The 144,179-nt window shown below is 45.0% G+C and overlaps 4 protein-coding genes and 2 pseudogenes across 5 annotated transcripts; 2 read left to right on the top strand and 4 right to left on the bottom strand.

Annotated features, from left to right (window-relative positions):
* Nucleotides 1–13,017: 13,017 nt before the first annotated feature.
* On the top strand, nt 13,018–17,110 carry LOC136487693 (protein TRAUCO). Its single transcript, XM_066484793.1, has 2 exons — nt 13,018–14,042; nt 16,343–17,110. Exons 1-2 carry the CDS (start codon nt 13,037–13,039, stop codon nt 16,615–16,617), a joined length of 1,281 nt encoding a protein of 426 aa, XP_066340890.1. The 5' UTR covers nt 13,018–13,036; the 3' UTR covers nt 16,618–17,110.
* A 14,674-nt stretch (nt 17,111–31,784) lies between these two features.
* On the bottom strand, nt 31,785–56,026 carry LOC136488037 (probably inactive leucine-rich repeat receptor-like protein kinase At3g28040; annotated as a pseudogene).
* Nucleotides 56,027–57,819: 1,793 nt separating this feature from the next.
* LOC136487692 (proline-rich receptor-like protein kinase PERK1) lies at nt 57,820–60,353 on the bottom strand. Of its 2 annotated transcripts, none has more exons than XM_066484791.1 (4): nt 60,032–60,353; nt 58,666–59,295; nt 58,514–58,559; nt 57,820–58,402 (listed from the first exon to the last, which is right to left on the bottom strand). In XM_066484791.1, exons 1-4 carry the CDS (start codon nt 60,132–60,134, stop codon nt 58,153–58,155), a joined length of 1,029 nt encoding a protein of 342 aa, XP_066340888.1. In that variant the 5' UTR covers nt 60,135–60,353; the 3' UTR covers nt 57,820–58,152. The 2 variants fall into 2 exon arrangements, with proteins under 2 accessions (XP_066340888.1, XP_066340889.1); XM_066484792.1 differs by having other exon boundaries at nt 57,820–58,404; nt 58,519–58,559.
* Nucleotides 60,354–71,974: 11,621 nt separating this feature from the next.
* LOC136488036 (phospholipase A(1) DAD1, chloroplastic-like) lies at nt 71,975–73,186 on the top strand. Its single transcript, XM_066485091.1, has one exon. The coding sequence runs from the start codon at nt 71,975–71,977 to the stop codon at nt 73,184–73,186; it is 1,212 nt and encodes a 403-aa protein (XP_066341188.1).
* A 5,554-nt stretch (nt 73,187–78,740) lies between these two features.
* Nucleotides 78,741–139,160, bottom strand: LOC136487691 (suppressor of mec-8 and unc-52 protein homolog 2-like; annotated as a pseudogene).
* A 2,795-nt stretch (nt 139,161–141,955) lies between these two features.
* On the bottom strand, nt 141,956–143,154 carry LOC136487690 (probable ribose-5-phosphate isomerase 2). The gene has a single exon (XM_066484789.1). It carries the CDS (start codon nt 143,071–143,073, stop codon nt 142,291–142,293), a length of 783 nt encoding a protein of 260 aa, XP_066340886.1. The 5' UTR covers nt 143,074–143,154; the 3' UTR covers nt 141,956–142,290.
* Between the last annotated feature and the right edge of the window lie 1,025 nt (nt 143,155–144,179).

Below are 144,179 nucleotides of genomic sequence, written 5' to 3'. Positions count from 1 at the left end.
CTTTCTTGAACTTTATTCCAAAGTCATTCAAGGTGGCCTTCATCCAAAGAATTTGTGCACAACAACTACCGGTGGATATGTATTCGGCTTTGGTAGTTGATAATGCAACACTATTTTACTTCTTTGATGACCATGAAACAAGAGATCTACCAATAGTTGACAAGTGCCCAAGGTGCTCTTCCTTTTAACCTTGCATCTCGCATAATCCGAGTTGGAATATCCAACTAGCTCAAACTTTGCTCCTTTGGGATACCATAAACCAACATTTTGTGTATGATTCAAGTACCTCAACATTCTCTTTGTAGCCTTCAAATGACTTTTTCTTGGTGAGGATTGAAATCTTGCACACATGCACACACTAAACATAATATTTGGCCTTGATGTGGTCACATAGAGTAGGCTTCCGATCATAGACCGATATAACTTTTGATCTACCATGTTGCCAATTGCATCACTATCCAAATTGACATTTGTTCCCATTAGTGTACTTATGGTCTTTGCTTCATTCATGCCAAACTTCTTGAGCATGTCTTTGATATACTTGCCTTGACTCATAAATGTGTCATTCTTCAATTGTTTGATTTAAAGACCAAGGAAGTAACTCAACTCTCTAATCATGGACATCTCAAACTCATTAGCCATCATCTTTCCAAACTCTTCACAAAAATCTTGATTGGTTGCTCCAAATATAATGTCATTAACATAGATTTGCAATACAAATAGGTCATTTCTAATCTTCTTGGTGAAAAGAGTGGTGTCAACCTTCTCCATCATGAACCCTTTTGAGAGTAGGAAGTCCCTGAAACTCTCATACCATGCTTTAGGTGCTTGCTTCAAGCCATACAATGCCTTCTTCAACTTGTACATATGGTCAGGCTTCTTATCATTTTCAAAACAAGGAGGTTGCTCAACATATACTTCTTCATTGATGTAGCCATTGAGAAATGCACTCTTGACATCTATTTGATAGAGCTTGATGTTGTGGGTACAAACATAGGCTAGCCAGATTCTAATTGTTTCCAATGTAGCAACCGGGGCATATGTTTCTTCAAAGTCAAGACCTTCAACTTGTGTATAACCTTGTGCTACCAATCTTGCTTTGTTCTTTACTATTATCCTATCTTGATCTTGCTTGTTTCTATAGACCCATTTGGTTCCAATCACATTGTGTCCTTTTGGTCTTTTCACTAACTCCCATACTTGATTTCTTGTGAAGTTGTTCAATTCTTCATGCATAGCATTCACCCAATCAATATCCTTCAATGCTTCTTCTATCTTCTTTGATTCAATGGATGACACAAATGAGAAATGTACACAAAATTAAGCCAATCTTGATCTAGTTTGCACACCTCTAGAAATATCTCTAATTATAGTGTCCAATAGATGATCTCTTGCAATGTGAGTTGGTTGGAGTATTTAAACTTGATTGCTTGCACTTGCTTGATCATTGAGTTAGGATGATGTACTAGCCACTTGATCTTGCACATTATCTTGAGAGCCACTTGAACTTTCTTGATTAGTGTCATCTTGCATATTTGAGTTAGAGAGCACTTGCACTTGATCATCTTCTTCATCAATTACTTGCCTAGGCCTCAATTCATCAACATCCATGTTCTTCATGGTATTGAAAGTTGAATGCCTCTAACATCTTCCAAATTCTCATTCTCATTCTCATCTTGGGAACCCTTGGTTTTATCAAATTTAATATCATGAACTTCCTCAAGAGTACCACTTGCCAAATTCCAAACTCTATATGCTTTGCTTGTAGTGGAGTATCCAAGTAAGAATCCTTCATCACACTTCTTGTCAAACTTGCCCAATCTAGTGCCTTTCTTCAAGATAAAGCATTTGCGACCAAATGCCCAAAAATATACAATGTTTGGCTTTCTACCATTCAAGAGCTCATATGGTGTCTTCTCTTTCAATGAGTGACAATACAAGCGGTTGCTACAATAGCAAGCTGTGTTGATAGCTTCGGTCCAAAAGGATCGACTCACATTGTACTTACTAAGCATAGACCTTGCCATATCAATGAGTGTTCTATTCTTCTTCTCAACAAGACCATTTGATTGTGGAGTGTATTTGGCCAAGAATTGATGTCTAATTCTAAATTCATCACATGACTCATCAATTCTAGTGTTCTTGAACTCACTACCATTGTCACTTCTAACTCTCTTGATGGTTGTTTCAAACTCATTGTGAATGCCTTTGACAAATGATTTGAAAGTTACAAACACATCACTCTTGTCCACTAGAAAGAATACCCAAGTGTATCTAGTATAGTCATCTACTATCACAAAGCCATATTTGTTTCCACCGATGCTAGTATATTGTGTTGGCCCAAACAAATTCATGTGCAACAACTCAAATGCTTTACTAGTGCTTATAATGATCTTCTTAGGATGGGTGTTTCCAACTTGTTTGCTGGCTTGACAAGAGCTACAAAGCTTATTCTAGTCAAACACAACATCTTTTAAGCCTCTAACCAAGTCATGCTTAACCAATCTATTCAATTGTTTCATTCTAACATGACCAAGCCTTCTATGCCATAACCAACCCATACTAGACTTAGTGAACAAGCATATTGAAAATTGAGCTTCACTAGCATTGAAATCAACCAAGTATAGATTCTCATATCTAAAGCCTTTGAAGATCAAGCTATGGCCATCTACACTTATGATCTCTACATCATCTACCCCAAATATGCATTTGAATCCAAGATCACATAATTGAGCCACGGATAGCAAATTGAAGTTTAAGCTTTCTACTAGCAATACATTGGATATGCTCATGTCATTGAATATTGCAATCTTACCAAGCCCCTTGACCTTGCCTTTTCCATTGTCACCAAATATGATACTATCATAACCATCATTGCCATTGGTGTTGATTGAGTTGAACATTCTTGCATCACCGGTCATGTGTTGAGTGCACCCGCTATCAAGAACTCAATACCTTCCTCTGGCTTTGTAATTGACCTACAAAAGAATATCAATTCTTTTTAGGTACCCAAACTTGCTTGGGTCCTTGAAGGTTAGTTACTAAGCTCTTTGGCACCCAAATGGCTTTCTTCTTTGAGCCCATCCTTGGTGCACCAATGAACTTAGCCTTTACACCATTAGTACCATTGGTAAACACATAGAAAGAATCAAGCTTAATTGATGATACATTGGCTTAAGACTTCTTTTTCATGCACTTTTGCTCTATATGACCAACTTGCTTGCAACTAGTGCAAAACTGACTATTGTTCTTCATAAAGCTAGTCTTGTAAGGAGCAAAGGTCGTCTTGCCTTTCTTGGGGGTATAGCCCAATCTCTCTTTAGAGAGAGAAGCTCTTTGGCTACCCAAGCACATAATCAAGCGGTCCTCACCACCATAGGCCTTAGCTAAGGTGTGAGTGAGCTCATTGACCTCCTTCTTAAGTGTCTCATTCTCAACCATTAGTGATGCATCACAAGTGAAACCATCACTACCAGATGAGGTAGAAGTAGATGTGCTACAAGAAGGGTTAGTGGGAGCAACAATGATAGGCTTATAGAATGATTTATCAATTATATCACAAGTTAAGCCTACATCACATGTTACAACATGCTCTTTCACACTTTGCTCATTAAGTAGAGAGGAATGAGCTTTCTCAAGCTTCTTGTGAGCCTTGTCAAGCTTCTCATGGGCTTCCTCTAGCCTCTCATGAGATGTATTGAGCTCATCAAAAGCTTGCTTAAGGGCTTTTAGTTCCTTTCGTAAGTCTTTGCATTCCCTTCTCTTAATGTCAAAATATTCCTTAGCATCATCTAACATGTCAAGTAGTTCATCTTTAGTTGGTTCATCATCATTGTCACTATCACTTTCACTTTCATTATCATGTTCCTCATCACATCCATCATCACAAGTTTGTACCTTAGTGGCCTTAGCCATGAAGCATGATGGACTGTCGAAGATAGAAGGCTTCTCATTGATAGCAATGCTTGCAAGAGACTTCTTCTTGGTGGTCTTGTCATCATTACTTGAGGAAGCATCACTATCCCAAGTGACCACATATGAACCACCCTTCTTCTTCTTCTTGAAGGTCATATTGTCCTTCTCTTTCTTTTTCCTCTTGTCCTTCTTCTTGCTCTTCTTGTTATCATCATCATTGTCGCTATTGTATGAACATTGAGCTTGCTTCCACAATTGAAGCACATTCTTGACTCTTCCTTGTTCTTGGATGAAGACTTCTTCCTTCTAGCATGGTATCCCTTCTTCACCATGAACTTGCCAAATCTTTTGACAAAGAGAGCCATCTTCTCATTGTCCATCTTATCAAAGCTCAAGTCTTCATCTTCACTTGATGATTCTTGCTTTGCCTTGCCCTTGGATGATGTGGCCTTGAATGTCACACTCTTCTTCTTCTCATCCTTATTCTCACCTTACTTCTCTTTCTTTTCTTCCTTCTCATCATCATCCCTATATGTGTCATCGGTCATCACATCTTCCAACACTTGGTTTGGTGTCATAGTGTCCAAATCATTGCTCACTAGAATAGTAACCAATGTGTCAAATCTCGATGGTAAGCATCTCAAGAACTTGTAGGAGAAGTCCATATCTTTTACTTCTTTCTCCAAGTGCTTTGATATCATTGACAAGCACTTGAAGCCTATGGAACATCTCTGGCACACTCTTATCCTCCTTCATCTTGAAGCTTGCAAACTTCTCCTTGAGAATATATGCCTTGGCACCCTTCACCGCTTGTGTGCCCTCAAATGATTCCTCAAACTTCTTCCATGTCTCATAAGCCATCTCAATATTCTTGATTTGCTCAAATGTCCTCTCATCCAATGCATCATGAATGGCACTAAGAGCAATGTCATTATTTTGTAGCAATACTTCTTCGGTGGCGGTGGGAGCCTTCTCATTGGCAATCTCAATCTTGGTCTCCACTACCTTCCAAACCTTCCTATTGATTGACTTGATATATGTTGTTATCTTAGCCTTCCAATAGGGATAGTTGGAGCCATCAAATTGGGGTGGCTTCTTGGTGTTGTTGATTTGAGCCATATTGACACCGAAGGTTGTTAAGCCTCAAATCACGGTGACCACAGCTCCGATACCACTTGAAAGGTCCGAATGGCTAGAGGGGAGTGAATAGACTATTAAAAAATTCTACAACAACACTTAGTAAACCAGTTAGACAAATATGAGATGAAGCGAATATTGCACTAGCCTACTAAAAAGCAAGTCATATACCACAATTCTAATTGCTATTGTCTCTAAGCATACAAGTCTAAGTCACTATTCTAAGTTAGTGAGCTCTCAAAGACTAACTAAAGAGCTTCACTAACTAAACTAGACCGACACTTGCTTGCGCTCAAAACTAGCTACACTAAAAGGCCAAGCTACACTAAGAAATGTAAATACACAGGAAGCATGGAGTGTTATACCGCCGTGTAGAGGGATGAGCTATAACACCCTCGGTGTTACACCCTAAATCATTTACTAAAATATGTCATGAGCATCATGTTTATGTGTTAATGCATGTGATAGAATATGTAGATAAATTTCTTGTAACTGAAAATGATCAATAAAAAATGTTAAATGAAAGTTGATGCAATAGCTCATGTATATCAAGTAGGGTTGAAAACCAATTTTTATTAAGCAAAAATACTATAGAACATGTGTGTGATACTTAAATAAAGTTTGAAGTACAAACTTTGTAGATGACAGTGAAATACTTGTTGTCGAAAAATGATATTACAAACTAATATTTCTACTAGCCTAGAAATTGCAAATTGAAATCAAGTTCAACTCAAAAACTTAGAAAATTTCCAGGTTTGTCAACAACTAGACATTGCTATGTTTAGCAAATTATTTTGAGAGATTGGATTAAGGGGTGGTGTAGTGTTATAACTCAATTTGGTAGTCTCATATGCCATCTTGAATATGGTGAAGATGGTTAAGGTCCAGAAGCAACAGTTTAATTTTTATTGGCGCTTTAAAATTCGTGCACGACATGGTTTTGGGCTGGTTGGCCGCGTGGGCACGATCACCATGCTCGGGCGTTCGGCGTCGCCATGCTGGCTGTCCTGTGCACACGCGCGCTGCCGTGCGTGGCCGGCCATGGTTGTTTTTGGCCTGGCTATGGCTTGGCCGCTGCTGGCTCCTGGCGCGTGGAGTCGCTGCTGCTACTTGCGCAGCCGGGCAGTGCTGTCGTCGGCCCCGTCGTGCTGCTGCACTACCGCCCTGTGCCACGCCGCAGCCACTACTGTCGCCTCGCCATCATGTCTGTGACTCACTCTACATCTCTGCGCCGCTGCCGGCCTAGTGCGATGCCGCCTCTGCCGTGCGCACGTGGTCGGGCTCGTCGTCTCCTTGTCATTAATGGCACTACGGCACGCGGGCCACGCTAGTCACAAATGCGAGCGCCTGTCTACTAGAGCCTACGCGTGGGCCTCCACATTCATGCTGACCACATCCCGCCAAGGCGAGGACGAGCCGAGCCCACCTGCCGCACCCCATCTCTCTCTTTCTCTCTTTCTCCCTCTGTTGCCGCCGTCGAGCGATGCCATCAAATTACCCTGTGATCGATCACCTCCATTCAATTCAGTGCATCCATGGCTTCACCATCATGTCCTCTCGTCACCTGACCCCACCCAGCCTTGATGCACGCATGGCCAAGCTCTAATTTGGAGTTTCTCCCGCCGCCGTGCCGATAAGGCAGCGTCCGGCCATGGATGAGGGTAGCCCTCCTACCGTCCCTACCAATCCAATTAACTTGCACCACTAGCTTCGCCTTGCCTCCCTCTCCACCTTACGCACGTCAGCGGAACCGCTACCGCCTCCCCGTCATTGCTAACGCGACCGTGCCGCCACAGTGCGTCGCTACACGGCTCAGGCGCACGTGGCCGGCCCTCCTCCACCATCCTCCACCCCAACAGTTACCTCCGCTAGGTTCACGGTAGTCTACTGATGCTCCATCGCTATCCAGTTAGGTTCTTAGGTGCTCTAGATCGTCGAGGCAGCTGCGCCGCCTTCGTGGATGATCGTGTGTCGCTACAGCTTGCTCCAGCACGTCCCGCCAACCCTCACCGTCGCTTAGCGTAGCCGCTCAGGTTAGAGATGGTGATTGACCCATTAGGTGGGTTCGCACAGGTCCTAGGTGGCCGGCGTAGGCGCCTAGTGCCACCGCTCGCCGCACCGCCGTGCACTGGGTTGCTGGGTGAACGCGTGGAGGAATTCTAGGAAAGCCAGGGGGTTAAGTGAGAAGGTTTGAGAGAGGGGGAAATAGTATTAGTACTTAGTCATAATTTGGGAGAAGTTTGAGGTCTCTTTTGCAAAATCACCAGCGCACGCGACATTCCCCGCTATGGGTCGTCTCGCGCTGCAGGCCGGCCTCGCGTGGGCCGCACCGTGGGCCGCCGTGTGCTCGCGTGTGCACGCTGTGTCGCGCGGACCGCGCGTGTGGGTCGTGTGGGAGATTTCATTTTTCTTTTACTAAGGAATTCGAATTAGTTTTCTAATTTAATTTTTGAGCTGATCTTTGGTAAATCATATAAAATCATGTAGGTGTCCAAAAATTGTGAAACAAATTTTGTTAGGTTCCTAAAATTGTGCTTTATCTGTTAGTGTATTTAGTTCATATATATATACATGTTGATACCAGGAGCTATTAAGTCATTTGAGAGTGCTTAATATTATTAGGTTAAATATTGTAGGAATTTTTATGGTAAATTGGTGATAGCTTTAGTACTAAAATTTTTATGGTAGCTTCATTGTATTATTATGTGCTCACTATAAGTTTTGTTGCTTTAGAATAGACTAAGTATTAGGGTAGTTAAATGCTCTTTGTTTCGAATATGCATTAAATCATTAGTAGAAATAAAGATATATCTTTCATTTATAAAGCTAGGTGTTTGTAAGTTGAACCCAACACTTTGCTTGGTAAAGATGATAGTTAGCTTAGTATCTTAGTCATTAGAGCTAGCTTAGTAGCTTAGTATGTGTATTCTTAGTTAAGGAGTTGCTATTGCTTAAATGCTAAGTGTTGCATCATTATCGCATGCATGCAGAGAACGAGTTGGCAGAGATCATGACCATCATGAGTTTGAGGAGATCGTCGAGGAGTACGAGGAGGAGATTCCCGTGTAGGAGGAGGTTTCGGAGCCGCCACTGACTGACTCAGCTGACACCGCGCCTGCCTAAGGCAAGCCCCGGTGCATAACCCCTTATTTTTGATAATCACTGTTTATATATGTTGTGTGCATTTACGTTATAGGAATTTTATGGAAACCACATGCATAGATACACCTATCCTAAGAGTCTTACTAGTGCAGGTTCGAGTAGATGCTATGCTTAGGTCATCGGTAGCGTGAGTAACCTACCGTTGCTCACAATAGGGGATTATTATTACTCTCATAATAAAATGATGAAAGGAAAAATGGAGACAGGGTAGGGATATGGTATGGGTATTGGTGGGTGTAACAGGTTGTGTCCCACGGCTAACGGGGTTTAGCTTGGTTACACTATTTTCCCTGTTTGTGTCGATTAAGGATCGTCTGTTGTTGTGGATGGTAGTCAGGTCACAGACTTATTGTCCTGAGCACATACTTGCTTATGGGAGCGGAAAGGCTCGTTACGCTCTTGTTGTGGGTTTCGGCTCTTTCTAGACCAACTGATTGGAGGCGGGGAAAGGTGGAGGTCTAAGCACCATACTGAGATCGGATCTTGAGTGTGGGGGCTTGGAGTCTAAGTTTGGACGGGGACCTAGCCCCTGTGACAGGAGTGGAATGGGTTGGTCTTGTTTGTGCCTAGGGTACAAACAGGGTGTGTGTCTCAGGGTACACAGATGGGATACATTGGTTCATGAATCATCGTTTCTGTGGGACAGTATGACTTGGCTATGGTCTAGCACCATAGTAAGAACTAAAAGATGAAAGATGGAGAAATTGTTCTGATTGCTCAACCCTTGCTTGAAAGTAGAACAAGTGCTTACCTAGAATGGTTAGCTAATGAAGTAATCATAACTACTAATAAAACTTGACTGTAAGGATGAACTATTAGTAATGATTTTCGTAAACAAAAAGAAAATAGCAAACCCATATTGTCTTTCATACTCCTTGGAGTCAGGAAACTATTCCCACTAGTCGGGTAAGATGTTTATTTTTATTCTGTTGTTTAATTATCGCACTCTGAACTCTGGTATTGTAATAAATAATTTCCAATAACTCTGGTTGTATGAAATAGACTAAGTATTGTAAGCTCATACTCATTATTGGATTCTAGATGTAAAATATGGATTGTTTCGAGTTTTCCCTTAGGGTGTGCTCGACGAAACTGTTTGATGTAGCTCACTTTCGAGGTGCTTAGTGTATAATGAAAGATGAGCGCCTCTAAAAGCATGTTATTTCGAGCGGTTCTGCCACATGAGCCAATCACCAATGGAGTCAATCAATCACAAAGAATGAATGCCAAGAAATCCTTGGACAATGATGACACAAGATTTTTTATAGAGGTTCACTTGCTTGCCGACAAGCAAGTCCTCGTTGTGGCAATTCACTCACTTGGAGGTTCACGCGCTAATTGGCATCACACGCCAAACCCACAATAGGGTGCTGCACAACCAACATAAGATGAGGATCACACAAGCCACAAGCAATCCACTAGAGTACCTTTTGGCTCTCCACCGGGGAAAGGTCAAGAACACCTCACAATAACCATGATCAGAGCCAGAGACAAGCACCTTCCCCTGCTTGATGATCCTTGCTACTCCAAGCCATCTAGGTGGCGGCAACCACCAAGAGTAACAAGGAAATCCTGTAGCAAAACATGAACATCAAGTGCCTCTAGATGCAATCACTCAAGCAATGCACTTGGATTCTCTCTCAATCTCATAAAGATGATGAATCAATGATGGAGATGAGTGGAAGGGCTTTGGCTAAGCTCACAAGGTAGCTATGTCAATGCAAATAACCAAGAGAGTGAGCTTGAGCCGACCATGGGGCTTAAATAGAGGTTCACACAAAATAGAGCCGTTGGCCCCCTCACTGCACATAGATCATGGTGACCAGACACGTCGGTCAGGTTGATCGGATGCGCAACGCCCAGCATCCGGTCCATGGATTTGTGCCACGTGTCATTGCTTTGAATCACCACCGTGTGATCCCAACGGTCGTCTGAGCCTTCCTAGTGCGATTAAAGAGCAACCGGACGCATCGATGCACAGTCAGCCCTCGCGCGCGTGCCACGACCAAGGCACGACTGGACACACTGTTCTCCTTAGCTTCTCGACGTTAGGTCGTTTACAAAGAGGTTCTAGAGGTGATTTTCTATGACCGGACGCATCAGATGCCCCGTGATCGGACGCTCCCCCGTGTCAGGTCCTCACTAGGTTCGCTCAGTTACCCACATTAGCGTAAGTCAGCTATGACCGAACGTAGACCCTACGTGCCCAGTCGCATTTACTGTGCTACGTCCGGTCATGGACCAGACACCACCGAGCGCGCCTCCTTCGTTTATAATTGACCGGACTCTCCACCTCAGCGTTCGGTCAGTTCAACCTCAGCGTCCGGTCACTGTAAAACAGTGACAATCACCTCCTTCACTTCATCAACTTCTTCCCCCTTGCTCAAATGTGCCAACCACCAAGTGTATCACCTTGTGCACGTGTGTTAGCATATTTTCACAAACATTTTCAAGGGTGTTAGCTCTCCACTAGAATCTAAATGCATATGCAATGAGTTAGAGCATCTAGTGGCACTTTGATAACTGCATTTTGATACGAGTTTCACCCCTCTTAATAATATGGCTAACGATCCAAAATATGATCACACTCGCTAAGTGTCTTGATCACCAAAACAAAATGGCTCCTACCACTTATACCTTTGCCTTGAGCCTTTTGTTTTTCTCTTTCTTCTTTTCCAAGCCCGAGCACTTGATCATCATGTCTACACCATCATCACATCATGATCTTCATTTGCTTCACCACTTAGAATGTGCCACCTATCTCATAATCACTTAGATAAACTAGGTTAGCACATAGGGTTTCATCAATTCACCAAAACCAAACTAGAGCTTTCACTAGCTCCGGCGTCTGATCTCAACTCCTCGTCTTCGGCCAGCAAACGCTCAATGCCTATAAATGACCAGACGCGCAGGTCCTCCCCGACTGCAGCATCCGGTCGTGGACTTTTTCGCCCTTTTCTTTGTCTAAGTCCACAACCACTTCGCCCTTGCTTCCAACTTGCTAACCACAAAGTGTAGAACTTGTGTGCACGTGTGTTAGCATTTTTTAAAGCATTTTACAAGGGTCAAAGTTAGCACACTAGGTTCCTAAATGCATATGCAAGAATCATGTCACCTAGTAGCACTCGATAAACCATTTAGCCAAAGATTTCCTCTCTTTATAGTACGGCTATCGATCCTAAGTCACTCACACCCTCTATGGTGTCTTGAGTGCAAAACAAGAACCTATCTTATACTTTTGCCTTGATCTTCTCGGGTTTTATTTTTCTCTTTCTTCGTTTCCAAGTTGAGCTTGATCATTATCATTTCATGTCCATCTCCATCACCATGGACCTCATCTTGCTCAATCACTTGGATTGGACCATCTTTTCTAATTCACACACTTAGATCAAAGGTTAGTCCTAGGTTTTATCAATTATCCAAAATCAAACTAGGGCTTTCAACTTGGAAAGTGCATAACAACATAGTCCCATGGTGCGGATGCCTCAATCTAGACTCTAGAGTGGCACCTCAAAGCTCGACCCAAATTTAACCTGGTTAAGCTTATAGTGATGCTCAAGCTCGTCTAAAAAAAGCTCATGTTCAAGGTAAATGTCATTGTTTTACAATGCAATAAATAATATAGTAATACAAAAATCTTACAAATTATTGTTTTGAATGAAATGGCACAAGATTGTGCCCAATTTCATTGAATAGAGCAAAAATCCTACAAATTAATTGACATTAAACAAGTATAAATAGCATTTCTATCAATTGTATTACTCAAATAATAACATAATAGAAAAAATTTATGATATAGTTTGAAAAGCAACATGAGAGATTCACGGGGCAAGAGATAGCTAATGAGTTTAACAAGGTATTGGAACTTGGCTCGCCAGGGCTTGTGAGTCCAAGGTCAAGCTGAGTAGCTTGTCAAGCCTGAAACTTTTTGTGCAGCCCTACTTGCGGTGGTTTCGTGCAACCCTCGAATGGGTAGTTCGTTGGTTTCTACAAGGCTAGAACACCGGACCGCTAAACATAGCCTCCACGTGAGGGCTTGTTTGGATGCACTCGTATCAACATTAAGCCTATTGGAATGGATTGGGATGAAAATTAAATTAATTTTCATATCAATCTACTTCAACACACATAAATGCCTAATCAAAGGTGTCTTTAGCGGCTTTATTAAGTGAAGGCGCCAAACAACCATTGGCCCATGCTACTCCATCATAGTCTATATCTATATCTATATCTATATCTATATCTATATCTATATATCTTATATTTTCAATCCCCACTAACATTATATCTTGACATGCAAGTTGTCCATGTCAACATCCAGTGGCATATCTCACTAGCAGAAACAATTATATCTTCATTCAAGCTATTCGAGTTTTGATACATTATGATATTTCTCCATTCATATATAAGTAAATATAAGTAGTATAATTTTGAGAAAACACACAAAATATTTCTTTTATTTGAGGGAAAAACAAAACATTTCTATGTTCATACCTTCAACTTCCCATTCCCTCCATTCAAACGCCCCAAACCAAACGTGCGAGGAGGGGACAAGGCCAAGATTTTTTACCCGATGTATTTTTTGAGTTGAGTTGGGCCCATATTTTTACCCAAAGCCCACAAAAAACTCAAAGCAACCCGAAACTTTTTATAACCCTAACTGGACCTAGCGCTAAATTTTCGGCCCATGGTTAGGTTTAGATGCGAGCCAACAAAATAATACCATTTTTTGGTCCGGCCCGAACCCGACCCGGCCCAATACTATTTAGCCGATGATCCTCCCGACCCGAGTTCAGAAACTGATCCCCTCACTACCATCGCGATGGCTGACGACGCGGCGGCGGCGGCGTTCGCGCCCTCTCCCTCGCCACCGTCACCCGTAGCGCAATCTCCGCCCGATCTCTCCCCGCCGCCGGCCTCCTCTCCACCAGCCGCCACCCCCGTTTCCGCGGCACAGACCCCGAGCCTCCCTGACACCCCGGCGTCCCTAGATCCGGACACCCCCTTCTCCGACGCGACCCCGACCCCCGCCGACGCCTCCGACGCCTTCCTCGCCTCGGACGACGGCATTACCAACCCATCGGGTGGCGCCTCGGGGAAGCACATGACGCTCGCGCCCCCGGCCCCGCCCGCCGCCAAGAAGCCACCGTCCAAGAAGAAGGGCGGCAACAGCGTCTGGACCCGCCCGGCCTCCCGCAAGGGCAAGAAGAAGGCGCGGCAGCCGGGCGGCCACGGCCACGGCCCCGGCCACGGCGCCGCCGGGGCCGCCGGCGGTTCTAACCCTAGGCCCAGCGCCGGCGCCGGCGAGGAGGAGTTCGTCCTCGTCCCCGCCACCCGCCTCGCCGCCGAGCGCTCCGACGACGCGCCCGGCCAGCCCGTGCTCCTCTCCCGCGTCTTCAAGTCGGAGCGGATCGAGCTCTCCGAGGACCGCCTCACCGCGTCCAGCACCAAGGGCTTCCGCATGGTGCGCGCCACCCGCGGCGTCGCGGCGGGGGCCTGGTACTTCGAGGTCAAGGTCGTGCACCTCGGCCCCACTGGCCACACCCGACTTGGATGGGCCACCAACAAGGCTGACCTCCAGACGCCCGTCGGCTTCGACGCCTATGGGTTTGGGTACCGTGACGTCGATGGCGCCAAGGTGACTAAGGCTTGGAGGGACAAGTATGCTGATGAAGGGTACGGGGAAGGAGATGTCCTCGGGTTCTACATTTCTCTGCCTGATGGGGAGCGGTATGAACCGAAGCAGCCTGACCTGATTCAGTACAAGGGAATGCCTTGTCATGTGCAAGTCCCCAAGGAGGAGCAGAAGACGCCCGATCCTGTCCCTGGTGAGTATGCTTGTTTTAATTGCTCTTGTTTCTATGGTAGATTGCAATGCCAACTAAGAAAACAGTACATTGTTAGGGTAAATTGTTTGTGTCTCGGTATTTAATATGATGTATACTACTGGTTGTATAAATCAATTGCTTAGGTTTCAAGATGACAAATTTATATATAAAAGGGGTATCTTATTGTGTACAACATGATTACTTACTTTTACAATTCTGTTAATGGTACAACAATTAGTAAGACTGCAGAAAGTTTATAAATCATATGCAGTAATTGTGTACTGATGTTGAATTAGGCAGAAAATGTATAGCTCATGCTTTGCAGTTGTCTCTCTTTGTACCCTTGTCCTTCGATTTAAGGGTGCCACAGTGTTTTCCCAGTTCACCTGTTAGGCTGCTACGCAAATTCCTGGCCCCTCTTTAGACACCATAAGGCTACTTAAATGTGTCTGAACTTGATATATCAGCATGGCACACACTAGATACTAGTTTTCATTTTATTCATCTTGTAATAATCTCTAAAGCCTAGAGAATAATCCATTCAATCATTTATTTTCATCTTAATGATGAAGACGTTTAGTGCAGAGGGGCAGAGGCATGCTCATAAATCAACACATAATAAGGAAAGTGAGCAGCAGCATATGTTGTTAACTGATGCTATCCTGAAAGCAGCATCATAAGTTTATAAAATTTTCTGTATAGATGATATTTGGAGAATATGACAGTTATTTTTCTGCTCAGTCAGAGATAATGAACATCTTTGTTAAGTAGTTTAAAAGTTTAATCGCCTCCATTGTTGTCTTCTCAGTAGTATGTGCTTCTTTTCTTCAAAGGAGTGAGCATTTGTATATTGTTCAGGATGGTGTGCTCTGATCAACAAGGTAGAGAACTAGAGACATCTGCTAAGATTGACTAGTCAAGGAAAAAAAATGATCTGAACAAAAGGATGTCACTCCAATATTGTTTCTGGAAAGAAATGCAAACTTTATCAAGTTTACTAAATGCCAATATACTGAAAAGAAAGGATGGCTGGAATAAAATTGACTGAACTATTCCTGTTGCTGTTTTGCTAAACACAGTTGCTTCCTCTATTGTGCTCTCCCCATGCTGGCATCTCCCTTTCCAATTACCACAGCACTAAAGCTATTTACACTTTCTTTTATCCAGCTGGTTGTTATGATATTGTGATATTCCTTGTTATCCATAGCAGTGGGGATTTATTACTCTATTGGTACTAGGATGCTAATTAAAAATTTATATTGTGGTACAACCTTTTCTTTTGGGACTTTACATCTCCTGTCATTGTGTGGCACCATTGCATCTTGTATATCCTTTTCTTTTCATTTGGTACTCGTTGCTTCCAGACATGAATAAGAATGTGCATCTGCAGTATTTATTTATTGAAGTATGTTTTAGTAGCTTCCATACATAAATAAGTTGCATCTTTATGCTTGAGAGGTTTTCAATTACCCAATTAGTGCTAGAATGTTGGGATGCTGGTTGTTCATTGTTCAAACATATACTGTAGTAGGTGTGCGCTTTTGCATCTCATTAGATTACAATATGTTTTGCATGCATAATAGAAAGGATGTCTCCAACAATGGCTCTTTCAATTCTGTTTTTGTAGAATCTGTCATCTATTATTTCACTTGTTCAGAAGGTTTAAGTATCCATGTTTCTTGCATATGCAAAGCTACTTACACTTCTCTTTTATCTAGCCTGTTGTTATGATATTGTGATATTCCTTGTTATCCATAGCAGTAGGGATTTATTACTCTATTGGGGCTAGGATGCTAATTGAAAATTTATATTGTGGTATAACCTTTTCTTTTGGGACTTTACATCTCCTGTCATCGTGGCACCTTTGCAGCTTGTATAACCTTTTTTTTTCATTTGGTACTAGTTGCTTCCACAATATGAAAAAGAATGTGCATCTTCAGTATTTATATATTGAACTATGTTTTAGTAGCTTCCATAAATGAATAAGTTGCATCTTTAATATTGATTTTTGTATACTGTAGTCGGAAATCCCAATTGGTTATGTTGTTATGTGCTTGAGAGGTTTCCAATTACCCAATTAGTGCTAGAATGTTGGGATGCTGGGTGTTCATTGTTCAATACATATACTGTAATAGGTGTGCACTTCTGCATCCCATTAGATTACAATATGATGTTCTGCATGCATGAATAGAAAAGGATGTGTCCAACAATGGCTCTTTCACTTCTGTTTTTGTAGAATCTGTCATCTATTATTTCATTTGTTCAGAAGGTTTAAGTATCCATGTTTCTTGCATATGCAGGAAGTGAGATATGCTACTTCAAGAATGGAGTATGCCAAGGCAGTGCCTTCAAGGACATTCCTGGAGGGAGGTATTTCCCAGCCGCGTCACTGTATACAATGCCTAACGAGCCAAACTGTGTGGTCAAATTCAACTTTGGGCCAGACTTTGAGTTCTTCCCGCAAGATTTTGGAAGCCTGCCAGTTCCTCAACCAATGAGCGAGGTGCCTCATCAGGCACACGAAGTGAAGAACGAGGGGCCTGCCGAGAATGGTGTCGCTGAAAAAAATAGCTAGTGTAATTATCATGCTGTTTTAACTAATGCCCAGTGTAAACACCAGGCAAGCCCATGGCTAGATTATGGATAAGTTGGTTGCAGCCGTTATATCTGACTGAATTAATGCTTGTGGTGTTACTAAATGGGTTCCGTCTTTCCTATCCTTGGCTGGGTTATGATGTTATTGTGGTGCTGCTAATCGTAGATAGTTGTTAACTGGTGTTTAGTAAGGGCAACTTGATGGTGTCATGTGTCATGCCCTGCAGTAGTGGGAAGAATAGTGATGGAAGGTGGAGGTGGTGGTGTTCCGGTAAACAGCAGGTGAGACCTCATGCTGGGAGTTTCACCTGCTCAGGATGGATTCGTATGGCGGCATAAGTTTCTGTATGATGATTTGCTCGGTTGATTTGAGCAATCCAAATGCCTTTGCCAATATGTATATATAAACTGTGAAATCTGGCTGGTTTCCTTTTGAAAAAAATATGCATGCAATGGAAATACTTGATTGACAATTGTTTATTTGTTTTAAATTTTTATTTCATTTACTATCAGTCAGATGGTTGATAAAACTGGAGATAAAATGAAAGGGGTTGATAAAACTGGACATAATAAAATGAAAGATGGTTGATAAAACCGGACATAAATTGAATGGAAGAAACTGGAGGAGCGTACGACACATACAGGAACAGAGCACATCGTAATGGCTTTTCGTATGCTGGTTCACATGGAACATATCCCCCATCTAGCAGTTTGGCTGTGGAGTACTACCTCCATTCCAAATACGCTGTTAACCTAAACGAAGTAACATACCCTGTTATAGCTTGTGGAGCAGTTTCTGAAATGCTAGCCTACATCTCACATGACATCCTGCACAATCCAAATTTTTGAATTTGGAGGCAGCGATTGGACCCTATCCACCTTTGGATTCATTTAGCTTACTAATCCAAGGGGAGTATTCCCTAATCTCTCCAATTCTTACACGCCTTAACAAAATTTAATTAACTAGCTGATATGTATCATTTTCAAATACATAGAGGCATCTCATCGCTCCTACTCCCTCAATTCCAAATTATAAATTGTTCTGATTTTTCTAAATACAAACTACAGTATGTATCTACATAATGTGTATTCAAGTGTATATTTAAATCTATGTACATAGAAAAGCCAGAACGAATTAAATTTTGGAATGGAGGGAGTACCATTGAAGACCACATATTGTTCAGGAACAATTGCTCGTGCAAAGAAACAAAAACACATTTTTTTTGAAGGGTCACAAAAACACATAATTGCAAGCTGGAGCTGCCTCTTCCGGCATGTTTATGTTGAAGAGGGGATAACAATAGCCGTCTTGATCATACAGGTAACAGATCAAAAGTATTCTCTCTTTGCTATGAGAATTCTTTTATAAATAATTTATGGTTAAGTGGTGATATTTTCCGCAGTTATAGGCCTGTGGCCTGCAGCCCTGCACAGCGAGAATAAAAATCTCGACTCCCATTTGATTCGTAGGTGGCTACAATCCATACAGGCTCCCACTCTGCTCAATACTGCTGCTTGATATTTCAACACGTGACCTCATGTTAGGTTCAGTCCTTCCCCATGCATGACACTCTCTAGGAGACTGTTCTTCCATTTCGATTCAATCTCATAAGAAGCAAAAGGGATAATCAAATAAATTAGGCATCCTATGTATTGGTTCAAATTCAAATAGCAACTGATCGTTTCCTCTCTGACCTAGAGATTGCAGGAAAATTAGGGGCTATATTTCTAGGCTAGTCTTAGGCCTCGTTTGGATGTACGTGTATTCACTTCAATCCACATGTGTTGGTATGGATTGGAATGAAATTTAGTTTAATTCCACTCCAATCTACTTTAACACATATAGATTGAGATGAATATATACACATCAAACAAGGCCTTACGAAGGTGAAACATGATTTTCTCCATTTTGGACCCTTCACAATCGAAGGTGAAACATGATTTTCTCCATTTTGGACCCTTCACAATCAAAGACGGGTTCCAAATGAGATCTTGAGAGCTACACAAGTGAGACACTGTAGCTGATGTCTTAGTATGTCACATCTAGATAATTTATGGAGACGTAATTTGATTGAATATAAATTAGTAGACTCAAAAAAATATCTTGCTCGCAATGCAAATATCAGTCTTATGCAAGCGCGCGATATGTTTCACTAGGCCCTGATCGCTTAAACTTATCAGGCTGCCTTATCAGCCATGGTATAATGTTTTTCTCTCACAACAAATCAGCGGACAGTAGTTTTCAGCTTGGCTTTTCAGCGAAACGAAAGGGCCAACTCGATGAAGTTATATTATTCGGCTTTGATTCACCTAGAGGTTTTGTCGGGTTCATAAACCCATGGTCCCTCGGGGACCGGCTTCCATGCCAAAGCTCGGCCCAAGCAGACAGCACGCAACTCATGGGCCGGCCCAAGAATCTAAAATAATAGGCCGGAAGGGCGGTCCAGTCACCGACCGGAAGGTCTGGCCTAGGAGGAACAACGCCCGCTCGTCGACTACTTCGGCCCACCTCTCCGACCAGAGCGCTCACTTCGGACTCCATCCGCCCCCGGACGGCCTCTCCGATCGGAAGGCCTGACCCAAACACTACTTCCGACTCTGACCCCGCACTCTCCGACCGGGGATACGCCTAGCCCCTACTCACCGCTCTTCTTCGACTGGCACGATCAGAGCCGACTGGGATCGACCGATCGGGGACGCCCACTCGGTAGGGACCAGGAGACGTGCGGAGAAAAGCAAGGCAAGGCTCACAAGTCAAACCACGGTACCAGGGACCGTACCCTGCACGGATCAGTACTCCGCAACCGTCCTGACACAAACAGTATTGTAGGCGCCGACATTTCTCTCTACAGTATTGTGGATCCCATTAACTCCCATACGGTAAGGCCCCCACATACCTTTGGGCATCGACAGTGTTGTGGGTGCCGGGATTTACCGTACCGAGTGCACATGATGAAACTCCTCACATGCCTCTGGGCATCAATAGCATATGCAGGTGCCAACATCTGCCATACCCAAACAAGGACGGCGGAACCTCCCAAGTGCATTTGACATCCAACAGTGTTGTGGGCGTCTACCATCATCCTGTACCCATCAGCGTGGGCAACAAGGCTTAGAAGCATTCGTACTCTCTCCCTCTCACTTGTAAGGCCACCCCCTTCATCTATAAAAGGGGATGCGCTCCCTCAAACATAACCCAAGTTGATTCAGGCTCAGTCCCTTTAGATTCATTAGATCGACCAAGTTCACTAGTCCACAACCGTAGAACCACCAGGTTCAAACCTCAAGCGCACGCTTGAACACTTAGCTCGTAGCGAAGCTCCTGTCGCTCTCGACCCTTCCGACCGGAGCCGACCGGGCCTCTTGTACACCCCATATTTCTCCTTCTCGTTTGTAACCCACTGCAGACTTCGAGCACCTGGGCTCAGGAATAAAGTCACCAACCGACTCAAACTAGACGTAGGGCACGTTGTCTGAACCAGCATAAACCCTGTGTCATTGAGTGATAGGCCACCTCCAATCACAACGTATGGCAAAACTATAAATATTTACGTGTTGGTCACTTTCTGCACTGACAGTTGGCGCCGTCCGTGGGGAAGATATTGTACGTTCAACACTTTTTGGTCATCGGATGGCCCACTTTTCCGCCACCCTCGCCGTGGCGGGCTCGGGCGATACGATTCGCTTCTTCTCGCTGGATTTTCCCGCACTCTCACCTATTGGGATGTGGGCTCCACCCATCTTCGAGCCATCCCAGGCCTTCCTCTTTGGAAACCTGGACTTCGTCATCGATCGGCTCGGTGTACTATACCTCCGCGAGGACGCTCACGTCCCGGCACCCGTCGGAGGGGCGCCCTCCATCGACTTTGGGATGCACGACTTCGACGACGCGGCATCTGCATTTATTTCTGAGCAAACTCTCTGCTAAAACTCCGCTGTGAGTAATGTACATGCTGTTATTTACTTACTATTCTCTATCTTCCGCTGATTACTCGGAGGAACCCCGTTGTCCCTGACGCGACCGCCATACGACCGGTTCCCCTATGGCCTCGCGTCTTCCATGGATGCATATGCCTGGGGGCTCCATAGGATGCCAGCGCCGCCCCCTCTCGCATCTGAATTCATAGGAATGGCGAGCTATGCTCCCACCTATTTCCTCGACCTCATGGATGACGATGACGAGAGTGACGGCTCCAGCATCGGCGACATGGCGCCTAGCCACCGTCCATCCCGGGAGTGCACCATGGCGGACGCTCCAGGACACCCACCGGTGGAAGCAGAGTCCTCATAGACGCACACCTCACTGGATTCTCATGCGGAGACCCTCGAGCTCACACGGGAGCACGGCGAGGCACTACGACAACAATGGTTGCATCAGCCACCGACTGCGCCAGCACGCTCGGCGCACCACACTGTGCCCCATACGCATAGATCAGCGAGCGGCACCCGGGGTCGCGCCTATCAGGTCCAGCGCAACACCATGGACAGGGGGACCGATCCCCCATAGTTCGCTCGGGCCAGTTAGAACATCGCCGCCGCGACAATGCTTCTACATGGCCTGTCCGAGCCGAACGACCCTCATGAATAGGCGATCCACTGGAACCTCCGGGCACTAGTGGAGACCGCCGCCGTGCAACAAGCGGAGAGCTCCATATCGCAACGCCAACTTGCGACCTCACTCCCCACCAGGGGAATGGGGACGCAGTAGATGGGTCGCTCCACCCGAACACCACAACGGCCACCGAGCGCGGCACATGAGGCCGCATTGGCACCTCACCTTGACTTGATGACCGCTCCATACCGATCGCCTATCTACGCATAGCTCAGGCCGAACCAAGACACACGCAGCAGTGACCGGAGTCCCAACCCTGAAGGCCTGGGAATGTGGACCTTTGTCCAAAATCTCCAGCGAGCACTGCTCCTGCCGCGCTCCAACAGAGGCCGGGGCAAAGGTAAGGCCAAGCACTAGGATCAGGATGAGGACCCCTCCACACAAGGGAAAAAACAGAAAGGATCACCACCGATTGACCAACTCCGCGTTGGATGCCACGGCTGATCACGCGGGCACGCAACCCCAGCAGGACCCTCCGGGCCACTTCCACGAGCTCATGGAGAGCCCGTGCACCAACCACGACTATCCTGTCAAACACCTCTACAAGGACTGCTAGCTCCTTAAGCGCCTTCTGCGGCAGGCTGGCAGGCCAAAGGAAGAAAAAGGCAAAGAAGCAGCGACCGAGAAAGGGGGCGTAGCGGGCAAGGATCCCGATGACTAAAGGTTGAAGTGATCCGACTGAACGCCTACCGACTGAACGACAACAACCATGACATTCTCTCCGAACGCTTGGAACAGCTATGTCATTTTTCTTCCCCTAAAGTTTTAGTCTTACCATCATTTACTTAGCATATGCTTCTATAAAAGCACCCCGACCCGAACACTTTTTGGCCCAGGGCGCTCGGGGGCTCCACTAGGGTACACTACTACCTCTCTGTTTTGTTTACTATAATATGGTGAAATTCCTTCTTACCCAACCAAAAGAGTAGTTTGTTCCTTTAATTTGCCTTACGTAACTTTGCTTTAAAACATTCCGGCCGATTGCACCCCGCCTTTCCCTACGGTTATGAGTAGCCGAGCCTCACAGGCCATGCCCCGGGCTCCCAAAGTCGCAGCCTACAGGACAAATGGGCAGGTACGAGAAGGAAAGAATAAAAAACAAAATTATGCTAAGGAAAAACTAAGGAACAAAAGGGGAACAAGCTTCCCCAAACGGAGTGACTCCATCATAGAAAACGAAACCAACCATAGTCATTAAGCACACAGGAACGTTTACATGGGGGCACCCCCATGAACTTAAACTTTTTACGTTCACTAAACTACTTATATTTTGCAAGCTATTGAACCGGCTCGGCGGCATCTGCTGTCGGTGCAACTGATGAAGGTGCGGGCTACTCACTTCCTGGCGGCATGACATTTGGCTTGGTCAAAGCTGGGGCGACGTCCACCTCTGACCTAGGCTCTGTGCCATCCGCAGGCTAGGCAACATCCTCCCCACGCATGCTTCTAGCCATGTCTTCACGGTGGATGTCCATCACCCACTAGGCAGAGACTTGCTCTGCCACCGACCTTGCGTGCGGCAGCAAGCCCTCCTCGATTGATTGGATGTCCTCCATGCTCAAGCCTTCAACATATCCACTGCAGATGGTGGCGAAGTCCAGGTTTAGGTGGTGCGTCGCCACTGACGTCAACACCCCCGATGCTTTGTAGAATAGGCCACTTGTGATAAGGTCACGGACTGCATCCGGAACCTCCACGAGCTGGACAGCGGGCGCGCTAGTGCTTGGCGCCGACCTGAAGATCTTCGAGACGACCAGCTGGGCAACGTTGCAAATCTGGTCAAGTTCCCCCTCGAGCGCACGTCGCTTTTCATGGGACATGGCCAGCTCCTCTGCATTCCAGCTAAAAGTCGCCTTGACTGTCTCCAGGTTCTGCTCCAGCAACCTCACCTTTCCACCTAGCTCTGAAAGAAGGGCAACAAGCTCAGAAACAAACTGAAGGAAGAAACCAACACAACGAAAAACAGAAAAGGTTTGTACCGACACGGAAGTTCTCAAGGGTGGAGAGATCCTTTGCCTGCCAGGCCACCTACTCACGCAGTCGGGCGCTCACGTCCTCCGTCCCCATCACCCAGCCCCGAAGCACGAGCACTTCCCGGTCTGCTTCTGACCAGGCCTTCTACTCCGACTCCAGGGCCTTCCACGCCAACTCCAGGGCATTCTGCTCTGACGCTAGGGCGCTCTGCTCTGACTCAAGGGCCACCAAGGATTCTTGGAGCACCGCCTTGGTGTTCGCCAGGGATGTCCACAACCCTGCCTCGGTCTCCGCCTGATGGGCCTTCACCGCCTTGAGCCCTTGCTCGGCGGCAGTCGCTCGCTCTACTACACGCTGCCCCTCCACCTGCGCCGCGGTCGCTTTGGCCACCTAGTCCTAGGACTCACGGCGAGCGAACTCTAGCTGACGCTCAAGCTCAGCCATCCGGGCGTGATCCATTCGTAGAAAGCGAGACTTACGGAACGACATCCCCTTTAGACTCTACCAAAAATAAGCTTGCTAAGGCAACCAATAAAAGATTCAGAGGTCAAGGACAAGTACGAAAAACTCACCTCCATGGCAAGCTGCAGGTTGACCTTGACTAACTGCTGAGCGGACTTAACCCACTCCTGGGCATCTCCGAGCTTCGTAGATAGGTTAGCGAGTTCAGACACCGTGGCGTGCCCTTGCTCCCCAAGGATGTCCTAGAGCTGACACTCCAAGGAATCCCAAAGGATGAACTGTACCTTCGCTGGGTCCTCAGGGCAGGGCCACTCCAGGTCACCCTCCGATAGCCCGCCGGAGGGCCCAGCCTCTGACTGGACCACCGCTAGCTCCCGCGATGACACCGATGGCTCCACCATATCATCCACCTCATCATCGGACAGGATGTCCACCACCTTAGTTGCGTGGACCGCCGTTAGGCGTTCTGACTCCATCCCGGCCATGTTTTCCCCCGACGCCTTTGGCTCTGACCACGAGGGTGAGCTGTGCAGCCCTCCACCTAGCGAGGCAGGGAGCTCGGTCTCCCTCTCCTCTTCCACCGCAGCCGGTGGAGGTTGGGCCATGAGGGTTACTTCCGACGCAACCCCCGCTGTTAGCACCGGGATCGCCACCAATGCCACCGCCACCACTGCCACCGTACCAGTAGCCGACCCGGGGAGCACCAACCCCGGAAGGGAAGGCTTTGCCACCACCACCTTGTTTCCCCTATCGCTCGCTGAGACACGCTGCAGGGTGGGCCTCCAAGCCTCCTGCACGGGAGTTGGGGCGATGCTCAACCCAACATATCCCAACCACTGACAAAAAGTGCGGGTAAGTCATACTCCAATAAAGGCTCAATAGCAAAAGATCGAAAAGAAACAAAGACAAACATATCGGGAGGTGAGCGGCATGACTCTGAAGGCAAGACCCGATGTTGACGGGCCTATAGGGCAAGGACCGCTCGTAGGCTGCAATTCATGCCCCCTCACTTCAGCCGGGGGTGGATTCATCCCAACCGGCTCCTGCCTGGCCTGTGGGTCGCTGCAACCCTCGGCTCAGGACTTCCCGACTGGAGCAGCGAGTGGGGCATCCTTTGGCTGTGAGTCGCGCGACGCGCGGATGCTAGTCTGCTCCTCGGACCGCCCGACTTGCTTGACCGCGTCCATGGTAGGCAGGGCCTCCCCTGGCTGCGAGTCACGCGTTGGCACCGGTCTCGGCGATGCACAAGTGCCAGTCCACTCCTCGGACCGCCCGGCTTGCTCGACCACGTCTACCACAGGCGGCGATGGGACCGATGTCACCACCAAAGGGCGCGGTGACCGCGTCCGCTTTGCCTCCCATTCACCGACGGCGTCAATTCTCGCCACATGCTTCCTTGGTGTGGGAACCACCACGCGCCGTGTGGCCTCCTGCTCATCGCCAACGGATGTTGCCATAGGGTCGTGATGCTCCGCCGAGGTCACAACGACCTCCCGACTTTCCACCTCCTTGGAGAAAACCATGTTGTCCACATCTATGGGATCCTCCGACTCGAGCTCGGACTCAACATCGCTCTTTCTCTCCCCGGCCTTCACGCGCCGGGCAACCTCCTTCTCCTTCTTGTACTTTCGATGAGCCACCTCGGCCTTCTTCTTCTTCCTGGCGTCTGCCGCCTCCTTCTCAGTGGCCTGCTGGGCCACACCCTCCGGACCCTTGGGAAGGTGCGGCAAAGACTTATAAACTCCAAGCCCCTATGGAATGTGTGGCTCCAAATCAAAAAATAGGAAAAGCAGAGGAGGAAGTACGAACTAAAGAGAAGGGAGCATACCAGTCTGGACATGATCACGGAGTTGAAAGGCATGGGCTTCCCTTCGACCCTCTCTTTGGGCTTCAGCTGCAGCACCCGGCCAAGGCGACTCCAGACCTCGTCGTCTGGTAGATCCTACGGCGATGCACGGTCCGTGTCTGACGGGCCGCTGTACATCCACATTGGTCGTGTCCTCTCCGCCAACAGCGCAACCAAGCGGTGGTGGAGGGTGTGGAACACCCGCACCCTGTCAAGACCGCACGATGAACAAGCTTCTAGAGCTCCTCCTCGATGACCTCCACCTTCTTCCTCTCCTTACGGGCACAACCCCACGACCAACTTTCCTACTTCTCCGGCCTCTCGCCGGTGAACGCTGGGAACGACACCTCTGTCAGATTCCTGATGTAAAACCACTCCCCATGCCACCCCCAGTTGGAGTTGTAGGGGAGGTATGCGGGATACGAGCCTCCCACGCTCGGTTGCCTCTGCAGGGTGAAACCCCCCACCGACGCGATCTCGGTCGGATTCCCCACCGTCAAGGCTCTCCTAGAGAACAGCCACCGGAAGAAATCCACGTGCGGCTCCATGCCGAGGGAAACCTCGCAGACAGTGACAAAGCCGGCGATGTGCAGCACCCCTGTTGGATTAAGGTGCTGCAGCTCTAGACCCCACTCATTGAGAAGCCCATGTAGGAACCAGTGCGTGGGGTACCCTAACTTGCGCTCATAGAAGGTAAGAAAGGACACCACCTCGCCAGGCTGTTCTCTCTAGTGCGCCACCTCCTTCGGTGGCAGGAACCCCTTCGCAACGAAGGCCTTCAACACCGACTCCATCATGGTGGACAACCTCCAGTCCGCATTTCGCTCTAGGATCGCAAAAGGATTGGTGAGTTCTTCTCTTCTCCCTCGCTCTCTCTCCTTTCTTTCCTAGAAACCACCATGGCTCTCAGGAACGCTCACGGCAAGAAGGAAGAGGAAAGGAGGCGGCAAATGAGGAACAGGCAAAAGAACGGGGCGAAAACCCTCCCCCTTCTCCTACTTAAGGAAAAGGGAACATCAGTTAGGGAAGGGCACGCTGATCAGGGAAGGTGAAATGGTGGAGCGAAAAACTCTCTTTCCCATTTAATGCAAATGAGACGCGCCCTGACCGATGAGACGCGCCCTGACCGATGAGACGTGCCCTACCCGATGAAACGGCTCCTGATCGGACAGGACGTGGCCTAGGCATGGCCCACCACTACCGCATGACCAACCACTGCCGCACGTTGGGCATAAGAACCAAAGCACCACCGCACGCAGGCGGCTCTCCGCTTCCCCAGGCCAGACCTAGAAAAACCCAAAACGGGATCTCCGCCGGGAGAGACCATCGGGCCTCCTAAGTCGATCGAATCGCTCAGGATAAACACTGAGAGACATGTAAGGAGCAAAGGGACGCCTCATGCGGGCCATGTCGACTCCATCGCGATTGACAAACGCAGGTCCTGGTTGGACATTTCCGATTGGAGCTCTTCAAACCCCGTCGCTCGAGTCATCAAGGTAACACTACCGACCCTAGCTATTTCTTTATAATCATTTCATACATCCATACGTGCATTCATTCCATACGCCCATGCCTCCTAGACGATTCGGGCCCTAAACCGCCTAGGGGCTCGGGAACTAAGCATCGCACGTGCAGCGAAATACATCACAACGCTCCGTGTTGCGTCATAAAGCGGTGGTTGCCTCATTCGACATGAGCAACCAATAGAGCCAGGGGAGAAAAATGTAGATGAGCCCTATGCGGCCCTCGCCTAGTCTGGCAGACAGGGTCATCTTAACCTTCTCGTTCAATCCTGAACCTCTTGCCAAGCCCATAAAATCTCCATCGAGGGGAGGCCGTTAGGCCACCCGGGTCGATCTCCGGAATGACCCAGGCATCTACCGGGTTGCAGGTAAAGGAGTAGTGGAATGTCACAAGAGGGCTATGCCAACCCCGTCATGAACGATGGACCTGGATTCCACTCGATCATACCCATTAGCGAACTCACCGAGCGCGTCACTCAAGCCCTAGTGATCAGGACAAGCGATAAAACTCAGCCCCTCCAGTTGTGAGGAACTGAGGATGGGGTAACGCACACAACTCATACCGACCCCTACTAAGGCCCAACGGGGCTCGAGGGCTCAAGACACAAAAAGCCTAGGTCTACGACACCGAACTTGTCCCTTCCAACTATGCTCCAAACACCTGGGTCTGCGACCCTGATCTCACCCCATTCGGCTATGCTCCGACTGCGCTCCAAACACCTGGGTCTGCGACCTCGATCTCTCCCCATCTGGCTACGCTCCTACTGTGCTCCAAACACTTAGGTTTGCGACCTCGATCTCGCCCTATCCAGCTACGGTCCGACTGCGCTCCAAAACACCTGGGTCTGCGACCCCAAACTCGCCCCATCAGGATCTACGAGCACCACCTTATCGCCTCACCTGATCCCTAAACTAAAAAACTAACTACCTTGGCTACGTGGGCTGCACCGAGGCTAGGATCTGCGAGCACCAGCTTATCGCCTCGCCTGATCCCTAAACTAATGAACTAACTGCCTCACCCGATCCCACGGCACGCACCGATGCCAGGATCCGCGAGCTTCGTCTCATCCAATCCCCACGCCTAACTGCCTTGACCACACAACGATGCCTTGGTTGACAAACTCTATGTCAACTAAAAACACGCACACATGCCCGCTAACGAATACCCCCCAGACGGTTCTGCCCGAACCGCCCGGGGGCTCGGGGGCTACACCTGCGGGTGCGCTCGCGCGCACCCACCACCGAAATGGAAACCTCCCCCACTGACAACACAGAAGACCCCCCAGATGGTTTTGCCTAAACTGCCCGGGGGCTCGGGGGCTACACCCATGGGTGCGCTCGCGTGCACCCGCCGTCAAGACAAAAAAACCCCTGGACGATTCTGCCCGAATCACCCGGGGGCTCGGGGGCTCCTGTCGGGTTCATAAACCCAGGGTCCCTCGGGGACCGGCTTCCACGCCAAGGCTCGGCCCAAGCAGACAACACGCAACTCATAGGCCGACCCAAGAGTCTAAAACAACAAGCCAAAAGGGCGGTCCAGTCATCGACCAGAAGATCTGGCCAAGGAGGAACAGCGCCCGCTCGTCGACTACTTCGGCCCACCTCTCCGACCGGAGCGCTCACTTTGGACTCCAGCCACCTTCGGACAACCTCTCCGATCGGAAGGCCTGGCCCAAACACTACTTTCAACTCTGACCCCGCACTCTCCAAAAGGGGATACGCCCAGCCCCTGCTCACCGCTCTTCTCCAACTGGCACGATCAGAGCCGACTGGGGTCAACCGACCAGGGACGCCCGCTCGGTAGGGACTAGGAGACGTGCAGAGAAAAGCAAGGCAAGGCTCACAAGTCAAACCATGGTACCATGGATCGTACCCTGCACGGAACAGTACTCCACAACCGCCCTGACACAAACAATATTGTAGGCGCCGATATTTCCCTCTACAGTATTGTGGGCGCCATTAACTCTCATACGGTAAGGCCCCCCACATGCCTCTGACATCGACAGTGTTGTGGGCGTCGGGATTTACCGTACCAAGTGCATATGGTGAAACTCACATGCCTCTGGGCATCAACAGCATATGCAGGTGCCGACATCTGCCATACCCAAACAAGGACGACGGAACCTCCCATGTGCATCTGACATCCAACAGTGTTGTGGGCGTCTACCATCATCCTGTACCCATCGGCGTGGGCAACAAGGCTTAGAAGCATTCGTACTCTCTCTCTCTCACTTGTAAGGTCATCCCCTTCATCTATAAAAGGGGATGCGCTCCCTCGAACATAACCCAAGTTGATTCAGGCTCAGTCCCTTTAGATTCATTAGATCGACCAAGTTCACTAGTTCACAACCGTAGAACCGCCAGGTTCGAACCTCAAGCGTACACTTGAACACTTAGCTCGTAGCGGAGCTCCTGTCGCTCTCGGTCCTTCCGACCGGAGCCGACCGGACCTCTTATACACCATATCTTTCTCCTTCTCGTTTGTAACCCCACTGTAGACTTCGAGCACCTGGGCTCAGGAATAAAGTCACCGATCGATTCAAACTGGACGTAGGGCACGTTGCCTGAACCAGTATAAACCATGTGTCATTGAGTGCTAGGCTACCTCCGATCACAACATACAACAAAACTATAAATATTTACGTGTTGATCACTTTATGCACCGACATGTTTCAACTTAGGTAAAAATCATTTGGATGTTCAAGGCTCCACTGAAGATATTTTTTCTTTGTTATCTTTAGGGCGCGTTTGGCTGGGCTCCCGCCGGCTCTGGCTCCCACACTGTAGCGCAACTGTAGCGCGCAGGAGTTGGAGCCGGAGGAGCAAAAAAAAAACGAGCTTCTCCAGCTCCGGCGCTGTCAGTGAGAGAGGAAAGGAGGAGAGAGAAAAACGGCTCCGATGAACAGTGTCGCTACATGAGATGACACAGGGGAGGAGTCAGAGGAGCCGGAGCCCGGCCAAACGGACTCTTACAAATGAGTGATTCTAACAAAACATAACTTAAGCGAACACAATTGGCAAGACAATGAAAAGTGTTGCGTTTGCAAAAAAAAAAGACAATTAAACATGTATTCTTTGAATTTTCGTTTCGCCCATGTGGTTTGAGCTGCTTACATGTTGTTTTAAGCGTTTCTTAACCTTATAACATTTCCCACGTGTTTGGAAGTTGAATTTGGAGGGTTAGTAGTGGGGGCCGGCAGCTAGTCATTGGTCCTTCGGAGCTGCACAGGCGTTCGGTGGCTGCCTCCAGTGGCGATGAGGCGCAGGGGTAGGTTGGAGGAGGGGTGGCACTAACGGCTGGGAGCTTGCTCGTCGCCCGTACAGAAAGCGACACGAGGGTCTGGCTGGTGCAGAACAAAAAAAAAACCTTTTTTTTTCCTTACAGATATTTCTCTAGTCAGTGTCAAAATGGTAGTAGGGCACATTTTCTTTTACGAACATAGTTTGAAAAGGTTGTAGATCTATACCTAATATTAAAAAGCCAAAATTCTAGTCTATTTTTTCATCCACCTATAACTATAACTGCATAAATATAAAAGTTGTATCTCTCTATTAATCTAGAGCCCTCCTATTTTATATGACACATGAGGTAGCTAGATAGGTAGGATTCCTAATTCTAAAGGATCTCGATCATAAATGACTTGAATAGGAATTTCAATCTATATCTATGTCTATGTCTATGTCTATATTCATACATCTATATTCATGTCCTACGTATATCATATGACACGGACTTTTGATTTCGGCTCATACAAATTAGAACAACTCGCATTTACCAAGGAATCTGATTTCTATACATATTCAGTATGTTCGCTTGTTGGTTTTAGCCAGGGCTTATCAGCCAGCCAATAATATTTTTTTCTCACAATAAATCAGCACCAACCGAACTTATCGGGCAAAAACCAACGACGAACAGACCAAAGTTCTGTGGCAACACATTTTCCTCCGCATGTTTGGTGCTGATTTTTGTTAAAACCTGGATCAACGGATAGTCCAACTAATTGTTAATGTAGTTATGCTTAGAAACCAAATTATTTTTGTTAAAACCTGGATCAACGGATAGTCCAACTAATCAAAACAGTTAGATAGTATGAAAACTAAAGGTATGGTATATTTATGAGTAAATATTTTCTATAATTAGGAGAAAAATATATCAAGGTTGTTTTTTAATTCGAGAATGGTTTAATAGGACATCATATTATTAAAAACATTAACTTATATTATAAATGTCATGATTACCGTTACCATTGTCATTTTTTATCAATGTTTGATAGTTTTTTTTCTCCCGTTGCAACGCATGTGTATATTTGCTACTTCAGAAATAAAATACAATTGTCGATTTAACCCTTACAAAAAAAATTATAAAGACTTAAAAATTTACATAGTTGCTAGCTTTTGTATGGTTGATCTTTTGACTTTGAAAAATATATGTGATCTAATGATAAATATTTACAAGTGCTACTGCAACATATAATAAAGAATTATGATGTCTACTTTATTGGAATAAAAATTAAATTTCCTCCTACCTAATCTAAGCATTTAATATAAAAAAACCAAATGAAATAAAAGGACTTGGTTTAGAAAGAAGTGATTTTCAAGGGCCAATCTGTACTTCATATATTTCAAGCAGACTAGACAGAAGTTTTCTTTAAATGGATTCTCTTGTTTAGATGTATATGGCACCAAGGATTCAACACAAATCCGTTGATCCAGCAACACCTGGATTCAACCTAAGCAACACATTTTCTGTGGCAACACATTTTCCTCCACACCATGCCCAGCTTGAGCACCCGCAGCACCTCCTCCTCCGGGACTTGACCACCCATGCCCGGGTCCACGCACTCCAGCGCGTTGCCGTGCTCCAGCAGGACGCGCGCTTGGTCCATGAGCACCACCACGTCGTCGTCCCCGTACTCCACGGCGCGCCGCCCCGTCACCAGCTCCAGGATCAGCACGCCCAGCCCGTAGATGTCGCACTTCTCGTTCACACGCAGGCTCTGGCACGCCAGCTCCAGCGCAACGTACCCCATCCCGCCGTCCGCCAGCTTCCCCGGCAGCAGCCGCGCCAGCCCGAAGTCGCCCACCGCCGGGTTGCACTCCGCGTCCAGCAGGAAGATGTTGCTCGGCTTCACGTTGTAGTGGACCAGCGGCGGCCAGAACGCCTGGTGCAGGTGCGCCAGCGCCCGGGATGTCCCGGACACCACGCGGAACCGCTCCTCCCACGTCATCGGCGGCAACTCCGCCCCGCCGCCGACGCCGTGGAGCCGCGCCTCCAGGCTGCCGTGCGCCGCGTAGTCCGTGATCAGCAGCTGCAGCTGCGGCGTCCAGTAGTAGCCCTTGAGCGGCAGCAGGTTCGGGTGCCGCGCCTTCCCCAGCACACGCACCTCCAGCTCGAACTCCTCGCGCGACCGCACCATGTTCGCCGCCACCAGCTTCTTCACCGCCACCACCCGCCCGTCGCCCATGGGCGCGCGGTACACCGTGCCGAACGCGCCGCGCCCGATCTCCGTCGCCTTGCTCAGCAGCGTGTTCATGGACATGGACGTGGAGGCCGGGACGATCCCGGAGAGCTGGTTCCTGGACAGTCTCAGGTACTTGAGCGCCTTGAGGTCGCCAAGCGAGTCCGGCAAGCTTCCGGTGAGCGCGTTGTCGGATAAGTCCAGGTGCTGCACCGCGGCCAGCTTGCCAAGCCAAGCGGGGACGTCGGGACGGTGCAGAAGATCAATGGTGCTTTGGTGCGGGCACAGGCCGATGTCCGCCGGGACGGCGCCGAAGAACCGGTTGCCGCTAAGGCTGAGGGTCTTGAGGTTGTGGAGCCTAGCAATGCCGTCGGTGACGGGGCCCGAGAACTGGTTGTGTGACAGGTCGAGCGTGCGCAGGCGCTCGAGCGGCCAGAGCGCGCCGGCGAAGTCGGGCAAGCCGGAGAGCTGGTTGCCGGACACGTTGAGGTGGAGCAGGAGCGGGCTCTTGGCCGCCAGCCCCTCCGGCATGGGGCTGGAGAACTGGTTGCCGGACAGGACCAGGAACCGGAGCGTGGGCGGGAAGGCCGGCGGGAGCGGGCTGGAGAAGGCGTTGCCGGTGAGGTCGAGGTAGCGGAGGGAGGCGAGGCGCGCGGCGTCGCCGGGGAGCGCGCCGGAGAAGGCGTTGTAGGAGAGTCGAGTGAGCGGAGGGAGGCGAGGAGGGAGAGGCCCTGCGGGAGCGCGCCGGAGAGGTTGTTGCGGGCGAGGGAGAGGTCCTGGAGCACGGGAAGGCGGTCGAGGCCCCGGGGCATGCGGCCGGACAGCGCGAGCCCGTCGAGCGACAGGCGGAGCACGCGGGAGGTGGCCGGGTAGCGATGCGAAGCCGGATACTGAAAACAACCTTTTCTTTGAACCGTCGGATTGTTCCTGGACGTCGGGTATGAGCACTAAAGTCACGCCGTGACTGCTGTGTAACCGTAGTGGCAACGAAGGAACGAAAAAATTAGAACGGATGGCAATGAAGGGAGCTCTTAATTTTGGATGGCAGTGAAGGGATTGATATAGATTTCAGTGGCAATCAAGGAATTTTCTCAATGGTATATCCCTCTTTTGTTTATCTATAAATTTTACACAAATCAGTATACATTAATAATAATGTTCACTATATATCAATAGGTCAATATTATATTCCTTGTATATATGTTATAATCTATCCTGTACATCGATTCATGAGCTCTAAAGATATTGTCTTGTCTGAGAATAAAAGGACTATAGATATTGAATAAACGCATTTTCTTAATCTTTCACTTTCTCTTTCGGGTTTAAGATATGAAATGTTACTACTGCCCTTGGTTCACTTATTAATAAATACTTGCCAAACAACTTAAATGAAGTAATCGCCATTGGCATATCTGGCTATAGAAAAATCTAGCTATACTTAAACATGAACCCAGATTTTTTTTCCCGCTTGAAGAGGATATCCGGGCAAGACAAAATATTGACATTTTTTTGTGGCTCCCATTGCAACGCTTTGGCATTTACCAATATAAACATAAGACTGAAGATAATGTGCCAGTCTGAAACTGTCAGGGATGGTCACTGACTCATTAGGAGATTGGTCGGTAACTAACAAAACGCTGCTGACTTTGAATTTGTTGGTATTAGACAGGTTTAGAAAATTTTCATATTTCTGAAAAGGTGTCGTTCATAAAGTTTTGCATTTGTATTAAAAATCAAGGAAATTTCCTATCTTATATCATTCCATTAGCTAGAAGTGAACTCTTTGTGTACTTTTGACTTGTGGAATCACCTTGGTTGATGCATGGGTAGCCTGGCTCATGAGTTTCCCCCTCAAGCTATTCTAGGCCTTTTCATGAGCACTTTTGCCCTAATTTCATAGGTGGCATTGAAAAACTAAGATGAAAAACATGGACACAGAGTATGAATAGCTCTAATCCATGCTTATATAGACAGCTGATACATATACATCAATCCTTTATCAAGGTTAAGTTGCATGTCTTCCTCAAGTTTTTTTTTGAAAAAGATGGCAGGAGCTCTGCCTTTCAATTAAGAGGGGAAATGAGTTTTATGTCTTCCTCAAGCTTTGGCTACTCTGGTCTTCTCTTTGCTTGCTCTCTTAGAGTGGTCCATCTGCGTGGTGTCAACAGTACATCGTGGTGTCAGCGGTGCTTAATTCGATAATGAACATAACTAATCTGAGGGTAACAATGAAACATTGCTACCTTTTCTGAATTGAGCTGTAGGGTAGGTAGACATGAAATCTGTGCATGTACAAAGCATGCATGGTCATTAAACCACGACACTCGCATAGAGAGTTCAGTTTGGAATGTCTTTGTTGGATGGCTTGATTTTAATAAAGGCGAGAGTGAACTGAGAATATTTTCACCAATCATCCACATATCTGACGGGCAGGGCGGCGTGACTTCACAACCTTTTTTCTTTTTGCATCGAGACAAGCAGGAGCAGTATTTGACCCATTTGAAGACTGATGCCAACGAATGTTTGGAAGCTGTGAACAAGGACCAAAAGCAACCATAACACCATGCTGGAAGAAATTTCAAAATAGTTCTAGAGTTGGACATGGTTAATTGTAGCATCCGGTTTCAAAAACAAAACCAGATAAACACTATATGTAAGCCCAGAAAGTCAAATCTCACATATAACTACAAATAAGGGTAATATCGAAAGACAATGCTCAATATATAATTTTCTTAGTATAAATGATATAACCTTAGACAACAAACAGCGGAAAGACAACTCCAATCTTCGGGTGAAGACTTCAATTCCACACTGACAACTCACTGGTTGATCACAAGACTAATTTCTCCAAACTCTAGCAATCTGGTACATCCGGGATTTTAATCCAAATAATTGAAAAATAAAACAAGCGTAAGTACATGTCGTACTCAACAAATATAACATGGGGTTCATGAAGCTCAAAAGGCTGACACTGGTTTAACTGCGATTAGCCTTTAATGAGTCATCTTTTAGCAATTGGGTGGCAACAAGTTTATTCATAAGCCCATATAAACACATGATCAGGTAAACATGAATAATGAATAGCATAAACAATTAACCATTAATGAGCATCTTTGTAAGTGCATCTAGCCCTTTAGTGGGTTTTGGTAAATTGAATGACAACACAATTAAAGGTCTAATAAGTTTGCTAAGTGTTGAACAGGAAATTGAGTTTATTGCATATACTTGTGGGTTGTGTATTAACAAGTATATACAAGGTTCAACTAGTAGGCAAACTTAATGATATGCCACATTGTGTTAAAGTGAATGCCAAACTGTGTATTGTTGTATTGGAAGTTTTTGGAAGCAATCTAGTTCAAGCAAAAGACAACAATGCAAATGGAATCAATAAAATTGCTTTTATGTTGTGGGATATCATAGCATCATGTGAAAGCAAACATACTTGGTAAATGACAATGTATAGTGGATATAAGCCGGTCTCTACATTGATTTGCTTACATGGATGAATATATGAAAGGTTAATTGGAATGTCAAGCCAAAATGAGAAGGGAATAAGGAATTATGAATTGACTTGACCATATTGATGTTGATCCATGTATGTCTCTATGTGAGACAAATTGAAGCTTGATTGATCTCAACATTCATATCTAGAAAATATTCAAGCAAGGATCAAAATATTGAAGAAATGGTTTTCAATGGAAGCTTAATATAATGTGACTTAAGTATGGCTTGATAGGGTGAAGATAGTAAGGAAAGGGCTTCGAGGTACTAAGCGAAGGTGAAGGGCAAGCGACGGCTTGGCGACCGAGGTACCATGGCTAAGGTGAAGAAGAGAGTACTTGCATTGAGTCGAGGTACTAATCAAGCTATGAGGAGTCATATTGTGTTGAGGATCAAATCATTAGTGGAAGTGACTTGAAGCCATGAAGATGAACTCATAAGTATGGAAATGGTTCAAGTCACATAATCAAGGTATAATGAGAATGAGGAAAACATATTCGATAATAGAAGTTTTTCAATTGCCAAATGAAGTGGCAACTAGCTCAAAGGCATTTACATTCTTTTATGCTTTGAATTTGAGTTTAGGAAAAGCTGTACTATAAAGAGGGATTCTAGGACAGTTGGTTAACTGTGCAACCAGATGCTCAAAACTACAGATCTATATCCTCTTACCCAGCCAAAGCAGCCAGCCAAAAATCTCCAGATTCTACCTGTTTTGGCTAGGGCGGCAGTGCCACCCATAAATGACCGTTGGGACCCAAGAGGTATAAATACCATTTGGGCCGACCCACAATGGTGAGCCTTCTTCTCCAATAGTTTAGTTCAAAACTGAACAAACCAAAGCTCACCTCTCTCTCCTCCACTGTTGCTCCTTTATCTCTCAAGCAAATCCTTGATTCCCACCATCAAAACTTGAGAGAAAAGGCAGCAAAACTCGATTGGAGAGAAGATCCACTGATTCCCAAAGTCTAAGAGCATTTGGTTCATGTTTGGCCGGCGGTTCTAGGGTTTGTTACTCTTGGAGCTTGCTCCTAGCCGGCTAGGCGTCGCCCTTGTGCTTGCCAACTTGTGTGGCAGCCTTGGGAGGTTTGTAACCTCATCCTGCAGCTAAGAAATTACCCCTCACTTCAAGAGTTCATTCTCTTGATTTGAGAACAAGGGCAAGGCAAGCCTTGGTGGCGAGCCAATCCTTTTATGGATGCCTCAACAACGTGGACTTAGACAAGCCTTGGTGGTGAGCTGAACCATAGGATAAATTTTGTGTCTCGCGTGCTTCACTTTGTGTTCTTGCTGGTTCAACTCTTTGCTAGCTGTTGTTAGGGTTTCGTAGCTCAATCCTCTCTTGTGTGAGATTTCTGTGGTATCCAGTCTTCGAACTAGATTTTGTCTTTCTGTTGCAGGATTGAGCAGTTGAGAGGGTCAGGTTACTATCTGTGAAATATCAACGCTGTCTGCTTTATTTTTGAAGAGCGGCAGTGCCGCCCTATAAGGCCGGCAGTGCCGCCCTCTGTTCTAACAGAGTTTTGAGTTGAATTTTTACAGGCCTATTCACCCCCCCTCTAGGCCTCCTAGATGACATCAAGGTCCTTTCAATTGGTATCAGAGCCTGGCTCTCAATTTTGGGCTTAACCGCCTTGAGAGAACGATGTCGACAAGTGAGGAGGTATCTCTAGAACTTTTACTTTTAGATGGCTCAAATTATACATCTTGGTCTGCTAGTGTGCTTGATGTTTTTAGGACCATGGGTCCTCAAATAGAGTAGATTGTAGATGTGAGCATTTCACCTCCTCATGATGATTTGATCTACTTATCTAGAGAGAAAGTGAAATGCTTACAACTCAATGCTCAAGCTGCTAATGTCTTATTTAGTGCTTTGAGTGAAGATGTACTTGATGATGTCATATTTGGAGATGATAAACCACTTGGTGATGCTCATATCATTTGGACGACGCTCAAGGAAATGTATGGCAACTCCAAATGTGAGGAGAGCAACCTCTCATTGGAAAAACCACTTGAGGAATGCTCAACTTCATCAACAAATGATGAGCCTCAAGTGATTCTCTCAAAAGGCCTATTTGATCATGCCACATCCACTTCCTCGCCAACATATGACTTATTGGATGGTAATGAAATAGTTGGTGAGAACAATATTTTTACATGTGGTACTTCTACTTTCTTTAGTTCTTGTGAGACTAACACTTTGAAGGAAGAAGAAGCTTGTGATCGATGGAAGCCAAATGATGAATCCACCTTACCAAGAAGCTCAACTCTCTATACCACTTCACATATCGGTCTCATGGCAAAGAAAGAGAAGAAAGTGGCAAGTGAGAGTGATAGTGACAGTGACAGTGACAGTGGTAGTGATGATGGTGAGATCAATCAACACCTTGCACGTCTAAGCAAGAAAGACAAGTTGATAGTGATCAAGTTCATAGAGAAGATCCAAGAGCAAGAAGAAGATCTCTACAAGCAAGAAGAGCTTCTTGTTGAAAAGATCAAATGCTTGGAGAAGTTGACCAAAAAACATGAAAAGCTTAAGTGCTCTCATGCTAGCTTGGTCCAAAGGTATGAAAACTTGTTAATTGAGCAAACTCATACTATTAACTCTCTATCTTGTGTTGCTTAATTAGAAGATCAGAATTATATGCTCAAAGACAAGTTGGAAAGGCTTACTAGCAAAAATGAGACTTTGCAAGAAAGTCATGATGGGCTTTTATGCTCTCATGAGAAGCTTATGGAGTCTCATCTCATGCTAGAAGTGGCTCATGAGGTTGTGGTAACAACGGTAAAATCATACCAACCTCACACTCACAAATGCACATATACGCAAGTTTCATCTATTTTATCATGTGCTAACATGTGTTGCTCTCAAGCAAGCCAACCTTCCGTTGAGCATGTAATTGTAGAAACTTGTGATGATTTCATTGCAAAAGAAAACGAACAGCTCAAGGAAAAAGTTGAAATGCTAAAAAGGGACTTGATTCAATGGAAGGGCAAGTGCAATGCTCAACCTTCTCAAGATAACCATGAAGACATGGTGAAGAAGCTTGAGAAGGGATCAACCGATGCATGCATCAAGCCTTATCAAAAGGGTTACAAGTCCAACAATGGCAAAGTGAAGGGGATACTTAAAGAAATGCAATCTGTCCAGAATGCAGTAGTTCAGCCAGCTGCACAGACTGCGGCAGTGCCGCACCCTAAGGGCGTCAGTGCCGCACCTGGATAGAACAGGAAAGTTCCCAAGGCCATCAAGGCGCAACATCAATCAAAGAAGACTCTCATCACTTGCTTCAAGTGCAAGAAAGACAGTCACCATGTCAGAGATTGCCCCTTGAAGAAAGAAGAGAAGGGCTTGAGCAAGATCCAAGAGAAGAAGAAGATGGCTCATGTCAAGTTCTCCAACATGGGACACAATGCTTCTATGTGTTCCAACAAGGTCGATGATCAAGCCACACTTCCAAAGAACAAGACAAGAAGAAGCAAGAGGAAGTGTTATGGTTGTCATGAGAAGGGACATGAAATTGGCTCATGTCCTAATAAGAAAAGTGAAGGCTTGTCATCATCAACAAAGAGGTTCATTAGCAAGGTAGCAAGCAAAGTGCAAGAAGAGAAGGCTAGAAAGAACAAGAACCACCTATGCTACACTTGCAAAGGAAAGGGACATTTAAGTAAGGATTGTCCCATGGGTAACACTTCTAAGCTCAACTTGTCAATTGATTTAAATATGCTTAGGAGGCCCAAAAATGACACTTGTGCTAGAAAGGTGATTGGTTCACCATGTGCTAGCACACAGGCCATTTGGGTGCCTAAGTCTCTTGTGACTAACCATAATGGACCCAACATAGTTTGGGTACTAAATTGTGCTTAGTAAGTGTTGTAGGTACTTGAAGGTGATATGAAGCTTCGGGGTGCTTGAGCAAGTTGATTGAAAATATTCACTCAAGCTATCAATCAATTCACATTATATATTCTTATATGGTTGACCCGAAGATGAATCTATGGAAATACTTCAAACTTCATATTCACCTCGGTAACTAGTACCTAACCCTTGCTAGCTAGCCACTTGACGTGTGTAGTCTCTAATAGTTCACAAATATATGTGTGCTTGTGAATTATTAAAAGTGGCTAGAGTACTTCAAGTCTAAGTGAATCATTTGCCATATGATGCTTTTAATGGCTCTCTAGTAGAGCAAGATCTTATTCATGTTGTAGGTAATAAGGAACCACCTTGTGGAGCAATCAAGAAAATGGCCATTGGTGATATAAGACCACAAGAAGTACATGCTACAAAAGTGGAAGCTCCTCAAGTTGCTGCTGTACCAAATTCCGCTGACAACTCTGATGCAGAGGTGCAGCACACCCCTGCTGCAAATCAGTAGGGCGGCAGTGCCACACCCAAGGGCGACAGTGCCGTCCCTCCTACATAGTAGCAGCTGACTTCACTCTAGTTCGTGGACAAATCTACAACCTTCATATGTGTAAGATGAAGATGAAAAGACCACCACATCCATTACAATCAAGAAGGGTGGTAACATCTAAATCTCAAGTGCAATTTATTTGAAACTAAACTCCTTTGTGTCTTGTGTAGCCACTTAGGATAATAGAAGCACTTGAGGATATTCATTGGTTGCTGGTCATAGAATAGAAATATGATCAAAATTGAATTGATCATCCACATCAAGCAACATAGGTGACTTGACTTTCCTTTGTGGACTTCAAACCAAGAAAAACAAGATGAAGCAAGTTTATGTTCGTGCACATTATGAGTTGGTTTGATGGATTTGGAATCTTGGTACACATTGGAGGATACAAGTAGATTTCAAAATGGCCAAGAATAAAGAATCAAGCTCAAGTCAAGTAAAGAGACTTATTACTCACAAGTCAAGAACTTCCTACTTGATGGAATCTTGTCATGTGTTAGATTGCCAAATTCTCATTCTCATCTTATGGGCATCTACATGCTATAATGGTTGTGAGTATCTCTTGGCATAGTTCAAATTGATTACACTATTGTTGTCATGACCTAGACATAGAGTGAAAATCTCAAGTTCTTAAATGAATAAAGTGCTATGTGAGAAATTCAAATACTTAGAGCACTTATAAAAAGGAGATTTTAATCTATGGCTAGAGTTGTGAGACTAATCTTTCTCTCTAAGTGATTTATGTAGTCTCACTAAATGAGAATGTGTTTCTCAAATAGAGTGTGCTATTATATGAAGGCTATCAATCCAAAACCATGTGATGTATTTTCTCTCTAGCTAATTTGGATTAGATTTGTCTATGTTAGCCACTCACCATAATATGGCTTAAATCTACCCTTTGGACTTAAATGACCAACCATGCACATTTACATTTCCATTCCACTCAAAAGAATGTGCATGAGACATCAAGGGAGATTTAGTCCATGTTATGAGGTTTCTCCATTTTGGTAACCCACTTGTCATCCACATATAAATGGTTACTAAATGGAAAACTAGTGCTTGTGTTACTAATGTCTTCTTGTGATTGAGCTTATTTATAGAAAATCAATAAGAAGATGTTGTGCTAATTTAATTCACAAGCTTAAAGGTTATTCTTCACCTAAAGAAAGATGTTGCTGCTAAAGACCATTTAGATCAAAAGTTTCAATTTCGCTTGAATCAAGTTTGAGGTTGATTCGAATAAGCTATATAGGAAGAATTCACAAGATTACGAGTGTTGATGAGAGGACTGAATGGATATAACATCTTGTATGTATTCTCAACTAAAATCTCCTCAAAGATTGGACAGAAAAAGAAGAAGAATCATCGATCATCAAATCTGTCCAGAAAATTGCAAATCTGAGTTGACTGCCTTCAAGCATCGATTTGGAGATTCAAATGCTGATAAATTGACCTAAAACTTTGTGAGCATGCTATACACATCTAGTACTTGTTGCTGTACAATTGGTATGAAGATTGGTTTGGAAGAAAATCAGTTTTGAGTTGGTTTCTGTCAGCTTCAACAGTGCAGTTTCAGATTTGAGCAGTTATGGTAGAAAATTATTTTCACTGACCAAATGGAGTTCAAATGATCTATTTTTTTAGAGAAGTTAGAGGACTCATAGATGAAGATCTCTACCAATTTTCATGCATATTGGGCTAGTGATCTGAGAGATATGGATTTTTTTTCTAAGGATGACAGAATATGAAAACTGACTGAATGGAATTGGATTGCATTGTGGCAACAAGATTGAGTTAGCTCTCAAGTTGGTCATGAAGAATCAGCAAATATGAGAAATATAAATTTGGTCTAAAGGAATTTCAATGAAAGAAAAGAACTCACACAAGGGTCCAAATAAGTTGCAATCAGAGCACAAGCAGCAGCAAGTGATTGAAACTAGTTGGAACAAGAAGTAATCAGCTGAGACTATTGATTTGCAAGCAGTTTCAATGAGTTCAAATCAGTTGAAGTATAGTGCAAGTCACTCCCTTGACCTCATATTGTTAACGTGCTTAAGTGAACTTTGTGTACTCTTGTATGCACAAATTTAGGGGGAGCTTAGCCTATATCTTGTGGGATTATTGGTTTCTTTCAAGTGTTTGATGTGCCATCCCACACATGGAAAAAGGAGGATGGGTAGTTCCTTTGGATTCTCTAGGTGTTTCACAATTATTCTAGGAGGTCTCGGTCTTTATAAACCAAGTGCTCCTGGTTTAAATGTTGAATGTCCCAATCCTTTAAATGGACCTAGATTTGGATGAGATGGAGAAAACAATTGAAGAGTGGGCTTTCATTGCTATTTTTCCTCTCTAAGTGCTCATCAAGTACCTATGATCCATCCCATTGATCTTCTGGGATCTTATCAACAAAGAGTGGTAACTCCTAGTTCATAACTTGCAAATTTCATGAATTTTACCTTTGCTCTCTGTGTGAGTTGCTCTAGGTAAAGAAAGAACTAGGAAACTAATATGGATCCTGGATGATCACATGAGCGCAGTTTTACCACATTTCATCAAGTGAGAACTATAGCCATCCAAATCATTGAAGTCTCACCTATGATGGTCATATCGATGAAAATTTATGTGGTGATCTATCTACCTTGGTGGTGGTATGTTTCCTTGGCATAATTTCAATTGTTGCAAATTTATCATGCCTTGACCAAGATATAGGATGAACTTCCCTCGACTCTTAAACCGATTCTAGTGCATTTCACAAGTAATTCAAGCACTTGATGCACATATTAAGGGTGAGCCCATCCTATGCCTTGTGTCTTTTAAGACTAACCTTTTCTTCTAGTGAATTTGTGTAGTCTCTTGCTGAGAATGAGTCTCTCATGAGTATGCTACATTGACTCAATCCAAATTGGTTATCTCTCATATTCATTTGGATTGTATTTTTATCTCTTAAGTAGCTACTCTCCATAATATAGCTTAAATTCCCTTGTTTGGACTTAATTGACCAAAAGTGCCTATGTTCTTGCCTTCCACATGTATATGTATGCACTATAAAAAAAGGGAATTTAGTCTATGTTATAAGGTTTTGCAATTAGTGATCTACATGCCTTCCACATCCAAAATGATCACTAGTTGTGAAATTCTCTTGTGCAATTTAATGCTATCTCTTGTCTTTATGAGCATTTCCTAGGCAACATCAAATGTCCAGATCCGATGAGAGTAGTTGTTAGATTGTGAGTTTGAGAGTTGCTCAAAACTCTATTTTATGAAATATGCTACTTTGTGACTAATTTTGCTTTGGATATGGACATGTATTCATGGTTACTGTTTTAGCTTGTCATATTTTGAGTTTAGATTGTTTTATATTCGTATGATCTGCTGTAGGAATCTGATTGCTACCTGACTGATATAGTCAGGACGGCAGTGCCACCCTCTGTGGCCGGTAGTGCTGCCCTGTGCTGTATTAGCCAGAGTCTTGTGTGCTTGAACTAATATAACCTATCATATGCATCACTCTTATTCCTGTGACACTTTGTTTAGCACCCCACAGTAGGCATGGATGTAGAGGGAGGTTCCCATCACACCTAAAATGTGAATTGTGGCCTTTCATGCCAAATTGAGAATTCAAATCTCTATTCACATATTTAGGAGGAGGCTCCTACACCCATGGTTCGAAAATCTCAGTTTAGATTTTATATCTTTTGTAAGCTCTAATGAGATTTATCGAGATGACAAGCAGGGAATCGAAAAATGAGGATGATATACAGGTTGCAGGTGTCCTAATTACAAAAGGTGACATTATGAGATACGGACATTCATTCCAATTGGCATCAACTAGTGAAGATCCTTTCAATAGAACAACACTCGCACTTGTTGATCTTTGGGATTTCTCTTGGTTGGGCTAGATAGCTCTTGAAACAAGCTTTCCAGAAAGTTCAAGATCACTAAAAACAGAGTTCGGAGTAAAGAGATATGACATTTTCCATGAGGTGACCTGTGCTGATTCTGAGAGCTGCGGCAGTGCCGCGCATAAGGGCGGCAGTGCCGCACCTATACAGGTCTTGATGGCTAGTTTTTGAACTCCAATGGCTAGTTTTGGTTTTGGGTGTATATATACTCATCCCATGGCCCCTGGGCTAGCTGCTGACGACCAAAACATTACAAAGCCTTGTGAAGACTCTCTCAATTGGTGTCAAAATTATGAAGATCATATTTCAATTGGTATTGATTGATAATCTTTAACTTGGTATATCAAGAAATATGTCTTCAGCTGATATCTCAATATGACAACAAGAGCTAGCAATGGACTTTCAATTGATATCAAGCACAAGTTTATGATATCTCCTTGAAAATGATGATGATGAGAGATGGGCACAAATGAAATTATCTTGCATAAAGAAGTACTAGTCCCATCAAAGCACTAAATCCAAGTATTGAAATCATCTTCATGGTGGAGATTATGAGGCTTAGAACAAAGGTATATCGCTCCATGAACTCATGTGTTACCTTTGTGTATCTAGGCCTTTACATGCTAGTGTGTGCATGTGTATGCAATTTTTGAGTCACACCATAAGTTTGTTCTTGTGGTGGTGATTAGAGAATTCTTTAGATATTTGGTTGATACCTCTTGTGGTGATGGCATGAGTTTGTCTCATGTTATACTATCATCTAAGTGAGGCATGAGCCAAATATGCTAACCTCTCAAGAATCTTGACCTAAAAGTTGCATACTTTGTTTGGTAGAAAATAGGTGAGAAATCCTATATGCTAAACTTTTACCTACTCTTGCCCTCACTTATCGACCAACATTTCTTCCTTTTGGTGGAGAGATCCTTTTTGGAGATTAATACCAAAGGGGGAGAAATATTGGGGGAGAATGTAAGGGGAGAGAGATTGATATGAGGATGGAAAGGGGTAAAGGAGAGGCATACATATAAGATTTAAAAAAATATTATTGTGGTATGTGCAAGGATAGTTTAAATTGATGCTCTTGATAAGGACCATTTATGCTAGTGTGTGGCATTCATACCTTGAGTGATGCTTGTTTTCTCCTGTGCTGGTCAGGCAAGTGCGGCAGTGCCGCTCTCTGGTGCGGCAGTGCCGCCCTCTGTAGGTTAGCAATCTTTGAGTGCATGAACTATCATGAGCATCATGGTTATCATGTTACACCTTGCACCCCATGGATGCCAAGATATTGGAGAGTTCCCACACTTCATCTTAAATATGTGCATTTGGCATTTGATGCCAAAATTTGAATTCCTTCAATGCACACATTTAGGGGGAGCTCACTATATAATAGGATTCAAAATCTTAATGTTTATCAATCTCTTGTAAGCTTTAGTTGTGTTGTCATCAATCACCAAAAAGGGGGAGATTGTAAGTGCATCTAGCCCTTTAGTGGGTTTTGATAAATTGAATGACAACACAATTAAAGGTCTACTAAGTTTGCTAAGTGTTGAACAGGAAATTAAGTTTATTGCATATACTTGTGGGTTGTGTATTAACAAGTATATACAAGGTTCCACTAGTAGGCAAACTTAATGATATGCCACATTGTGTTAAAGTGAATGCCAAACTGTGTATTGTTGTATTGGAAGTTTTTGGAAGCAATCTAGTTCAAGCAAAAGACAACAATGCAAATGGAATCAATAAAATGACTTTTATGTTGTGGGATATCATAGCATCATGTGAAAGCAAATATACTTGGTAAATGACAATGTATAGTGGATATAAGTCGGTCTCTACATTGATTTACTTACATGGATGAATATATGAAAGATCAATTAGAATGTCAAGCCAAAATGAGAAGGGAATAAGGAATTATGAATTGACTTGACCATATTGATGTTGATCCATGTATGTCTCTATGTGAGACAAATTGAAGCTTGATTGATCTCAACATTCATATCTAGAAAATATTCAAGCAAGGATCAAAATATTGAAGAAATGGTTTTCAATGGAAGCTTAATATAATGTGACTTAAGTATGGCTTGATAGGGTGAAGATAGCAAGGAAAGGGCTTCGAGGTACTAAGCGAAGGTGAAGGGCAAGCGATGGCTTGGTGACCGAGGTACCATGGCTAAGGTGAAGAAGAGAGTACTTGTATTGAGTCGAGGTACTAATCAAGCTATGAGGAGTCATATTGTGTTGAGGATCAAATCATTAGTGGAAGTGACTTGAAGCCATGAAGATAAACTCATAAGTATGGAAATGGTTCAAGTCACATAATCAAGGTATAATGAGAATGAGCAAAACATATTCGATAATAGAAGTTTTTCAATTGCCAAATGAAGTGGCAACCAGCTCAAAGGCATTTACATTCTTTTATGCTTTGAATTTGAGTTTAGGAAAAGCTGTACTATAAAGAGGGATTCTAGGACAGTTGATCAACTGTGCAACCAGATGCTCAAAACTACAGATCTATATCCTCTTACCCAGCCAAAGCAGCCAGCCAAAAATCTCCAGATTCTACCTATTTTTGCTAGGGCGGCAGTGCCGCCCATAAACGACCATTGGGACCCAAGAGGTATAAATACCATTTGGGCTGACCCACAACGGTGAGCCTTCTTCTCCAACGGTTGAGTTCGAAACTGAATAGACCAAAGCTTACCTCTCTCTCCTCCATTGTTGCTCCTTCATCCCTCAAGCAAATCCTTGATTCCCACCATCAAAACTTGAGAGAAAAGGCAGCAAAACTCGATTAGAGAGGATCCACTGATTCCTAAAGTCTAAGAGCATTTGGTTCATGTTTGGTCGGCGGTTCTAGGGTTTGTTACTCTTGGAGCTTGCTCCTAGCTAGCTAGGCGTCGCCCTTATGCTTGCCAACTTGTGTGGTAGCCTTGGAAGGTTTGTAACCTCATCCTGCAGCTAAGAAATTACCTCTCACTTTAAGAGTTCATTCTCTTGATTTGAGAATGAGGGCAAGGCAAGCCTTGGTGGCAAGCCAATCCTTTTATGGATGCCTCAACAACGTGGACTTAGGCAAGCCTTGGTGGTGAGCTGAACCACGGGATAAATTTTGTGTCTCGCGTGCTTCACTTTTTGTTCTTACTGGTTCAACTCTTTGCTAGCTGTTGTTAGGGTTTCATAGCTCGATCCTCTCTTGTGTGAGATTTCTGTGGTATCCAGTCTTCGAACTGGATTTTGTCTTTCTGTTGCAGGATTGAGTAGTTGAGAGGGTCAGGTTACTATCTATGAAATATCAATGCTGTCTGCTTTATTTTTGAAGAGCGGCAGTGCCGCCCTATAAGGCCGGCAGTACCGCCCTCTGTTCTAATAGAGTTTCGAGTTGAATTTTTACAGGCCTATTCACCCCCCTCTAGGCCTCCTAGACGACATCAAGGTCCTTTCAATCTTTATCATCAGTATCATCAGTGTTCATCATCTATTCCGTAAGGGTCCAAGGCCGCTCGTGACCATAAGCACGGCTGATATACCAGTTTTACACTCTGCAGAGGTTATACACTTTCACTGTAAGTCGTGATTTATCCTTTCATTCGAGGTGATCAGTCTCATGACCCCACTACCAAGGAAGGTCGGTAGGGTTCACTATGAAGCCTTTCAAAGGTTCGTCTAACAAGTTAGGGCCATTAGATTCACTCGGCAAACATATATAGGAACCCTTGTCGAATGGCACAATTCCATCACGGCTTTACACATAAGAGTAGAGGTTGTCCTATACCCGATTCGGCAAGCCATTCTTACGCCAATAAAGGTAATCTCTAACAAGCTAAAAAAGTCCTCATACTAAGCTAAAGCCAGAGCCATGTAGCCCTCATAGCTGTACTGTAAGTCCTAGATATTCGCTTACAGATAAGTCCTTACAGAGGAATCTAGAGCACCATAAAATAGCCCAATGCTCTAGCCCCTTGTTCCATGTTGCTAAAAACATCTTTTAGTATTTATTGCATAATCCATTAGTCAAGTTATAAGATCATGGCTTTAGTTGAGCACTAGCATCATACTATCCAATGCAATACCCCATAGGAATCAAGGCATAAAGTACAAAGTACTAGGAAATCCTTAGTGGTAATCAAGGTAGACATATGCGTATGATTAAAATGATATTAAGGTAAATAGGACAACAAGGAAGATCTCATGCTATACTTGCCTTAAACTCGGATCCCATGCTATACTTGCCTTAAAATAATATTAAGGACTTCTTCTGGATCACCAACTTCTTTTATATCACCAACACAAAGCTCACCGACTGGACATGATCATAAAGAACCACACAAGCATCCATGCAATTATACACGAAGCAAATAATAGAACTAAATTAGAACAGTACACCAAACATATGAAACATGTAAAAAGGTTTTAAAGATGTTCTACACGTCACTACGAACACAGACGTGAAAATCACGCTAATCGGAGCTACAGTGAAAAGATACATCTACCAAAAGATTTACTTTTATATAAGAAGAAAACTATAGGCTTCATTTAACTATATAACATCATATATATAAGATATTTTATAAATAATATAAATTAAATTAAGTCAAATTTAGATTTGAATTATAAAACTAAAGTAAAACAAATCATATTTTATTTATAAAATCCAGTTGCATAATTATTGTTCAAATTAGAGTTTAAACCATGAAATTCTAGAAATAGGGACATGATAAACATTGTTACTAACGCGAACTCGTTGCAATGAATCTAGTGCAACTTGAACAGGTCAAATCAGAGCTAAAATGTAGAAGATATGATTTAAACAAGATTTTCTTTAATAAAATAATAGATTAAATTTAACCTCAAATTTTAAAAGTTGAAAACATATCTAACAGTAGGATGAACATGTAGATTACGAAATTACGAACCTAACGCAAGTTTCGATGTTCCAGCCACCGTTTGGCTAAGGAAAAGGTCGGGGAGCAAGAGAAGCTCGATGCAAACTCAATGGAGGGTTCAGAAGGGGTTGCGGCGGTGAGGAAATGACATGGTGCGCGTGGTAGCGGCTCGGGTTCGCCGGCGGCACTTCGACGACACGGGTAAGAGAAGAGAGTGCAAGGGAGAAAGCAAGAGAAGCACACAGGGGTTTCTTACTGAAGGGGGACCGTGACGCCTAAGAGGGGTGAATTAGACGACTTAAAAATCTAACTCCTAAACTATGGCCTCTTTTTCTAACCCTAGCAAAACCTATGCAAAAGATAAACTATCTAAAAGTGCAACTATGGTTTTGCTAGTGTGTTGCTATCTCTACCGTAAAAGGAGTAATATAATCAATGTAAATGCGGAAGCTAAAAAGCAAGGTAGAGATATGCAAACTCCTGTCGACGACTCCGGTATTTTTACCGAGGTATCGAGAAGCGCGCAAGCTTTCCCCTAGTCCTCGTTGGAGCCCCTCGCAAGGAATCCCTCGCAAGGGCCAAGCTCCCGATCGGGTAACTCCATGGATAGCCTCAGGCCTTCCCCACGCGCAAGTGGGTCTCCGACGTGCCTTCTGGCAAGCCTCTCCCGGATGCTCCCCGCCGTCTTCACTATCAAGCTTCTGGCCAAAATGCCGCAAGCCTTGTTCTCTCCGGTACACGGTGGCGGCCACACCACAAACATAGTTGATGTGATCTCGCAAGACTACAAGCTCTTCCGATATACAACAATGGTGCGCGCAAGCACCGAGTGGTAAGAGGTATGCAAACCTCACTAAAAATTAGGCCTAAACCTAGAGCAAGCACATAAGCGGTGGTCTAATCAACCTAAGCACTTCGCAAAGCACCTACGCTAATCACCAAATGAATCACTAAGCATTATGCAAGTGGAGATCACTAAAATGGTGTATCAACATCCTTGATATGTTTACTCAGCTCCACACATCTCATTTGGTCGGTTGGGGGTTGTATTTACAAGCCCCACTGAGAAAGTAGCCGTTGGGGACAAAATCCTACTTTTCTGCTACTGACCGGGCGCTGGAGTCCTCCTGATCGGACACATTCAGTCGTCCCGACCGTTGGAGCCACGAACAACTGATCGGACGCTGCCAGCGTCCGGTCACTTGCCACCAGACGCGTCCGGTCGTAAGTTCACTGCTCTAGAACCTCTCTGTACTCGACCGGACTCTGCTGTCCTACGTCCGATTGATTTTGCCGCTAGCGTTCGGTCTAGCGTTCGGTCGCTGCTGCTGACGCCTGTTTGTCGAGCCTTTTGATCGGAGCGTCCGCTCACTTTCCTCCAGCGTCCGATCCAGCGTCCGGTCACTTCTGTGAGCTCGTTTCTTCATGATCTTGCGTACGGCTTGGTGCCTATCTTCGTGCTTGGACTTTACTTGATATCTTGGGTCTTCTCTTGTGCTTCTAAGGTCTTACTTATGGTGTTGATCATCGGATCATCACGTTGCCTTCGTCCAAATCACATCTTGCACCCTATTGAACTACAAAACAATCACTTGCAAATTCATTAGTTCAATTTGATTGTGTTGGTCATCAAACACCAAAATCCAAAGTAAATGAGCCTAGGGTCTATTTTCCTTATAATCTCCCCCTTTTGGTGATTGATGACAACACGATCAAAGCAAGCAAATAATAGAATTTTGAAATTTAAAAACTACCTACTTGCTAGGATGCAATGCAAGGGGCAAGATTATATGATGCTATAAAATACTACTTGTAAGACTATATAAAAACTTATCTTGCCCTTGCACATGTCCCCATGTGGTATTATGGATTTAAGCTTTGCTTTCTACAAATTTTCCCTATTACATAGGCTAATGCATAATCCACTATCCTCCCTTTCTCGGACCATTAATTCAAATTAATGCTTGCTTTTGGTCCTCTAAATTCTCCCCCTTTGGAATCAAACACCAAAAGGAAGACATTAGTAGCACAAGGGAGGGTCAAACTTTGTGATCCTTTGTGTGTAGAGTGAAATAGATCATAAAATTTGACTCTCACATTATAAAGACTAAGCTCCCCCTAAATATATGCATACATATGATAGAAAGCAAAGCATATGCATAATTGGCAAAGTATTGCACAAGGGAATTTAATCTATATAATGCACAGACAAAGCATATAAATATCAAAATGAAATCAACATGATGATATTGGTTTAGAAATACCACATGTAGAAATCAATTTGATTTCTACCACTTGCAATCGGTGGTGGATATTTGAAGTATGATGATTAACTCCGGGGACTCTATTTTCTTTGCAATGAGACTACTACACACATGATAAGCTTGAAAATATGTTAGTCTCAGCATCCAACCTGTAGAGTAATCTCCCCCTAAATTTGTGCACACAAGTATGGAATACTTGTAGGAAACATGCACATTGATTTTAGAATAAAAAATACCACTTGAAAGATGACATCACATGAATGTGAGAGTCATTTTCGAAGGCGATATTCGAGAGAAATTATCTACAATTTGGACTTTGGCACATATTAGATGAATAATTGAAGGACAAGCTATGTGTCGTGCTCCTAAACAATTTTAAACAATGTAGGATTGCTCCAAGGAAGAAGAATGAAACCGAGCAAGCCTACCGTATTAAATACCTAGTGCATCCATGATAAAATATATAACAATGCAAATGCAAACCTAGGCATGAAGAGTAACTAGATGCTAAAAGATATCAATTGTAGGAAAATTTAAATCTAATACCAATTGAAGTAAAATGAATCTAGTTACCTAACATGGGAAGGGGAATTTGGGTTTATAGTATTCACTAACCCACTTGGCAATGTCTTTGTCCATCATGATGCACCTCATGAAATACATCCACACTTTGCCAAGTCTCCAAATTCCCCGAAGTCCATTGGACTTCTCACTTCCCTTTCGGGATCAAAACATTTTTGGTGCTCTTCATGATGGAAATGATTTTCTTTGGCACCCAAAAGCGTTTGACGCCATTGTTGGCTTGCTTGTTCACCTTGATGGCCACCACCTTGTCATTTTTCTTCTTCTTTAGCAAGTATGGTGTGGAGGCCTTCTTGTTCACCTTGTTGGTGTAGGTGTTGGAGAGCTTGCTTGTTTGCTTCTTCTCTTTCTTCTTTGCTCCTCCCCCATTCTTCACCTTGCACTCATAGGACTTGTGACCTTCCTTGTAGCACATGTAGCAAACCATGATTTATCCTTCATCAAGCTTCTTCACTCCCTTGATGGTGTTATCTTGATGAAGTTGGACTTGCTTAGCCTTGCCTTTCACTTGAGTTAAGTCCTTGATGAGGCGAGCTACTTCTTGCTTTAGTTGCTCATTTTTCTTTGCAACCTCTTGTGTGCATGTATCTACAACAACTTTCTCAACACAAATTTGGTTGCACAAAGATGAGTCTAAACATAAATCATTACAAGAAGTAGAGGCATCCTTTTTAGACATGTTAAAGGTAGAACTTTTCTTTTTAGATGTCTTGGTGGGGGTTGTACTAACGGCTTCAAGATTAGCAACTTTATTAGTTAGCTCATCACAATGTTTGCACATGGTTTCCATTTTAGCAAGCAAACTTTTATAAGCATCTTGTGAGCTAGCTAACTTTTCTTTTAATTTTTCATTTTTCTTTACAAGTTGCTCATCATTGATTGTGCATGCATTTGTTGTTGCACTAGCCTCAAGTCACTCAATTTTAGTAGATAGTTCAACATTTAGATTAGCAAAGTTCTCATATTGTTCAAGCAAAGATTTATGTACTTCTTGTGAACTATCTAGCTTTTCTTTTATTTTTCTGAGCTTCTTTTGTTGACTAGTGCAAACTTTAGCATAATTTAGATTTTGTTGCACAATTTCTTCATAAGAAGGTATTTCATCATCACTATCACTCTCACTAGAGGATGAGCTTTCGTTACCTCGTGCCATAAGGCACACACATGAAGAGCTTGATGATGAGTGCTTACGCCCTCGCCTCTTGTGATGGTGTTCTTCTTCACTTGAAGAATCATCTCATGACCTTATTGATGTGAGGGCTTGGTTCTTGCACGCCTTCTTCTTTGTCTTGGGTGTGGGCTTGTTTGGACAAACTTCCACAAAGTGCTCCAACTCGCCGCATCCATAGCATCCTCTTTTTCTTTGCTCATTTCTTTGATTGGTGAAGATGATATCTTGAATTTGGATGGGCACACCCTTGACATTGAGCCTTTGGATCATCTTCTCCACCTTGTTGATAAGTTTGATTGATTCTTCATCAAGGTTGGAGGTGGAGGAGGAAGATTGATCATCATCATCTTCTTCTTCTTCTTCTTCTTCTTCTTCTTCTTCTTCTTCTTCTTCACTTGAGGAGCTTGAGCTTGAGCTTGTCTCAACTTGCTTGCCCTTCATCTTCTTTTTCTTGCCACATGCAAGAGCTTTGTCTTTGCTTGATGAAGAGGCTTCTTCTTGACCCATCTTGCGTGACATTTCAAATACCACTATCTTGCCAATGACTATGGTCGGGGTCATGATGCTCAAGTCCTCCATGTTGTGAAGGATGGTGACGATGCTTGCATATTTCTTTTGTGGTAGCATGGAGATGATCTTTCTCACGATGTCCGCATCATCTAGCTTTGTTAATCCTATAGAATGGAGCTCATTGATAATTAGATTTAAACGAGAATACATATCACGAACAAGCTCATCATCATTCATTTCAAAGGAATCATAATTTTGTTTGGCTAGACAATGTTTTTGCTCACGGACATTACTTGTGTTGTCATGGAGCTCTTGAAGTTTTAACCAAATTTCATATGCCGTGTTTAAAATGAATACTTGGTTAAACACATCCATGCTAAATGATTCAAACAAGCAATTCTTTGCTCTAGCATTGAAATGAATTTCCTTTTCATCACTCTTCGTGAGTTTATCGGAATTCTTAATGGGTTTCATCCCGTCACGAGTGACTCTCCAAACTCCCAAATCAACCACCTCAAGGTAGCAAGCCATTCTAGCTCTATAGTATGGGAAGTTAGTGCCGTCAAAGTACGAATGCCTGGAGGTATCCATCCCAACCACTCTAAATAGCGTCCGCTCAACGGTGGTTAAGCTAAAGGTCCAAATTTGAGCCAATTGACTTTGATACCAATTGAAGGGAGACCGTGACGCCTAAGAGGGGGGGTGAATTAGACAACTTAAAAATCTAACTCCTAAACTATGGCCTCTTTTTCTAACCCTAGCAAAACCTATGCAAAAGATAAACTATCTAAAAGTGCAACTATGGTTTTGCTAGTGTGTTGCTATCTCTACCACAAAAGGAGTAATATAATCAATGTAAATGCGGAAGCTAAAAAACAAGATAGAGATATGCAAACTTCCGTCGACGACTCTGGTATTTTTACTGAGGTATCGAGAAGCGCGCAAGCTTCCCTCTAGTCCTCATTGGAGCCCCTCGCAAGGAATCCCTCGCAAGGGCCAAGCTCAAGGTCGGGTAACTCCGTGGATAGCCTCGGGCCTTCCCCACGCGCAAGTGGGTCTCCAACGTGCCTTCCGGCAAGCCTCTCCCGGATGCTCCCCGCCGTCTTCACTATCAAGATTTCGGTCGAAACGTCGCGGGCCTTGTTCCCTCTGGTACACGGTGGCAGCCACACCACAAACACGGTTGGTGTGATCCCGCAAGACTACAAGCCCCTCCGATGTACAACAATGGTGCGCGCAAGCATCGAGTGGTAAGAGGTATGCAAACCTCACTAAACATTAGGCCTAAACCTAGAGCAAGCGCATAAGCGGTGGTCTAATCAACCTAAGCACTTCGCAAAGCACCTACGCTAATCACCTAATGAAACACTAAGCACTATGCAAGTGGAGATCACTAAAATAGTATATCAACACCCTTGATATGTTTTCTCAGCTCCACACATCTTATTTGGCTGGTTGGGGGTTGTATTTATAAGCCCCGCTGAGAAAGTAGCCGTTGGGGACGAAATCCTGCTTTTCTGCTACTGACCGGACGTTGGAGTTGTCCTGATCGGACGCGTCCGGTCATCCCGACCGTTAGAGCCACGAACAACTGATCGGACGCTGCCAGCGTCTGATCGCAAGTTCGCCGCTCTGGAACCTCTCTGTACTCGACCGAACTCTGCTGTCCTGCGTCTGATCGATTTTGCCGCCAGCGTCCAGTCCAGCGTCCGGTCACTGCTGTTGACGCCTGTTTACCGAGCCTCTTGATCGGAGCGTCCGATCACTTTCCTCCAGTGTCCGGTCACTTCTGTGAGCTTGTTTCTTTGCGATCTTGCGTACGGCTTGGTTCCTATCTTTGTGCTTGGACTTTACTTGATATCTTGGGTCTTCTCTTGTGCTTCTAAGGTCTTACTTATGGTGTGGATCATCGGATCATCACGTTGCCTTCGTCCAAGTCACATCTTGCACCCTATTGAACTACAAAACAATCACTTGCAAATTCATTAGTGCAATTTGGTTGTGTTGGTCATCAAACACCAAAATCCAAAGTAAATGGGCCTAGGGTCCATTTTCCTTACACTTACCTTCTTGCGGAGCTCGGGGTTGCGGTCGCGACGGCAGAGGAGCAGTGAATCAGCGAATTCGACGGGGGCGGCTCGCTTCAAGGGCTGCGGCGGCGCTGCTGCTAGCTCTATGCGAGGCGGTTGCGTTGGGGCGAGATAGGAAGGTGGGGTGCGGGGGCAGCCGCTATTTATGGGGGCTCGGGGCAGTGTGGGCAGCATGCCAAGACGCGGCATGGCGGATTCCCAATCGGAGCAGAGTCCGACGTCGAGACGACGGAGGTAGGAGACGCGGCTGACAGGGCGGGCCCACCTATCGGCGAGAGAAGGCGTGGGATCGGCTGTCAGTGAACCGAGGGAGAGAGAGAGGGGCGGGTGCTTGCGCGGCTTGGCTTCTGGCTACTGGGCCTGCTATGCGGGCCGCGGTTGAAGGAGCTGGGCCACGGAGGGGAGACTGGGCCTGCAGCGTTGCTGGACTGCTTGCTTGGCCTGCACGTGAGAGGAGAATGGGCCGACGCTGCTGCGGCTGGGCCGAAGCCAAGAGAGAGGAGGAAGCGGGCTGGCGGGGAAAAAAGAGAGAGCTGGGCCTTCGGGCCAAAATGAGAGAGGGCGAGTTTGTCCTTTTTCTTTTCTTTTCTTTTATTTCAAAACCTATTTCAAACTTGTTTTCAAAGCAATTCAAATCTTTTTGAAATTTTGACCAAAACCACTCACTTCAATAAATTATATGCACCAGCATGAATGCACTATCAATGTTGCTAAGCCCTATGATAAATTTTAATTTAATGAAAAATTATTATCTTTCTGTATTTCATGAGCACAAAAATTCAAAAATTTAATCAATTTAGCTCTATTTCAAGAGTAGCAAATTTTAGGGTGTCACATTAATTTAACCAATTTTGTACATATTTAGTTAGTTATTAGTTGAAAGTTTCAAATTACCTTTGTAATAGATAACTGAACTTTAGATGCTTCACTGCACTTTATATCAGATAACCGAACTTTAGATGCTTCATTGCACTCTTAGTTCAGAGAGTGGTAGTGCCATTTCTTCTCATTGTTATGAGCAAATTGATTTGATCATTGTCATATGAGAAAAATTTGTGAGCATGTGTGTCACGTATAGTTAAGTTATTTAAATGGATACGCACATTAGACTTGTATACAATGCTTTAGCAATGTTCTCCCGTTGCAATGCACGGGAACTCACCTAGTAACAATGAAATATAAGTGATGACAAAGTACATATTGTAAGTGTCATTTACAATTAGAAAGCGGCTCATCACACAATACATGGCTCCTAAAACGGAAGGGTGTCTATCCTTCTGAAATTGCTCGCACAGATAAACAAAATCTTACGATTGCAAGCTGGAGCTGCCTCTTCAGGTACCTTCGTGTTTACGAGATCAAATACAATAGCCATGTTGATCATGCTGGTAGCAAACCAGTAAAGTATTCTCTTCTGTACTACGAGGGGCCAAGACATGGAATTCTTTTCTACACAATTTTTCAAGTTAGATGCCTGCAGCCAGCATAGCACGAATAAATAATTTCATCTTGAGTGCCACTTGATTTGTGAGTGGCTACACTAAACAATCCATACAGGTTTCCACTGTGTTCAATGCTGCCTGTCTATGCCAACACTGACTTCAGACTTGGCTCAGTCCTTTTCCCGTGCCATTTTCCATTTCCAGGGTATGTTCTTCTAATTTGGATTCAAACTCATTGGGTGCAAGATAATGGGGTAATAAATAAGACATCATTTGTATTTGTTTAAACTCGAATAGCAAATGACATTTTCCCTTTTTTATTCTGCAGAAATTGCCATTGCAGATGCTAGTATGTACAATAAGCTGTATATTATGTTCAGAAACATTTATGGATTCAGACATGTTAATTTATTGATGATATTAACATTTTTATGTGAGGCTTGGTTAGAGATTTCCCTTCCCTTCCCTTCCCTTCCTTCCTTTTGATCTATACTATACAGGCTACTGTTACGGTGTCGCAGACCAGCAGCTAAAACAAAATGACACATTGCATTCCATTAGTTCAGCTCACTCACCCATAAGAGGCAAAGCAGTACTTGCATTACAACTACCAGCAGCAGCAGCAGCTACATGCCTACATCTACACTACAGAGTCCTGAGTGGCCGATCAGGGTGAGTGCAAGTTCATCCATCAGGACTACATTAGCTCCCAGTTCCTACTACTAACTGGAGCACCATACTTCATACATAACATCGACAAACTTAGTCATGCTAAGGCCTGATTCTCTAGCTTTGTAGCTCTCTACTAGTCTCTACATCACCTAGCTACTTTGCAATCTGTCCCCGAAATACTGGAGCTGCTCTCAGAAGTTTTCAGGCCATCCCTTCTTTGTGCACACACAATGCTACTAGAATCCAGACCAGAGCTACCCAGGGCCAGTTGGGTGGCGAGACTGACCTCCAACCGCTGCCCAAATTGACAGCTCCTGGGATGTCGAAGCCAAAATCTGATGATTCCGAAGAACCTGCCCCACTGGCATTCAGCACCGGTGCTCCCGAGTCAGAACCAGAAGACGATGACAATGGAGTAGTCGTGGATGCAGGATCATATCCAGCAGTAGAGCTGCAAAGATAGAACATGAGTTTCATATATGAATGCATTCAATTGATCATTTCCAGAGACATGTGCAAAGGTTCCGTGTTAGTCATCACAATGCAGGTATTAGATTCCCACCTTGATGACGATGGTGATGATGATGTAAACACACAGCTCCCTGAGCCTGCAATGAAGCGATTGGCATAAGATCGCTCAGAACACTAAAATGAAAGGAAACCCACCAGGATGATTCAGCTGGAACCAATGCAAGAAGAGGAAGACATTCTTACTCGGATTAGCAGTGACGAGCATTGCCGTCCCCCCAAAGTCGCAGCTGGAAGGCACAGGGTTCCTCTGGTAATAAGTGTTGAAAGCATAGGACGCATGAGCTTGGATGGTATTTGGATAGTAGCAGCTCCCCGACGGCTGAATCGCCGAACAATCTGTTCCTCCAATGCCACACGCATAGTCCAACGCGTTCTGGAGCGCTGCTTCACTTGAGCCAGCAGCCTTGACCACACACCAGACCTGCCGGCCTGACGCAGTCGGAGCTGTGACTGTAGGAGCAGGAGTCGACACTGGTGGGTTGTTGAATGGTGTTGGTGTCGACGGAGGGGACGTGGAAGGCGTGGTGACAGCGGGGTTGGTGACCGGCACAGCTGGTGGGAAGGAGGTTGACGGCGTTGGCAGAGGATATATGACTGGAACCGGCGGCGGCATGGTGGAGGAAGGAGAAGGGATGTTTGTTGAAGGGGCTGTGATGGGCGTGGGCAGAGGGTTCAAGGAAGGGATGGTGATGGTGGGATTTGTGGAAGGCACAGTGATAATGGCGGGCGTCGGGTTATTGGAGGGGACTGTCGCGATGGGGTTGGTGTCCTGAACCGGACTCAAGTCGTCATGGACGAGGACGGCTGGTTTACCTGCACAACACAGCACAGTGATTGTCAGTTCAGTCTGACGAAGTAACACCAATTAAGCCAAGGTAAACTAGTAGTAACTCTTGTGTCCATCTATGATTTATCATGCACTTCTCCTATATCTCAAGGTGCCTCATTCTTTGTTGTTGTTGTTCAAGCAACATGTAATTTATCATTGTTTGTCTATAGAATAGAAGAAGAAAAAATTGTGAATTGTCTCTTGTGAGTTGTCAATTGTACTAGTTGATCGTGAAGGATTGTTGCCTGAATTTCTCCTGAAAATATAGCAAGTCCCTTTATCCTGGCACCCCGTTTCTGGAAAAAGAAAGAAGGGGAGAGAATGGGTGCGTCCCCTTTACTTTAATGTGACAATGTGAGTGGTAGTGGTAGCTTGCAGCCTGTTCCCGTTTCCAAACAAGAAACAAAATTTACGAAAACAGGTAGAGAGATTCACTGAAATGCCTGCGGCTGGAAGCCTGGAACTGTTACTACACTAGCAGCAGCAATTCAGCAAACAAGTGACTGGCGTGGCCTAACTAAGATCTGCTCGCGGGGAAATTGGAGCAAACAGTTACTGAACACTGTAGCTCAATCTAGCTAAGCTCCCCCTGGCTAGGAGGAGGCTAGCTAGCTAGCTACGCGATGGAGCGGGTAGGCTAAGGTTGGGATGGGAGCAGCCACTGAACCGAAGCCAGAAGCAAGAATCTACCTGGGAGGATGCGGATTTGGAGGTATGTACCTGCAGCAGCAGTAGCAGCAGCGGCAGAGCAGCGTGGAAGCTCCCCGGCCTCGAAGGCGGAGAGGACTAGGAGGAAGAGGAGCAGCGCCGGCGGCCTGGCCATCCTCCTTCCTTCTTCTCCAGCTCGCCGCCGCCACCGGTAAGCTCGGCCTGGCCCCCACTCTCTCTCTCTCTCTCTCTCTCTCTCTCTCTCTCTCTCTCTCTCTCCCTGTGGCGTCTGCGGGAAGGGTCAGTCAGTGTGTGTGCGCGAGCGTCTTTTGCGGCCCGAGGGAGGGAGAACAGGGAAGATGGGGAAGGCGACAGCAAAAGGTGGAGAGTGGAGTGGAGGCAGACTGTGCAGTGCTGTGCAGCTGCCGAGCCGAAAGCGCAAGAGAGAGACAAAGAGACGATTCAGCCACCAGTACACCACCAAAAGACATGAAAGCAAGCCAAAAAGGCTGCGGGCGACGTCGAGATTGAGACCCAGCTGAACGTGAATTATTTTTCCTTTTTTGCGAGGAAACGTGAATTGGTTAGAGCTGACTACAACGACGACGATGACCCCTGTCGCTTGGCCGGCTTGGGCGCAAGGGCATCATTGCTCCACCCAGGATTCCACGTGATTGAGCACGCTCTCTGCCATCAGGATGTACAATTGGCCCCGTTCGGATGGTATGGTTTTGGATGAATTTTGATGGTCCGGAGAAATTTATGAGAGAAAAACACTGTTTCGAATAAAAAAATAAACAGATCAAGCCAAATTTAAGGGCACGCGAACATGAATATATAGTACTCCTTCCCATGTCAAAAAGAATATTTACGTTTCACTAAATTTCTAAGTAATGGTAGGCCGCCGCTCTTTCTCACAAGATCGCGTCGGTCCCCTACTCTCTCACATCCGGTGACCTTGCTAGGGGCTCGAGAAGTGGGGATCCGATCCCTCCGCATATTTTGGTTTTTGTTGATCATTGTTCTTCTAGGTTTGGTTTTTGACATCATTGACGAGGTGGTGGTGACGACGATGCACTAGAATAAGGAGAGTGTTCGGCTGAACTAGATTATTTATTGTTCATACTGAAAAGACTATTCATGCTGGAATGTTGTGAGAGAAAAACACTGCTCCAGCTGGAAAAAAAACGGAACAAGCCGGCTGACCAGCCAGCCGAACAGGCTCAAGGTCTCTTCGGCCTCTTCCTGCCTTGTCAACGTTCGATCCAGCGTTGATAAAGGGCTAGTGGGAGTTTGGTGGTTCTCTTTGGATCTTGGTGGCAGTTGGTGTGTTTATCAGGGCAAGAAGTCAGATGGCTTTCTATACGGCGATTTTGACCTCTTCTTTTGATTTGTTCTATTGCAAGGTCTGTCATCTTCAATACTCTGTGGTGAAGGATTCTAAGCCTGTGTTCCTTAGAGGGTTTCTCCAGCCGATGTTCACTAGGTACTGCGTACTAGATCTCGTTGCCAGTGGCGAGTATATTTTGCGGTCTTCAAAGCCTTGTATGGCGGTCTTCAGGGCGTTCTTCAATCTTCGACAAGCAATGGACGATCAAAGGAAGAAGATGACCCTTTTGATCTTCAATGTAGTCTTATTTTTAGGGGTTATTTTGTGTCAAGTTATCCTTTTGTACAAGCTAATATTGCCTTTGATATATATCAGATACGAGACACTTTTTTTAGTGTCTTTCTAAAAAATCTAATCAATTGTATTTATGGGTTGTTTTTATGTTGTATTTCAATTTTTAACGTGGCCCCTCGTGGAGAACACTATTTTCAGGCAATTACAAAGAGAACTGCTAGCGCCTGGACGTCCAATCGGATACCGATCCGTTGGACGGTACCTGGGCGCGCCCATGCTGGAGCCCGCGTCGCCCGACCGCATGTGGGACCACTTGCGCCCCTCCGCTCCCACGCGCATGTACACGGGACCGTCTGTGCCCGCTTGGCAGCGCCCGAGTAGCTGTAGCAGGCGGCTACGGCAGGTGGGTCCTATTGCAACATGTGCAACACCAGATCTACTTTTGCAACATCCAGATAAAACACTTGCAACATACATCTGAAACAGCTGAAATACTTGCAACATACGTCTGAAACACTTGCAAAATACCAGAAAAACTTGAAAACACATGTGTAGCCATTGCAAACATTTGCAACATCCACATGAAACACTAGCAACATATGTATGAAACACCTGAAGCACTTAAAAATATACGCTTGCAACATGCATGTATATGGAAACGTCCAGATCTACTTTTGCAACATCTAGATGAAACACTTGCAACATACGTCTAATACAGATGAAATATTTGAAATATACACTTGAAACATATATGTATAGCTATTGCAACATGTGCAACATCCCGATCGACTTTTGCAACATCGATATAAAACACTTGCAACATATCTTTGAAACATCTAAAACACTTAGCATATGCTTGCAATATACGCTTTTAGTGCAATGTCACCTTGCTGCTCGGACGAATGGAGGCTCGTCGTCGCAGAGCTCGACGCAGGCGCGGAGCCAAAGAGGTCGGCGGCAGCGCAGAGCTCGCCGGTGCGACAGCGACACGAGCAACTCGCCGCGCGGGGCGGCGCCACACGAAGCTCCTCCCTTTGCCTGCTTGCTGGAGCATCCGTCGTGGAGGCTCGCCGACTCGATGGAGCGGTGGCGCGGCCACGGCGGACGAATGCCGCGGTGGAGGCGGTGCGGTGGAGGCAGAGTAGGGACGGCGGGTGGTGCGGTGGAGCGACCGACAATTGGTTGAGTGAGAAAATGGCGCAGTAGAGAGCAAGCGTCCGGATCAACGGACGCCCTAGCCTAGCATTACCGAATTACAAAAGGATGGTTTAAGTGTTTATAGCATTCAAGGGATGGCATGGAATGGGCAAATACATCTTGGACCACCTAACTCCTACACCCATTCAAGAGATTTGGTGTTGTCCACGTAGGCCTGACTGCTCCACATTTGTTCCATCAGGCAGCAGCTACTCCACCATGGTCGGCCAGCCTTGGCCGCGGAGAAGACCGGAGCAGGAGTTGTCCTTGTCCCAACAGTACGCACGCAAACACACAGACACAGCGACAACGTAGGGAACTGTCCCAACTACGTTGCAGCGCTAAAACTAGAGCACGGTCAACAACCCATGCGTGGTGTTGTCAAAAAAAAAAAAAAAAAACCCCCCGATGCGTGGGTGAATCCCAAATACTCGGGCAAAAGGACTGACGAAACTGAAACTGTGAAAACAAAAAACAGCAGACTCTTGGCCTGAAGCCCTGAACCAACCAGAAGGAATGTTCAGACACTTTGTAGTTGAAGACAACCATCTGTCGCGATAGAGATGCTAACATCTTTTTTTTTTTTTTGAAACGGAAACTATGCTCAACAATTTCCATGTCCGTCAATGATCATACTGGCAGCAAAACGAGGTATTGTCTGTAAACCATGATCCGGAAGGCATGGATTATTTTCACTGCACAGCGCAAATAAATAATCTCCAATTCGAGTGCAATTTGATTTGTAAGTTTGTACAGATATGACGGTGAAAGTCTTCCACTCTTCTTCTCAAGGGATGCAGCCGCGATCGACCTCGCAGGATTCTGTGCGAAGAATGCGGGGGGTCTTTTTTGACTCCGAAGGCCGGTGCAACTGCGAGGCCGGTGCAACTGCGATTTAATTATCGCCAGGCCGGTGCAACTGAGAATTTTTAAATATATTTTTAACTTTTTTTATTTTAAATAGATTTCCCTAATAAAATAATTTGGGAATATCATAATTGAAATGATGATATTTTGAATTTGTCGATTTAATTATCGATTGTTTTTCTTCTCGGACAATGTATCTTAAAAAAAATCCATATTAACTCCGATGGACATAAAATTTTTATAGAGCTTGATAGGATCTCACTACCGGAAACGCCTAAGTTGCCGAGTGTCAGGTGCTTTGCCGAGTGTTCTTTTTCGGGTACTCGGCAAAGACACCTTTGCCGAGTGTTTTTTTTTTGACACTCGGCAAAGAGGTTATTTGCCGAGTGTTTTTTTTAACACTCGGCAAATTGCCGAGTGTTTTTTTTGACACTCGGCAAAGAGCTTATTTGCCGAGTGTTTTTTTTTTGACACTCGGCAAAGAGCTTCTTTGCCGAGTGTTATTTTTTTTACACTCGGCAAAAAAAAATTCAAAGCATATTTTGAAGCAGTAAATTAATTCAAATGAAAAAGTTTTCAACTACAAAGTTGTATAACTCATCAAGATGTACAATGTTTGTTTTGGTCTTTTCTTCATACGACAAAGTGAAAATAAATTTGTTCACAAATCTAACATATCTCTCTTGCAGTTTATAAAACTACAAGAGAGATATATAAGATTTGTGAACAATGTTAGAACGACCATGTCGGATGAACAGATGACCAAACAACCAAAATAAACTTTGTAGATCTCGAAAAGCTATGAAACATTGTAGTTGACAACTTTTTGATTTGAAAACATCTTGTCATGCAAAACTGTGTTTGAATTTTAAAATTTTAAAATTCAAATTTTGTAAACGACCTCGGATGGAAAAACTTCCTAAACTAAAAGTGTAAATCTCGAAAAGTTATGAAACTTTGTAGTTTACAACTTTTTGATTTGAAAACATCTTGTCATGCAAAACTGTGTTTGGATTTCAAAATTTTAAAATTCAAATTTTATAAACAACCTCGGATGGAAAAACTTCCTAAACTAAAAGTGTAGATCTCGAAAAGTTATGAAACTTTGTAGTTTACAACTTTTTTATTTGAAAACATCTTGTCATGCAAAACTGTGTTTGAATTTCAAAATTTTAAAATTCAAATTTTGTAAACAACCTCGGATGAAAAAATTTCCTAAACTAAAAGTGTAGATCTCGAAAAGTTATGAAACTTTGTAGTTTACAACTTTTTTATTTGAATTCGTTTAGGGCCTCAAACATGCAATTTACACTCGGTTTAGTATAATATATTGGGAACTAAAACGGAATTCAGACACAAGTGAGAGTGTGGTGTAGTGGTAGAGGAGGTACGTGCACAGCGGGAGGTCTCGGGTTGCGCTGGCCGGTGGGGGCCTCCATCGATAAAAAAAATCCATTTTTTTGGGTAAAAATTCCTATTTTTTTCGGGTTTTTTTTCGGTTTCAACTTTGCCGAGTGTCGGGCACTCGGCAAAGGCTTTGCCGAGTGCCCGATAAAAAACACTCGGCAAAGTTGGCTTTGCCGTCACTTTTTTTGGCGAGTGCTGTTCGCCGAGTGTTACACTCGGCGAACCATTTGCCGAGTGTTTTATGCCTATTGCCGAGTGTTTCGGGCACTCGGCAAACTCAAGGAGTGATCTACAATTGTTTTCAGTTTCTACCATTTTCTTTTAAAGCCATGTTGATGTCAAAATAAACAATCACGACCATCTAAAAAATTAATGCAAGTTCTTATGGACTCTAATTCAAAATAGAATTCTAAAGGTCGACGATCTAGCTTGTAGAGGACTGCCAAATCAGGATTCATGTACTGTTCAATGAAAAATTTATCCACTGGCTAGCATATTAAATACTATAAGAAATCATAACCTTTTCATATAACTTTATATGATGATAAAATTCATATGAAAATTATAGCGCCAGATCTATAACTTTATAATTCACATTTTTTTTTGTCTGAAGCCATCTTGTTGCTGAAATAATGGACACAATGTTTGTATCTAAATGATTATTTCAGCACCAAAATTGGTTTTAAACAAAAGAAAAAAATTGGAAACTATAAAGTTGTAGATCCTGTCAAACTCAACAGTTTTCATACACTTTTATCTCCATCCGTACATACAAAAAATTTATGGTTTTCTTTTCAAGATTCTTGCATTGCAAAGAAAAAGTTATGCCAATTGAATTGACAACAAAGGACATTCCGACATTCCACCAATGGAATTAACGAAATTTAAACCGCAAGGTGCAGGCAGCCCAACCCAAAGTAAGTCGGAGACGAGCGGGCGAACGTGTAACTCCGGGCACAAGCTAGTTCTATGGCGGTGAGATTTAGAGAGGTGGCGGTGTTTTGTATTCTCTATCTACTTGAGTGAATTTAGGCTCTCCGCAGTGTGTTCCTGCGCTTGAAACGGAGAGAGAAGGTTGGAGCACTCCCCACGCTGCAGGTACGGTACTGATGCCCAAAGCTAGCATATGGGAAGCGGAGCAAGTTCAAGCTCCAGTTCCAACGTAATAAAAAATATATGTTTGCATGCAGACGAGAGAGACACGCAGTACTGAGTCTTGGAGTAGGTGGGTAGATTGGTCGAACTTCGAAGGGGTTGGAGGCCTTCTTCAGCTGTGGCATCAGTGGGAGGTGCATGACGAGGAGGGAAACGAGATGGACTGACGGAGGGACGGGAGACGGATCGCTGGCTCGCAGGGCGTGGAGGCAGTACCTGCTACAACTCCAGCAGCATCCTCTCTGCACAAAGGTCTTCACTTTGGCTCATGTTCTTGGATTTTGTTCGCTCATTCGGGAATCGGTAGCAGGGGGTTGTTAAAGTGGGTTGATTTGGTTGGCTGCCGCAGATGATCACGGCGGGGTGCCTTGTCGGCGTCAGTGACTCCGTCGCGCAGAAGCTCTCGGGGTACCAGAGGATTGAGAAGCGCATACTCCTGCTCAAGATGGTAAGGACGATGCCTTGCATTTAGTTTCTGCTACATATAGATGCAGTCACCGGGGGAACTGGATCTTTCTCTGTTCATTCATTGGGGGAATAGAGCATTTAATTAGTTATATCAGATTAGGACCAGTTGATGTCAAAATAAATGATCATGACGATCAGTTTTTTATACTCAATCTTCTGTACTTTTACACATAGCCCTAACCAGTATGCTAATCTCAGCATGTGTATGGATGAAAAGGACATTAAGTTGCCTCATCCGGTTGCAAACATGTTCACCAGATTGGCCTCCAACGTTGAACGAGTCAAATTCGCATATTGTTTTTTTCCTTTCCAATTCAGCATTTCCCTTCCTCTCCTTTTCTAAATACATGAGGTTGCTCATCCCTCTTCCTCCTTGTGCTAGTACCACCACCCAGAGAAGGAGACTCTTCTGTTATCAATACATGATGCTACTACTCTGTCCTCCTCGCCCCCCCCCCCCCCCCCCCCCCCCCCCCCCCCCCCCCCCACCACCACCACCACAGTGCCAGTGTTACTGCACTCATACAACACATGCGACAAGCGCCAAGCATGGATAGGGAGTAAAGGTGGGCGTACACCCTAGTTAGTAGGGCATATTTCCCCCTACAGTTAGTATAGCTTCCACTAGAAATTTGCAGTTTTGACTTTTCTTTATAATATTATCGACTATTGATTAATCCGATGCTATCATGTAACTGTTTCAATTATTAGTCATACTTCATGACAACAAATAGAAGAAACAAATAATCTGGTTAGCAAAAGCAAACACTATAGATCATCCAAAAACTTGTAGCTACCTTGAATCTAATAAAAAATGTATATACCATTGTTTTCTGTTGTTCTGACTGGTTATAGTAAATTTCGTGTACATAGGGTCTGGGAAAAAGATCTGCCTTCAAAATATGGAAGCAGTTGTAGCATCTGGAATATTGAAGGTTGTTGGCAACAAGTTAGCTCCACTTCTGATGAAGGAGTACAGCTCCATAGTGGGAGCGAAAAAAGATCTCCAAGAGCTCCATTGTAAAGTTGTGGAGATCAACAATTGGTTGGAAAGCGTAGGAGGTAAAGCTGCGTGGAATGACCCATCATTTAATTGGCTCAAAGAGTTGAAAGATATTGCTTACAAAGTTGATGATATTATAAAGTTGTAGATCCCATCAAGCTCAACAATTTTCATAAACTTTTATCTTAATCAGCGCTCATATGAAAAATTATGATTTTTTCAAGATATTTTTGTGTTGGAAAGGAAAAAGTATGCCAATTGAATTGACAACAAGGGACATTCTGACATTCCATCAATTGAATTAGCGAAATTTAAATCTCGCCATTTTATTTGGCTATGGTTGCATATTTCTACAACTTTTTTATATTAGATAAACCATTTTTACAAAACAAAAATAATATATATTTTTTTGAGCAACAACAAAATAAAATATAAAATAAATAAAACATTTGTGGCAGAGTTTGTAGTCATGGGCCGAGTATTGCGTAACACATAAGGCCAAAGGCCCAGAGGCCCATACTAGCACTGCGTTGAGCCCATTAGCAGCAATTAGCACGTTGAGCCCATGGGCGGGCGAGGTTGAAAACGTGCTCGTGAGCTGGGCGGGCATGCATGCATCGCACGTGACGGATAACAACCACAGCGTGCACGAGCCTATTAATTTGCTGGTTCGTTGCACGTGCAAAAAATGGTGACCATGCATGCATAGGGTATACCGAATGTTTTAGCACAGGGCACCGTGGCATTTGTGACAAAAGCCTGCGTCTGGCCAAGGTTTCCGGGCTGCCGGAGAAATTCAAGGAAAGGAAAGAAGGTAGAACGAAGTAGACAGGCAGGAAGCATACATAGGTAGAACGAAAAGGGAAAGAAGCGGCCAGCAGGTATAATTAGGTGGACGTCCTCCTATATATATATGGCACCGTTTGACAGTTTATAAGAAATCATCGCCCTTCGTATATGAAAATAGCATAAAAATTCTCATGTATTTTGGTTGGAATATAATCAGACAAAAGTTAATTATCTAGCTATATTGAGAGCTTGGAGCTAAAAAAATCCACACGTTGATGCTAATATGCTCCATACTCAATCTCTCATCAGAATCATTTTAGAATGACTCTTGATGTATTCTCCATATATAATTTCCTCACTAGAATCAGAGAATCAGAATTAGATCTAAGAATTAAAGGTGGAATTTTACCAAACACGCCATATATATACACTACGTACTCTCTTCGTTCCAAATTATACAACATTTTAGCTTGACTTTCTATATAAATAGTTTTTGATATACTTAGATATATGCTATATGTTCAAATACATAGTAAAAACAATGTATCTAAAGAAAGGTTAAAATGTCTTATATTTAGAATAAAGAGAGTAGTCTATGGTGCAAGTTTATTGTAGTAGAGGATAGAAAAATCGGCACCGCTAGCACCCGGACTACCGGACGCCCGCGGCTGCCGTCAGTTTTCTCTCTATTTCGAGCGTCCACGTGTGGGCCCATGTCGCTTGGACTTCGCTCGACCGCGCCTGTGTCACCCACGCCCATGCGGGGCCCACGTCGCCCGAACGCTGCCCGCGTGGGGACTACTCGCGCCCCCTCCCGCTTTCCTGGCGCTCCCATGTGCAACACCCGATCTACTTTTGAAACATCTAAATGCAACACTTGCTAACATACAAAAAAAAATACAGATAAAACACTTGAAACATTCATATGAAACACTTGCAAAAACAATTGAAAACCATTGCAAACATACGCAAATATCCAGATAAAACACTTGCAACAAATGTGTGAAACATATGCAACATCCAGATAAACACACTTGCAACATACGTCTGAAAAAAAACAGATGAAATATTGGGGACATACACTTGCAACGTACGTGTACAACAACATATGCAATATTCCGATCTACTTTTACAACATCCGTGTGAAACAATTGAAACATACCTCCAAAGCATATGAAACATTTCAAATGTACAATTGCAACATGCATCATATCCTAGTGCGACCTCCTTCGCCGTCTGCATTGAGGCACCACAGTCGTAGTAGGAGGCGAGGCCGGAGGGCTTCCACGCCAAGGCCCAGCGCTTCTCCTTGCGCTGGCGGCGTCGTCGAGCGGGGCGGGCAGTGGAGCAGGAGCAACACCACGAGCAGCGGGGCGGGCGCGCAGAGCATCGGCTAGAACAATGGCAGAAGGAGCGGGGCAGGCGCGCAGAGCATCGGCAGGAACAACAGCAAGAGGAGCAGGGCGGGCGGCGGAGTGGGCCATGGATAGGTGTCACATGGTCCCACACCCTGCGTCATCCGATACTAAAGGTCAGACCCTCGTATCAAAGAATTGCTGTGGAATAATGGGACGCTAATTCCATGGCGTCCTAGAGTTTTGTGTGGCGTGCCATGGCAACCCGCAGAGGATACACACGTCGCCACCGCATCTCGTCCCAAAGCTTTGATTGGACTTGGAAGGAGACGTACGGACGGTGCTCTCGGCCTGCCCATTCGGTGCCGATTATTTTGCATCAATTCTGGAAAACTTGGGTTAATAGAGGAAAAGACAAGGGATAACGATAACGACAGGCACTGGCTTTTAGACCAAATTACAACTAAATATGGTCAGCATTAGTGTTACCACAATACAGCCTCCTATACGCAACATGATGTTCCCCTCTCAGCAGCAAGAGACATTGTCTTAATGGATGATCTCATGTAAGGGTTGCAATAAAAGTTTTGTTTTTATATAAAAATAATGCAGTTCTAGTTCTAGCTGTAAAATAGATTTTCCTTTGCACTTCTTGACCAATAAAATAGATTTTCCTTTCGGCGAGCCTTGACACGGCATAGTTGAATTGCCGCTAACCTTAGATGTCTTGACATGTACAACAAACTGTGGCTCGGAAATTTTTGGATTTTGCTCTTATATATATTCCCTCTATTTCTGTTCTACTTGTTGAATATAAGCATGATCTCATTAATTAGTGTAACTACAATTAATTGGAAGATTTTTCATGGAAAAACTACTAATATCATTTTCATGAGATAAGCCTTAAGAAAATTGTATGTTGTGGTGATTAAATTTCAAAAGTCAGACTATTCACTTCTGCACACACAAAAAAAACATTTGAGAAACAAATAAAAAAACAACCACTTTTATCGAGCATTCCTTTGTGTGTTGACAAAGAAATATTTTGCATCGAATATTACTACTCCCTTAGTCTAAAAAAAAGAGTCATTCTCGATTTCCCAAAAGTCAACAATTTTAACTTTGACCAAATATATTTAACAAAATATTAATATTTATGGTACTTAATTAGTATTATTAGGTAGATCGTTGAATATGCTTTTATAATAAACTTATTTAGAGATATAAATGTTGCATGTATTTTCTATAAACTTAGTCAAAGTTAAAAAAATTTGACCAGTACGGTTCCCATAGCGACTCTTTTTTATGGATGGAGGGAGTATAGGCTTGGTTCTCAGGAATTGGAAACTAGCCTAATAATGAAATGAGAAACATTTTCTAAATATTGATTTTAATTCATGTGATCTGAACAAGCCCTTATATTTTTGGATAGACTAATTTGATCCATTTCCATCCGAAAATTAATTTAGTATTTAAAGTTTTAAACCCACTATAGCAACTGTATATATGATCCCCGATACAACCTCTTGAACTTACCAAAACTTAATCTGGCACTAGCAACTATCTCATCATTGGAAAAACAAACCATAACAAAATGGCTTATTTAGTCGCAGTACATTCACGTGCCAATCGTGCAAAATGCTCCTACAATCCTACACCAAACTACACATATATACTCACAGCTTGCATATATACAGTGTCTCACTGTTCCATTATAAAATATTCTCCCCCAACAGAAAAAAAATAAACATGCTGACATTATATATATGCATAGAATGCTCCCAATCCAAGAACCGAGACGAGCAACATTCGAACGGGTGGTTCGGCCGATCAACTTTTGGAGTTGGAATTCAGGGAGCTAGCTAGCTAGGCTCGTGGTGCAGCCGAACTCGACCTCGACGACGGCCATGGACAGCACCGCATTCTTGCCTGAAATACCCCAAGCAGCAGGAGCATTGGAGACGAAAGGCACATGCATGCTGCCTGCCTGCACGCCAGCTTCCCTTCCTTCCCGCCGTTTTGGCGTTTTCAAATCGCAAGCAACTTCTCCCAGCCAAGTGTTTCACAGTTCCAGCCAGCAGCTTTATATATAGCACGTACACCACCACAAGCTTCAGTCAGCAACGTGTGCAGCGACTAGACGTACACACATGGCAGTGGCGGCGTCTATCTCTGGATCCCGCACCTGCTACCCTAGCGTCCCAATGTCCCGCGGCAGCCGGCGGCGCACCACCGTCATCAGGAGCTCCTTCGCGCCCTGCTCGCCGGCGTCGACGCCCTCGACGCTGCGGATCGGCAGCAAGTGGGCGGAGCTCCAGGGCGCGCGGGACTGGGACGGCCTGCTGAGCCCGCTGGACGGCGCGCTCCGGGGCGAGCTGGTCCGGTACGGGGAGTTCGTGCGCGCGGCCTACGCCAGCTTCGACTTCGACGGCGGCGCGCCGTCCTACGGCTCCTGCCGGTTCCCGAGCCGCTCCCTGCTGCGCCGCGCGGGGATGCCGGGGACAGGGTACCGGGTCACGAGCCTCCTCCACGCCGCGTCCACCTCGGCGCCCGGGTGGCTGCCGTCGTCGCCACCCTGCGGATCCAGCTACATCGGCTTCGTGGCCGTGTGCGACGACGAGCGCGAGATCGAGCGGCTCGGCCGCCGTGACGTCGTCGTCGCGTTCCGCGGCACCGCCACGTGTGGCGAGTGGGTGGACAACTTCAAGTCCGGCCTGACACGGCTCCCGATCCCGACGACCGGCGGGGAGGAGGAGGAGGAGGAGGAGGAGGAGGAGGCGATGGTGGAGAGCGGGTTCTGGAGGCTCTTCACGGCGCCAGGCGAGGCGCACAGCAGCCTGCAGCAGCAGGTGCGCGACGAGGCGCGGCGGATCGCCCACGAGTACGGCGGCAGCGGCATGCCGCCGCTGAGCATCACGGTGACGGGGCACAGCCTCGGTGCCGCGCTTGCGGTGCTGACCGCCCACGAGATCGCGACGACGCAGCAGCAGCAGCGACTGGAACATGGCGAGCCGGCGATGATGGTGACGGCCGTGTCGTTCGGCGGGCCGCGCGTGGGCAACGCGGCGTTCCGGCGCAGGCTGGAGCAGAGCGGCGGCAAGGTGCTCCGCGTGGTGAACTCGGACGACATCGTGACCAAGGTGCCGGGGTTCCCGGTGCATGACGACGGCAACGGCGGCGATGAGCCGGCGAAGGGGATGATGAAGGCGAGGGTGCCGAAGTGGCTCGTCTCAAAGATGGGGTGGGCGTACGCCGACGTGGGGCGCGAGCTGCGGCTGAGCCAGGCTGGCTCGGCGCCCAACGTGGTGGCCTCGCATGACCTCGACTTGTACCTCAAGCTCGTCGCTTCCTGCACAGACTAGATAGGAAAATGACCTACGTAGACACGTAGTGCTCCACTGTACCAGTCTAACAGTACTATTAGAGAATGTGCTAATCTAGTGACTAGTTTGTGCATACAAATTACAATGTTTGATGTCATATGAGGTAGTTGTTCTAGAACAAAGCGACTAGAAGACACGTCTCACTCTGCTGCGTGCGTGGCCTACAAAACGACCTCGAGCTCCGGGGTCCAAGCTTTTCTACTACGGAGTACCATCTTGCAAATCACTTACATTTCCTGCTCCGCAGATTGACGTCTTCGTCTAACTCCATTGATATTGGCCGAGAAAAGGACTTGGTCATTTTTACCATCTCATAGGACTTGATCGTTTTTACCATGCATCTTCAGTTGGTTAAATGTGTGAGCTTCTTTCTCACATCAACACCACTATGTTTTGTAATATCCTTAGCATGAACAGAGTCATCCAACACCGAGTCATCCACGGACGATAGCGTATTATGTCTACATTGTCCTAGAGAAAGAGGGAACAAACTACATTGTCTTCTTCATGAGCGACATTTGTATATCTTTTTCTCGAATCACGATGCTAATAAATTACACAATACAACGCACGCACACTCACCTCTACGAACGCACGCACGCAAACACTACCCGTATGAGCATCTTCGAAGACCGGCAATGGTCCATACTTTATCAAGATTGGCAAAGGAACTTTGATTTTATTTTCTCTGATTAATGTGGCAAGCCTTTTTAAATTAGAAAAAAATAACAAAAATAGATTAATGGACAAAAAACATTCACATTCAATTTTGCTAGAATTGTCCTTTTCGAAAACGAGTTTGAGATCAATCTTAAACGTGAGCAGGATTCCAGATAACAACCAGGATGACTAAGTATCCTGTCATTGATCAGTCATCAGTGGATAATCACTGAATTCATGGAGATGCGGCAAAGGTGGACTACCACATCTGGAAGGCATGGAAAAGGACAGACCAGAATCAACAAAAAACAGCCGGGGGGGGGGGGGGGGGGGGGGGGGGGGGGGGGGGGGAGGGTGGTTTCCAAAGGAGATGGCAATATTGCCGGCATTCCATCAACAACAGCTATTCATAGCTCTCACCAGATTACAAATGCCTGCAATACAACACTTTCGGACAGTGCATATAGCTGATTCATTGTAAAAAGTGCTTTGCCTTTATTTAATCAAGAAAATGTTACATACAGACATATTTCTTCCACATTTTCAGGTCAAGAGCTCAACATGTCACGCCGGCACCTTGAACACAGCTGCGAGCTAAACATGGTGTTGTAACTAGTATATTATAAGTTGGACAATGCTAAGGTACAAACTTTACCTCTGAGGAGGTAATATTCACATCAATCTGAGCCATTGATTTTTCACAATTTATAAATTACTTAATAAATTAAAAAAATCTAGGAAAACAAAATAAAATCTCGCCACATCCCCCTAATGACGGGAGGGAAATAGGAAGACATGCATGCTGATTCCCCACATGCACACGCTAGCTAGCCCCTTCCTTCCGTGGAGACGAGTTTTAAATTTGAACATGCACAATTATTTATTCTAATAAAATAATAGATAAAGTAAGTGGATATTTGTTGTCTTCAAAATCAAGCTGAAATCCAAATATAAATTTAAATTTGAACTATTCAATTCATATACACATACAATATGTGTGATGTTTCCAGCGAAATATCAACATATTAATATAGTTTTTATCAGTATTAGAGCTTGCAGCAATTAAACAAAGTGTCACTAAATTAATATATAAAGGAGGAGGGTTGTCTTAGGTGCGGCGAGCCAATATAAAAACTTAGTCACTTTAATGGAGATGAAACCCAAAAGAATCCTATTGGGGCGTAACCCTCTTAGCGACGCGCTATATCGAAACCTGGGTATGGTGTTAAATGAGCAAGGGCCGGGTCGTCACCCCCGTGACACGCCGTGTCGCGATCTGGACACGGTGTCAAGTAAGAAAGGATCGGGTCGTTGCATCCTTAGTGGCGCGCCATATCGGCGTCCGGGTGTGGTGCAAAATGAGCAAGGGTCTTCACACCTACCTCGGTGGGTGCGAAGGGTAAGGAAGCTAGTCGAGTCAACTAGGATTCGTTTAGGTAGCTAGAATGTAGGGTCCCTTACAGGTAAGTTAAGAGAGTTAGTGGACACAGCGGTTAGGAGACGTGTAAATATCTTATGCGTCCAAGAGACTAAATAGAAGGGGCAGAAGGCAAAGGAGGTGGACAATACCGGCTTCAAGCTCTGGTACACAGGGACAACATCAAATAAAAATAGAGTAGGAGTTTTGATTGATAAGAGCCTCAAGGATGGTGTGGTGGAGGTGAGAAGGCAAGGGGATAGAATCATCTTAGTTAAACTTGTCATTAGTGATATGGTCTTAAATGTAATTAGTGTGTATGCCCGCCAAGTAGGCCATGATGAGAGTGCTAAGCGGCTTTTCTGGGAAGACTTAGAACGCTTGGTTAGAGTTGTCCCTACTAGCGAGAAACTCTTTATAGGAGATGATCTTAATGGCCATGTAGGTACATCAAGTGCAGGTTTCGAGGCGGTTCATGGGGGTTTTGGATATGGTAGTAGGAACCAGGAGGGAGAGGAAGTCTTAGACTTCGCTATAGCTTTTGATCTGATGATAGCTAACACTTTCTTCTGTAAGAGATAGTCCCATTTAGTGACCTTTAGTAGCGGCCAGTACTCTAGTCAAATCGACTTTGTCCTTACAAGAAGGAGGGATAAATGGACATGCGTGGACTATAAGGTGATACCTGAAGAATGTGTGGTCGCTCAACACAAGCTGGTGGTGGCTGATTTCTGCTTTCTGGTGCAAGCTCGTGGGAACAAACAAGCTAGGGTTGCTAAAACGAAGTGGTGGAAATTAGAAGGGGAGGCATCAAAGGTCTTTAAGGAAAAGATCATTGAAGAGGGCCCTTGGAATGATAAAGGCGATGCAAACAACATGTGGGAGAAGATGGCAACATGCGTTCGGAAGGTTGCTTCAGAGGTGCTTGGAGTGACCAAAGGGAGCGGATGTGACTCGAAAGACACTTGGTGATGAAATGAAGATGTGCAAAAGGCTATTAAGGAAAAGGAGTGCTATAAGCGCTTGTATCATGATAGGTGTGCAAACAACATAGAGAAGTACAAGGTGGCAAAGAAGATTGCAAAACGAGCGGTGAGTGAGGCAAAGGGGTGGGCCTATGAGGACCTTTACCGATGTTTGAGTATGAAGGAAGGAGAGAAGGACATTTATAGGATGGTTAGGGCTCGCGATAGGAAGACAAGGGACTTCAACCAAGTCAAGTGCATAAAGGATGAGAGGGAGCAACTCTTGGTGAAGGAGGATGAGATCAGACATAGATGATAAGAGTATTTTGATAAATTGTTGAATGGTGAGAACGAGAACACCACCGTTCAGCTGGATGACTCGTTTGATGACACTAATAGGTGCTTTGTGCGGAGGATTCAAGAATCAGAGGTCAGAGAAGCCTTGAAAAGGATAAAAGGGGGCAAAGCGATGGGCCCTGATGGTATCCCAATCAAGGTGTGGAGATGTCTCGGGGATATAGCTATAGTATGGCTAACCAAGATGTTCAACAATATCTTTCGGTCGAACAAGATGCCTGAGGAGTGGAGAAGAAGCATATTGGTACCAATCTACAAGAACAAGGGAGATATCCAAAGTTGTACTAATTATCGGAGAATTAAGTTGATGAGCTACACTATGAAGTTATGGGAGAGAGTCATCGAGCAGCGCATACGAGGAACGACGCAGATACCAACAAACCAATTTGGTTTAATGCTCGGAAGGTCAACCATAGAAGCAATCTTCTTAATAAGATAGGTTATAGAGCGGTTTAGAGAGCAGAAGAAGGACCTCCACTTGGTTTTCATTGACTTGGAGAAGGCTTATGACAAGGTACCAAGAAATATTATGTGGTGCTCTTCAGACAAACATAAAGTCCCAACAAAGTACGTGACCCTCATCAAGGACATGTACAACAATATTGTGACTAGTGTTCGAACAAATGATGGTAACATAGATTACTTCCCGATTAAAATTGGACTTCATCCAGGGTCAGCCTTAAGCCCGTATCTCTTTGCCTTGGTAATAGATGAGGTTACCAGGAACATATAAGGGGATATCCCTTGGTGTATGTTGTTCGATGATGATGTAGTGTTAGTGGACGAAAGCCAGGCGGGAGTAAATAGGAAACTAGAGTTATGGCCGTAGACCCTTGAGTCTAAAGGTTTTAAATTGAGCATAACTAAAATCAAATACATTAGATGCGACTTTAGCGGAGTTATACAGGAGGTGGGAGATGTGAGTTTGGACATGTGCCTAAGAAGGATACCTTTTGGTATCTGGGATCGATGCTATAGAGGGATAGAGATATTGATGTGGACGTTAGCCATAGAATCAAAGCAAGGTGGATCAAGTGGCGACAAGCTTCTGGCATTCTCTATGACAAGAGGGTACCACAAAATCTAAAAGGTAAGTTCTATAGAATGAAGATTAAACCGGCTATGTTGTATGGAGCAGAATGTTGGCCTACAAAGATTCAACATGTTCAACAACTGAGTGTTGCAGAAATGCGTATGTTGCGATGAATTTGCGGTCACACAAGAATGGACCGAGTTCGGAACGATGATATACGTGATCGCCTAGAGCTAGCACCAATTGAAGAAAAACTTATCCAACATCGGTTGAGCTGGTTTGGCCATGTCCAAAGAAGACATCCAGAGGCACCAGTGCATTGTAGAGTCTTAAGCCAAGCTAATAATATGAGGAGAGGTAGAGGAAGACCGAAATTGACATGGGGGGAGGCAATAAAAAGAGATTTGAAACCTTGGGATATACCTAGAGATCTATGTTTGAATAGGAGTACTTGAAAAGCAGCTATTGAAGTGTCTGAACCGTGACTTGAAACTTTTGGTGGGTTTTAACTCTAGCCTACCCCAATTTGCTTGGGACTGAAAGGCTATATTGTTGTTGTTGTCACTAAATTAATATATAACATAGAAACTTTTATCAAATTCTAAAGTTACAAACATATTTTGTTTATCAAACTCTAAAGTTACAAATGAAATTACGTTACATGCACTAATACATTACCCACTCACCTAACACGCACACACAGGCTAATAATATGCATACACACGGTAAAAATCATGTCACGTGTCCACTCTCACCTAAAATGCATACACATGCTAAAAGTTTAATGCAAATTAAAATATATCAAGTCCAAAGTTATAAAATAAAAAAAGATTTACCATATCTATCAGATCACGGATGTATCAATCATATCTTAGAAAAAAGATTTTCTATACCTAAAACTTTCCTTATTTATCCTATTTTATAAAATAAAAAATTAATAAATATACATTTCATCTATTACCTCCTAGGAGGTAATAGTTCATCGTGACCGTCCGATCGAAATCAATGAACGACTCATAGTTATTTGGGGGTACCGCAGCAAAGCTCTCATAAGTTACACTTACACCAGTGCTAGGAGAAACAAAAAATGATCAACCACCTTTAGCCACATTGTTTCTTTGTGCTAGGCAAATCATCATCGTAATGACCGCCATCATCCACCCCGTCTTTGTCACCCTTCTTTCGAGCCGGGATCTTGTTTATCTTGTGGAGGACATTGGTGAGCTTTTGGTCCTTGTTCTGCTTCCTCGTCTTCCTGCCGTCCTGCATCTTCACCCCAAACTGGAAGGCGACCTTTGGCATGGCTTCTTTCTGATCGTTGTACTTCGCCCACTCCTCTTCCGTCTCAAAATCCCACCTGTGAAGGCGGCCCTTAGCCTGCTCAAGAATGATATATCAGAATACACAATATAGAGATGGTCCCAAAAATTTATGTATTGTTCCACAACAGATGTGATCATGGAATTGAGTAACCATTTTAAACCAAAAGCCATAACTGCAACAGAAGCAACGGCTACTATTCCCTCCATTTCAGATTGCAAGACGTTTTAGTTTTGTCCTAATCCAAACTTGTAAGTCTGTAGGAAAATATATTCACATCTACAATATCAAATAAATGCACTATCAAAATATATCATGGTGTATCTAACGAACCTTCAACCTTGTTTGATGTTGTAGATGTTTGTGCATTTATCTATAAGCTTGATCAGAGCTAGAGAAGTTTGACTTATGACAAAAACTAAAACATCCTAAAATTTGAAACTGAGGGAGTATATCAAAAGTAAAAATCAGAACATGTGCAGGCCAAATAATAAATAGGAATATCAGGACAGCAGTTTTGGGGTCATGCTCAATACCGGAAACGATAGTTAATGAAAAGTATGGTCTAACCAGAGCAATTAGATTATTTTCTAATATTAAAATCCATAATGAAGAAAAACGATGCAGAAACAACTTATCAGTGCAAGTCAACTCAAAAGCAACATCAACATAAAAAATAACTATGGGATGGTTATCTACTGCGATTTCACAGGAACCATTGTCACAAGCATAGACTCATATCAGCAAGGGAACTAATCATTTCACTTACCCGTCCACCCATATCCATCTTTGATAAATCATCTTCATCATCACTCTCTGCAATCTCATTATTATACTCCTGGTAACCAGGATAACACTCTGAGTAACTTTCCCAAATAAAATTTGGATCTCTCTCTCGTGCATCTTTTTCCCTCAGCCTTTGGTCATCACGTTTGAAAACAGAACCTAGACCCCGATCCTTGTCTGCTTGAGTCATGAACCTTGGATCCTGGGATATACTAGGGTCAGCCAGTACTTCATATTCCTCGGTGCTTTGTTGCACATACTGTTCTTGATAACCCAATGGCTGTTCTGCATACACATAGCCTGACCAATCGCCTTGATATCCAGCAGCTGCCATCTGGGCTTGAACAGCATCATACCTATAACACCCTAAAATTTGCTCATTTTTAAATAGATGTAAATTGAGTTAATTTTGAATTTTTGTGCTCATGAAATATAGGAAAAACAATAATTTTCATTGAATTAAAATTTATCATAGGAATTTAGCAACATTTTTGTGCATTCATGCTGATGCATACTTATTTTTGTGATGAGCGGTTTTGTTCAAAAATTCAAAATAATTTCAAATGCTTTTGAAATGGTTTGAAAATGGATTTAAAAATAGAATTTAGTAAAAAGAAAAAAAAACAGAAAAACTCTTCTCCCTCTCTTTCATTTCTGGCCCAAAGGCCTGCCCCTCTCTCCTCTCTCCTTGGCGCCAGCCTTACCCCACGGCCCATCTCCTTCTCCCTCTTCCCGCAGCCCAGCTGGAGGCACAACAGTAAAGCCCACGCGCGGACGCACCCGCCTCCTCTCTTCCGCCATGTTCCACTGATGAGTGGGCCCTGCTCCTTCGGTCGTCGACTGGTGGGACCCATCTGTCAGTGTTCTTTCTCCTTGCGACGTAGCCGCCCAGGACTCCCCGCCGCGCCATGGAAGCCCGACGCCACCACGTCTCCGTGCCTTGCCGTGCGCGCCAAGCTCCTCGGGCCATAAATAGCAGCCGCCTCGCTCGCCGGGTCGCCGCGCCACCATCACAGACCTAGCGCCGCCATAGCCGTCCGTCACCGAGCACCGTGCGTTGTCTCCGTGTCGTCTCCAACCACGAAAAGTGCTGAGGTGAGTTCGCCTCGCCGTCCTCTTTCTCCCCGTGTAATCCCCGAGTCGAATCGTGGTCTCTAGGACCGTTTTCGGGTTGCGTCGACGAGCTCGGTCACCGTCGACCATGTCCACCGCCACCTCCTCTCCCTGTTCTGGCCGGCAACCTCTCTCTCTCCTATTGGATCTAATCCCCACCATCCAATCTCAATCATCCAACGATCCAAATCACGCGATACCCCATCGCCTGCTAATTTTGCATAAGAGCCCCCGCAAGATTTTAAGTTCCAACCCGCCGTCCATGGTGTATTCCCAGAATACGTTTTCCTATTCTGAAAGCGTAGTTTTCTTCTAGTAGATTCAAAATACGTTTTCATCTATTTATAGTTTCACCACTAGCCTTGTTTAGGCCATAACTTCTTCGTTTTAACTCCAATTTGACCCATTCAAGTTGTGTTAGATTCGTAATTGTGTAATTTACATGTTCATCCTACTGTTAAATATATTTTCAACTTTTGAAATTCGAGGTTAGATTTAATCTATTATTTTATTAAAGGAAATCTTGTTTAATTCATAACTTTTTTGTTATAGCTCCGATTAGCGTGCTTTTCATGTCTGTGTGTTCGTAGCAACATGTAGAACATCTTTAAAACATTTTCACTTACTGGTATACTGTTCTAATTTAGTTCTATTGTTGACTTCTTGTATGATTGCATGGATGTTTGTGTGGTGCTTTATGAACATGTCTAGTCGGTGAGCTATACGTGATGAATCAAGAAGCAGATCTTTGAAGATTTGGACTAGAAGAAGATTAGAGTTTTAAGGCAAGTATAGCATGGGATCTTTATTGTTGTCCTATACACCTTTAATCATTTAATTCATATGCATGTGTCTACAATGGCAACCGTAGTAATCTTCCTAGCTATTTAATATCTTAGATTCCTTGTTACCTATGAGGTATTGTATTGGGTAGTATAATGCTACTGCTCAATTAAGACCATGATCTTATAACTTCACTAATGGAATATGCAATAAACATTAAAAGATGCTTTTTAGCAATATGGAATCAAGGGGGCTAAAGCATTGGACTATTTTATGGTGCTCTAGATTTCTCTTCCTAAGGAATTATCTGTAAGTGATCATTCAGGACTTACAATACAACTGTGAGGACCACATGGCTCTGACTTAAGCTCAGTATGAGGACATTTTCTAGCTTGTTAGAAGTTACCTTTATTGGTGTAAGAATGGCTTGACGAATCGGGTATAGTGCGGTCTCTGTCCCCTTGTGTATAGGTTGCACGTCATTGTGCCATCGGGAAGGGGGGCTCTATATCTGTTTGCCAAGTAGACCCTAACTTGTTAGATGAACCTTTGAAAGGCTTCTTAGTGAACTCTGTCGACCTTCCTTGGTAGTGGGTCAAGAGACGGATCACCTCGGGCAAAAGGGTAAATCACGACTCACAGTGAAAATGTACAACCTCTGTAGAGTGTAAAACTGGTATATTAGCCGTGCTCACGGTCACGAGCGGCGTTGGAACCCTTACGGAATAAATAATGAACACTAATGATACGAATGATGAAGATGCTCACTAATGATTACTGTTTATGCTATTCATTATTCATGTTTACCTGATCATGTGTTTATATGGGCTTGTGAATAAACTTGTTGCCATCCAATTGCTAAAATATGACTCAATAAAAGCTAATCGCAGTTAAACCAGTGTCAGCTTTTTGAGCCTCATGAACCCCATGATATATTTGTTGAGTACGACATGTACTTACGCTTGCTTTATTTTTCAATTATTTGGATAAAAATTCCGGATGAGTACCAGATTGCTAGAGTTTGGAGGAATTAGGCTTGTGATCAACCAGTCAGTTGTCCCTGTAGAATTGGAGTCTTCACCCGAAGATCGGAGTTGTCTTTCCGTTGTTTGTTGTCTAAGGTTATATCCTTTATACTAAGTATCTTATATTTTGAGCATTGTCTTTCAATATTATCCTTATTTGTAGCTATATGTGAGATTTGACTTCCTGGGCTCACATATGATACATATCTGGTTTTGTTCTTAAAACCGGGTGCTACAATACCTATTCTGGCACCAGAAGGGACGTTAGGTATTATGACCAAGCTGAATAAAATGTACAGAAAACTAAAATAGGTTTCAAAGTGCATGGTTCAAATTACAGGAATCCATCAGAACAAGTCACTGAACATTTATTGGCTTACCGGCTGTTGCCAAGCTTGAGCAGATTCAGATGGTGGTACTGGGCCTTACATGGGTTCAGTGAAATAGCACTGCTTCTGCTGGTTATGTGGTGATTCCTCCATATCCTCAGAAACAGGGATTTGGTTCATTTCCTTGTTAGGAACTGAATAATCAACTCCATCTCCGACAAAAATGTCATCATCGTCTGCTCTAGCAATAGGGACCAATTGTTTCTCCTTTCCATTGAAATTATTGTTCCGAGGGGGTGGAGCTGGTGGTGGTGGCATATCTTATTGATGTTTCAGAGCAGAACCATTAGTTTGTGAAGGTTTTACTGCCTCGTCATAGTCACCGCTTGCCAAATTGTTCTTTCCTGCATTGTAGCAAACATAATGCATTAACAAGATATCTAATCCATCATGCACCAAGACAATTCCTAAAAGAATACTTTACATACATGCCCTGTTCGTTTGGGCTTGTTTGACTGATAAGCCATTGCTGAAAGTATTATTGGCTAATTTGGTGTGAGAGAAAAATACCATTCGTTGGCTGAAAAAGTACGGCTTATAAGCCAAACAATTGATACAAGACGCATGCACCCTGGCAATAGTAGCAACTTTACTATGTAACTAAAATATATAAATACATACACAGTTCTTACAAAAAATCACTTTAGCATATTTTTTTCGTGTCTTGGCCATGTTCGCTTATCTTATAATCCGTCTTTTTCAGCTTGTTTTTTTAGCTGGAACAATATTTTTCTCTCACAATAAATCAGCCGGAATAATATTTCAGCTTATTTTTTCAGCGAAGCGAACAGGCCGTTATCATGCAAGTTTTCCGGTTCTCTGTTTCTAATTCAAAGGATCTAATCTACTAGTACAGCATTTAAACTCATGAACACACCTTTTATATCTCTCTCGTTTTTCTTTTTCTTTAAGACCTTCCCTGAAGATCCAAGTCGAAGGTATGTCATAATTTTAGCAATCCGGTCAAGTACAGAACCATCCACGCTGACAGTTACCATCTCCTGCAGAAGTAAGAAGGTTATTAAGAAAACTCATAAGACACACCAACAAGTTATACGCCATATTGTCTAATACCTCTGGTACAGGTCAATCAGCTTTGCTCCTATGAAGAGTTGTTTGAATATCATTGGTTATTCCCTCCTCCTGGTTGGATTTAAAGAAGATTTATTATCACACAGATGAAATGGTACAGAAGAGCATGCCTGGTGCAGTGGTGAGAGCTGTCTCATTGAATCACTAGGTCGTAGGTTCGAAACGGCCTCTCCGTAGATTTTGCAGAGGGAAGGCTTGCCTCGGTTTTTTTTCCTTCCTCAGACCCCACTCAGATGGGAGCCTCCGGCACTGGGTCTGCCCTTTTTACAGATGAAATGGTACAACATAAGTTGGAATGCAAAAGAAAATAACTAGAGAATATTAGCTACTTCATGAGAATAGGCTATGCTGGAACCTCTACATCTCCATTCTATGCTTCTGAGAAAAATCCGTTGAAAGTCTGTATCTAGCAAATTTAAACATTACATCCCAACTGTGAGCCACTTATGGTTTCTGGCATGTGATTCATGGTTGTCCTAACAGAACATGAACATAGAGAAAGTACTGTACAAGTGTTGGTTGCAACTATGAGGCCATCATGAACTGCAACAGCAATCAAATTTGCATATAAATCATACCATCAGAGATATAAAATAAATCAACACTATACTTGAATACTCTGAAGCATAATAAAATCAGAAGGCTACTCAATTCCCAGGTAAGAACTTCAAAAACTGATTAAAGTTCTGTGCTTCAGCTGATGAGAAGAGAAACAGGCAGATATTCTCTTATTATAGAAGGGAACATAATCATGCATGATGTATAATAAAAAACTCACAAATAATCATAACATAAGCATTTTAACTTCTCAGAATAAGGCTAAATATATCTTAAGAAGCTAAAAACAATATAATCTCAGAATGTTTTTTAATATTTATACATACATAGCATATGTCTGTCGGTACAAATAAACACTAATGAGTTATGAAAATAAAATAATTTATGCATCTGATCATTTATGTGGGGGGAATCGGGAAGACTTAATGCCTATAGTCTGCAATTTGCAATGCATGATTATTCTAAACTGTATCATAAACAACTCAATGCGATGAAGCACACAAATTAGCATGGGAATCTTTTTTAAGGCATTACCATATTGTAAATGAATGACATCCGACCAGGAAGAAACAATTCATTCTCTTTTATTATGCTTTGAGGCTTTATGATCCATTGGTAGACAGACTGCAACCAATAAAGAATGACAATTATTAGCCATGTTAACCCTTATACCATATGAAGAAAAAATTCACTAATAAACTAGAAAAGAAATATACCTTTGCAGTTGCAGTGCGGAAAGAGACTGCCTGATCCTCTTTTGTTGCCCTACAAAAAAATGCAAGACAAATGTTATGCTCCCAAAGCACTACGTGTGTCCTGTGTAATGACATGAGGCTGTTAACAACTATTGCTAGTCGTTACATCTCAAATCAAAACATATGAATATTATATTTATAATTACAATGTACATAAGGTAGGGATAATCATGTAAAGGAAATGATATTCGGTTCAGATAATGTTTACATACACTCTAAACGAAATGCGCCATTATTGATTGTACAATATAAAAAAGATCTTACACAATCTCAGTTATCACACCAACAACTCAGCTGCGCAGAGGAAGATAAGCTGATAAGTTATGTAGCATCACAAGATACAGATGCAAAATATAATAGGAGGCACAATCCTTTTTCTTAATTTATATGAACAGAAAATTTTATCAATGCATAAGACTCTTCTAAAAATCAAACAGGAGAAACTGGATCGGTCATAAATCAACTCAACTTCAAATTTAGAGCTAGCTTGGTCCATATAATTCAATCATCATGGAATATTTTTTTGTACCATCTTGCTTTGTGTACAAGTGAATATTATGCACATGGCAACCATTATTACTACAGCATTCGAAATGCAAACTGCATATGACCATTTTAAAACCCTAGTCCCTATTATGATCGCATAGGGAAAACTATGAGAAATTGAGGACTGACATAAGGCTAAATCCATACTATGGTGGCAAGTACCTTATTTAGAATCATTCCTATCGACGAAATACATCCGGCAGTCTATCGAGGGGTATGCCCACGATAGTAGATGAATCGGTGGAGGTGCGCGTGAGAGAGCCGGATGGTGACACAGAACGTGAGAGACAGCGATTAGACAGGTTCGGGCCGTCAGCTTGACGTAATACCCTTTGTTATGTGTCTTTGTGGATTGTATTGCGTATGATCAGATGAAAACGAGGAGGGTCCCTACCCGCCTTATATAGCTCGGAGGGTAGGGTTACAGATCGGTTGTTTCTATTCTGATCGGTTTTACAAGATAGGAAGTTACGATATTATGGGATCTGGCATATCCGACCATGTTTCCTAGATCATTGAAGATCTTCACGCAGTCTTGCGAGGCACGCCGACCTGTGTCGTGCCTCGCACGGCGTCGTCTCGTAGGCTAGACCTCCACCAGTGGCGTGGCCCATGCACAGTCTTGTGGGCTGGGCCTCCCCTAGCGGCTCGGCCCATGCACAACCCTGCTGGTATTGGTGGTTATACCCTCACAGCTAGTCCCCGAGCGCCTTGCATCCGTTGAGCAACACCGTCCAGAGCTTGTCCGAGCTGTTGAGCATGCATCCGAGCCGCTGAACATGCCGTCCGAGTTGTTTGAGCATGCGTCTGAGCTGACTGAGCATGCGTCCAAGCTGTCTGAGCATGCATCCGAGCTGTTCGTCCGGTTGCTGGAGCCGAGCAAACTTGAAGCCAGGGTTTGTCAGAAGGATGTAAGGAGCTCAAGTAAAAAAAAATTAAAGTCTCCACCTTGGGTGAAGTGTGCCCACTTAGGTTCCGGGCGTGGAAGTCGGTCGCATGGCGTCCTTGACTTAGCTAGCGCGGAAGAACTTAGCCATTTTGTAGAAGATTAAGTAGAAAAATAAGCACATTCACCGCGAGGTGAAGTGTGCCCACTTAGTCCCCAAGCCTAGCAGTAGGTGAAGTAGTCACGTGATGCCAGGGTCCAAAGTAGTGATCTTCAGGTGCTGGCCCAGTCCCCAGTGTCACTGGAAACCAGTGTAGAAATAAATATAGTCATCGCGAGATGACGTGTAGACACGTAGTCCCCGAGCCTGCTGGAATATTATGAAAAAATCTTGTAGTAGGGTCAGAGAAAAAATATCGCGTTGTAGCAACACTCATCATTGAATATCAACCCACGTTTGACACGGTTTGACGCGGCGGCCTACCAGGCCCACTCAGCGGCCTAGCGACATGTGGAGACTTCGGAAGAGAATGCGGCGCGACGGGCGTGGTTTCCCAAAAACCCTAGAAGGCGGAGGGTCAGGGGTCGAACCGTTATAAGAGCGCTGTGATCCCAGCGCACATTCCCCACTTTCTCTCCGCCACTTCATCTTCTTCCTCGCGCCCACACCGCTTCGCCTAGCAACTGCTCCGCCATTATAGCAACCACAAGCGCGTAGCCTCCTCTAGGCGACGGATCTGTTGGATGGCGCCCAAAAGAAACCGCGATAGTTCAAGTAGAGCATCACGCGAGCTCAATCACACCGAGGAATGGGTGGGGTCCGTCAGCAACGAGCGGCGCTCAATCGGTTGGTGGAGGACGGCGTGTTGCCTGATAGGGTGATGGCGGGATGGCGTTCGGCTCACGATGAGAGCTTTCCTACTCCTCGCGGCGATGAATTAGTAGTTTTTTAAGATTATTTCTATCATGGATTTAGCGTTCCAATCCATCCATTTCTCCGTGGATTGATTGACTATTATGAAATTAGTCTTTGCAATCTAGGCCCAAATTCCATCCTTCATGTCTCTATCTTCATCCATTTCTATGAGGCTTATCTTGGCATTCTTTCGCATTTCAATCTCTTCCACCACTTCTTCTGTTTGAAAGCCCAAGGGGATCTAGATCTAGGATCGTAGGCAGTGCATACTTGTAGCTTTGGGATGGGATGGTTGGCCAATACATCGCCACCCTGTTGAACACAAATGTGAAGTATTGGGCACAATGATGATTCTACATGCCACAAGGGGAACACTATGTGGCATGCGACATTGATCAGATTCCCGTGAGCAATGCCAAGTGGCCGAAGAGACCTAGTGCCAATGGGATGGAGCAAGTGACGGAGTTGTTGGCACTGATCGACTAGAGAAGGGTGGATGGGGTCGTAGTGGCGACAAACTTCACTTTTCGGTGATCCCAGCCTAGCAAGGAGAGAGCACATCCCGGATATGAATTCCGGGGCAAGACTGATGGGACCCGTGAGGTGGCCAAGCCAATTAACCGGAACGAAGTCATGTGACAAATTAGGGTGTTGTTTAACCTCGTGGGGCATCATAAGATCGATGATCAACAGAGGGCCTTCAGTGTAGGGACCCTCCCACCACGAGTAAGAGCCTTCTTTTTAGTTTTGGTTGATCCCTTATCTTGTTGCAATTGCAATATACTCATTCATTTTCCTAAAGATTCGTGGGCAGGATCGATCGGCATACTTCTCGGCGGTGCCATCAGCTGACTGGCCGAGGGGTGTTGATGCCTGGTCGAGCCGTCCTCAGTGTCGATCTATCCCAGAGTCTGGTGGGGATAGCTCGACCGACCTTGACGGCAAAGATGAAGACGAGCAGATGCTGTATGTCCGCGAGAAGCTCCAGGGGTAGCGACCAGCTGGCGAGGAGCCATCCCCGAAAAGAAGAAAAATAGTTGCATCGTCTCACCATGAAGAGAGGCCGGTAACCATTGGCGCTCCCGCCTAGCCTCAATGATAGTAGGTGGTGATGTCGAGCTCGTCGGACGATGATGAACAAGTGGTGCCTCCTTCATCGAGAGCCGTGACACCCCCGCCATCTATGTTGGCTAGGGTGGAGATGCAGGAGAGGCGACAGATGCGGGGGGCTACAACAACAACGCCTGACAGCATGCGGGCGGCACCAGCAGCAGCAGCTCAGGTGGCGCCATCAATGACAGACCGGATGGCTACCGCAGTCCCTGAAACCACGTGAACGACTACAGTGGCAGTAGCGTAGGCGACCACCGTGGTCCCCGAAACCACGCGAGCGACTCCGGTGGTAAGGGTAGAGGTGCTGGGCAGTTTGGTTGTTGGGCAGACCGGTTCTAGGTGGGGACACAGGTTCTGAGCTGTGCAGCAGGAGTCCTAGTTGTAAGTGCTTTATTTATTTGTCGTATTCCTTTGGCACGGTGGTATGCTTCTTGATAATTTTTTGTTGTAGTGCAGAGTCAATGGAGGTCCTATAGCCATCAACTGTTGATGACGGAAGGCACATGGAAGAGCCAATAGCTCCCCATGCCGAGCAAGCATAGGCAAGGACAGATCCAGTCGCCCCCACCATGGAGCAACCGGCGGTTGTGGGACCAACCACCCCTACTATGGAGAAGCCCTCAACAACTGTTTTGACCTCACCTGGCGATGGATTGCATGACGAGGGTGATCTTGGTGTAGAGGAGGCATGGGATGCTATGGCAATGTCGAGTGGCCTTATTGGAGCAGGTACGAAGCCTACTAGGGATGCACTAAGCAGTGTAGTGCAAGGTCCATCTGTGGTTGATGGACAAGCGTCGTCTGCAATGGCGTCAATGGTGGGAGAGGTGCTTGGATGCTCTGTCCGAGCACGGCAGCAGCTAAGGAGGGCACCTTTGTCGATGGCTGTCGTGGAGATCAAAAAGATAGAGCGAGAGCCCACCCTATCGCCCCAACTCCTCCACACGATCATTCAACGTAGCGAAGAGTTTGAGATGCTGGAGGAGGCGGAGGCAAGCATGGAGGCAAAGAAGCTGAGGGCAGATCTGACATCGATGATGGGCCATATTAAGGTAAGCCTAAAGAGATCTTCTTTGTCCTTTAAATAGCGCAGTCCGTTAATCCGTTTGCCCACTGTAGAATGTGATTAAGGTGTCCGAGTAGCACCGGCGGCAGCTAGAGGACATGGCTCTGGTACTAGAGGAGAACAAGAGTCTACAAGGATCGGTGAAAGACCTCCAGGCACGCCTACTCCAAGAGCGCTACCACTAGGAAGACCTAGAGGTGAAGGTTCTAGGGTTGGAGAAGGAGCACCAGCAAATGGAGTTGGGGAGCCAGTCGATGACTGAGCAACTCAGCCGTAGCACTGACTGGCAGAAAGGTAGGTCTCGGAATTTCGCTTTGGTTGTATTCAGCATTGTGAGACATCTGACTATTGTACACAGCACTGGAGATGGAGCTCGGCATTTCCTAGGAGGCCTTCGGCCAGATTTAGGAGGCGAAGGAGAAAGCAGAGGAGAAGGTCGAGAAAATCACTAAAGATCTTCAACGTGAGTGTTTTTCATGCTATTTTGACTTGTGCGATGTTAAGCGCATGCTTAGCATGCGGCTGTCTTGTTTATAGAGTATCAACACTAGGCCCAGGTGTAGTTCCAGGTGCTCATGGAACAAGTGAAAACCCATGATGAAAAGCTAGATGCGATGACCGTAGGAGTCTAGCCTGTGCTAGACTGCATCGGTCTTGAACAACCCGAGGGAGCACGACTGCCCGGAGACGAGCCGTACGGGTCGGTCATGGATCGTTGCTGGACAGCATGGGTAGACTTCAAGGAGTTCACACATAGCGCCACCCATGGAGCCATCATCCATGCACTCGCGTAGCTACGGTCACACTACCATTCAGTGGATCTCCGACAGGTGGTGACTGGGTACGCGCAGGGCACAGACGTAGAGAAGATCACCAGACTAGAAGACAATGCTGAAGAGCCATCAAAGACATTGGCTGAAGATGTCAATCTATTTGGTGAAGGGGGGAACAGTGCTCCGTAGGGTAGAAAAAAACTCCTGTTGAACCATTGCACAAAAGTGCTTAGCAACTTTTGGTGAGCACTTGTTCTTATGGTATATTTGTGTTTTTATTTGATATAAACCATCCAATCAGAAGTGTATAGCTAAGTCCCCAGCCCTAGCTAGTGTGACAGAACCACCTAAAATAACGCACTTACAGAGGCGCTTGTCTTCCACTGACACTAAGCACCCCGAAAGCAAGCTACATCGGGCGGGTTCCGTCGGGCACACCCCAAGGGAGAGCCTAAAAAGTCCACATTTTTTCCCAAGGATCCAATAATGAGAATGAGTTACAATACTTAATCCATTTCATACATCCCCAGAGTTCTTACAAATATATTATTATAGTACCAAATTCAGAGTGCGGAATATTAAACAGCGAAATGAAAATACACATCTATCAATAACGAACAAGGATCCGTCTATGCCCACCAGATGAATCCTTCACACAACAGCTACTCTTCAAGCATTACCTGCAACAGGGGTAAATAAACCCTGAGTACACAATGTACTTGTAAGACTTATCCGACTAGTGGGAATACTTTCCGACTCCAAGGGGTATGATAAGCTTTATGGTTTGTTGGGTTTGTTTTTGCAGAAAGCAATGCTAATAGTGGATCCTTATTTATGTTATTATTAGCGATCATGATTAATTCTTTATCTAGCCATTCTATGTAAGCAGCTGTTCTATTTTCAAGCAAGAGTTGAGCAAATAGTTCCATTTCATCACCTTTCATCTTTCAGTTCTTACTATGGTGCTAGACTGTAGATAAGCCGTACCAGATTGCCTGGCGATTCACGATAATGCCGGCGAGCTAGGATGCCACAGTAAAGCCAGACCACGGCGGCGGAGCTCCTGCAACAAGGTGGTGGCGTTCCAGTGAGTCACCATAATGCCGGAGTAAAAAGGGTAGCGAGTGAGCTCCAGGCACTCACCATGGACCCAGACGAGGTGGTGGTTCGACTGGAGGCGGCCTGAGCCAAGCTAGCCGCGTGCACACAGACGGTGCGGTGGTGCACCGTGGTGGCAAGGTTGTGTCAGGTGTGGCTAGAGGGTGGTAGCAAATTGGCAAGGGTGCATCGGGTGATGGTTAGGTGGAGGCGAAGCTGGTGGTGCAATGAAACAAACACGAGCAGCTCTAGATTGGGGGCCTTGCCGTCAACGCGTGTCGAGATGGACTTAACGACCCAGCGAGAGGAAAGCTCCAAATTGGAGCATGGCTCAGCGAGTAACTCCACACGATGGGGTCGGGAGGCTGGCTGACTACACCATGAAGCCATGGATAAAGTTAATTGGACCGAGGTGGCTCCACCAGGCCAAATTGAAAGGCGTGGGTCCGGCAACCACGGTGATAGAGGAACGGGGCAAGAGCTAGCATGGCTTGGCTCATCACTGCCATGGCAGGACGTGGCTATCCACTCGGTGCATAAGCGCGCATGTGCTACAGGGCGATAGGGGGGATAGCGAAACATGCTCCAGACGGTTGGCCGCACGGCCATAAATCGCAAGCCGACGATGGCAGCTCGGCCCTATGTGCCGTAGTGGCTGGCAGCCGGTCTAGGGGAGGCAGCAGCAGCGGCGTCGCATCGAGCGTGGATGTGATGGCAATGCAGGCGGGGCAAGCCCATGCACGGCAAGCCCTGTGCGCTACAAGGCGACGTGTGGGTAGGGCCATGTGCCGGTCGTAGCAGGCCAAGTGTGGCCACGTGCGCACAGTCTAGTGCAGGCGAGCACGAGGCGGCAGAGCGGCCAGGCGGATGGGATGGCGGTGGCAGAGTGACTCAGGCGACCCAGCACTTGTGGCCATAGCTGGATGCAGCGCGGTGACATGATGCAACAGAGACAGCCGACATGGCAAAGCAATAGCAGTGGACTGGCTAGGGCAGCGGGCCCACGATGATGGCGGTGGTGGCCTGAGCGACCAGGCTGCTGGGTGCAGGTGTGCGCATGCGTGCGTGAATCGCGTGCCTAGGAATGGCAACGGCGGTGCGGACCTACGCAGCGGTGCATGTGTGTGCACTTGGACAAGCCCGTGTTGCGGCGCCGACCCGACTTGAAGCCTGGTGACCGCGTCTTGATGCTGAAGCCGGTCGGGAACGTGCCTTGCACGCTTTTTAAAGCATCCAAAAAATCCATCTCAGTGATCCAGTTGCTAAACCACCTATTTTACGCTTGAGATGGCATGTCAAGCTACTAAAACAAACCCTACGACCATACCACTACTTACCCCGATTCTTCTACAAAATTGTCGAACTTAGCTTCGTCAAAGCATTTTCTGACTTAGGAAATTCGACTAAGTCTCTATCGGTTTCGCGTCGAATACGATTTCCAAGCTATTAAGTAAGCTAGGTAGTGAATCCCATTCTCAACTGCAAGTATTTCATCGTCACCTATGAATCTTATACTACAAACTTTATTAAAGTTCTGTATATGCATTCTATAATATTTTCATTCAATAAAAATTCGTTTAAAACCCTAAGCGATAAAACGCGACATGGAATGTAACTCTTGTTTTGCGTTTCCGATGATCGTTTCAAGTTATGTACATTGCTTTACACCCTATATTACAAACATTTACATATAAATATGATGCTCATGTAGTGTTTTAGCAAAAGACTATGCATTGTAACACCGAGGGTGTTACAAATCTACCCCCCTAAACAAAATCTTGACCTGAGATTTCATGTGCCTAGTGTGGGAAGGGGATAGGAAATACATTTCAACATAACAACTACCTATCAAAACCAGAAACAAGGTGGGGGTAATGCTTCAATATATAGCTCTTTTGTTCCCACTGTGGCCTCATCCTCTGAGTGGTTCTATCACTGCACCTTGTAGAACTTCACCACATTTTTCCTTATCACTCTTTCCTTTTCGTCCAGGATTTTGACAGGGTGCTCAATATAAGTCAAATCAGGCTAGAGGGGAATTCCTTCAATTTCCACATCTTCATTAGGGACCCACAAACATTTCTTCAATTGCAATACATGAAACACATTGTGTACCACAGATAAAATATCTGGAAGCTGGAGACGATAAGCAACTGGGCCACACTGCTCCAAAACCTTGTAAGGACCCACATATTGAGGGGCTAGCTTGCCATGGACACCAAACCGATGCACCCCTCTCATAGGAGACACCTTGAGATACACATAATCCCCAACTACAAACTGCAAGGGCCTTCTTCGCTTGTCCGTATAAGCTTTATGTCGGCTTTGAGTTGCCTTCAAATGACTCTGAATAATGTTGACTTGCTCTCGAGCTTCTTTGATGAAATTGGGCCCAAAATATCCATGGTATCCCACTTCAACCTAGTTAAGTGGTGTCCTACATTTCTTTCCATATAGAGCTTCAAATGGTGCCATACGAATGCTCTCTTCATAGCTATTGTTGTAAGAAAACTCGACTAACTTCAGGCATTCATCCCACTTTTCAGGAAAGGAAATGGCACAAGCTCTCAACATATCCTTGAGTACCTAGTTCACCCTTTCAGTTTGACCATCAATTTGTCGATGATAAGCTGAGCTTCTGAGGAGACGGTACCAAGACATTGTTGTAGTTGTTCCTAGAAATGAGAGACAAAAACTAACCCGCTATCAGAGATGATAGTAAGGGGAACTCCGTGCAAGGTCACAATCCGATCAAAATATATCTGAGCATACTTCTTGGTTCTATATCTAGTGTCCACTGGAAGAAAATGAGCAGACTTAGTGAGACGGTCCACAATGACCCAAATAGAATCATAGCCCTTGGATGTGTGGGGCAAACCCACCACAAAATCCATGGAGATATCTTCCCATTTCCAAACAGGAATGGGCAAGGGCTGCAAATATCCTGGAGTATGCATATGATCTGCTTTAACTCTCCCACAAGTGTCGCACTTCATAATGTACTTAGTGATGTCTTGCTTCATGTTGGACCACCAATACAAGTGGCGCAAATCATGGTACATCTTGTTGCTACCAGGATGGATAGACAACTTGGAATGGTGAGCTTCATTCAAAATCTTCCTTCTCAGCTCCTCATTTGATGGGACCACCAATCTATCCATGTCTCTCACTACACCTTGCTCATCAATACTAAATTGAGGACCACGCCCTTTGGCAATTAGTTTCTTGATGTGAGGAATTTCTAAAGTGTCTTGCCTTTGCTCCATAATAATCTGCTCAAGTAATTCTAAGACTAAGGCAATATGAGCCAGCACCTCTACATGGTTGAGAGACAAAGGTGTTTCTTCACCCTGATATGACTTCCGGCTCAATGCATTAGCTACCACATTGGCCTTTCTAGGGTGATAATGTACCTCCAAGTTATAATCCTTGATCAATTCCAACCACCTCCTTTGCCTCATATTTAACTTGGACTGAGTAAAAATATATTTGAGGCTCTTATGATCTATAAAAATGTGTACTTTGTTGCCCAACAAATAATGCCTCCAAATTTTTAGAGCGTGGACCACAGCAGCTAGCTCTAAATCATGGGTGGGGTAATTCACTTCGTGCTTTTTCAGTTGGCGCGAAGCATAAGCTATCACACGCCCTTCCTGCATAAGCACACACCCCAACCCCATCTTTGAGGCATCACAATACACATCAAAAGGTCTATCAATATCTGGTTGGGCCAAGATAGGAGCAGTAGTAAGAAGGTTCTTCAAAGCCTAGAAGGCTTCTTCACAGGTCGGACTCCAAACAAACTTGGCTTTTTTTTGGAGCAGCTTGGTCATTGGTTGAGCTATCTTGTAGAAATTTGGAATGAAACGCCGATAGTATCCAGTAAGACCAAGGAACTGATGAATCTGGTGCACTAACTTGGGGGACTTCAAATTTAGCACATCTTGCACCTTGCTGGGGTCAACGGAGATATCGTCAGGTGTCAAAACATGCCCCAAAAACTACACTCGATCTAACTAGAATTCATACTTGCTAAATTTAGCATACAGCTTGTGTTCCCTCAATCGAGTTAGTACTATCCGAAGGTGTTGGGCATGCTCTTCCTTATTCTTGGAATATATTAGGATATCATCAATGAATACCACTACAAACTTGTCTAGCTCCAGCATAAAAACTGAATTCATCAGGTACATGAAGAATGCAGGAGCGTTGGTGAGACCAAAAGACATGACTAGGTACTCATACAGGCCATACCTAGTAGAAAAAGTTGTCTTTGATATATCTTGTGGCCTAATCTTGATCTGATGATAGCCTAAACGAAGGTTAATCTTGGAGAACACCTTGGCACCAGCTAGTTGATCAAACAAAGTATCGATACAAGGTAAAGGATACTTGTTCTTAATGGTTACCGAATTGAGAGGGCGGTAATCCATACATGTCTAAAGAGTGTCATCCTTTTTCTTCAAAAAAATGGCTGGACAACCCCATGGTGAAGAGCTAGGATGGATGAAGCCTGTTTCCAACAACTCTTCCAACTACTTCTACATTTCAACCAATTCCTTTAGGGCCATGCGGTACGAGCATCGGGAGATAGGAGCAGTACTAGGCTCTAACTCAATGGAGAATTCCACATCTCTGTCCGGTGGCAACCTAGGTAGATCTTCATAAAAAACATCTAGGAACTCACATACCACAGGAATAGAGGTAAGATCAGGAGAGGCTTCAGCATAAGCAGCAACAAGTAAGACTGGATCTGATGGTACAAGAAGATACATTCTATCCGAAGAAGAAGAAAGCCATAATTCAACAACTCTCTGCTTCAGATCCAAGACTACCCCATATACCTGCAACCAGTTTATTCCCAGAATTGCATCAATGCCTTGCCTAGGCAGTACCATGAACTGGAGATGGTAAGTGTGGGTGGCTAATACCAAGCTCACTGTGTCTGTCTGAGTATTAACGCACATCTGCGCACCTAAAGTACTGATTCTATAGGCAAAAGGTATAGCCATAAGAGGTATATTGTGCCGGTGTGCAAATCCCATGCTCATGAATGAATGTGATGCACCAGAATCAAACAACACATAAGCTGGATAGGAATCAATGGTGAACATACCAGCCATCACCGGTTCATTTTGCAATATTTCCTTAGCCTCCGTGAAATTAACCTATCTAGATCAGCTGACTGGCACCTTCTTCTTGATAATTGTTCACTTGATTAGCCTGGAGTTAGCTGATGGCTGAGCAAACTGGGCTGGCTGGTTTTGTGGACACTCTCAGGCATAGTGGCCTTCCTGGCCACATTTGAAGTGGAGCCTCATGGCTCTCCCCGTTGCCGTGCTCATTGCCCTGGCCACTTTCACCTTGGCCTTCGCCAAGACCGAGGTCCTCTCTGGCACTGGTGCTCCCACGACTGGACCTCAGGTTCATCTATAACAGATAGGAACCCTCCATTTAGAACAACCCTCCAAATTAGAAACAAGGGATTAGAGAAATGACAAGACATTTATTAAAGTATTCTTTTAATTTATCCTATCAATTTACTAATCTAATTATACATGTAGGGGGATTTAGTTTTAGCAAGATTCTCATATCATGATGCATGCATCGACCTGTACGCTCACTTAAGCCGAAATATAGTGGCATTCACAAAATTTTGGCACATCGTACACTCACTTTTCGTATGCTAAGCGATTTCTTACGCAACGTAAGTCAGTGTGCCTGCAGAAAACTGATTAGATAAAACCAGTGCCGCTATCCTAGGTAGACCATATTGCTAGGGCTTATACTTATTTAGATAATTTTATCGCACCCTACTTTTCACAAACTTTTGTTGGTCAAATTTTAGGTTTTGGAAAATAGTGATGAAACTCATAAACTTATTGTTGGCTCTGATACCAACTGAGGCAGAACTGCCCAAAATAACGCACTTACGGAGGTGCTTGTCTTCCACTAACACTAAGCACCCTGAAAGCAAGCTACATCGGATGGGTTCCGTCGGGCACACCCCAAGGGAGAGCCTGAAAAGTCCACGTTTTCCCCCAAGGATCCAATAATAAGAATGAGTTACAATACTTAATCCATTTCATACATCCAGAGTTCTTAGAAATATATTATTATAATACCAAATTCAGAGTGCGGAATATTAAACAGCGGAATGAAAATACACATCTATCGATAATGAACAAGGATTCGTCTGTGACCACTAGATGAATCCTTCACATAATGGCTACTCTTCAAGCATTACCTGCAACAGGGGTAAATAAACCCTGAGTACACAATGTACTCACAAGACATATCCGACTAGTGGGAATACTTTCTCGACTCCAAGGGATATGATAAGCTTTATGGTTTGCTGGGTTTCTTTTTGCAGAAAGCAATGCTAATATGGATCCTTATTTATGTTATTATTAGCGGTCATGATTAATTCTTTATCTAGCCATTCTATGTAAGCACCTATTCTATTTTCAAGCAAGAGTTGAGCAAACAGTTCCATTTCATCACCTTTCGTCTTTCAGTTCTTACTATGGTGCTAGACTGTAAACAAGCCATACCAGATTGCTCGGTGATTCACGAATCAATGCCCCTAGCTGGGTACCCCAAAAAAACATGCCTCGCTTGTACCCTAGGCACAAGTAGGACCAACCCATCACTCTCCTATCACGGGATCTAGGTTCTCGTCCAAACTTGGACTCCAAGCCCCCGCTCCTGAGTCTCGGACTCAGTGAGGTGCTTAGACCTCCACCATCCCTACCTCCAATCAGTCGGTCCAGAAAGAGCCAGAACCTACAACAAGAGAACAACAAGTCTTCCCTACGCCCATACCCAACTATGTGCTTGGGACAATAAGTCTATGACTTGCCTAGAACCCAATGCAATGGTCGGTCCTTAACTAACATAGAAAGGGAAAAAGTGTAACCAATCTATGCCCTGTTGCCCATAGGACACAACCTCTTACACCTAAAAGGTCCTAATGGCTAGAGGGGGGGTGAATAGCCTAATAAAATTTCTACAACAACACTTAACAAAATAGTTAGACAATTATGAGGTGAAGCAAGTGTTGCGCTAGCCTACTTAAAACGCAAGCCACCTATCGCAATTCTAGTTTAGATAGTGTCAATTCACACAAGAGGTATGACACTACCCTATGTTAGTGTGCTCTCAAAGGCTAACTAAAGAGCCACACCAACCAGCCAAGCAAGCTCTCACAACTAGTTACACTAAAGAACTTGTCAACTAGTTTACGATAATATAAAGAGATTGATCAAGATAGTTATACCGCCGTGTAGAGGAGTGAACCAATCAATCACAAGGATGAATAACAATGAAGACCAATCACCTTAGAATCAAAGGATGAACACAATGATTTTTACCGAGGTTCACTTGCTTGCCGGCAAGCTACTCCTCGTTGTGGCGATTCACTCACTTGGAGGTTCACGCGCTAATTGGCTTCACACGCCAAACCCTCAATAGGGTGCCGCACAAGAAGATGAGGATCACACAAGCCATGAGCAATTCACTAGAGTACCTTTTGGCGCTCCGTCGGGGAAAGGTCAAGAACCCCTCACAATCACCACGATCGGAGCCGGAGACAATCACCACCCTTCACTCAATGATCCTCGCTGCTCCAAGCCATCTAGGTGGCGGCAACCACTAAGCCTGGGCGTTCGGGTTACCCGATTTTTTCGGGTCGGGTAATTCGGGTAATTCAAAATTCGGGTAATAAAAATTGCTACCCGATATTACCCCTGAAAAAACACTACCCGCAAATTCGGGTACCCGATAATTCGGGTTCGGGTTCGGGTATTACCCGATATACCCAAATGTACAGAAAACAATAAACTACACTAAATTTCAGTAGCGATCTATACATAATTTTAGCAGCAATTTGTATAGAATTTCAATAGCAATTTGTAGAGAATAATATATTACAGTCACTCATTCAAATAGAGAGAATTATATTCTAATAAATTGATAAGTTAAATGGTTCAGCTAACAACACATGATGAATACAAAGACAAAACAAATCTTTGGGTAGTTCGGGTAGTTTGGGTACCGGGGGATATTACCCGAATTACCCAAACTAATTTCGGGTAATCAAAATCGCTATCCGAATTTGGGATCGGGTACCTCGGGTTCGGGTAATTCGGGTCCGGGTTTGGGTAATTCGGGTATGGGTAATGGGTATCGGGTATTTTGCCCAGGCTTAGCAACCACCAAGAGTAACAAGCGAAACCCGTAGTGAAACACGAACACCAAGTGCCTCTAGATGCAAACACTCAAGCAATGCACTTGGATTCACTCCCAATCTCACTATGATGATGAATCAATGATGGAGATGAGTGGGAGGACTTTGGCTAGGCTCACAAGGTTCCTATGTCAATGAAAATGGCCAAAGATATGAGCCATAGCCGCCCATGGGGCTTAAATAGAAGCCCCTACGAAATAGAGCCGTTGTACCCCTTCACTGGGCACACTGCACTCTGATCGGATGCTCCGGTCCAACTAACCGGACGCTAGCCCTCAGCGTCCGGTCGCCCGATGGACGCCACACGTCACCAGCTTCAAACGTTGTTCATTAGATTTCAACGGCTATGAAACTAACTGGACGCTTCGGCAAAACGGATCGGATGCTGGAGCCTCAGCGTCTGGTCAAGTACAGTAAGGGTCCAAAACCAGTTTTCCTCGACCGGACGCGTCCGGTCCACCTCAACCGGACATAGCCCAGCGTCTGGTGGTAAACCCTAGCCACTGTACCACCAAGTTAGCATGACCAGACGCAGGCAGTCAGCGTCCAGTGCATTCGGATCCAGCGTCCGATCACTTGACCGACGCTGGCATCTCCTCTATCTTCTTCACCCTTGCTCAAATATGCTAACCACCAAGTGTTTCACCTTTTGCACATGTGTTAACATATTTTCACAAACATTTTCAAGGGTGTTAGTTCTCCACTAGATCCTAAATGCATATGCAATGAGTTAGAGCATCTAGTGGCACTTTAATAACTGCATTCCGACACGAGTTTCACCCCTCTTAATAGTACGGCTATCAAACCTAAATGTGATCACACTCTCTAAGTGTCTTGATCACCAAAACAAAATAGCTCCCACAAGTTATACCTTTGCCTTGAGCTTTTTGTTTTTCTCTTTCTTCTTTTCAAGTTTAAGCCCTTGATCATCGCCATGCCATCATCATTGTAATGCTATGATCTTCATTAGCTTCTCCACTGTAAGTGTGCTACCTATCTCATGATCACTTGATAAACTAGGTTAGCATTTAGAGTTTCATCAATTCACCAAAACCAAACTAGAGCTTTCAATCTCCCCCTTTTTGGTAATTGATGACAACCCTTATATAAAGATATGAAATAAAATTCAATTGAATCCATGTTGCTTGCCCAAGCATATTTACCATGTGTAAAAGGATATGGACAAGTTTCATGAACCCCAAATGGTAGCAATTGCTCCCCCTTCATATGTGCTAAGAGTTTGGATTGAAGCTTGCACATATGCTTAGATAGGAAATATAGGAGTCAATGTCTACCAAATGATGCTAAGGTATAAGAGATGGACCTTTGAAGCATGATGCCAATCGGAGTGCACCAATATACCATCCTTAGCACTATGGTTAGCTCAATACCACTTGGAAACATACTTTAGAAAGATACCACTTGTAAAGACTTACTTGAAAATGAAAGTTATCTAGTGATTTCATTTCATCATTCAATCTTACAACTAACATTCATCACACAAGCATGGATGTTTAAATTTAATACTTGTGCTATGCAAGCAAACATATAAAATGCACATTCAAATGCACCATACAAGTTCATGAGCTTGCTCCCCCTACTTGTGTGCTCAAAATTTTAATTGATCCCTTTCCTTTTTCACTTTTCTCCCCATATGTCATATATCAAGTATATCTTTATATTTCTCTAGTATATCTTTATGTTTCTCTCCCTTTATGATATTTCTCCCCCTTTTTCACTATTTTTACTACTATCTTTGTTTCTCTCCCCCTTTGTCATCAATGACCACAAAGGTTCTAAATGTAGATAGTATTACTTGTAGGGTCGAGATTATTAATGTCAATCAATGGGGTGAGGATCCTTTTTCCCAAATTTGGTCTAGTCTAGATCATTTACCAAAGATATTTAACTCGGTTTGATCCAAGGACAAGCTTCTTCACACCTCCAAATAAGGGTTATCTTGTACCATATTGAGTTAAACACTTATAGCTCATTTTCTAGATCAAACACTAGGTTTACAAACCCATAAACATGTCATATGCTATCACTAGATCAAATCAAGCATAGAAGCAATAGTGATACCATATAAACATCAAATTCATTTGATTTTCATGAATGAGCCTAATAAAATAGAACCACTTGAAAGGTCCTAATTAGATTGAAAATATGACTAGATGCACTAAACATGTCCTTAGCAAGGATGTATGTCATGCCAATCAACTTTTACCTTAGATTGCTCGAAGGAGAGGCATGTCACATGAGTGGGGGGGGGTGCATCAACACATATTTGAGAAATCCAATATGTTCAACTCATTCCTTAGCTTGCAAAACCTTTTCTCATCCAATGGCATGGTGAATATGTCGGCAAGTTGATCTTCGGTGCTTACACTCTTAATGCAAATATCCCCTTTTTGTTGGTGATCTCTTATGAAATGATGGCGGACATCAATGTGCTTTGTTCTTGCATGTTGAACCGGATTGTTTGTCAACTTGATTGCACTCTCATTGTCACATAGTAATGGCACTTTCTTGAACTTGATTCAAAAGTCACTCAAAGTGGCCTTCATCCAAAGTACTTATGCACAACAACTACCGGCGGATATGTATTCGGCTTTGGCGGTTGATAATGCAACACTATTTTGCTTCTTTGATGACCATGAAACAAGTGATCTTCCCAATAATTGACATGTGCCTAAGGTGCTCTTCCTTTCAACCTTGCATCCCGCATAGTCCGAGTCGGAGTAACCAACTAGCTCAAACTTTGCTCCTTTGGGATACCACAAACCAATATTTGGTGTATGCTTCAAGTACCTCAATATTCTCTTTGTAGCCTTCAAATGACTTTCTCTTGGTGAGGCTTGAAATCTTGCACACATGCATACACTAAATATGACATCCGACCTTGATGCAGTTACATAGAGTAGGCTTCCAATCATAGACCGATACAACTTTTGATCCACCATATTTCCACTAGCATCACTATCCAAGTTGCCATTGGTTTCCATTGGTGTGCTAATGACTTTGCTATCACTCATGCCAAACTTCTTGATCATGTCCTTGATATACTTGCCTTGACTTACAAATGTACCATTCTTCAATTGCTTGATTTGAAGACCAAGGAAGTAACTTAACTCTCCAATCATGGACATCTCAAACTCATTAGCCATCATCTTTCCGAACTCATCACAAAAATCTTGATTTGTTGATCCAAATATGATGTCATCAACATAGATTTGCAACACAAATAGATCTTTTCCAATCTTCTTGATGAAAAGAGTAGGTGTCAACTTTGCCCATTGTGAACCCTTTAGAGAGTAGGAAATCCCTCAATCTCTCATACCATGCTCTAGGTGCTTGCTTCAAGCCATACAATGCCTTCTCAACTTAGTACACATGATTGGGCTTCTTATCATCTTCAAAACTGGGAGGTTGCTCAACATATACTTCTTCATTGATATAACCATTGAGAAATGCACTCTTAACATCCATTTGATAGAGCTTGATGTTGTGGGCACAAGCATAGGCTAACAAGATTCTAATTGCTTCCAATCTAGCAACTGGGGCATATGTTTCTCCAAAGTCAAGACCTTCAACTTGTGTATATCCTTGTGCTACCAATCTTGCTTTGTTCCTTACTACTATCCCCTCTTGATCTTGCTTGTTTCTAAAGACCCATTTGGTTCCAATCACATTGTGTCCCTTTGGTCTTTCTAACAACTCCCATACTTGATTTCTTGTGAAGTTATTCAATTCTTCATGTATAGCATTCACCCAATCAATATCCTTCAAAGCTTCATCTATCTTCTTTGGTTCAATGGATGACACAAATGAGAAGTGTTCACAAAATGATGCCAATCTTGATCTTGTTTGTACACCTCTAGAAATATCACCAATGATAGTGTTCAATGGATGATCTCTTGCAATATTTGTTGGTTGGAGTATTGGAACTTGATTGCTTACACTTGTTTGATCATTGGGTTGAGATGATGTACTAGCCACTTGATCTTGTTCATTGTCATGAGAGTCGCTTGCACTAACTTAATTTGTATTATCTTGCACATTTGAGTTAGAGAGCACTTGCACTTGATCATCTTCATCATCATTCACTTGCCTAGGCCTCAATTCACCAATATCCATGTTCTTCATGGCATTTGAAAGTTGAATGCCTCTAACATCTTCCAAGTTCTCATCTTCTACTTGTGAACCCTTGGTTTCATCAAATTCAACATCATGAACTTCCTCAAGAGTACCACTATCCAAATTTCAAACTCTATATGCTTTGCTTGTAGTGGAATAGCTAAGTAGGAATCCTTCATCACATTTCTTGTCAAACTTGCCCAATCTTGCGCCTTTCTTCATGATATAGCATTTGCAACTAAAGACCCAAAAATATGCAATGTTGGGCTTTCTACCATTCAAGAGCTCATATGGTGTCTTCTCTTTCAATCGGTGACAATAGAGGCGGTTGCTACAATAGCAAGCCATGTTGATTGCTTCGGCCCAAAAGGATTGACTCACATTGTACTCACTAAGCATAGACCTTGCCATATCAATGAGTGTTCTATTCTTTCTCTCAACAAGGCCATTTGATTGTGGAGTGTATTTGGTCGAGAATTGATGTCTAATTCTAAATTCATCACACAACTCATCAATTCTAGTGTTCTTGAACTCACTACCATTATCACTTCTAACTCTCTTGATGGTTGTTTCAAACTCATTGTGAATGCCCTTGACAAAAGATTTGAATGTTGCAAACACATCACTTTTGTCCACTAGAAAGAATACCCATGTGTATCTAGTGTAGTCATCCACTATCATAAAACCATACTTGTTACCACCGATGCTAGTGTATTGTGTTGGCCCAAACAAATCCATGTGCAATAACTCAAATGCTTTACTAGTGCTCATCATGCTTTTCTTAGGATGGGTGTTTCCAACTTGTTTGCCAGCTTGACAAGAGCTACAAAGCTTATCCTTTTCAAACACAACATCTTTCAAGCCTTTAACTAAGTCATGCTTAATCAATCTATTCAATTATTTCATTCCAACATGACCAAGCCTTCTATGCCATAACCAACCCATGCTAGACTTAGTGAACAAGCATGTAGACAATCTAGCTTCACTAGCATTGAAATCAACCAAGTATATGTTCTCATATCTAAAGCCTTTGAAGATCAAGTTAGAGCCATCTACACTTATGATCTCTACATCATCTATCCCAAATATGCATTTGAATCTAAGATCACACAATTGTGCCATGGATAACAAATTGAAGTTCAAGCTTTCTACTAGCAACACATTGGATATGCTCATATCATTAGATATTGCAATCTTACCAAGCCCTTTGACCTTGCCCTTGCCATTGTCACCAAATGTGATACTATCATAACCATCATTGCCATTGGTGTTGATTGAGTTGAACATTCTTGCATCACCGGTCATATGTTGAGTGCACCCACTATCAAGAACCCAATGCCTTCCTCTAGCTTTATAGTTGACCTATAAAAGAAGATCAATTCTTTTTAGGTACCCAAACTTGCTTGGGTCCTTGAAGGTTAGTCACTAGGCTCTTTGGTACCCAAATGGCTTTCTTCTTTGAGCCCATCCATGGTTTACCAATGAACTTAGCCTTTACACCATTTGTACCCTTAGTAAGCATATAGCATGAATCAAGCTTTATGAAGGATACATTAGCATTTTTTCTCTTATTTTTGCATTCTTGCTCTTTGTGACCAACTTGCTTGCAACTAGTGCAAAACCGACCATTGTTCTTCACAAAACTAGTCTTGTGAGGAGCAAAGGTCGCCTTGCCTTTCTTGGGGGTATAGCCCAATCCCTCTTTGTAGAGAGAAGCTCTTTGGCTACCCAAGCACATAAGCAAGCGGTCCTCACCACCATAAACCTTAGCTAAGGTGTGAGTGAGCTTAGTGACCTCCTTCTTGAGGTTCTCATTCTCAACCACTAGTGAGGCATCACAAGTGAGACCTTCACTACTAGATGAGGTAGAAGTGAAAGTGCTACAAGAAAGGTTAGTAGTAGCAACAATAATAGGCATAGATAGTGATTCATCAATTATATCACAAGTTAAACCTACATTGCAAGTTTCAACATGCTTCCTTTTATTTTGCTCATCAAGTAAAGTGGAATGAGCCTTTTCAAGCTTTTTATGAGCTTTGCCAAGCTTCTCATTGGCTTCCTCTAGCCTCTCATGAGATGCATTGAGCTTATCAAAGGCTTGCTTAAGGGCTTTTAGTTCTTTACGCAAGCTTTTGCATTCCCTTCTCTTGATATCAAAGTGTTCTCTAGCATCTTCTAGCATATCAATTAATTCATCCTTAGTAGGTTCATCATCATCACTATCACTATCATTTTCATTTTCATGTTCATTATCATCAACATGTTCTTCATCACTTTCTTCATCACAAGATTGTACCTTAGTGGCCTTAGCCATGAAGCATGATGAAGATTCGAAGAGAGAAGGCTTCTCATTGATGGCAATGCTTGCAAGAACCTTCTTCTTGGTGGTCTTGTGATCATCACTATCATCATCATCATCACTTGAGGAGTCATCACTATCCCAAGTGACTACATATGAACCACCCTTCTTCTTCTTGAAGGTCATCTTGTCCTTCTTCTCTTTCTTTTCCTTCTTGTCCTTCTTCTTGTTCTTCTTGTTGTCATCATCATTGTCACTATTGTATGGGCATTGAGCAACAAGATGATGTTTGCTTCCACACTTGAAGCACCTTCTTGACTCTTCTTTGTTCTTGGATGAAGACTTCTTTCTTCTAGCATGGTAGCCCTTTTTCACCATGAACTTGCCAAATCTCTTGACAAATAGAGCCATCTTCTCATCATCATCATCATCCCATGATTCATCTTCTTCACTTGATGTTTCTTGCTTTGCTTTGCCCTTGGATGATGTGGCTTTGAATGCCATGCTCTTCTTCTCATCCTTCTTCTCATATTTCTTCTCCTTCTTTTCTTCCTTCTCATCATCATCTCTATAAGTGTCATCAGTCATTATATCTCCCAACACTTGGTTTGGTGTCATGGTGTCCAAACCACTCCTCACTAGAATAGTGACCAATGTACCAAATCTTGAGGGTAAGCATCTCAAGAACTTATGGGAGAAGTCCTTATCCTTCACTTCTTCTCCAAGTGCTTTGAGATCATTGATAAGCACTTGAAGCCTATGGAACATCTCCGGCACACTCTCATCATCCTTCATCTTGAAGCTTGCAAACTTTTCTTTGAGGATGTATGCCTTTGCACCCTTCATGGCTTGAGTGCCCTCAAATGATTCTTCTAACTTCTTCCAAGCTTCATGTGCCATCTCAATATTCTTGATTTGCTCAAATGTTCTTTCATCAATTGCATCATGAATGGCACTTAGAGCAATGTCATTGTTTTGGAGAAGCACTTCTTCGGCGGCGGTGGGATTCTCTGGATCACCAATCTCAATTTTGGTTTCTACCACCTTCCACACATTTCTATTGATTGACTTGATGTGTGTGATCATCTTTGACTTCCAATAAGGATAATTTGTGCCATCAAATTGGGGTGGCTTCTTGGTGTTGTTGATTTGAGCCACTTTAACACCGAAGGTTGTTAAGCCTCAAATAACGGTGACCTCGGCTCTGATACCACTTGAAAGGTCCTAATGGCTAGAGGGGGGGTGAATAGCCTAATAAAATTTCTACAACAACACTTAACAAAATAGTTAGACAATTATGAGGCAAAGCAAGTGTTGCGCTAGCCTACTCAAAATGCAAGCCACCTACCGCAATTCTAGTTTAGATAGTGTTGATTCACACAAGAGGTATGACACTACCCTATGTTAGTGTGCTCTCAAAGGCTAACTAAAGAGCCACACCAACCAACCAAGCAAGCTCTCACAACTAGTTACACTAAAGAACTTGTCAACTAGTTTGTGATATTGTAAAGAGAGTGATCAAGATGGTTATACCGCCGTGTAGAGGAGTGAACCAATCAATCACAAGGATGAATAACAATGAAGACCAATCACCTTGGAATCAAAGGATGAACACAATGATTTTTGCTGAGGTTCACTTGCTTGCTGGCAAGCTACTCCTCGTTGTGGTGATTCACTCACTTGGAGGTTCACACGCTAATTGGCTTCACACGCCAAACCCTTAATAGGGTGCCGCACAACCAACACAAGATGAGGATCACACAAGCCATGAGCAATTCACTAGAGTACCTTTTGGCGCTCCGCCGGGGAAAGGTCAAGAACCCCTCACAATCACCACGATCGGAGCCAGAGACAATCACCACCCTCCACTCAATGATCCTCGCTGCTCCAAGCCGTCTAGGTGGCGGCAACCACCAAGAGTAACAAGTGAAACCCACAGTGAAACACGAACACCAAGTGCCTCTAGATGCAAACACTCAAGCAATGCACTTGGATTCACTCCCAATCTCACTATGATGATGAATCAATGATGGAGATGAGTGGGAGGACTTTGGCTAGGATCACAAGGTTGCTATGTCAATGAAAATGACCAAAGATATGAGCCATAGCCGGCCCTAGGGCTTAAATAGAAGCCCCTATGAAATAGAGCCATTGTACCCCTTCACTGGGCACACTATGCTCTGACCGGACGCTCCGGTCCAATTGACCGGACGTTAGCCCTCAGCGTCCGGTAGCCCGATGGACGCCACGCGTCACCAGCTTCAAATGTTGTTTGTCAGATTTCAACGGTTACGAAGCTGACCAGATGCTTCGGCAAAATGGACCGGACGCTGGAGCCTCAGCGTCTGATCGAGTACAGTAAGGGTCCAAAACCAGTTTTCCTCGACCGGACGCGTCCGGTCCACCTCGACCGGACGCAGTCGGTCCACCTCGACCGGACACAGCCCAGTGTCTGGTGGTAAACCTTAGCCACTGTACCACCAAGTCAGCGCGACAAGACGCAGGCAGTCAGCGTCCGGTGCATTCGGATCCAGCGTCCGGTCACTTGACCGATGCTAGCATCTCCTCCGTCTTCTTCACCCTTGCTCAAATGTGCTAACCACCAAGTGTTTCACCTTGTGCACATATGTTAGCATATTTTCACAAACATTTTCAAGGGTGTTAGTTCTCCACTAGATCCTAAATGCATATGCAATGAGTTAGAGCATCTAGTGGCACTTTGATAACCGCATTTCGACATGAGTTTCACCCCTCTTAATAGTACGGCTATCAAACCTAAATGTGATCACACTCTCTAAGTGTCTTGATCATCAAAACAAAATAGCTCCTACAAGTTATACCTTTGCCTTGAGCTTTTTGTTTTTCTCTTTCTTCTTTTCAAGTTTAAGCCCTTGATCATCGCCATGCCATCATCCTTGTCCTGCTATGATCTTCATTAGCTTCTCCACTTGAAGTGTGCTACCTATCTCGTGATCACTTGATAAACTAGGTTAGCACTTAGAGTTTCATCAATTCACCAAAACCAAACTAGAGCTTTCAATCTCCCCCTTTTTAGTAATTGATGACAACCCTTATATAAAGATATGAAATAAAATTCAATTGAATCCATGTTGCTTGCCCAAGCATATTTACCATGTGTAAAAGGATATGGACAAGTTTCATGAACCCCAAATGGTAGCAATTGCTCCCCCTTCATATGTGCTAAGAGTTTGGATTGAAGCTTGCACATATGCTTAGATAGGAAATATAGGAGTCAATGTCTACCAAATGATGCTAAGGTATAAGAGATGGACCTTTGAAGCATGATGCCAATCGGAGTGCACCAATATACCATCCTTAGCACCATGGTTAGCTCAATACCACTTGGAAACATACTTTAGAAAGATACCACTTGTAAAGACTTACTTGGAAATGAAAGTTATCTAGTGATTTCATTTCATCATTCAATCTTACAACTAACATTCATCACACAAGCATGGATGTTTAAATTTAATACTTGTGCCATGCAAGCAAACATATGAAATGCACATTCAAATGCACCATACAAGTTCATGAGCTTGCTCCCCCTACTTGTGTGCTCAAAATTTTAATTGATCCCTTTCATTTTCACTTTTCTCCCCATATGTCATATATCAAGTATATCTTTATGTTTCTCTAGTATATCTTTATGTTTCTCTCCCTTTATGATATTTCTCCCCCTTTTCACTATTTTTACTACTATCTTTGTTTCTCTCCCCCTTTGTCATCAATGACCACAAAGGTTCTAAATGTAGATAGTATTACTTGTAGGGTCGAGATTATTAATGTCAATCAATGGGGTGAGGATCCTTTTCCCAAATTTGGTCTAGTCTAGATCATTTACCAAAGATATTTAACTCGGTTTGATCCAAGGACAAGCTTCTTCACACCTCCAAATAAGGGTTATCTTGTACCATGTTGAGTTAAACACTTATAGCTCATTTTCTAGATCAAACACTAGGTTTACAAACCCATAAACATGTCATATGCTATCACTAGATCAAATCAAGCATAGAAGCAATAGTGATACCATATTTGCCACAAAAATTCCTACAAATATTAAGCTAAATAATACTAAGCTTTCTAAAATGAATTTATGAGTCTACCATTACCATAGCTAGCTATAAACTAACTACACCAACCGATAGATAGCATTTTTGTGAACCTAACAAATTTTGTTTCACTATTTTTGGACATCTATAGAATTTACTATAATTTTTCAAAACTTAGCTCAAAACTAAATTGAATAAACATTTATTACTTCACTGGAAAAAGGAAAACCGAATCCACCCGTGCGGCCCACCATGGGAGTGGCTTGGCCTAGTCCCGCACCATGCGCGTGCCTACGCGACCCACCAGCGTAGCCCATGTAGTCGCGGCCTAGACACGCGACGATGGCCCGCGACAGGGAGGCCCGCGCGCTACGGTCGTTTTGCGAAAATGTACCTGACCTACCGGTGAATCACCCTGAGACATACAACACTATTCCTACAGTCATGTACTTTGCAAATAAGCCCTTAGAACACTCTGTCTTCGCAACAGCGCTAACCTCGGGCACCCACGCGTGCACCAGCGTGGCGGCGCTAACACAGGGCGGTCACACCAGCCAGACCAGCCCCTCCCCGCCCCCAATAGTGAGTCAATACCTGCCTAGGCACAAACACGAAGCACTAGGCAAAGAAAGTCTGAGCCAGGACGCTGCAGTAAAGCCAGACCATGGTGGCGGAGCTCCTGCAACAAGGTGGTGACGTTCCGGTGAGTCGCGACAATGCTGGAGTAAAAAGGGTAGCGAGTGAGCTCTAGGCACTCACCACGGACCTAGACGAGGTGGTGGTTCGACCGAAGGCAGCCCGAGACAAGCTGTCCGCGTGCTCACGTACGGTGCGGTGGTGCACCGCTATGGTAAGGCTGCGTCAGGTGTGGCTAAAGGGTGGTAGCGACTTGGCAAGGGTGCGTCGGGTGATGGTTTGGTGGAGGCAAAGCTGGCGGTGCAGCGAAACGAACACGAGCAGCTCTGGATTGGGGGCCTTGTCATCAACGCGTGCCGAGACAGACTTAACGACCCAGCGAGAGGAAAGCTCCAAATTAGAGCATGGCTCAGCAAGTAACACGGCATGATGGGGTCGGGTGACTGGCTGACTACACCGCAAAGCCATGGACAAAGCTAATTAGACTGAGGTGGCTCCACTAGGCTGAATTGAAAGGCGCAGGTCCGGAGACCATGACAACAAAGGAACAGGGGATGAGCCGGCATGGCTTGGCTCGTCGCTACTGTGGCAGGACATGGCTATCCACTTAGTGCACAAGCGCACACGTGCTATAGAGTGATGGGGGGATTGCGAAACATGCTCTAGATGGTTGGCCACATGGCCATAAATCATAAGCCGATGATGGTGGCTCAGCCCTGTGCGCCGCAGTGGTTGGCACCGGTCTGGGGGAGGCAGCAGCGTAGCATCACATCGAGTGTGGATGTGATGGCAATGCAGACAGGGCAAGCCCATGTGCGGCAAGGCGATGTGCGGGCAGGGCCATGTGCCAGCCGTAGTAGGCCAAGTGTGGCCACGCGCGCATGGTCCCACATAGGCGAGCACAAGACGACAAAGCGGTCAGGCGGACGTGATGGCGATGGCAAAGCGACTCAAGCGACTCAGCACTTGTGGCCATGGCTAGCAGCAGCATAGTGATGTGATATAACGGAGACAGTGACATGGTGAAGTAGTGGTAGCAGACTGGCCAATGCAACGGGACCGCGATGATGGCGGTGGTGGCCGAGCGGCCAGGCCGCTGGGCATGGCATGCGCATGCGTGCGTGAATCGCGTACCCAAGGCACGGCAACAGCGGTGCGGGCCTATGCGGTAGTGTGCGTGTGTGTGACAAGCCCGTGCTATGGCACCGAGCCAACCCGAAGCCTGGTGACCACATCTAGATGCTGAAGTCGGTCGAGAACATGCCTTGCACGCTTTTTAAAGCATCCCAAAAATCCATCTCTGTGATCCATTTGCTAAACCACCTATTTTACACTCAAGATGGCATGTTAAGCTACTAAAACAAACCCTACGACCATACCACTACTTACCCTGATTCTTCTACAAAAATTGTCAAACTTAGCTTCGTCAAAGCGTTTTCCGACTTAGGAAATTCGACTAAGTCTCGATCGGTTTCACGTCGAATGCGATTTCCAAGCTATTAAGTAAGCAAGGTATTGAATCCTGTTCTCAACCATAAGTATTTCATTGTCACATACGAATCTTATACTACAAACTTTATTAAAGTTCCATATATGCATTCTATAATATTTTCGTTCAATAAAAATTTGTGTAAAACCCTAAGTGATAAAACGTGACATGGAATGTAACTCTCGTTTTGCGTTTCCGATGATCGTTTCAAGTTACGTACATTGCTTTACACCCTATATTACAATCATTTACACATAAATATGATGCTCATGCAATGTTTTAGCAAAAGACTATACATTGTAACACCGAGGGTGTTACAGCTAGCCCGTTGACCGTAACGTTGGGCACAGGGGCCGTGTGCGTGTGGGAAGAATAGGGCATTGCTAGGGATCCACTGCCAACCACCCATGACGCAGAGGGTGGATGCTCATGCACATGTAGGGAGAAGTCGGAGACAGGGTCATCTCTAGAGGCGTCTGAGCGTCAATGTGTTTGTTTGGGCATTTACCTTAGGCGTAGTTGACATGTTAGCTTTGAGATATTGTACGCATGAACAGAATTGCTTAGAGAAAAGAACAGAGATAATAGTATGGAGAAACATTAGAACAAAATTTTTATTAAATACTCGAATATGAATGGCACATATCTTTGAAAGGAGACCCTTCAAGGGTAGAAGCGCCTAAGAAGATCGATGTGCCAAGAATTTGGGACATCTCTTTCATCCATGTCGCATAACCTGTAGGAACCTAGTTGGGTGACCACCTTGATGATGAAGGGGCACTCCTAGGGTGAAGATAGCTTATGCATTCCATCGGTCTTCTGCTTCTTGCGGAGCACTAGGTCTCCAACCATGAAGAATCGATCATTGACATTGCGGTTGTAGTATCTTCGCACGCTATCAAGGTACTTCGCTGACTGAACACATGAAACCAGGCACTCCTACTCTAGGCCATCCAACTCAATGAGTCGGGCTTGGTCAAAGTTTTCTTCATTGTAGTTCTCCACTCTGGTACTCGGAAAGCGACGATGGCTGGTAAAACGGCCTCGGAACCAAAAACCATGAAGTATGGGGAGACGCTAGTGTTGCGACTAGGCTACGTCCTTAGTCCCCAGACCATACCTGGCAATTCCTTGAGCCACTTGCTGGGGTGCTTTTGCTCGTTCTTGTAGAGCCTTTTCTTCAATGCGTCGAGAATCATGTCGTTGGAGTGCTCAACTTGGCCATTAGCCCTAGGGTGCGTGACCCAAACATACTTAACTAAGATGCATCTTTCATCATAGAAGTCCTAGAAATCAACACGGCTGAACATGGACCCCAAGTCGGTGATGATGCTGTTTGGTAGGCCGAACCGATGAATGATGTCGTCGAGCAGCTCGGCTGCCTTCTTCGTTGTAGCTTGGACTAGGGGGTTGTATTTGATCCACTTGAAGAATTTGTTGATGTAGATGTAGGCCTAGTGGAAACCTCCTAGCATGGGCTTGAAGGGCCCAATCATATCCAGTCCCTAGCATGCGAAGGGCCAAGACACAGGAATCATTTGCAAGGCCTGGGTCGGGACGTGGATTTGCTTAACAAAAAACTAACAATTCTCACACCGATGAACGAATGTCTCGGCATCAACAACCACTGAGGACCAATAGAAACTAGCTTGGAAGGCCTTGCTGGCCAGTGTTCTTGAGGCTGCATGATTGCCACAAGTGCCAACGTGGATCTCCTTGAGTATCTTCTCGCCCTCTTCCACAGAGACGCACTTCTAGAGTAGCTCTCCTTTAGTGTTCTTGCGATACAACTTTCCTTCAACTAGGATGTAATGCTTGTTGTGGCAAGTGAGGCGTTCTCTCTTTGTGTTGTTAGCCGGAACATCTGCAGTGGTGAGGTATTTGATAAAAGGTTCCCTCCAATCACTGCTCGGGCCATGGACCGCTGCGACTAACGGCTCGGCAGGTGGCTTTTCTTCAACGCCTTCTTGCCCCTGCTTGATGCATGGCATCACGAGGTCCTAGATGAACACTCTAGCCCAGGTCAACCCTAACTTTGATAGCTCACTGGCTACTTGGTTGTCAGCCTAGACCACATTGTGGTACTCGATACCGTAGAACTTGTCTTCTGACATGTTGAGCTGATTGATCACAAGGGCGGAGTAAGCGTCCATCTTCTCGTTGGTGCAATTCCAATCCTTGTTGAGCTGATTGCTCACAAGGGTGGAGTCACCGTACACCTAGAGGCATTTAATGTTGAGCTCGACGGCTATACAGAGACCATGAAGTGTCGCCTCATATTCAGTGGTATTATTAGATGCTTAGAAGTATACACGGAGAACATAGCGAAGCTTATCCCCCAATGGTGAGATGAAAAATATGCCTACCCCAGCACCATTGAGGTTTAGAGATCCATCGAAGTACATGGTCTAGTGCTCAGGGTGGTCGACCAAGATAGGAGTCTGCATATCCGTCCACTCGGTGATGAAGTTGTCGAGCGCCTGCGACTTGATCGTGTGGCGAGGCCTAAAGTCGATGGTATAGGTATCAAGCTCAATCGCCCATTTGATGATGTGGACACTGGCTTCCTTGTTGTGGAGGATGTCATTGAGTTGGTACATAGTAACTACCGCTATGTGGTAGGCGTTGAAGTAGTGATCGGAGCTTCTGGGATGTGATCAGGATGGCGTATAGCAGCTTCTGGACCTAGGGGTAGCGAGTCTTAGACTCGTTTAGGATCTCGCTGATGAAGTAGACTAGGTGCTGGACTTTGTATGCGTGTCCGACCTATTCTTGTTCAACAACGATGGTGGTGCTGCCTACATGGATGGTCGCTGCGATGTAGATTAGCAAGGTTTCATCCTTTTGGGGGCGGTCATGATCGGAGGTGTGGTGAGGAACTGCTTGAGCTCGATGAATGCCTTGTCAGTGTCCTCCGACCAGACAAATTTCTCTTGAGCCTTGAGTAGCATGAAGAAGGGGAGTCCCTTTTCGCCTAGACGGGATATGAAACAACTTAAAGCCGCCATGCACCCTATTAGCTTCCAGACATCCTTGACATAAGTCGGTGGCTTCATGTTGGTCACCATCACTATCTTCTCTAGGTTGGCTTCGTTGCCACAGCGACTGACGATGTTGCCTAGCAGGATACCAGATGGAATGCCAAAAATGCATTTAGTGGGATTTAGCTTCCATCGGTACACTTTTTAGGGCTTTAAAAACTTTGGTGAGATCGGCGATGAGAGTGTTAGTAGTCTTCCTAATCTAGTCCTTGAGGCAGTGTTGGATGACTCTTTGATAAGTCACACCCGTGTTCTTGAGCCCAAAGGATATGGTCAGTCTAGCAGTAGGCGTCGAAGGGTGTAATGAATGGCGTCTTGATCTGGTCTTCTTCCTTCAGCGCGATCTGGTGATAACCAGAGTAGCAATCTAAAAAGCACATGTGCTCACAACTGGCTATAGAATCAATGACCTCGTTAATGTGAGGTAAGCTGAAGGGGTCTTTAGGGCAGTGTTTGTTGAGATCGGTGTAATCAACGCACATTCTTCATTCTTTATTCTTTTTCTTAAAAGAATCAGGTTGGCTAACCACTCTAGATGATACACCTCTTTGATAAACCAGCAGCTAAGAGCCAGGTTATTTCTACCCTAATGGCCTCCTTTTTGTCCTATGCAAATCAGTAGAAGCTTCTGCTTGATCGGCTTTGTGGTCGCCGAGACATTTAAGGAGTGGTCGATCAGCTCCTGAGGCACGCTGGGCATGTCCACCGGTTTCCATGCGAACACATCAACATGCTCCCTTAGAAAGCTGACAAGCGCATCTTCCTATTTGGGATCGAGGTCAGCCCTAATCCGAGCAGTCTTAGACTGGTCGCCGGGGACGAGGACCACTTCCTTCACCTCCTTGGACTTAGTTGACGCTCGAGCAGCCTCCATGGTTGGGATCTCCTAGGTCCAGTGGGGAAATCTATTGTGAAGATGTGAGGCGGTCCTACATGTGGGTGGAGATATCAGTAGCCACAGCGAGCACGAAGCTTTCCTTCTCACAGGAGTAGGCGACATCGAGGTTGGCGCATAGGGAGAGGACTCCCTACTCCAGTCAGCATCTTCAACACTAGGTAAGTGTATTATGGCACAGCCATAAACTTGGCGAGGGCTGGTCGGCCAAGGATGGCATAGTACGCCATGTTGAAGTCTGCAACCAGGAAGTTGACGTAGTCAACGCGGAAGTGCTTGGTGGTGCCAAATTGTACCAGCAGTGTAATCTGTCCTAGAGGTAGGGAGGTCTTTCTAGGAACAATCCCCCTAAATGGAGTCCATGGGGGTAAGGTCTTCTTTCGTGATCCCTAGCTCCTCTAGGGACCTAGCAAATAGGATGTTGAGGGCGCTCCCTCCATCGATGAGGACCTTCTAGAAGCGCATGTCCTTGATGATGGGATCTAGGACGAGTGGGAAATGCCCTAGGGTATGGGATATCGAACCACTGGTCAGCCCTAGAGAAGGTGATCGGATGCTCTGACTAGTCGAGGTACTTCAGATCAGTGATGGGGCCATCATACGTAGCGACCGACATGACACGTCGAGCTACAAGCTTCTACTCTCGCTTGTCTTCAGAGACAGCTCTCCCACCAAAGATGGTGGCGACAGTCTTGGTGGGGTCCTGGTATGGTGGGCCCTTGTTCTTGCCTCATTCTCCGCCTTGACCATCCTCGGTCTCATCATCATCGCGCCATGGATTCTTTGATCATTCGCCGCCGAGCGCTGTTTTTAGGCCTCTACACTCTCGCATGGTGTGCTTGGCATCCTTGTGGATAGGGCATGGGCCATCTAGCAGCTTACCAAAATCAGCATCGTAGGTGCGCTTGGCACGAGCAGTTGATGGTGTTGATGGAGTTATTAGGCTAGCTACGGCGGCCTTATCTACCTCTCGAGCTATCCGGGAGGTCATCATGCCTAGGGCTTGTGGTTGTCTTGGCATTGATCGTGGTCATCATGGTGGTCTTGGTCGTCACGGCGATGGTCGCGATCGTCATAGCGCTTGTCTTCATGATGGTCATCGTCGCGGCTGTTGGTAGGTGAGCAGAGCGGGCAGCCCATTCAGGCCTCTTTGGTGTTGGCATATCCATTTGCTAGTTTGTATTAGTTTGCCGAATGGTTGTGGGCTGCTTGCGGTACAGCTTGCCATGGAGTTGCTCGTGCTGGAGCCCTCTTGGTGAAAGCGACAATGGCCTCAGCGTCAGTGATGTTGGGAATAGGAATTTCTTGTCTCCGAGAAGTACCTAATGAAGTTGTGCAGGGACTCCTCGGAGGATTGATGAAGCTTCTCTAGGTCATACTTGGTGCCAGGCTACTCGCACGTAGCCATCTAATTGTCGGTGAAAACTTTCTTGAGGTCATCCCAAGATCGGATGGAATTCTCCCATAGGCTGAGGAGCCAGTTGTTCACAGACTAGTTAAGCATGACTGTGTAGATAGTTTGTCATGACGTCTTCGTCTCCACCTACTGGCTCTTATGATGATCTCGTATAGAGTTAGCCACTGAGCAGGGTTGGCCTTTCTGTCATAGGTGTTGACACCAAGAACCTTGAAACCCACAGGCCATCGGACAGCTCGGAGCCTTTCCATGAAGGGGCGAAGTCCTGATGCGCCGGTGGGAAGTGGCGCTTGATGGGCAGCAAATCCCTCATGTTCAGCGTCGAATTGCCGACGATGCTCCATCTCTACTTCGTAGCGTGCGGACCTGCTTTTTTTGATACGGTCACGGACATCTGCGTCGGTGTTGATGTGGTCACGAAGGTTGCAAGGGGGTTGATTGACCTCCTAGTTGCAGTTGCCACCCGACCTCCCTAGGGGCACAGTGGGTGGCCATCGTGGCGTGAATCAGCTTCATAGTTGCCTTTGGATCCTCCATGGAGGTAGGAGCCACCAGCCTAAGGTTGGGGCCCTTGGCGCTGGGATGCTGGCCTCCTCTGGCGTGGAGGGAGCGGCGGCTATGAGCTGATATGGTGGAATAAGATGGGGCATCGTTCTGGAACTCGTTGATTTGGACTTCCGCTGCTATGATATGTGCTCGGATGTAACACCCCTGGTGTTACGAGCTCATTTAGCACCGTGATTTAGGCCTAAGTAAAAATTTTCAAAATGAGTTTCTTAGGTTTTTAATTTGAAAACGTACTTGAGGCGATAAGTGAATCCTATATGACTTAGTTTCGTAGACTCAAATAAATGCTCAAGTTAAATTATTCAGCGCGTAGAGATAATTAGGAATGTCTATCAATAATTCTGGCAATTATTCACCGTCTTGTCTCACGTCGGGGCATGGTAGTGCAAAGTCTCCTCATCCATCCACATCCATGCTCTCTGGCCTTTGCTTTTGCTTCTCTCTTTGGCTCGATTGCTTCTGTCTGCATTTGCCGAGCCACTCCTTATTTTCCCTCCCTCAATGCTTGTCTCTATTTCTCTGATTGTCTGCCTTGCTTGTCTCTGTGGCCGCGGTCTTGTTCAGTGCCAACCAGCATGCCCTGCTGGCCACTTTGGGCCAGGCCATCTTGCTGTCATGTTTAAGAAGTAACTGAGTCCGCACGTGTCTCCTTGCTTTTCCTCTGGCTGTGTTGCCTCTGCCGCTGTATTGTCTATCTTCGTGTCTCGCCGAGTTGAGTCGTCTCGTCCATGCCACAGTTGTTCTGCGTCCGACGCTATGCTACTCGTGCGTGTGCTCCCTCTAGACAAGTTGGGCAAGGTGCTGCTGCTCGCATTAATAACACGTCCACTGGAAGCTCTCGCTTGCTCTGATTGCCTCCTGTGCTGGGCCACCCGTCGCCGGTTTCCTCCTCCCTTTTCTTCTCTACTACCACAGGGGGAGGCGTTCCAACTCCTGCTCATCGCCCAGCTTGCTCTCTCGCCCGACCCTGGCTCTGCTTGCCTCGGTCACTGGAGCGCGCCATGCCCACTGCCTGTGAAGGCGCGCCCGTGCCCCGCTGCCTCTTCCGTGGCCCGTGCTGGTCCAGCAGCGCCCGCCGTGGCCATGCTCCCATCATCGACCATCGTGCATGCATGTGCACCTGGGTCCCGCACCGTGTCCTCGTGCTAAACCGGCTACTCCTTCACCGTCGGGTGTGCCCGCGCTAGATCTGCCTAGTGTCGTAGCTACGCCTCGCGCCCGCTATTGTCCTGCACCTCCCATGTGCCTATGTCCGTAGTCGCCGGCGCTCCCCCTCCAGCGCTGCTCTTTCACCTCCACCTCCACACACCGAATCACAGCGCCTCCTCCCATCACCGTCCTCGCTGGGAGCCGATGATGACACCGAGACCGCTATGGCCACGCAGCCAGCTGCCTCTCCTTTCTCCTCCCCGCATCATGTGTCTATGCCCGCAATGCCTTGCTGTGGCCGCTGCAGTGCCGCTATATGCCGTAGTCACCATGCCACGTCCACCGTCGACCGCGCCATGCTTGTGTCGCCGAGAAGCCACGCTCGTCGTTGTTGTTCGCCGCTACGCCTAGCACCATCGCAGTCACCACACGCCGAGCCTGCACCTTTGTCAAGCTTCGTGCCATGGCTAGGCGCCCCATCATGGCCGCGCCACCATTGCTCCCCACCCATAGGCGCCCTGTCATTGCCGTGGCCATCCCGAGGTCACACAGGTTCCCACCGCCGCCGTGCCTTTCTCGGCCCCACAGTGCCATTGCCACCGCCGCTGGCCGGTTCCTCTGTGCTGTGCTCTATTTTGGGGAAAGAGAGCAGGTGAGAATGGTGAATAGAAGCTAATACAGGGTTTTAGTTGTGAAATACATTACTTAAATGAATAGTGTTGTGGTCTGGCGGGTGGATTAGGTAGAAGTACAAGGGCTTATTCGCATAATGGTGCCGCCATCGCTGGGCTCGCCCACGTGGGCCGACCGCTTTCGGTTTGCTGGGCCACGTGCATGCCTGGGCCGCCGGTCAGGCACACCTGTGGGTCGTCCGCCTACCGCCTGGGCCGCACGCTCGCTTGGAGCCGCCGCGCCACGCTGGGCCAGGCCCTGTGCCGCCACGCCTGGGCCGCGCGTGCGCCTTCGGGCCAGGCCGGTTCGCCGATCGTGGGCCACAGGTACTCCTTTTCTGTTTTCCAGTAAATTAGAGTAGGTTTCCTAATATAAATTCTGAGCGAATTTTGTTATTTAAATATAAAATCATTTAGGAGTCTAGAAATTTTAAAACTAATTTTGTTAGTCTTCTAAAATTATGATCTATCTGTTAGTATATTTTATTTACACAGTTTGATAATATGCTTGGAAGTTATATAATTAATTTAAGGTACTTAATATTGTAAAAATATAAACTTGTAGGAATTGTTGTGATAAATTGGTAATAGTATTGGATCTAAAATTTTTATAGTAGGCTCCTAGCAATATTAGGTACTCACTGTAATTTTTGTAGCTCTAGGAATAATTAGTGTGCTAAATAAATAATGATGACCTATTTCGAGTAAAGATTAAATGGATAGAATGAAATAAAGAAATACCTTGGGTTTGGTATAAATAAGATATCATTGGGAAATAACGCCTTAATCGACAACGTGGATATGTAGCCTAAGTACGGTCGTCGTTAGAACTAGCTCGTTAACTTGAGAGGCGTAAATCATATTTTACGAGTCACGGTTGTAGTTGATTAATTACGTCTTTGCGTTGCATTGCATTGCATATCATATAAGTACGATGATGGATTAACGGATCAAGTGAAGGATGAGTGGGAATCTACAGATGGTGTGATGGTATTCTCTCTAGGAAATGGTGTGATGGGCTTTCTATTTAGATGATGTGGATGATCTGAAGATGTAGATACTAACTTTTTAATATATCTTACTCAGGCAAGCCCTGGTGCATAACCCCTACTTTTCTATAGTTTAAATTATATTTGTGCATTAAGTTTTAAGAAGTTGAATGAGACCCACTTGCATATATATATATATATATATATATATATATATATATATATATATATATATATATATATATATATATATATATCCTATGAGTCTTACTAGTATGACAGGATCGTGTAGATTGCTATGCTATAGGACTCCAGTAGAAGTCGAGTGATGACTGTCACTTGCGAGAGATAGAAAATATATTATTGGATTATTATCACATGGAAAATATAAATGGTGGAAAGAAAAAATAGTGACCGGGCAGGAATATGGTTTGGGTATTGGTGGGTGTAAGAAGTTATGTCGCCACGGACGTAGGGCATAGCTTGGTTACACTGCTTTTCCTATCTGTGTCGGTTAAGGATCGATCGTTGCATAAGGCATCGTGGGCAAGTCACGGACTTATTATCCCGAGCACATACTTGGGTATGGGCGCTTGGACGACTTGTTGCTTTCTTGTCGTGGGTTCTGGCTCTTTGTAGCATCCTAAAATTTGCATTCTTTTAAAATTAGTAAATATGATTTATTTAAGCAAATGTGTGTGCATTAAAAGTCAGGGAAATAATAAATTTTGTGGAATTAAAATTTAAAAACAAGTTTAGAAACTTTTTGATGCATACATGCTGCTGCATATCATTTTGTGAATGCTTGGAATTTGTTAAAGATTTCAAAAAGAATTGAAATTTGAATTTAAAAAGGGGTTTGGAAAATAGAAGAAATAGAAAAGAAAAGAATCCTTTTTCTTCCCCTTTCATGATTTCGGCCCGCTGGCCCCTCTCCCCTTTCCCCGCTCGGCCCGGCACCGCAGCCCAGCCTTCCCCTGCCCCACGGCCCAGCACCCCGCCAACCGCCAGCCCTAACGCTGCGCCTCGACCGCTCGGCCCGGCAAGCCGCGCCGACCCATTTACGCGCCAGCAATCGCCGCGCCTTCCCCCGTGCCCTGCCGCTGACTGCCCGGGCCCCGCTTGTCGACGCCGTCTTCATCCCCGCGCAGCTCGGAACCGCCCGGCCTGGCCACAACTGCCGCCCACGAACTGGCATCGTGGGAGCGCCCCCCCCCCCCTCATGCCTCGGCCGCTTCAAATAGCAGCCAGACCCCCGCGCGCACCCAGCTGCCCCCCCCCCCCCCCCGCTCTCGTCTTCGCGCTTGCCAAGCACTGAGGAAGCCCGCAACCGCTGCAGTCGTGGTCACCGAGATCCACCATCGCCGAGCTCGGAACCTCCGCGCGAACCACCGTCACCGAGCCGCCTCCGCTCCGATTTTCGCCGTGGTGAGCATCTCCGTACTCTCTCCTCTCCTCCCATGCTTTCCGTTTCTCGTTTCTTGGCTTCTCAAGCCCTAGCCGCGAGCTCCGCAAGCTGTGGTCGCCGGCCATGGCGGCCACCGCGCTAGCCGCCGTTCCCGGCCGCCGTAACGGCTTGGCCGAGACCCCCTTCCTCCCCCGCGTCCCTCGGTGCGCTCGGATTTCCGTTTGGTGAACCCTAGCCTCTAACCGCATGCGACCGAGACCTCCACGCCGCTGGCAATGGCGCCTCACCGCCGGCGTCACTGTGGCCGGCCGAAATATTCTCTCTCTCCCTCCCCTAGGTCTAATCTGAACCGCTCGTTTCTAATCCAATGGCCGTGATCAGCCGATACCCCTTCGCGTGGCTGTTTTGCAAAAGAGTCCCTAGGACTTTTCTAAGTCCTAACCCGCAGTCCAAGGCGTATTTCCCCTAATGCGCAATCTCGATTGGAAAGCGTAAACTTCACTGGTTTAAGTCAAAAATACGTTTTCAGTATTTACAGAAATGCCATTTGAACTGTTTCGCTTATAAAATTATCGTTTTAGCTCCGAATTGATCCATTCAAATCGTGTTAGCTTCGTAATTTCATAAGCTACATGTTGGAACTACTGTTAGTCAAGTTTGGAACTTTTTAATTTCATGATTAGATTTAATTAAATATATGGCTATAGGAAAACCCGTTTAAATTATAACTTTCGCATTTTAGCTCCGTTTTTCGTGAACTTCGCGTTGACGTGATCGTAGCGAGACGTAGATTATGTTTACAAACATTTTATCTTGATTTCAATACTGTTGGTGTACTATTCTAATGATAGGAATGTTTGCTTTGCATGAATGCTTTTGGAATGTTGTATGTTGCTGTGTTGGTCGCGTTCAGACGGTGAGGAAAACGTTGGAGACCAAGAACTCTTCAACGACCAGTAGGACCAGCACTGAGTTTGTGAACCAAGGCAAGTATAGCATGGGCCTTCCTTGATGTCCTATTTCACTTTAATCAATTACTCATTTGCATGTGTCTAATTTTGATACCCATAAGGACATCCTAGTGATTATTTATCCCGTTCCTTGCCTCCTATGGGTTAAATGCATATGGGTAGATTGCTAGTGCTCTAACTGAACTTGACATACATGATGATGAATGATACTATGGAACAAAGTGAGTAACATGATTTATAACAACTGTTCCATAGGGCGAAAGTGTAAATGACCTTTGTTCATGTTGCTCTCGGCCCTCCATAAGGACTTATCTATCGGCAAAAGCTAGGACTGACAGTGCAACCGGGAGAGTCATATGGCTCTGACTTTAGCTCAGTAATAGGATCTTTCCTAGCTAGTTAGAGGTTACCTTTTTGGCGCAAATGGGGCTTGCCACTTTGGGTATAGGGCTGCCTCTGTTCCTATGAGTATAGCCGCGATGGATATGTGCCATAGGAAAGGGGGGTTCCTACATCTGCCTGCCAAGGAAACCTAGCGGCCCTAACTTGTTAGGGAAACCTATGAAATGGCTTTATAGTGTACCCTGCCCGCTCACCTTGGTAGTGACATGGGAGTAATTAACCCGGACATATGGGGATCACGACTCGCGGTGAATGTGCACCACCTCTGCAGAGGGTAACAAACTGTTATAATAGCCGTGCTCATGGTTACGAGCAGCCTGGAAAACTCATAGAATAACTGGTTACTTGTTGATGATCATTTAAAGTTGTTCAATGATGATATATGGTACACTTGACCCCGATATATGTTCTTATGGGAATTAAATGGGAGCTTAAGCATAACTTGTTAATACCTGAGAATAAAAGCTTGACTTACTAAAAATGCTAACTGCAGTAAACCAGTGTCAACCTTTTGAGCTTCATAACCCCATGTTAGCTTGTTAAGTATGGGATGTACTTACACTTGTTTATTTTCTTTACTTGGATAAAAATCCCGGATGGGTAACAGATGACAACGGGTATGAGGATTTCTCGGAGAATTTCTAGGCTTGTGGTCAACCAGTTGACCTTCCCTGTGATGAAGCCCACGAGAGTTTATTATCTTTTTATTTTCCACTGTGTGATGTAAGACTAAGTTGTTTTATGGATCTGATGTAAGGACACCGTGATGATACTTTCTGTAATTTATCAGCTTGTGTGTGTGATTGATCCCTGGGCACACGCGAGTTAGTGCATTCAATTTTATCCTTAAAATTGGGTGTGACAAATTGGTATCAGAGCCATGTTGACTGTAGGACGCAAGCCTAGTTAGAAAAAGGTCGTTTTAGCATCTTTGCTCCTCTGGTTTCTTGCTTACCGTCTTATTCTTGTTATTTTATTAAAACATTTATGCTTTTCATACCTTAATCTATTATTTAAAATCGTTGATTCTAATTTTATCTCACTTTAAATCTATACATGTCTCATAATCCGAAGATTGCTCGACTCAGCACCGCCGGCTATCGTGCCATGTTCACCCCGCATGCCCCACCAGCGGAGAGGGAGAGTGTGATCATCTTCGACGACGAGGAGATGGCTACATCGACGCCTACACCTACTCCTACGCCAGTCGCCGTGCCCGTCTATCCTGTTGTAGCTACACCTGAGGAGTCGACGGCTACTTCCCCTACACCTGCACCATCCCCAGCTGCCCCCGTGGAGGACGAGGAGATTGGCTGGAAGTGCAAGTACTACTTCAAGCCAGCTCCAGAGACAGCCTACTACCACACTCTCCTCACCCACGTGCTGGACGACTACTTCCCCGACTTGCACGCCTCCATCAGCTACCACTGCGCCAAGTACCAGCATCCATTGGAGGCTACCTTCTGGAAGGTAGAGCTGGTGGTCACCGCTTGGAACGATATCAAGAATGGACATGAGGTGGAGACTGTCCACTATGCCCCTGCTAGGAGAGCCCATGCTTTGGATGGCATGGAGGATGCAGCACAGAATGCATACATCCACTACCATGGTCGTCGCTTTGAGGCCATGAGGGAGGATCGCTTCAGGTTCCTTCCTCGAAATGATCATGAGGGTGTTTGGCAGGTTTTGGCTCCACCAGAGAATGACCCAACTCTAGAGGCAATGATGCAGCATGTCCATGCTATGCAGGGAGTGGATGATGAAGTTAAAGGAGAACTGCGTGCATCTCAGAGGGCGCAGAGACGTCTTCAGAAACAAGTGGATGAACTTCGAGCACAACTTGGACAGCCTTCCATCTACAAGAAGAAGCGTTGTTCCTTCACCATGATTGACACCGCTCCATAGGTGTTAGGTGCCTTGATCTAGATTACCACGTTGTTAGTTCGTGTTCTTATTTAGTCTTGTTGGTCTTGTGAACTTGGTTGATTAGATGTTTCATTTGTGAACTTGGTTGATTTGGTATTTTACTTGATTGCTGGAAGTTTGTGGGCATGTCCACAACTTCCTTAGATTGGAACTTTTAGTTAGAATGAAATCTTAATGCAGATGTTTCGCTTTATCTTATCTCTGCTGTGCTGATTTCTGGAGCAGCCTGTGTTCTTTATCTGGTATCTCGAAATCTGGGATGATTAAAATTCTGAAATTTTTGTGGAGATAACTAGACCTCTGTATCTTTCAAATGTTTCTAGAATCACGTCAATAGCTGTTCAGGTTTGGGAGACTAGCTGTCACAAGTTGATGTTCCTGCGCTGTCTGGAACTCAGAACAGTTTTGGTTTAGCTCAACTTTTGACTATGTGTGAGTCCGAATCTGTAAAAGTGGTCTAAATGAAAGTTGTAGCTGATGTCCTAAGCTTTCTAACGAATCTTGGTGTACCTCTATTGGATCTCTGATACTCGAGTTATAACAGTTTTACTGAACTGCTGAATTTGAATCTTGTCCAGAAAATTCTCAGCATTGTTTCTTATCTTTTGTAAGCTCTCCATAACTGAAAAAATCTCTAAATTTTGCGCATTTGTTGGAAAACAGATGGCTGCAACAGGAGGAAGAGGCAGAGGCCGTGATCGTGGGTGTGATGCTCTCATAAATCCACTACCGCCACCTGTGACTATGGAACAGATATTGGGAATGCAAGCGCAGCTGATGCAAGCTATGATGCAGCACTTGGACAATGAACCTGCAAGAGGACCACCGCCTGTTCAGGTTAGAGATAAGCGTGGAGAGTTTATGAAAGGTCGACCACCGGTGTTCACCCATGCCTCAGACCCTATGGAGGCAGATGATTAGTTGCATGCTGTGGAGAAACAACTGAACATAGCGCAATGCAACGACCTTGAAAAGGTGTTGTATGCCTCTGGGCAACTCCAAGGAGCTGCTTAGGATTGGTGGGAATCATTCCAGTTTGGACGTCCCAACAATGCTCCTGCTATTACCTGGCAGGAATTCAAGGATAGTTTCTGGTCATACCATATTCCTGATGGACTAGTGGAACTGAAGCAGAAAGAATTCAGATCTCTCAAGCAAGGATCAATGACTGTGGCGGAATATCGGGACAAGTTCGCCCAACTATCACGCTACGCTCCTAATGATGTAGCGAATGACAAGGATAAGCAACGCCGTTTCCTCAAGGGACTCTATGATGGACTGCAGCTCCAGCTGATGTCTAATACTTATCCTAACTTCCAATCTTTGGTGAATCGCGTAATCATGATTGATGATAAGCGCAAGGAGATGGAAGCTAAGAAGAGAAGGCTCCAAGGGCAAGCTTCTGGAAGCAACACTCGCCCATGTGCTTATCCCCAACAAGGTTTCCAGTAGAGGAATCAAGGACCAACTCATCAGGGAAACCGTGATCAGTATCCTCAGCGGAACCAGTTCCAGCAACGCCCTTAGTACCAGCAACAGTTTGAAAATCAGCATACCCCGCAACAGACCAGCAATCCTGCAACACGCCAGGGAGTGCCTAACAATGCTCCTGTGAAGAGTGGTGCACCCAACAATCCCAATGCCTGTTACCGATGTGGAGAAGTAGGTCACTATGCTCATCAGTGTCCTAAGAAGCAGAACCAACAAGCACCTCAGAACCAGACCAGCAATCAGAAGTTCAACGCCCGACCACCTCTCACAGCGAAGGTGAACTATGTGTCATCTGATGCAGCTCAGGAGACGCCTGAGGTCATGCTGGGTATGTTCAGCGTCAACTCTATTTCTGCTATCGTACTTTTTGATTCTGGTGCTTCGCATTCTTTTATCTCCCAAGCTTTTGTTAGAATGCATAGCATACCTTTGTGTGCCATGAAAAACCCCATACTAGTGAATTCCCCAGGAGGTAGTATGCCCGCTTCTTATTAGAGCCCCTCAACTAGCATTTCCTTAAGGGGGGTAGACTTCAAAGTGAAGCCTATTGTGTTGAGAACAGCGGGAATTAATCTTATCCTGGGAATGGATTGGATGAAACAACACCGGGCAGTGATTCAGTGTCAGGAGAAATCTATGGTTGTAACATCACTCAATGGGGATAGAATCTGTATAGAAGTGGTAGTGCAAGCTCAGCCTATAACCACAGTGAACCAGCTAGATGGTGAAGTCAATGAACAAGATCGTGTCGTAGAGGAGTTCCTCGTAGAGGAGTTCCCGGATGTCTTCCCCGATGACTTGCCAGGTATGCCACCTAACTGAGACATTGAATTCATTATCGAATTATTACCTGGAACTGCACTAATAGCTAAACATCCATATAGAATGGGGGTTAATGAATTAGAAGAGCTTAAGAAACAACTAAAAGAGTTGCAAGAAAAAGGTTTCATACGCCCCAGTTCTTCCCCGTGGGGGGCACCTGTGATCTTTGTGGATAAGAAGGATGGTAGTCAACGGATGTGTGTGGATTACCGCTCACTTAATGAGGTTACCATCAAGAATAAATATCCTTTGCCTAGGATTGATGATTTGTTTGATCAGTTGAGAGGAGCTCATGTGTTCTCCAAGATTGATCTATGATCTGGTTATCATCAGCTTAAGATTTGGAACTCGGACATACCCAAGACAGCATTCACTACACGGTATGGATTATATGAGTACACCGTTATGTCTTTTGGATTGACCAATGCACCTGCATACTTCATGTATCTAATGAATAAGGTGTTCATGGAGTTTCTGGATAAATTTGTGGTAGTATTCATAGATGACATACTAATATTCTCCAAGACTGAAGAAGAACATGCGGAACACATAAGGTTGGTCTTGCAAAAGCTTAGAGAACATAAATTATACGCTAAGCGGAGCAAGTGTGAGTTTTGGTTAAAGGAAGTCTCTTTTCTAGGTCATGTTGTCTCCAATGGTGGAATAGCAGTGGATCCAGGCAAAGTGCAAGATGTACTAAATTGGAAACCACCAACAACTGTAAGTGAGATTCGTAGCTTTTTGGGATTAGCTGGATATTACTAAAGGTTCATTGAAGGTTTTTCTAAGCTAGCCAAGCCTATGACAGCTTTGTTGGAAAAGAATGCTAAGTATGTATGGTCGGATAAATGCCAGGCAAACTTTGAAGAGCTAAAGAAGAGGTTGACTATAGCTCCAGTATTAATCTTGCCCAATTTAAACAAGAACTTCTCTATATATTGTGATGCATTCTGTTTGGGTCTTGGATTTGTGCTTATGCAAGAAGGAAGAATGGTTGCATATGCATCTAGACAACTAAGGAAGCATGAGTTGATTTATCCTACTCATGACTTGGAATTGGCAGCTGTGGTTCATGCTTTGAAGATCTGGAGCCATTATCTAATTGGATATAAGAGTGATATCTATACTGATCATAAGAGTTTGAAGTATAACTTTACCTAATCAGATCTGAATCTGAGACAACGTTGTTGGTTGGAATTGATCAAAGACTATGATTTGGAAGTGCATTATCATCCGGGAAAGGCAAATGTCATAGCTGATGCACTTAGCAGAAAGAGCTATGCCAATGGACTTCAAATAACATCTATGTCAGCAGAGTTGTGTGCTGAAATGAAGTATCTCAACTTGGGCCTGGTCACTAATGCAATGGAATTGGTGATAGAGCCTACTTTGGAAAGAGAGATACGCAAAGGTCAATTGGAGGATGAAAAACTTAAAGAGATAGCAGAGAATGTAGTGCTTGGAAAGGCACCCGGATTCAGAATGGATGAGAATGGTACTCTTTGGTTCGGGAAAAGGATATGTGTACCGAAAGTGAAAGCTATCCATGATGCAATTTTGCAAGAGGCCCATGAGTCTGCTTATTCTATACATCCCGGAAGTACCAAGATGTACTTGGATCTCAAGGAGAAGTATTGGTGGTATGGTGTGAAGAGAGATGTGGCAGAATATGTGGCTTTGTGTGACACTTGTCAAAGAGTGAAAGCTGAGCATCAAAGACCTACAGGGTTACTACAACCAATGAAGATTCCTGAATGGAAATGAAAAGAAGTTGGTATGGATTTTATTGTAGGATTACCCCGCACTCAAAGAGGTTATGATTCAATATGGGTAATAGTGGATCGACTCACCAAGGTTGCTCACTTTTTACCAGTCAAGACTACCTATAATGGTGCAAGATTAGCAGAGTTGTACATGGAAAGAATAGTGTGCTTACATGGTGTTCCCAAGAAAATTATGTCAGATAGAGGCACCCAATTTACATCGCAATTCTGGCATAAAGTACATAGATCTTTGGGGACAAAGTTGAATTTCAGTTCTGCTTACTACCCATAAACTGATGGACAGACTGAAAGGATCAACCAGATTTTGGAAGATATGTTGAGAGCCTGTGCACTTCAGTATGGTGATAGTTGGGATAAGAGTCTGCCTTACGCAGAGTTCTCGTACAACAACAGTTATCAGAAGAGCCTCAAGATGGCACCTTTCGAGGCGTTGTATGGACGTAAGTGTAGAACACCTTTGTTCTGGAATCAGACTGGAGAAACTCAAGTGTTTGGTCCCAATGTCCTTAGAGACGTGGAAGAACAAGTGAGAATGATTAGAGATAATTTGAGAGTAGCTCAGTCCCGACAGAAGAGTTACGCTGATACCCGCAGAAGAGAGCTGACCTTCAAGATTGGTGATTATGTGTACTTGAAAGTGTCACCAATGAGAAGTGTGAGAAGATTCAATATGAAGGGAAAGTTAACACCAAGGTATATAGGACCTTTTAAGATCCTAGAGAGACATGGAGAAGTAGCTTATCAGTTGGAACTGCCTGAGAGTTTGTCCGGTGTGCACGACGTATTCCATGTTTCCCAATTGAAAAAGTGTTTGAGGGTATCAGAAGAACAAATTCCTTTGGAAGAACTTGCTGTCAAGGAAGATCTTACTTATGAAGAGTATCCAATAAAGATCTTGAAAACTGCCGAAAGAGTTACGAGAAGCCGAACAGTAAAGATGTGCAAGGTGCAGTGGAATCGTTATACAGAGGATGAGGCTACTTGGGAAAGAGAAGAGGATCTGAGAAAGACTTATCCTCAACTGTTTGAGTAAGCAATCACCCGAATCTCGAGGACGAGATTCATCGTAAGGGGGGTAGAATTGTAGCATCCTAAAATTTGCATTCTTTTAAAATTAGTAAATATGATTTATTTAAGCAAATGTGTGTGCATTAAAAGTTAGGGAAATAATAAATTTTGTGGAATTAAAATTTAAAAATAAGTTTAGAAACTTTTTGATGCATACATGCTGCTGCATATCATTTTGTGAATGCTTGGAATTTGTTAAAGATTTCAAAAAGAATTGAAATTTGAATTTAAAAAGGGTTTTGGAAAATAGAAGAAATAGAAAAGAAAAGAATCCTTTTTCTTCCCCTTTCATGATTTCGGCCCGCTGGCCCCTCTCCCCTTTCCCCGCTCGGCCTGGCACCGCAGCCTAGCCTTCCCCGCCCCGTGGCCCAGCACCCCGCCAACCGCCAGCCCTGACGCGCGCCTCGGCCGCTCGGCCCAGCAAGCCGCGCCGGCCCATTTACACGCCAGCAACCGCCGCGCCTTCCCCCGTGCCCTGCCGCTGACGCCCGAGCCCCGCTTGTCGGCGCTGTCTTCATCCCCGCGCAACTAGGAACCGCCCGGCCAGGCCGCAACTGCCGCCCACGAACGGCATCGTGGGAGCGCCCCCCCCCCCCCTCATGCCTCGGCCGCTTCAAATAGCAGCCAGACCCCCGCGCGCACCCGGCTGCCCCCTCCCCCCCCCCCCCGCTCTCGTCTTCGCGCTTGCCTAAGCACCGAGGAAGCCCGTAACCGCCGCAGCCGTGGTCACCGGGATCCGCCATCGCCGAGCTCGGAACCTCCGCGCGAACCACCGTCACCGAGCCGCCTCCGCTCCGATTTTCGCCATGGTGAGCATCTCCGTACTCTCCCCTCTCCTCCCATGCTTTTCGTTTCTCGTTTCTTGGCTTCTCGAGCCCTGGCCGCGAGCTCCGCGAGCCGTGGTCGCTGGCCATGGCGGCCACCGCGCTAGCCGCCGTTCCCGGCCGCCGTAACGGTTTGGCCGAGACCCTCTTCCTCCCCCGCGTCCCCCGGTGCGCTCAGATTTCCGTTTGGTGAACCTTAGCCTCTAACCGTGGGCGACCGAGACCTCCACGCCGCCGGTAATGGCGCCTCACCACCGGCGTCACTGTGGCTGGCCAGAATATTCTCTCTCTCCCTCCCCAGGTCTAATCTGAACCGCTTGTTTCTAATCCAACGGCCGTGATCAGCCGATACCCCTTCGCGTGGCTGTTTTGCAAATGAGTCCCTGGACTTTTCTAAGTCCTAACCCGCAGTCCAAGGCGTATTTCCCCGAATGCGCAATCTCGATTGGAAAGCGTAAACTTCACGGTTTAAGTCAAAAATACGTTTTCAGTATTTACAGAAATGCCATTTGAACTGTTTCGCTTATAAAATTGTCGTTTTAGCTCCGAATTGATCCATTCAAATCGCGTTAGCTTCGTAATTTCATAAGCTACATGTTGGAACTACTGTTAGTCAAGTTTGTAACTTTTTAATTTCATGATTAGATTTAATTAAATATATGGCTATAGGAAAACCCGTTTAAATTATAACTTTCGCATTTTAGCTCCGTTTTTCGTGAACTTCGCGTTGACGTGATCGTAGCGAGATGTAGATTATGTTTACAAACATTTTATCTTGATTTCAATACTGTTGGTGTATAGTTCTAATGATAGGAATGTTTGCTTTGCATGAATGCTTTTGGAATGTTGTATGTTGCTGTGTTGGTCGCGTTCAGACGGTGAGGAAAACGTTGGAGACCAAGAACTCTTTGATGACCAGCAGGACCAGCACGAGTTTGTGAACCAAGGCAAGTATAGCATGAGCCTTCCTTGATGTCCTATTTCACTTTAATCAATTACTCATTTGCATGTGTCTAATTTTGATACCCGTAAGGACATCCTAGTGATTGTTTATCCTGTTCCTTGTCTCCTATGGGTTAAATGCATATGGGTAGATTGCTAGTGCTCTAACTGAACTTGACATACATGATGATGAATGATACTATGGAACAAAGTGAGTAACATGATTTATAACAACTATTCCATAGGGCGAAAGTGTAAATGACCTTTGTTCATGTTGCTCCTGGCCCTCCATAAGGACTTATCTGTCGGCAAAAGCTGGGACTGACAGTGCAACCGGGAGAGTCATATGGCTCTGACTTTAGCTCAGTAATAGGATCTTTCCTAGCTAGTTAGAGGTTACCTTTTTGGCGCAAATGGGGCTTGCCACTTTGGGTATAGGGCTGCCTCTGTTCCTATGAGTATAGCGTTGATGGATATGTGCCATAGGAAAGGGGGGTTCCTACATCTACCTGCCAAGGAAACCTAGCGGCCCTAACTTGTTAGGGAAACCTATGAAATGGCTTCATAGTGTACCCTGCCCTGCTCACCTTGGTAGTGACATGAGAGTAATTAACCCAGGGCATATGGGGATCACGACTCGCGGTGAATGTGCACCACCTCTGCAGAGGGTAACAAACTGTTATAACAGCCGTGCTCACGGTTACGAGCGGCCCGGAAAACTCACAGAATAACTGGTTACTTGTTGATGATCATTTAAAGTTGTTCAATGATGATATATGGTACACTTGACTCTGATATATGTTCTTATGGGAATTAAATGGGAGCTTAAGCATAACTTGTTAATACCTAAGAATAAAAGCTTGACTTACTAAAAATGCTAACTACAGTAAACCAGTGTCAACCTTTTGAGCTTCATAACCCCATGTTAGCTTGTTAAGTACGGGATGTACTTACACTTGTTTATTTTCTTTACTTGGATAAAAATCCCGGATGGGTAACAGATGACAACGAGTATGAGGATTTCCTGGAGAATTTCTAGGCTTGTGGTCAACCAGTTGACCTTCCCTGTGATGAAGCCCACGAGAGTTTATTATCTTTTTATTTTCCACTGTGTGATGTAAGACTAAGTTGTTTTATGGATCTGATGTAAGGACACCATGATGATACTTTCTGTAATTTGTCAGCTTGTGTGTGTGATTGATCCCTTGGCACACGCGAGTTAGTGCATTCAATTTTATCCTTAAAATTGGGTGTGACACTCTTTCTGGACCAACTTGTCAGGATTTCGTTTTTGGTGGAGGAGGTCCTTGCACTGCACTGAGTCCAGGACTCAGGGGCAGGGGCTTGGAGCCCTAGTTTGGACAGGAACCTAGGTCCTCAGGACAGGAGAGTGATGGGTTGGCCCTACTTATACCTTGGGTACAAGCGGGCGCGTGTGTTTTCGGGATACCCAGCAGAGGGACATTGATTCGTGAATTGTCGGGTAATCCGGTACGGCTTGTTTCGTGTCTAGCATCGTAGTAAGAACTGAAAGATGGAAGATGGAAAAAGGAAATCCGATTGCTTATCACCTGCTTGAAAGTAGCACAGGTGCTTACATAGAATGGTTAGTTAATGAACCAATGCGGCTATTAATAAAAATCGAATATAAGGACGCACGCTTAGTAATGCTTCCTACAAATGCAATAAACACACAAGCCAGATAGCCTTGCATATCCTTGGAGTCTTTTCTTTCCTCCTGTCGGGTCAGTCTTGCTGAGTATAATTGAGTACTCAGGGTTTTATTCCCCCTGTTACAGATGACAGGTGGAGGCTAAACCTGACTCTTGTGTGTGGATTCCTCCTGGTGGACTCAGAAAGGATTTCCTTTACGCTGCGACCATAGTTTTATTCATAACTCTCATCAAATATTTTTTTATAAATGAAAGTTTTGGAATCTGTTGTCCTAGTTTATTTATCAATACTTCATCATGCCATGAATAGATAATTATTTCCGCTGTAATTCTGATCACATGTTTATATTCCGCTGTTTAATTAAACTGTTTATAACTCTGATAATATGATTACATTTTGATGTTATAATAATAAATATTATACTCTGATGTTGTATTAAAAGTGATGTAAGAAATGGTTAAGAATGATGTAAGCTTTATTCTCTCATTTGTGATCCTGATGGCAAAAATGTGGACTTTCGGTTCTCCCTTGGGGTGTGCCCGATAGAACCGAGTAATTTAGTGTTCTCTCCTGAGTGCTTAGTGTCTAATGGAAGACGAGCACTCCTGGGAAGGCATTAGATTAGGCGGTTCTGCCACATCGGACCTTCTCGACCTCTAGAGTGTGAGGGAGTTTGTCAAGCTCGTTGAAAGCAATGGCTAGATTGGCGCTTGAGTCTGGTAGACTGGCTGGTCGCCCACTATGTCAAACGCCTCCTCTAGATTACTTTAATGGCGGGGCGGCCCGCGACCATCTTCGTCGGCCACTTGGGTTGCTTGTGCGTCTCGGCGACGTTGGTGATCGGCGTTCTTCGCTAGACGAGCTTCGCGCTCTTCAGCGGTTTCGTCGTCCTTGGTGACGTTGTCGTGGCTGACGTGGAAGATCATGCCCCTAAACCCCAGAGAGAAAGCAGGGCAGCTCGATGCGATCTTGGTTGAGCCCTCAGAATAATCATCGGGGCTCTCGTTTAGAACTGTTATGGAGAGATTCGATTGGAAGAGAGGGTTCATCCGAAAGCTGGCGAACAGCCACCATGTGGACCACTGAGCGCGGGCTGACCAGAGTCAGTCGGGTCGATGATGTAGAGGTCGGTGATGTGGTCGATAAAGAGGCGGTGGATGGTGTTCTGGTACGTAGATCCCGCACCCTCTAGCCCAAAGGGATAGGGCTTCGGCGGGTAGCAAGAAGTGGTCGGCGCCGCACCATGCGCCCCTCTGGAGTAGCCGTGATCACCATATCAGAATATGGCCGCCTTGAACGATGTGGCCGAGCAGGTCGCTCGGTTGCAGTGGCTTGGTGATCTTGAAGTATGGGAAACTCGTCGCTCGCTCTAAATTGATCTGAGACCGAATCGAAGAAGAGCTGACATTCCGCTAAGCGGTCTGTGACCCGATCGATAGATCCGATCAGATCATCATTGCTGATGGATCTCTTAACCCAGCGATGGGGTGCCGGGATCGAAGATATCGTTGCAAGTGTTGGCGTGATTGGCACAGGGTGATCCTGCACCGTCTCCATGATCTCCCCGTTGCCATCGGGGCCGATGACCCAGGTCATGAATCCGACCGTGAAGATCTAGCCCGGCTCGGGAAAGGCCATGGAGCTCGCGAAAGTGACCATCTGGTACGCCATGAATTCAGCACGCACACCCCCTACCTGGCGCGCCACTGTCGACGAAATACATCCAGCAGTCTACCAAGGGGTATGCCCACGATAGTAGATGAATCGGTAGAGGTGCGCGTGAGAGAGATGGATGATGACACGGAACATGAGAGACAGTGATTAGACAGGTTCGGGCCGTCAACTTGACGTAATACCCTACGTCCTGTGTCTTTGTGGATTATATTGCGTATGATCAGATGAAAACGAGGGGTGTCCCTACCCGCCTTATATAGCTCGAGGGTAGCGTTACATATCGGTTGTTTCTATCCTGATCGGTTTTACAAGATATGAAGTTACAGATATTACGGGATCTGGCATATCCGAGCAGGTTTCCTAGATCATCGAAGATCTTCACGTAGTCTTGCGAGACACGCCGACCAGTGTTATGCAACACGACGTCGTCTCGTAGGCTGGGCCTCCACCAGTGGCGTGGCCCATGTGCAGTCTTGTGGGCTGGGCCTCCCCTAGCGACTCGGCCCATGCACAGCACTGCTGGTACTGGGGGTTATACCCCCACACTTCCCATCCTCTGCATCAGGTTTCTTTTCAATTTCACTCTGCACTTTGTGAAGTAGAGCATAGTCCAAGCCCTTGACCAGATGTGTATGCTCCAAATCACCTTAAAGCATGAATTGGAAATGGAATGTCAATCAAACATTCATAAGACAAAAAATGCAAAAGCAGCATCTGAGTTGCCAGATCACACCATACAATGTCACTTCTCTAACTTTCTTTTTTATTACAAGAATTCAATGACAGGCTGATTAGGCTATATTTAAAACTAAATGTTTACATTTCATTCAAGAAAATGACATCCTCAAATTGAGGACATATGCATTTACCAAACATAGAAGACTATGTTAAACAATTCTCATTTTGCAGAAGTCATGATTCAGATAGCTCAAGCACAGGTATGCCCACTTCTTCATACATATCAAAAACCATAAAAAATAGAGGTAACAAATAGACATGCCAATTCCCCATAAAAAGGGAAATCATTCCCTTCAAGAAGAAGTATAGCATTAGCATCACATAACCAACCTCCAAGATATTTGCTTTTCTCAATTGAAATCTTGTGTGCATCTGCCAGCCTGTAACAAAAAAAGTGCAAAAATTAGAATTCCAGAAAAAACTACAATTACACATAGAAGTGTCTGAACCATGTGATCTGTTACCTCAAATCTGTTCCAGGAGGTGCCACAGCATGAAATGAACCAAGCTCTGTGGGTTCATAGTCTGGGTTTTGATCTTCACGGCGCTCCTTAGCACGATCAGGATACCTGGGTGTCTCTGGTTCAACCTTTTTCTCCTCTCTGAAAGGGAAGACCAGAAACGATTAGTTTGCATCTAACTTGTCATTGTCACATACTTCTTTCACATTATTACCATTCTAAAACATATCCTAAAAAAACTGCAAAATGTTATGGATTCTGCCCAAGACCACAATCCCTGAGCGTGGCGGCCCTGCATATTTTCAGAACTCCCTTAGTTGAGCACTTTAGCCATTTAATAAATGTGGTTCTTGGCACTTGTTCAAAACAGAATTTCCATAAAAATGGATAGTGCTTTGCAGAAACACACATAGGCAGCAATCTGTGTTATTTCAGAAGCTTACAGGAATCAAAGAATCACCAACAAAGGATGGGAGGTAAATCCATGTAGCATAGCAGCCCAACTAGTAGGTGATTAAAGGGTTAGGGTGAGAGAAAAAAAGAAATCAGCAGTGATTGCTTACTTTAGATGCAGACATTCATGCAATCATGTTATAATAAGTAACGAACTCAGGATACCATCAGACTTGTGGACTTTTGGTTTATATAATAAACAAATTCCGTGCATAAATATGTATCAGAAATATGTAACATGAACAAGTTCTACTCCTTCAAGTCTGATTCCAAAGTCTGCTCCATGTATGGGAAAAAACAGCTACAATTACAAGTACAAGTGAGGGTATCAAAGGACAAGACCTAACTAGGTTCCTTCTTCCAGCTTTTATTCTATTTTCCAATCCACAATCACATGGCACCAAGAAATGCGTGGAACAAATGAAAAAAAAAGTACTGTAGAGTGCTTACTTCCGCCGCATCATCTTCTCCTTGTAGTAATTCTTCTTGGACAACATCTTCTCTTTCTTTTCTGTACCCCTAGAAGCATTGGGGGCGGGGGTTAAAATATAGACGACAAAATTACAGAACCAGCTCACATACTCGGGAGGGCTCTTACTCGGCAACTTGATCCTACGGTACCTGCTGGTACCGCGACGGCAGTCGACGATGGGAAAGTGGCAGACAACGGCACTTGACAGACGGGACCATGCGGCGGCGGCGGACGGCGCCGCGGCGGGGAGCGCACAGCGGAGGAAGGGCGGGCCGCCCGTGGGCCGTAGGGAAACGCGCGAGGTGGAAGGAGACGGCGGCACGGCTCGGGCCTCGGAGACGGGAGGCTGGACGAGCTGGCGGGAGACGGCGGCGCGGCGGTGCCGAGTGGCTTTGCCGATGCGGTCCTCGACTTGGCTGGTTTTTGCGGCCGCAACGGAACGGAACGGAGGTCGGGACGGGATCAGGATTGTTCTGCGTGCCGAGGCACCCGACGACACGTACGTAGTCTAGTCCGCTGGATCGATATCGGACGGCCCAAACCAAAACAAGCGAGAAACGGAAGATCAGACATTCGGACGAGTTGTCAACGACGATAGATTGTACCCCCATACCAAAAAAAATAGGTGCATTTCTAGATAACTATTTCAAGTTTAATTAAATTTGTAAAAATAAATCAACAATTATTTTATATTATAAGTATATGTGCAATTTGTAAAAAAAAAATAGTCAGACTGAATAGTATTTTACTTAGCACCGTAACTAGAAATGCACTTTTTTTTTGGACAGATGGAGTACATGTATACTTGGTCGGTAGAAGCCACATAATATATTTAGGTATACAACGAAAATATATTTCATAATATATTTAGTTCAAATAAAATAAAATAGGTTTGAACTAAATCAAATTTTCTAGGTTTATAGAAAATAGTATTAACATATGTATTTTAAATATGTTTATTATAAAAATATATTCTATGGTTAATGATATTTATTACATATAACATTACAATATTTTTTCACATGGGAGTATGTTCAGTCAAACTTGAGATCGATTGATTTATGGAAAATTGAGATTAACAAGTTTTTTGGGATAGATGGAGTGCTTAGTATTTACGGGCTCTGGAAAAGAACCAAATATTTTTCTCGTTTAGTACAAGACAAGATAACCGATGTTGAAAAAGATGCTCCCTGAAAGGTTGTTTTCTCCTTGCCTTTAATGTAAAACTAAGACTGTTATATCCAGAAAAAATGTAAAACTAACACAAGAAGAAGCACATTCTTTAGTGATTCAGGCTGGCAGGCATGCAGAGTTAAACATGCACATAAATCTACCATCAGTGGAGTTGCTTATTAAAACATGTTTCATTTCACATTCTTCAGGTTGAATGCACACGCTGTTTAGCAGATGGTCTCTGCCTAGCTTTTGGGAAGCCAAGAACACAGTGAGATCACTGTCAAAAGGCTTCGCTAAGCAAGCCAATTTAGCTAGATTTCATTTGCAACCGCTAGCACAAGCAGTCAACATGGATCATCAGAGCAAAAGGATGTAGCTTCTCTCGGGAAGGTTAGGAGCATCAAAGACCCTGCAGACACGCTGCTCGCCCTTGGCTTTCCTCGGCATCAATCTGATTGTGTCAGGCGCGGTGGCAGCATGCGCAACAGGTGGCCACCTGCTGGTTTCTTGGCATCGGTTATGAATATACAACCACTTGGATCAGCAATCACTGGAACACAAAACGAGACATCTTATAATTTGAAATTCATCAATCAATAAACTCTTGGAATAGATACAGAGCTAAATAGAAAAGCTCACCTTGGAACTCTTTAGTGATCTTGATAAGGTTGTACAGCATCTGTGCTAACTTTTGCTACAATTTCATAGCAGATACCCATAAGCAAGCATATAAATGGTACCTTCAACTTGCTTACGAGTTGTGACTGTACCTGATGCTCAGTTCACCCCTGCCACTGAAATCAACACGGAATAGTGTGATTAGCCTTTCACAGAATCCACAATCTGTCACCACTGAGTGAAACATATAATCCGTACTTTTCAGCCTGTTTTTTCAGCCGGAACAGTGTTTTTCTCTCACAACAAATCAGTAAAAACATTGTTTCGGCTTGTTTTTTCAGCGAAGCGAACGGGGCCATAGAATATGAGCCAATTGGGTCTTCTCTGACCTGCAAGACAAGCAGATGAAGTCAAATTAAAAAGCTAGAACTGAGCTCATCAGAAATATAAAGAGCTACAAAAGTGCAGCAAGGGTCAATATTATCACTGTGGCTGTTCTAAAAATTCAATAATCTCTCTATTTCAAACTATAGGTGATTTTATCTTTATTCTAAATAAAATTTCTCTAACCTTGACCGAGGTTATAGGAAAAATGCGCCATCTGCAACATCAAATTGGTTTCATTAAATACTCTATAAAGTGTCTTAATACTACATTTATTTGAACTTATCTGTTAATATATTTTCTAAAAACTTGGTCAAAGTAATTTGAAATGGGTAACTAGTTAAGAGGTTTCTTTACTTTGCTGGTAGACAGGTACAGCACGTGTTTGCGAGATCGTTGTGATTTATACAGTATATACACAATAGTAAATTGCTCCCAGCAATAGAATACTAGAAATCATTGTTTAACCAAAAGGTCAACATCTAGGACAGGCTGACAGCTTTTGCCCAGAATGACTTCTTCCTCTTATTTTCAAACGTGAGGACGTTCTAATCTTCTGTTGTTTTCTTCCACAATCTTCGGAAAAGCCACTGTTCAGAAACCCACATGTTTACATTATAGAACTCAAGTAAAGATGGAGACTTCTTTCATGACATTGGACCATTGGTTTAAACATATAGCGATCAGTTTCCACTTTTAAAACTTCTTTTGGATGAGAACATACAAAACATCCATGAACTTCAATGCCACTAACCCAGTCTTATCTTGCCAAAAAAAGAAGTTATATCACTTCTAAAGGTGTTATATCAGTAACGAGGGAACACAAGCACAGCAAGAGTCAAGATGAAGAACAGGGGAGGCAAACAAAGAATCAGGACATCAGGTATGGAGGAGATGGCAGAGCTCATGGGGCTGACCTAACGTGGGTATAGCAGAGGAGACCTTCTCCCTCGGCTGTTCCTAAAATGCGTCAACAGCACAGAGAAATGGCGCAAATTTATCAGCACGGACAGAGAACTGAGAAGTAACTGATTTCAGTACATAACAATTGGACAGTAGTGTGAAAGAAACTGAACCTACAGAAACAGAACAGCTTATGGCGAAACATACTCATTTGGGTAGGGTGTGTGCAAGACCATCAAGATCTAGAATCTCAATTAAGTCTGTTCCAATCAGCAACAATTGCAATCCAGTGACTCACTAGCACAAAACACATCCACGATTCCAATACAGTTGCAAAATTAGCTGGTTTAATAAAGATCATGAGAATCACTGGTAGCAAGGTTCGATGATAACATCAGGATGATGATTAACATACTCCATAGTAATCAGCAGACACTCAAGTATAGGAGGACGACACGATACAACTCCAACTTAGATAAGAGTAGCTGGATGTTGCACAGACACAGGCTAATTATTGCTTGTCGTCGTTGTTGTCGACGATTGGCCACGTCGAGGAACATGCCATGCTCGACGACGCCGTTGATCCAGAGCAGGCGATTGCTGCTTCGAAGAACAAGCTACTTTAAACTACTACTACTTCTTCCTGCCCATGACTGCGACGGTGCCGTCCTGGTTGGCGACGATGACGGTGGTGGCCATGCCCAGGAACATGCCGTGCTCGACGACGCCGGTGATCCGGAGCAGGCGGTCGCTGATGTCGCGCAGGTCGCCGCGGATGCCGTCCTCGAAGAACATCTCGACGATGCAGTTGCCGTTGTCGGTGACGAAGGGCTGCTCCGAGCCGTCGTCCCCCTTGGTTTTGGGGACGGTCCTGAGCCTGGCGTGGAATCCGGGCAAGCCGTCGAACAGGTTGCGGATGAGGACCAGCGTGTGGGGCGCGCCGAAGGGGATGACCTCGACGGGGATGGCGCCCGTGCATCCGAGGCGGGGCACGAGCTTGGACTCGTCGACGATGACGACGAATCGTTCCCCGGCGCCCTCGATCATCTTCTCGCGGAGCAGGGACCCGCCGCGTCCCTTGACAAGGTTGAGGTCCGGGTCGACCTCGTCGGCGCCGTCGATGGAGAGCGCGATCCTGGCGCCCGAGGCGGCGTCGAGCGGGAGCAGCGGGATCCCGACGGCGGACGCGTGGGCCTCCGTCTTGAGGGAGGTGGGCACGCCGGCGACGCCCGGGAGCGCGCCCGCGCGGAGCAGGTCGCCCAGGCGGTCCAGCGCGTGCGCCGCCGTGGACCCCGTGCCCAGGCCCAGCGTCATGCCGGGCTCCACGAAGTCCACCGCGCGGTGCGCCGCCACGCGCTTCAGCTCGTCCTGCGTCAGCTTCCCCGACGGTGGCGGCGAGGCGGCGGCGCTGCCCATGGCGAGGTGGGGAGGGGACGGGGAGGAGGGGGCGGCGCGGGGTTCTTGGGAGGATTGGGATTTGGGAACGGGAGGCGGGGGTGATTTCGGGAATTGCGTTTCTGAGGAGGGGGAGGGGGATTAAAGATATGAAGGCACGCCGAATCGGCGGCCTTCTAAGGTGTCCACGTAAGTTCTTTTTATTTGATGCGTTAGATCGAAATTCCACGGCTCAGATGAGATAGATGAATCAGCTGCAAGTGTACTCATTAAATAAAGTACGGCGCTTGCTACATGCTGGTCGGCACGCATCCTCGCATGCCGCTGGGGCGTTGCTTGCATGCATGCAAAAGCTGCTCACAATTGCTTGTTTGACGAATAGCTGGTTGCCCGAAAAAAATATAACGAAAGCCCCACCCTTCTCATCTCCCTCCAGTTCCATTGAATGCTCACGTTTCTCTCTCCTTTTTAAGTCTCAGATGTCATCCGGCGAGGAGGCACCGGTGGCGGCCTGCTGTGGTGCTGCCTACACCGCTCCCCCACCGGCGAGGAGGCGTCATGGGACAGCAGCTTCGATGTCGGTGCCGGCTCTTCTCGCGTCCGCGTCCCTCCCCCTCCGATGGCAGCGCGCGGCCCGTCCCCGACCCTTCCCCGACCGGCGACGCACGGCCTCGCCCCTTCCTCGACCCACGGTGGCGCGGCCCCGCTCCTTCCCCGATCCACGGCGGCGCTAATCCGCCCCTTCCCCGACCGGCGGCGTCAGCCCTTCCCCCACGCGCGCTGGGAGGGGGATATTTAGGAAAGGGGGGAAGTGAATGGGAGGGACGAGGGAGTCGGGAAAGGGGAGGTGGGCAGCGCAGGGATAGGGAATCAAATCGCCGAATCGGAATGGTGCGGCGCAAGCCGCGTGCCGACGATTTAAAGGCCTCGGAATGCGGGAAAGCCGCCGTGATAACTGATAGAGACAGTTCCTTACACGAAAAAAAACAAATATCTAAATTCTGGATATAGCACTAGAAAAGTTAGGGTGCCGTGCGTGTTTAGTTCCACCCCCAATATTTCAAAAAGTGCTACAGTATCTGTCACATCAAATGTTGGCGGTCCATGTATGGAACATTAAATGTAGA

The sequence above is a fragment of the Miscanthus floridulus genome, chromosome 10 (assembly GCF_019320115.1).
Source record: "Miscanthus floridulus cultivar M001 chromosome 10, ASM1932011v1, whole genome shotgun sequence".
NCBI lineage: Eukaryota > Viridiplantae > Streptophyta > Magnoliopsida > Poales > Poaceae > Miscanthus > Miscanthus floridulus.
Note: the sequence above shows the minus strand (reverse complement) of the source record. Positions and strands in the feature narration are given on the sequence as shown.

Coding starts and splice junctions, on each gene's coding strand:
- LOC136487693 (XM_066484793.1), top strand. CDS start 13,037: ATGGCTGACGACGCGGCGGCGGCGGCGTTCGCGCCCTCTCCCTCGCCA. Junction 14,043..16,342: donor GACGCCCGATCCTGTCCCTG/GTGAGTATGCTT, acceptor TTGCATATGCAG/GAAGTGAGATATGCTACTTC.
- LOC136487692 (XM_066484791.1), bottom strand. CDS start 60,134: ATGGCCAGGCCGCCGGCGCTGCTCCTCTTCCTCCTAGTCCTCTCCGCC. Junction 59,296..60,031: donor TGCTGCTACTGCTGCTGCAG/GTACATACCTCC, acceptor TGTGTTGTGCAG/GTAAACCAGCCGTCCTCGTC. Junction 58,560..58,665: donor GCTCGTCACTGCTAATCCGA/GTAAGAATGTCT, acceptor GCTTCATTGCAG/GCTCAGGGAGCTGTGTGTTT.
- LOC136488036 (XM_066485091.1), top strand. CDS start 71,975: ATGGCAGTGGCGGCGTCTATCTCTGGATCCCGCACCTGCTACCCTAGC.
- LOC136487690 (XM_066484789.1), bottom strand. CDS start 143,073: ATGGGCAGCGCCGCCGCCTCGCCGCCACCGTCGGGGAAGCTGACGCAG.